The sequence below is a fragment of the Zootoca vivipara genome, chromosome 1 (assembly GCF_963506605.1).
Source record: "Zootoca vivipara chromosome 1, rZooViv1.1, whole genome shotgun sequence".
Classification (NCBI taxonomy): Eukaryota; Metazoa; Chordata; class Lepidosauria; order Squamata; family Lacertidae; genus Zootoca; species Zootoca vivipara.
This window is the reverse complement of record NC_083276.1, coordinates 78,897,305-79,037,629: the sequence shown is the minus strand read 5'-3', so window position 1 is coordinate 79,037,629 and position 140,325 is coordinate 78,897,305. Positions and strand designations below refer to the sequence as shown.

The following is a 140,325-nucleotide window of genomic DNA, read 5'->3' as shown; positions in this document are numbered from 1 at the left end:
TCTCTCTCTCTCTCCTTGCTGCATTGCTCACACCACAGCCCTGAAAACTCTACTCCAAACTCTGGCTTTGTCTTTTGCAAGAGGAGCCCTCACCTTTGGAACTAGGGTCATCCAATGAAGCAGAATGGTAAAAGTCAATATATACAAAAAGATCCCATATGGTAGATAATCCCTTAATGACCTAAATTATTTAGAAGTAGCATTTATATTAGTGATCCCTGCCAAAGACATTTTTGACCATTAATAAAGCCCAAGGCTATACTGGTCATTTGGAATTTAGCCTGCTATGGAATAGCCTGCTTTTCCCTTCCTACATCCCTCCTTTCCGCACAACAACCATTTGCTGCTTGGATGCCTTGAAAATATTTTGGTCACTAATATTTGCAGATTTCATGATTGTGTCTTGCAATTCTTAACAAAAATGCTCCCTGACCCAGCAGGATTTTTTGCACCACTTGTTTATTTTCAATCATGTCCATTGCCTTCAAATTCATTTGCAATATCACCCAATCACCCTTTTTACATTTGGAACATTACTATCTTTTGAGACAGTTTTGGAGAAAATTTAATCCAAGAGAGGGTGGGAGAGTGGGAGAAAATTACGGGTGTTCTGGGTTGATATTAAAAGAAACCTTGATGAAACTTCAATGCACAATTTCAATCTGAATCCCATAGCTATTTTTAAAGGAAATTTCATAGAAGTAGAATCATAGAATCATAGAGTTGGAAGAGACCACAAGGGCCATCCAGTCCAACCCCCTGCCCAGCAGGAAATTAATTTTTTCCAGGTGGGCAGCGCATCAATATTTGGATAGTTGGTCATAGCATTGTCCATTGGGCGCGAGAAAGAGTCTGGGGAGTGGTCTTGGCCTCCCAGGAAATGTTAAGGTGTCGTGGATCGCCAGACGGGGAATGCTGTGGAAGGAACTCCTGCCAGCCGTCCAGGCCAGGGCTGCTTCAGTTGGGCCCCCCCATGCGCTGGTCATTCAGCTGGGGGAGAATGATTTGGCATACAGGAATGCGGTGGATGTGAAATGGAACATCTTTGAGGACTTTGAAAAGCTTTTGGCCTCTTTCCCCAGGATGACGTTGCTATGCTGCAGAGGCGCATTTGGCGGGACGGGCATTGCCCCAATGCTTTGGATAGAACCAGGAGGCTGCTGAACTCCTTTGTGGTGCGCAGGGTACTTGCATTGAATGGTCAGATAATAGCGCACCCAGACTTGAAACGCACTGAAGCAGCCCTTTATCGCGCCGACGGGGTGCACCTATCAGCGCAGGGAAATGACATCTGGTTACAGGACTTAATTAGGGGGCTGAAGCATTGGTTGCGGGTGTGAGGGTATTGGCGGCGCGCCCCAAGAGGCGCGAGTGGTGGTTAGGCATTGGAAATTTGAATAAAAGAAGAGCAGGGACAGAGTACGTCATCCTCTGCCCAGAAATTGGAAATTTAATCCCGTTAAAGGGGCTCTGGGGGCAGTAGCTTTGTCCTGAGCCTGCGGAGGTCAGGGCCCTATGGCACCCCCCAACGGTGGCCACAGGAGGTGTCTCAGTAGATGTACATCACTGGGCTCCTTTCTGGTGGTTAATTTCTCCCAGACTGTAACACACGGGTTACAGTCGGATATAGCCGGTTAGGTTCCAATGCCTAAGCCAATACCGCTCAACATCTGAAACCAATAAAGTTGTGGCCTTTTCACCCACTTAAATTCAATTCGCTGTGTCTTGCGTCTTATTTCCTGGGGAGGGAGGGACATTGCCACACAACACCATCAAAGCATTATTTGGCATATGGCTGTCAAGCCTCTGCTTAAAGACCTCCAAAGAAGGAGACTCCACCACACTTCTTGGCAGCAAATTCCACTGTCGAACAGCTCTTACTGTCAGGAAGTTCTTCCTAATGTTTAGGAGAAATCTTCTTTCTTGTAGTTTGAATCCATTGCTCCGTATCCGCTTCTCTGGAGCAGCAGAAAACAACCTTTCTCCCTCCTCTATATGACATCCTTTTATATACCGGTATTTGAACATGGCTATCATATCACCCCTTAACCTTCTCTTCTCCAGGCTAAACATACCCAGCTCCCTAAGCCGTTCCTCATAAGGCATTGTTTCCAGGCCTTTGACCATTTTGGTTGCCCTCTTCTGGACACGTTCCAGCTTGTCAGTATCCTTCTTGAACTGTGGTGCCGAGAACTGGACACAGTACTCCAGGTGAGGTCTGACCAGAGCAGAATACAGTGGTACTATTACTTCCCTTGATCTAGATGCTATACTCCTATTGATGCAGCCCAGAATTGCATTGGCTTTTTTAGCTGCTGCATCACACTGTTGACTCATGTCAAGTTTGTGGTCTACCAGGACTCCTAGATCCTTTTCACATGTACTGCTCTCAAGCCAGGTGTCTCCCATCCTGTATTTGTGCCTTTCTTCTTCTTCTTTTTTGCCCAAGTGTAGTACTTTACATTTCTCCTTGTTAAAATTCATCTTGTTTGCTTTGGTCCAGTTGTCTAATCTGTTAAGGTCATTCTGAAGTGTGATTCTGTTAAGGTCATTCTGAAGTAGTGCCACCTCAAGGACCTCCTCTCCACATATGAACTGACCCAGACCCTGCAGTCATTATCTGAGGCCCTTCGCTTGCCTCCTCCATGAGTGGCCCAGAAAGGGGCAACACAAGAATGGGCCTTTTCTGTGTTGGCTCCCCGTTTGTGGAATGCTCTCCTCAGGGAGACTCAACTGTTACATATTGTTACATATCTTTAGGCACCAGGCAAAAACATTCCACTTTTCCCAGGCCTTTGGCTAATTAAACAATCTGTGTGCGCGAGGGTAATTGTTTGGTTGTTGTTGTTCTGGTATGCATTTTTGTGTTTTTATATTATAAACTGCCCTGTGATCTTAGGATGAAGGGTGGTATAGAAATTTAATGAATAATCATAATACCAACATGCTATAAAATAGTGGAAAGTTTACCAATTATAAATAGCAAAGCACTAGGATGGGAGGTGGGAACACACACACACACACACTCAATATGGCACAGAATACTAGGGGACAAAATATTCTGTGAACAATGGTGGGAAGGCACTGTAAGTATAGAAGGGACATGGGTGGCGCTGTGGGTTAAACCACAGAGCCTAGGGCTTGCCGATCAGAAGGTCGGCGGTTCGAATTCCCTTGACGCGGTGAGCTCCCGTTGTTTGGTCCCTGCTCCTGCCAACCTAGCAGTTCGAAAGCACATCAAAGTGCAAGTAGAAAAACTGGTACCGCTACAGCGGGAAGGTAAACGGCGTTTCTGTGTGCTGCTCCGGTTCGCCAGAAGCGGCTTAGTCGTGTTGGCTACATGACCTGGAAGCTGTACCCCGGCTCCCTTGGCCAATAACGCGAGATGAGCGCCGCAACCCCAAAGTCGTTCACAACTGGACCCAATGGTCAGGGGTCACTTTTACCTTTACCGTAAGTATGATCAACTGAAAATCTGGCATAAATTTATTTCATACTGGAACAGTGAACTCAATACAATAATATTGGTAATGCATGTTGAGAGTGTAAGCAGAAATGTGAGGCAAGGATAACTATAGAGAACTTTAAATGTGATAGATCCTTCTCTTTTACGTATTTTTTCAACATGGAACTTTTTGGAATGGATAAATATGATTCCTGATTACTAAAGTATATAATTTATGGTTTCCTGGTAAAATGAAATGTGTTATATTTTGTCCCTTAAATAAATACATATTCTGCAAGGCAATGAGTGCAAGTCTCAGGGCATCTGAAATAGAGGTAGCAGCTACACACCTTGTATGCCTTGTAGGCCGGCTCCCTCGGCCAATAACGCGAGATGAGTGTGCAACCCCAGAGTCGGTCACGACTAAACCTAATGGTCAGGGGTCCCTTTACCTTTACCTTTAAGGAAAAGTGGGACATTCTGGGATCAAATCAGAAAGCGGGTTGGCTTCTCTAAATCAGTGACGTCCCTGGAAAATAGGGACACTTGGAGGGTCTGTATACAGTGTGCATATATGCCTACAAGGAGCTGACCTGGGCTAGGCCCCTGCAGTTCCCAGAAGTGGTCAAAAACCTGCTTCTCTCTTGCAAGGAAGTCCCTTATAGCAGTGCTCCCCAACCTTTTTATCGCCGCCGACCAGTCAACGTTTGATAATTTTACCACGGCCCGCTGAGGGGGGAACGTTGATTGTTTATATTTTAATTAGATTGTTTTGATTTAATAATTTTAATTTAATTGTATTTAAATGTTCCTTGGGCGGCCCGGTACCAATTGATCCACGGACCGGTTCCGGTCCGTGGCCCGGGGGTTGAGGACCACTGCCTTATAGGGCACATCACAGCAGCCCATACTATGGCCACTAATTTTGCAATATGTGAAGCCAGTCTCCATCTCCTTCAGATCTGATTCTAGGACTGAAATGTTTCAAGAGACACAAATCAGTAAGAGAATTCCTCTCTCGTCTATATTTTCTCTCCCATGGGAAGATAACTTTTAATGTAAAATGCTCGGAGAACTTTGGTTATTGGGCAGTATAGAAATGTGCAAGGATGGCTGCAATGCTAACTCTACTTACCTGGGACTTGGGAGTAAGCACCACTGAATTCAGTAGGACTTACTTCTGAGAGGACACGGTTAGGTTGCCCCACCAGTAAATACATTAAGTACGTAAATACCAGGAGAAATGTAAATAAGGTCATGTGTGCTCCTGTGTCAAGTTTTGGGCGGAGTGGTTCTTGCTACCTCCTCTGTGTGTATAAATAAACACACACCTAGACAGTTTTGCTGCGTATTGGAACCCATCCTGGGATTTCTTCTCCACCATGAAGCTGACACTTGTCCTTCTGCTCCTCGCCCTGGCATGCTGCTCCTTGGATGCACATCACCATGGTAAGCATCACTCCTCTGGTATCTGTCACTACAGTGGAACCTCAGTTTATGAACACCTCGGTTTACGAATTTTTGGTTTACGAACGCCACGGACCCATCTGGAACGGATTAATTCACTTTCCATTACTTTCAATGGGAAAGTTCGCTTCAGTTTATGAACGCTTCAGTTTATGAACAGACTTCCGGAACCAATTACACCCATGCTTCGGGTTAAGTACGCTTCAGGTTGAGTACTCCGCGGACCCGTCTGGAATGGATTAATCCACTTTCCATTACTTTCAATGGGAAAGTTCGCTTCAGTTTATGAACGCTTCAGTTTAAGTACTCCGCGGACCGTCTGGAACAGATTAATCCACTTTCCATTACTTGCAATGGGAAAGTTCGCTTCAGTTTATGTACGCTTCAGTTTATGAACAGACTTCTGGAACCAATTGTGTTCATAAACCGAGGTACCACTGTATGTCACTTAATGGCTCTTTGCCTCAAGAAGCAAAAATAAAATAATCCAGTCTAATGTCTTCAGATACGGCTTCTACAAATGAGATGCAGGAGAACTTCAGCAAAATCATGAACCTGACACTTCAGACATACTCTCCTGAGTGGCAACCAGGGGCCCAGGATAAAAGGTGGTCTTTGCCCCCCCCCCCACCAATGCAACAACTTCTCCCAATGCTGTCTGCGGTGAACATAGTATATTTGGCTTAATGGAATATCAGCACAATATGTGCATTGTGAACTTTAAAATATCATATTTAATGCTGATCATTAATAATAAAATAAAAAATAACCATGAATATTGACTCACTAGCCTAGTGACGTTCCTGGGTATCCGTGAATATATCTATCTAGCCTACTTTAACAGAGCTCAGAAAGATTACTGTACCTTCCAATCTAGGAAATTACGAATCATCAGAATAGCTTTACATTTTTACAGTCATTAAAATTAAGAGCAGAAATGATAACCTGTTCTTACAATTCCATCCCATCTTCTCTATTCATATGGTCCCTAGGTGGGCTGGAGGGAAATGATGGAAACACTTCCTCCTGTCTCTCATTTCGTAGGTTTGCACCTGCCTGGCTGTCCATTAATGTAGGAGTGTCCACATTACACCCTCTCCATTTCAGTGTTGTCCCACACCTTTCCTCCTTTTAATGTGGTTTGTGGGTTTTTTTTTAAAATCCTTGGAAGACCATGTTTTGGTCCAGTGTGGACAAGCTCATAGCATCTGCTGGTGTAAGTGTTAGGATTTGTATCTATCCGAGCTGCTCCGGCGAGAGGTACTATAACTGGTGTACATCATGTGAGTGTCTGAGAGACCGTGAGAAAGGAAGTCTGTCTTATCTCTTCCTTCTGAGTACTGTTGGATGTTGGTTTCACTTCTGTGTAACTACATGGTTATCTACTGGTGTTCAAAGAGCCAGAGCCATCCCTCCCATTGGGTTTACTGGCACGTTGCGCCAGGGTGCTGGGCGCTCAGGGCTTTCAAGGGTACAAAGATAATCAGTATAACTTCTTGTTTCTGGAATCCGTCTCCAGTGAAGTTTACCTGGTGTCTTCTGCATTGTTATTTGGTAGGTACCACATTTATATACGTTTTATTTTCTCAGGCATTATTTATTTTATTTTATTTTACATATGATAGAAACACTGTTTTAAACACTGAAACTAAATTATCCTTTCTCCTGAATCAGAGAAATTCTTTTATTTTAACAGCTTTTGTACTACATTCAGTAAATATGAAGGGCTGGATAAAAGCAAGTTGAGAAGAGACCTATAATCAGCCCCCCAGGGCAAAAACATGCTGTTCCGTCTCCAGAAACAGTTACTCTTTTGTGGCTGGGAAGAGCTTAAAGGCCACATGGACCCTCTACGGCCACATGGTATGACCCCTCTACGAAATCACCACAAGACACTTAACCAATAGGAATGCATCTTCAAGCATAGCTGCCAAGTTTTCCCTTTTCTCACGAGGAAGCCTATTCAGCATAAGGGAATTTCCCTTTTAAAAAAGGGATAACTTGGCAGCTATGATCTTCAAGGTCTCCATTCTGAGTCAGGCTAAGCTCCATTTTGTCATGTGTGCAAGCCTTGTGTGGAGTTTCTGGGACTTTGTGCAGTCGGTCAGTCTCCCTACACTTGCTTCTGAGAGCTTTGGAATATAGGGACGTGCCCTGAATCAGGGCGTAAAGGAACCTCTCTACCTTAAAGTAATGGTGGGAGAAGCATGGGGTGCTAAAGTCCCGTTTCACTTTAAGAACCATGTGCACTTTCCTTCATCTGGGGTGTGTGTGTGTACATAGCTGTGTTTTCACTCTCCCCAGCACCATCTAAGCAGAAGCAGAAAAAACACTTTGCTCTTCTCTTTCTCCAATGTTGCAATAGGAGTGGGGGGGGGAAACAAGACCCCTAAAAACAAAAAATGCCGTCTGCTAGCCTGCTTGTCTTGTTTTGCAATGCAATATCCATACATGTAAAGGTTTTCTGGTATTTTCATAGATGCATAGTTCAGTTTATCGGTATTCTGAACATCTTTAAATGAATTTTTCTCAGGCAATTAAGTGGTTGCCAAAGGACAGGCATGCCTTGTTGTATTGCACGTCACAGATATTGTTCCTTACGAGGATGCTGGTGCAACTGCCGGCAGCCCAGCCGCATCCAATGTATGGAAGCCCACCCCCCCCCCGCACTCTGCACCACCACTGCCCCTTTTCTGGCCACGGGAGAGGAGTGGGTTAATGCTGGAGCTGTTTTTTTCCCCTCCCACCTCTGCAGCCAGGAGGGCTTTATTGCAACATTCACTTTGTTGTGGTGGTCTGGAACTGAACCCACAATATCTCTGAGGCAGGGGCCCCAGTTTGTGGGTGCCCAGGGGTGTGCGCAACATGATGTCATGACATCACTTCGCACATGTGTGCACATGCGTTGCTCGGCCTCCGCTCGCAGAGAACACAACAAAAGTGCTTGTTTTTATTAATTTCCTCCATGCAGCTCAAAGTGACATATTTGGTTCTCCTCCCTGTTGACCCTCACAACAGCCCTGGAAGGTAGGTTTGTCTGAGCTGTAGCAACTGATTCAAGGATAGCCAGGAAGCCTTTTGGCTTGAGCAGGGACTTGTACACCAGCTAAGAATATAAGAACCATTGTGGGGTCATATCATACAGCAGAGGGTCATCCTGCCCAGCTGCTGAATGCATTGTCTTAAATTATAATTATAATTATAATTATAATTATTATTATTATTATTATTATTATTATTATTATTATCTGGCCCTGCACACGTTGCTGCGCGTTAGTCTGTGAAATGGAGGGTAATAGCCCCCCTTCAGATCCCCCTGAGCCTCAGAGTCCCCTTGAGTTGAGGCGAGATACTGTGGAGAGGGCAGGTTTCATCCCTGTGTCTCCCCCCACCCTGTTCTGACCCATTACATATCCCTGCTCCCTATTCGGCCCCCATCCCCCCCCCCCAGGCAGGCCCCTACCTCCACTTGGCAATGTTGGGCCTTGTTGCTGGAAAAGGGTTGTTTTCAGTTGAAACTAAATAAAAATACTCCTTCCAGCAGTTGGTCTTTAAGGTGCTGCTGGAAGGAATATTTTTATTTTGTTTCGACTACGTCAGACCAACACGGCTCCCTACCTGTTTTCAGTTGGTTTGGTCTTCAACACCTCTGCCGGATGTATGTATGTGAGTGGTGGATCTCATGGTGGAGGCGGGGTTTGTGGATTGCTGTGCATTAGTTTGTCAAATGGAGGGTAATAGACCCCCTTCAGATCCCCCTGAGCCTCAGAGTCCCCCTGTTTTACAGGATCTCGTGGCGGAGTTGGGCTTTGTGGGTGTGACGCGTTGTTGTGGCTAATCCCTGTGACTGCCCCCACCATGTCCCGATCCATGATCTATTCTGTTTGTATCCCCCCCCCTCCGTGACCGGCATATCTCATGACGTTTTGAAGGATGGTATTTATTTTTATCTTGTGGTTATTTGGTAGGGGATTTGGGGGGGGGGTAGTGGTGCTAAATTTTAAAGTAAAAATCCCTTGCCGTGCCCCCAAGTGCGTTGCTGTGGTTTATCCCCCCGGGCCTAGTGGGGGCCTGGGGGCCTGGCAGGGGCCTACATAAAACAAAGGCCGTGCTGCGGCCTACGATCCATGCGCGTGCCCTCCCCCCGGGGCCTAGTGGGGGCCTGGCAGGGGCCTACATAAAACAAAGGCTGTGCTGCAACCTGTGATCTGGGCGCTCGCCCTCTCTCCACCCCCCGGGCCTAGTGGGGGCCTAGCAGCCTGGCAAGGCCTAGGTGGTTTCAGTTGCTTGGTTGATGATGTCATTATTTGGTTTGTGGGTGTGGCGTAGATTTCACAGGAAGGGAGGGGTGTAGGAGGAGGAGCTGAGGGAATAACGCCACTTGAGGGCACTGTTTGACTTGGTGGAAAACCAGGTTTATACCTGCCCAGGTGTGAAATTTGAGGGATTTTCTTTTCCAACAACACTCAGGGAGTGGCTTGGGTTGTTGGGTCAAAATTTCAGGACGATCGGTCAAGTGAGTGGAACACTCACTTTCACGATTTTTACATTTATATATATATATATAGATTATTATTATTATTATTATTATTATTTAAATGCATATATTTTAATTTTTATCCTAAGGTACTGCAATGGAATAATTCAGAGGCTTCATACCTGAGCAATAAAAAATTGATATTATCAGCTGCTTCAACACGAGAGCCTTTTACTAGTGCTGAGGCACTATTTCCCCACAATTAGCTGCATGTGAAATATAAAGTATAGCTAGAAGGGAAAGTATAGTGTTGCATTAATCAGCCCATGGCCAAGATCCTGTTTCATAGCGCCAATGGAAAGTCTTTGATCTGACTTTTGCGTAGAAATAAATCCTCTTCACCACAATAAATAAGTTTTTTTAAAAAAAACAAACAAACAGCTTTACTTGCATAACTTGATTTCTAAACGTTTAGCTACAATAACTGTTACAAAGCAACAGAATGATATATTGCATGTTAGCAATGGGTTTCAGTCTTAAAGTCCAGTAAATCTCTCCCTCTGACTCCAGAGTGAGTGCATGCTGTTTAGAAACAAAAACAGCCAAAGAAGTCTTGTAAACTGCCATGCCATACTGAGGGAGGAGTCAGTGTTGCTGGCTGGCTCCTATATATTGCTCTCGGCTGCATGTCTGAGGTTCTGAAGAAAGTCACACAGCACTTTGACTATTCCCAGGGAGCACTGCTTTGTCCTTGTAGTTATGAAGCTAGCCATTGTCTTTCTGCTCCTCTCCCTGGCATGTGGCTCCAACTCTAGTAAGTATTGCCAATACAGTACTGTTTATGTCTCTTTAAGATGAAGGTAAAAGTGTGTGGTAATTCCAGGCTCCATCATTGCCAGCCTCAGGTAGGCTTCACTTACTGTGTCAATGTGAGGGATTGCTTCTGTATTGAAGGAAATGTTTAGTGAAAACTGGTCCTCAGAAATGCAAACTCACCACTTTGTTGACTAAGTCTCAATAAGTCAAAGTGCTGGTGCCCAACAGCTTGCTAAGGTTGCTCAGCATTTGCTAGCTGCCTGGAAGAACAGTTAGGCCCCAAGGAAGCACTGGAGAGGTGCTTGTGGGATTTCCTGCTTCAAGGGTCAAAATAATGTAACAAACCTTGAGTAATATCCATCCGTCACACTCCGCCAAACCATGTTAAAAAAAACAACAACCCAACAATATCTCATGGGAAGAACTTTCAAAATTGTTACTATTCATATTTTGCATTATGAACAACAACTGACCAACTCAGGGGTGGTAGTTCCACACAGCTGGGAAGCCCAGTTGTGTTAAGTGGGACCTGCTGCCTTGTAAATGTTTAGGATTATATAGTCTGAGTAATTGGCATGCAATTTAGATCAGAGCTAGTGCATTCTCAGGCGAGTCCTTTTCGTTCTAGCCAGCTATCACAGGGTTTTTTTATGTAAAGAGTGTTAAAACATTTATTTAATTTATCGAAAAATCCATTTTGATTTTTTTGTTTTGCTTCTTTCTAGTTTTTTTTGATATGTGTGATCCTGTTCGCGAATTTCTGCAAGCAATGCTGAATAGATCAGATGAAGAATTTAAGGAGATAGTTGAAAACTATGGAAATGACCAAGATGGGGTAGATGCCTCAATGAAGTTTAAAAAGTGTGCAGATAAACTGACAAGCGAGCTAATTCTTGCTTACTTTGACGTGGCGGTAATTATCAGTTTTGCCATTTTCTTTTCTTGTTTTCTTCAGCCACAGGCCAACAAACAGATTCAGGATTTGCAATCAATCTTTGTTTTCCTCTCTGTTTAAAAAAGTTATATTAACATACAGATCAAAGGTCATAAGATATCATATCCTTATCCAAAAAGCACTGATATTCCTTGTCCTGCCTTCTTCCCCATAGAGAACTGTATCTCAATTATTGTGGTGTTGTACCTGAATATGGTTACAATATAAATAAAATTTGAAGCAAGCAAGCCAGTCAGGCCAGGCCAGCTGACCTAAATTAAACTATGAGCCAGTTTTCTCCCGTTCATTGGCTTACATGCCATTGGGACATCTGATCCCAGCACACCTGAATCACCCAAAAGCAACCAGAGCTGCACTGTGTACCCACAATCCCCTGCTTCTTTGTCCCGCAATACTCTGTATTGACCTGGATTTCATTTCATTTCAGATAAATATAATGGTCGCATGCAAGAAAAGCTGGCAGTAGGACTGATCTGTGGATGCATCCAAGCTGATTCCACAGGCTGACTACTAGCATCAGTTGCTGCAAAGCAACACTCATTTATCCATTCTTCTACTTCTTCTGTACTGTCACTATTCCGTCCTGAGACGTCTCTCTCCATCTGGATAGTATTCAACAAATACTATTGAAAACCTAGAGAAATCTCACCTGTTGTTCTTGAATCATTCATAATCAATAAACACTCTGTCTTCCATTTCTGTGCTCAAGATTAATTTTTGAGTGTGTATTAACTTTTGTCACAGTTAATCCAGAGACTTCATTGGGGATCTAGAATTCGAGAAGGGTGACATAGCTTTTGTCAGTAAAGGGTCACTAAAGGTTCAACATTGCTATATTACAGAACACCATGTTGGGTAGAGGTGGGGGAATTGTATTATACCTCTCTGAATATTCAGAGCAGACACTGAATAGTCAGTCTGCTGCAACATTCAGATACATAAGAAAATGACTTTGGGGTTTTAACAGACCACAAGAGACCACCAGCTGCGTGATATGGCAGCTAAAAAAAGCTAATAAAATTTCTAGGCAGCATCAACAGAAGTGTAGTGTCCCATTGCAAGAAATCATGGTACCATTGTATTTTGCTTCAGTCAGACCTCAGCCTGGAATACTGTGTCCAGTTCAGGGAACTGGAGTTAAAGGAGACTATTGTTGCACACTGCCCCAATCTCCAAGCAGTATGAAATTCCAGGGGTTCCAAGCACTTACCCAGGGTTCATGTTTCCTTTTGGACTGAGGCACAGTGGAGACTGTGGTGTCTTTAGGCTATAAGGTTTATTTACACATACATACAGCCTGATCCTGTGATGGAGGCATTCACAGCTTCAATACCCCAAAAGGGACTTGTTTCTCCCATAGCGACAGCCTTGGATCCAAGCAGAGATCTGGCATGGCTCTCTCTCTCTCTCTCTCTCTCTCTCTCTCTCTCTCTCTCTCTCTCTCTCTCTCTCTCTCTCTCTCTCTCTCCTTGCTGCATTGCTCACACCACAGCCCTGAAAACTCTACTCCAAACTCTGGCTTTGTCTTTTGCAAGAGGAGCCCTCACCTTTGGAATTAGGGTCATCCAATGAAGCAGAATGGTAGAAGTCAATAGATACAAAGAGATCCCATATGCATAGCTGCCAAGTTATCCCTTTTTTAAGGGATTTTCCCTTATGCTGAATAGGCTTCCTCGCGAGAAAAGGGAAAACTTGGCAGCTATGCATATGGTAGGTAATCCCTTAATGACCTAAATTATTTAGAAGTAGCATTTATATTAGTGATCCCTGCCAAAGACATTTTTGACATTAATGAAGCTCAAGGCTAAACTGGTCATTTGGAATTCAGCCTGCTATGGAATAGCCTGCTTTTCCCTTCCTACATCCCTCCTTGCCGCACAACAACCATTTGCTGCTTGGATGCCTTGAAAATATTTTTGTCACTAATATTTGCAGATTTCATGATTGTGTCTTGCAATTCTTAACAAAATATGCTCCCTGATCCAGCAGGATTTTTTGCACCACTTATTTATGTTCAAGCATGTCCATTGCCTTCAAATTTCATTTGCAATATCACCCAATCACCCTTTATACATTTGGAACATTGCTATCTTTAGAGACAGTTTTGGAGAAAATCTAATCCAAGAGAGGGTGGGAGAGTGGGAAAAAGTTAAGGGTGTTCTGGGTTGATATTAAAAGAAACCTTGATGAAACTTCTAAGCACGATTTCAATCTGAATCCTATAGCTATTTTTAAAGGAAATTTCATAGATGTAGTGCCACCTCAAGGATCTCCTCTCCACATATGAACTGACCCAGACCCTGTAGTCATTATCTGAGGCCCTTCACATGCCTCCTCCATGAGTGGCCCAGAAAGGGGCAGCACAAGAACGGGCCTTTTCGGTGTTGCCTCCCCGTTTGTGGAATGCTCTCAGGGAGACTCAACTGGCAGCTTTGTTACATATCTTTAGGCACCAGGCAAAACATTCCACTTTTCCCAGGCCTTTGACTAATTAAACAATCTGTGTGCGCGAGGGTAATTGTTTGATTGTTGTTGTTCTGGTATGCATTTTTGTGTTTTTATATTGTAAACTGCCCTGTGATCTTAGGATGAAGGATGGTATAGAAATTTAATGAATAATCATAATACCAACATGCTATAAAATAGTGGAAAGTTTACGAATTATAAATAGCAAAGTAATGGGATGGGAGGTGGGAACACACACACAGAGAGAGAGACACACACACACAAACACACACAAAATATAGCACAGATTCTAGGGAACAAAATATCCTGTGAACAATGGTGGGAAGGCACTGTAAGTATAGAAGGGACGTGGGTGGCACTGTGGGTTAAACCACAGAGCCTAGGGATTGCCGATCAGAAGGTCGGCGGTTCGAATTCCTGTGACGCGGTGAGCTCCCGTTGTTTGGTCCCTGCTTCTGCCAACATAGCAGTTCGAAAGCACATCAAAGTGCAAGTAGATAAATAGGTACTGCTCCAATGGGAAGGAAAACGGTATTTCCGTGCGTTGCTCTGGTTTGCCAGAAGCGGCATTGTCATGCTGGCCACATGCCCTGGAAGCTGTATGCCGACTCCCTCGGCCAACAATGCGAGATGACCACCGCAACCCCAAAGTCGTTCACAGCTGGACCTAATGGTCAGGGGTCACTTTTACCTTTACCTTTACAGTAAGTATGATCAACTGAAAATCTGGTATAAATTTATTTCATACTAGAACAGTGAACTCAATACAATAATATTGGTAATGCATGTTGAGAATGTAAGCAGAAATGTGAGGCAATTTGGACATTTATAGCAAAAACATGCTGTCCCGTATCAACTGTATGTCTAGCTCATGTCTAGACCATCCCAACTGGGGGACTGTGGGTGTGTTTATTCAAAGCCTCCCTTCAGCCATTTCTCTAATCCAAACCATCCTCTCCAGAAACAGTTACTATTTTGTGGCTGGGAAGAGTTTAAAGGCCACATGGACCCTCTACGGCCACATGATATGACCCCTCTACGAGATCACCACAAGACACTTAACCAATAGGAATGCATCTTCAAGGTGTCCGTTCTGAGTCAGGCTAAGCTCCATTTTGTCATGTGTGCATGCTTTGTGTGGAGTTTCTGGGACCTTGTGCAGTCAGTCAGTCTCCCTACACTTGATGCTGAGAGCTTTGGAATATAGGGACGTGCCCTGAATCAGGGCGTAAAGGAACCTCTCTACCTTAAAGTAATGGTGGGAGAAGCATGGGGTGCTAAAGTCCTGTTTCACTTTAAAAACCATGTGCACTTTCCTTCATCTGGGGTGTGTGTGTGTGTACATAGCTGTGTTTTCACTCTCCCCAGCACCATCTAAGCAGAAGCAGAAAAAGCACTTTGCTCTTTTCTTTCTCCAGTGTTGCAATAGGAGTGTGGGGGGGACAAGACCCCTGAAAACAAAAAATGCCGTCTGCTAGCCTGCTTGTCTTGTTTTGCAATGCAATATCCATACATTTAAAGGTTTTCTGGTATTTTCATAGATACACAGTTCAGTTTATCAGTATTCTGAACATCTTTAAATGAATTTTTCTCAGGCAATTACGTGGTTGCCAAAGGACAGGCATGACTTGTTGTATTGCATGTCACAGATATTGTTCCTTACGAGGATTGGAGTGCAACTGCCGGCAGCCCAGCCACATCCAATGTAAGGAAGCCCCCCCCCGCACTCTGCACCACCACTGCCCCTTTTCTGGCCACGAGAGAGGAGTGGGTTAGTGTTGGAGCTGTTTTCCCCCCTCCCCCCTCTGCAGCTAGGAGGGCTTTATTGCAACATTCACTTTGTTGTGGTGGTCTGGAACTGAACCCACAATATCTCTGAGGCAGAGGCCCCAACTTGGGCCCCAGTTTGTGGGTGCCCAGGGGTGTGCGCAACATGATGTCATGACATCACTTCGCACATGTGTGCACATGCGTTGCTTGGCCTCCGCTCACAGAGAACACAACAAAAGTGCTTGTTTTTATTAATTTCCTCCATGCAACTCAAAGTGACATATTTGGTTCTCCTCCCTGTTGACCCTCACAACAGCCCTGGAAGGTAGGTTTGTCTGAGCTGTAGCAACTGATTCAAGGAAAGCTAGGAAGCCTTTTGGCTTGAGCAGGGACTTGAACACCAGCTAAGAATATAAGAACCATTGGGGATCATATCATACAGCAGAGGGTCATCCTGCCCAGCTGCTGAATGCATTGTCTTAAATTAATATTATTATTATTATTATTTAAATGCATCGATTTTTATTTTTATCCTGAGGTACTGCAATGAAATAATTCAGAGGCTTCATACCTGAGCAATACGAAATTGATAATATTGACTACTTCAACACCAGAGCCTTTTACTAGTGCTGAGGCACTATTTTCCCACAATTAACTGCATGTGAAATATAAAGTATAGCTAGAAGGGAAAGTATAGTGTTGCATTAATCAGCCCATGGTGAAGATCCTGTTTCATAGCACCAATGGAAAGTCTTTGATCTGACTTTTGCGTAGAAATAAATCCTCTTCACCACAATAAATAAGTTTTTTTTTTTAAAAAAAAAAAGCTTTACTTGCAGAACTTGGTTTCTAAACGTTTAGCTACAATAACTGTTACAAAGCAACAGAATGATATATTGCATGTTAGCAATGGGTTTCAGTCTTAAAGTCCAGTAAATCTCTCCCTCTGACTCCAGAGTGAGTGCATGCTGTTTAGAAACAAAAACAGCCAAAGAAGTCTTGTAAACTGCCATGCCATACTGAGGGAGGAGTCAGTGTTGCTGGCTGGCTCCTATATATTGCTCTCGGCTGCATGTCTGAGGTTCCGAAGAAAGTCATAGAGCACTTTGACTATTCCCAGGGAGCACTCCTTTGCCCTTGTAGTTATGAAGGCAGCCATTGTCTTTCTGCTCCTCTCCCTGGCATGTGGCTCCAACTCTAGTAAGTATTGCCAATACAGTACTGTTTATGTCTCTTTAAGATGAAGGTAAAAGTGTGTGATCAAAACCAGAGATTGGCAGTGACAATGAACAGAACCTTAAGAAGAGCCAATCCCTTCCTTCCTTAAAACTTGAGTAAAACCACCATTTTATCCTCTTGACAACCCTATGAGATAGATTAGTGTGAGAGAGCGACTGGCTCAACATTCACACCATACAAGCATTATGATACCACTTTAAATGGTCACAGCTTCCCCCAAATAATTCTGGGAGCTGTAGTTTATTAAAGGTGCTGAGAGTTGTTAGGAGACCCATCTATCCCGCACAGAGCTACAATTTGCAGAGGTCCCTTAAGAAGAAGGATTAATTGTTAAGCCACTGCATCACTGTTATTAATTTTAGACTCCTAAGGCATGAAATAAAATATGTGTAAAAAATGTAATTTTCAAATCACTTGCTCTTCAGCTCTTTTCCTTTTCCTTTTAACAAATCTAGGTTTGATTTCTTGTAACGCTGTCAATGCCCTTGTGCACAAAGGGCTTTTTAAATCCGATTCGGAGCTTCAGGAAGAACTTTCCAAGTACACAAGTGATGTCCATGCGATAAACGCTGCACTTAAAATGAGAGCAAGTATATTCGAGTTGTCTTTCGCCCACAAACTGGCTATAGTGGGTCTGACGGTAATCTTCTTTTTCTATTTTAAAAAATGTCCTTGCTTTTCTTGCAGTTGAACCTTAACTCTGACGGGTCGTCATAACATTTTTTAAAAAAATATTTTTTTATTAAACATTTTATAACAAACAAAAAAATACATAAAATACCAAAAATACAAAGAACATCATTACAACAACAAAAAAAACATCAATACAAACAGAAACATAAACATATCATCTTTAATCAACTTTTTAAATCATTGTCTTTTTGGCTTCCCCAACTCCCCATTATCTGATTTTCATTTTAAATATCACTGTAGCAGTTTCTATTTCATCTCTTTTACTTCCTTCATACTATAATCTCCTTAATTCCTCTTAATCTCATCTTTATATTTGCATATCAATTTTTCAACCTTATAAACTCCTCTTATCTCCCTATTGCCTTAACTTCTGTATTTCCCTAGATATTCAGATTTTCAACTTTCAAAAGTAGTTCCCTATATATATTTTAAACTTTCTCCAATCTTCCTCCACTCTTTCCCCTGCTTGATCTCGGAGTCTTCCTGTCAGCTCTGCCAATTCCATAAAGTCCAGCATTTTCATTTGCCATTCCTGTAAAGGGGGCAATTCCTCTTTTTTCCAATATTTTGCAATTAAAATCCTCGCAGCTGTGGTGGCATACATAAACAGATTGACATCTTTTTTGGGGATTTCTTCCCCTACTATTCCAAGTAAAAAGGCCTCTGGTTTTTTCAAAAACGTATTTTATATATCTTTTTCATTTCATTATAAATCATTTCCCAGAAGCCTTTTATCTTGGGGCATGTCCACCACATATGATAGAATGAACCAACTTCTTCTTTACATTTCCAGCATTTATTATCACCTTTGTGATACATTTTCGCTAATTTTACCGGGGTCAAATACCATCTATACATCATTTTCATTAAATTCTCTTTCAGCGCCGTGCATGCCGTAAATTTCATACCCTTCTTCCACAATTTTTCCCAGTCCGACATCATTACATTATGACCCAAATCCTTGGCCCAATCAATCATAACCGATTTTGTTTGCTCATCCTTCAGATGCCATTCTAACAATAAATTATACATTCTGGACAAATTCTTGCTGTCTGTCTCTATTAACTCTGTTTCTAATTTCGATTTTTCTGATTGAAATCCTATTTTTTAATCTATCTTGAATGCTTCATTTATCTGCACATACTGAAACCAATCACTTAACCTATCCTTCAATTGTTCATACGGCCTTAACTTAAATTGGTTTTCCACCTCCATCAAAATGTCTTTGTATTTCAGCCTGTTCTCATCCATATTTGTCCTTTTAGGTTTCTTCGCCTCAAGTGGCGAAATCCACCTAGGAGTTTTCCTTTCCAACAAATCTTTGTATCTAATCCATACATTAAACAATGATTTCCTGATTATATGGTTTTTGAAACCTTTATGTAGCTTTACCTTATCATACCATACCATAAATACGCATGCCACCCAAATGCATTATCATGGCCTTCCAAATCTAACACATCATCATTGTCTAGCAGAAACCATTCCTTCAACCAGCAGAAAGCTGCGGCTTCAAAGTAAATCTTTAAGTCTGGCAGTGAGAATCCTCCCCTTTCTTTTACATCTGTCAAAAGTTTGTATTTAATTCTGGGTTTCTTCCCCTGCCAGACAAATTTAGACAATGTCTTTTGCCACTCTTGAAAACATTTCAACTTATCCACTATCGGAAGGGCCTGAAATAAAAACAACATTCTTGGCAATACATTCATTTTAACCGTTGCTATTCTGCCCATTAAGGACAGTTTCAACCTTGACCATATCTCCAAATCTCTTTTGATTTCATTCCATAACTTCTCATCTTTATAGAGATTCAGATTTTTTGCAGTCATATTTACTCCCAGATATTTCACCTTTTTCACACATTTCAGTCCTGTGCAGTCCTCTACTCTTTGTCTCTCTTGCATCGTCAAATTCTTTTCCAATACTTTAGTTTTCCCTTTATTTAACTTAAAACCTGCCACTTTACCAAACTCTTGGATTATCTGCAATACTCTTACAACACTGTGTTCAGGGTTCTGCAGAGTTAGTACTAAGTCATCTGCAAAGGCTTTTAGCTTGTATTGTTTTGTGCCTACTGTGATTCCTTTAACACCTTCATCACTCCTTATCATATTCAGTAAGACCTCCAAGACAGAAATAAATAGCAGGGGGGAAAGTGGGCACCCTTGTCTTGTTCCTTTCTCAATTCTTATCTCTTCTGAAACCACATTATTTACAATAAGTTTCGCTCTTTGCTCAGAATAAATACCATTAATCCCATTGACAAAGTTTTGACCAACCTCCATTTTTGCAAAGTTTCGTTTCATAAAAGTCCAAGAAATATTATCAAAAGCTTTTTCAGCATCCACAAAAATTAACATTGCTTTGGTGTTTATTTTCATTTCCAGTCTCTCCAAAATGTCTATTATATTTCTTATATTGTCCTTCATATGCCTCCCAGGCAAAAATCCTGCCTGGTCCTTATGTATCAGGTCTTTCAACACCCTTTTCAGTCTCGATGCCAGAATGCTAGCATATATCTTATAATCCACATTCAATAATGAGATTGGTCTATAATTCTTAACTTGAGTCCTATCCACATCTGGTTTTGGTATCAGAGAGATAAAAGCGTCTTTCCAAGTCTCTGGTGCCTTGCCCCCCCCCTAAAATCTCATTTGCTACCTCCATTAATGGTTGTATCAACCAGTTTTTTAGTGTTTTATAGTACTTGGAGGTCAGTCCATCAGGTCCTGGGGCCTTATCATTTTTCAACTCTTGGATTGCTATTTCAACCTCTTGTCTTGTAATCAACTCATTCAGTAGATTCTTTTGTTGAACTGGAATTTTCTGTAATCCATTTTCCTTTATAAATTTCTCTATACCGTCTATGTCTTCTTTTTCCCTTTTATACAGCTGTTTATAATATTTTGTGAAGCATTTCCTTATCTCTGCAGGGTTCTCAATAGATTTTCCTTCATCCATAATCTTTATAATTGTGTTCTCTTTTTGCCTTTTCTTCAATTGCCAGGCCAACAATTTCCCACATTTATTAGCCGATTCAAATGATCTTCGTTTCATTCTTCTAATTTTCCATTCAATTTCCTCATTTATTATTTGGGAATACTGTACTTGCAAGGCTTTTATCTCTTTTTGAATTTCCTGACTTTTCGGATTGTCTCTCAGCTTTTTTTCTTTATCTTTCAACTTGTCCAAAATATTTTCCTTCTTCTCATTTCTCGCCTTTTTCCATATTGCATTCTGCTGGATCAAAAATCCTCTCATTACTGCTTTACTAGCATCCCAAACCACTCGAATGTCCAATCCTTTATTTAAATTTAATTCAAAGTAGTCCTTCAATGTCTTCTGGGCCTTATTATTTATCTGCTCATTTCTCAGCAGAGAATCATTCATTCTCCATCTAAACGAACCCTGCAGATGTTGTTTTAACTCCAATAATACAGCGTTGTGGTCTGAGTAGGTTCTGGGGCATATCTCGCTTTTCGTCACTTTTGGACACAAGCCCTTTGTAATCCATATGTAGTCCAACCTACTTCCTGACTTTTGCGAGTCCGAAAAAAAGGTGAACTCTTTTTCCAATGGATTTCTCAGCCTCCATACATCTACTAAATCTAAATTGTCCACTAAATCAAAAAATGTCTTTGGAAGCCTACCATCATTAGATAGCTTTTGTCTTTGAGTTCTATCCATCATAGTTGATACAGTTCCATTAAAGTCCCCCATCATTATAATCTTATAGTCCAAATAGTCCAGCAACGCAGTATGTATATTTTTAAAAAATTCTGATTTAGCTTCATTTGGTGCATATATTCCCAGTATCAAACACTTTTCGCCTTGCATAGATATTTCCACTGCAATATATCTTCCTGCTTCATCCTTGAACAACAGTTTAGGGTTATATTTTTCCTTTGCATAGATGACTATTCCTCTTTTCTTAACTTTGTCGGAAGATATGAATTCTTGACCCAATGATTTATTTTGCAGAATTTTTCTATGAGTCCTAATTACATGAGTCTCTTGTAAACAAATTATATCCAAATTCTGCTTTTTTACCACATGATATATCTTCCTTCTTTTAAAGCATGAATTTAGTCCATTCACGTTCCATGAAAGCACTCTTAACGCCATCTTGTCTTACTCTGTGGCTGGCTCGCCTTCCCCTGGCCCTGCTCCTGTTCCCAGTCCTGCTCCTTCAAACAAATCTAAATCGAAAGCTCCTGGTCCTGCCCCTGCTCCCAAGTCTTGGCCTCCTCCAATTGGTATCTTAAAGTCCTCCGCGTACCTTTCCAAGAATCTTCTTTTATCCTCCACCGATCTGATCTTATGCTCCTTTTGTTTATATTTAAATGCAAGGCCCTCTGGAAATTTCCACTTGAAGAAAATATTTTTCCTTGTCAAAATCGTTGTCAGATCTGTATATCTATTTCTCTTGGCCAAAAAAAATTTAGGCGTTTCTTTAAATAAAATTATCGAATGTTGGAGAACTTCAAATTTTTTTTGGTAGGGTCGTCATAACATTTTCACAAATGTTATTCAATTAAGAAAAATCATGCTAATGTCCACATACTGAACATGAAAGAATGTGGAATCACACAGGTTTCCAAGGACTTGAGTAACGTTTAAAAATTAGAACAAGTTTTCTGTCTGCTAGAGAATAGTGAGATCCTGGACCACTGGACTGGGTGCAACCTAGCCCCATGTGGCCTGCAGTCTCATCCTAGGCGGTGGCAGGAGCTGATGCCAGGCTCAAAGTAGGAAGGTGGGAAAACTGGAAGTTGTGTTTGCCACAACTTCAACCTCTCTCAGTCCTTTCTTACGTTTTGGTTTGTGGTTGCACCTGCAAGTTACACAGTGCAAGTTTAGTGCTCATTTCTGCAGTATTTGCAAATAGATTTTATCTGGATGCAAATACACAGGATTGCTCTGTCGGTAGAGCATGAGGCTCTTAATTTTAGGGCCGTGGGTTCAAGCCTCATGTCAGGTAAAGATACCTGCATTGCAGGGGGTTGGACTAGAAACACCCTCAGGATCCTTTCCAACTCTACAATTCTATTGTTCTATGAACACAGAAATGGGCACTCGACTTGTGTTATATTCTGCTATGTTTCCAGAAGTGGCTTTTATGTCCTGTGGAAGCTCATTTCAAGGGCAGAAATCAACAGTCAAGGAAATGTGAAAAGGGAATAAATTGCTGTGTGGGTGCAGTCTCAGTAGACAAAGTGGTGCTTATGAGGTGGCACCACTCACCAGGGTAGCTTAGGCTCACAGATGCTCACTGATATTATATCTAACATGGGCAGCCAGAGGTTCAAGAGGGTATGTATTCCAGCGGGTATAGCTTGTCAAGCAAGCTGAAATCCCCTCATCTGCACAACTATTAAAGAGCCAGGAGCTCTGTCTTCTTTTGTATCTGGCCAGCCTAGGTATCACACCTGTGTTAGATATACTACCAGCATGTTTTTGTAAAGGAACATGTGAACAGGTGTGTGGCCATCCTAGCATCCATCATGTAGACACAAGGCATGGTGCTCCAATGCCACTAGGTCAAGACTACCACAACAATGGTGTGCAATTATTTTCCGTATACTTAATAAATGTTCTCCACTCTTCTTTAAACATATGTTCTTCTTGCTCTCTTGTTCTATGTGTTAAACCTGCAAGTTCTGCATATTCTAACATCTTAAGTTGCCAATCCTCTTTATCTGGGACCTCGCTCATTCTCCATTTTTTGGCTAACGAAACATGGGCTGCTCTTGTTGCATAACATAAACAAGATTTTCTGACGCCTAGGAATTTCTGTCTGGGTTATTCCTAATAAAATGGACTCTGGTCTTTTAGGGAAGGTAATTTTAAACATTTTTTTCAACTCATTATAAAACATTTCCCAATATTCTTTTACCTTTTTACACGTCCACCACGTATTAAAAATGGTCCCCCCTTTTCTTTACATTTCCAACACTTATCTGATTGTACTTTATACATCTTAGCCAAGCTACTCAGAGCTGGGTACCATCTATGAATCATTTTCAGATAGTTCTCTTTCAATGTGTAGCATGCAGTAAATTTCAAATCGCTTTTCCAGAGTTTCTCCCAGACGTTTAAATCTATATTGTGTCCTATATCCATTGCCCAGTGTGTCATTGAAGCTTTAACTAGCTCGTCTTTTGTTTTCCATTGTAATAGAAGATTATAAATTCTAGACAAAAGTTTATCCTTGTTTTGTAATTGTTCTTTTTCAAATTGTGAGCTTTGGTCCAAAAACCCAAAAACGCTGGCATTGTTAAGATAAATTCAACAGTGTGGTTAATGTTTGAATGGTGTAAAAATGCAAAATTGACTTGAATGGTTATAGTAAAATATGCAGGAATTGAAGATATGTAAAATGAACCATGGAAAGAGGGAAAGTCATTGGATATCAATAAGTTTGTAAAATGTCTATTTCGAATTGTAAAAATTGAAAATAAAAAATATTTAAAAAAGACTACCACACCAATGGTGAGGGTGATCTGTGAAGATGTGAACTTATCCCATATTGCTATGTTGAGAGGACTTTATGCTGAATGTTCTTCTGCCCATTTAATTTCAGGCTGATATACTGAAGAAGTGCTGATAATTTGAAGGAAATCTTCAATAACATTGCAGGACATCTGCCAGCAGCAGTTGCCCAGTACTGCTAACGGAATGATGCACCCTTTTCTCTTTCTGCTTTCACTGATTAAACCCTATCCTTCCTTTAGAGTGTATTCATGCTGTACAAAACCAATGAGAAACCTCTTTATAATATTCCTGAATAATTCAAGCTTCACGTTTCATTAAACTCCTTATCTTGTTGCATTCAGGTAAATTACAAACAATCTTTGTGTGTTTTCCAGCAGTTATAACAGCAATTTGGGTGTCTGTAACATGTAGTGCTGTATGGCTGATAATACTTTTAAGGAGTTTCATTTTCAATCTTGCAAGTAACTGAGGCAATACAACGGCTTATCCACTACAAGTAATTCAGTATGGGAAAAGACAGTAATTGGCGTGAGGCTGGGTAATACTGCAGGAGGTTCCAGGAGCATGGGGAGGTAACAAAGGTGAATTCTGACCACTGTTCCTTCACGATCTTGGCTGTCTTAAGTCTGCAATATGCGAAAGTAAACTTCAATTTACCTTGTAAAATACAGAAATTGTCTGCATGAACAAACAGAATCAACACATTCACTTTAATTTGAGAAATGGTGTGGAATATGCATGGAAATTGCATTTGTGGTGATAACTGCAGGTGCAGGTTTTTTCATGTTTGTTTATTTTTATTTGACCAATTGTGGCTTCCCATATGTACCCATAATGAAAAACCTGCATGTCTTGACCACCCCCCATGAATGCCGCTCTGCAAACAGCAGAAGCAGAGAGGGAAATCAACACATGAAAATCAACTGCAAAAAAAACCACTGAAAATTCTACATGTTTAAATAATGTACTGTAGTTATTCTACCTGTTTAGATAACATAGTTATGATAAAAATAATCTCATTGAAAGAAAAATAATCTCATGGAAAAATACTGTAAAAATGAGTCCCTCATATAAATATTCGCATCAACTTCTTTCGACTCTTGTCTGATGGACCAGAAACTAACTTCAATATCAGAACCTGAAGGTGTTTCTAAAGCACAGGAGCAGCAAAGGTCTTTTTTCCCCCAGCCAGTTGGCATCTCTAACTGGGGGAAAGGGGGGCAGGGGTGAGAGCCTTCTGTTTGTGCCTCAGCATAGGAGAAAGTGGCAAAGTGGGTAGGGTTAGATAGAAACCTGTTGGGCAGAACAATCTCTACTGTCTCAATTTCCCTACTGTGCCAAAAGGTGGAAGGCAAATGAAAGTCAATCAATTTATTTCTACATATCAATGATAGCACTTGTGATGGAATCCATTTCACAATCATATCCAATGTTCCAATGTATCCAGAGCAGCTGTAGGACAATCTAGTGATAGAGACAGTGATTTTGGCTTGATAACTACATGTGAACCTGAAATGAAACAAAAGCCATCAGTATTATAAAGGGGAACCAATATCCTAACATGACTGGTTTCAGGTCAACAGGCACTTGCTGGAACCAAAGGGAAGCTCTGCGTCCATCTTGTCGACAATGCCATCATGTTCACTTTGCACGGGGCATAATCGCTCATGAGTTCTGGGGCCCCACTGAAAGTGGGGAACAAAAACTAAAAATGTGTGGCTTGCTTTATTGTGATATTCGCTTTACTGCAGTGGTCTAGAACTGAACCCACAAGATCTCTGAGGTATTATCACGGACTGGCTGGACACAGGAAGGGTGGGAGGCACCAGTTGGGGAACCCCCAAGGGAAGAAGGCTCAGAGCCTGGGGCTTGGTGGTGGGATGATGATGAGTGGTCAGAGGGAGAAGAGGGAGCAGACTGGGAGGAGGAGGTGTTGGCAGAGGCGGGGCTAGCTGTGCACCTGGGGGCGGGGCTAGCTGGCTGTGGGGGCAGGGCTAGCCATGGGCGGGGGCAGGGCAAGCATCCCAGGGGGCGCCACCCATGGTAAGTGCTCCTGGAGGGTGGGGGTGATGTCACCCCCCCTTAAAGGATAATACCTGGGACGGGCTGCAGCTACCGCACCCACCTTCCTCCGCCAGTGGGTGTCGGAAGCTGAAGAGGTAACAAGGTTTTATTGTTTAGGAAGAGGCTGTGGCAGAGGGAAGTCCAAAATCAGAATCTGAAGCAGGAGAGGAGAGGAGGGAGGCCAAGAGGCAGAGAGGAGTCAGGCTGGTGAAGAAGCACAGATGTCTCCCTCTCCTGCTGCAATAAGCTCTCCTCCCCACAGTCTCCCAGGACCAGAAGAGGTATGAAGACAGAGGAGCAGAGACAGGCATGCCAGCATAGTTACCCTGTTTCTCTGAAAATAAGACGTAGCCATAAAATAAGCCGTAGCAAGATTTTTAAGCATTCAAGGAATATAAGCCATTCCTCAAAAATAAGACATAGTGATAGGCACAGCAGCAATGCCGGCCGCGGCAGGAGAAGGAGGAGGAGGAGGAGGGAAAAAATAAGACACCCCCTGAAAATAAGCCATAGTATGTTTTTTTAAGGAAAAATAAATATAAGACAGTGTCTTATTTTTGGAGAAACACGGTACAGATTGCTTGGGAAAGACCTGGGGGGGGGAGGTTGAGATTCAGACAGCTGTTGGAAGGCAGGGACCTTCAGCCTCCACAACTGCCTCATAGGGTCAAGACCTACTGAGAAGAGTTGCTGTCTGCAGCATTAGAGACAACTTGCTTAGAGTAGCTGGCATGGGAGAGGAGCGAATAAATTCCCCTCCTTCTCCTATGCAGTGTGCGGATCAAAATCCCTGGATGCTTTTACCAAAAGAAAAATACATTTGGAGATCCAGCCAAGGATCATCCACAGGCTATGTGACATACACACAGCCCTGGCTTTCCTAAGAGTCATACCTGGTGTTCTAGAACACCCAGAAGTACTATGAAGGGCAATTGTCTGTTTCTATGGCAATTTCATGAAGGTTCTTCACATGGAGGGGAGGATAAATCCCTGCAAACGGAGATGGGTTCTGCCTGTTCAGAATTCCATCTTCTCCTTAAACTGTCCACAGCCCTGTTGACAGACAGCAAGGAAATATCCTGCAGAAAACACCGTTGCCCACATCAGTTAAATCTCCAAGGGCAAAAGAAGGTGAATTAGCACTCAATGGTCATTTAAGAATTGTTTTAGTTTATATCCATTTTTTCCTCTGTTTCATGTGCTGTGTAATTAGTTACCTGACGCTTCTGGAAGTCGATGGCTGATTCTGGGCAGGGGTTTCATACTGTAAACGGATCACTTAGATAGTGCCAACTGGTCATCAGCAACACAAGCTTTTCTATTTATTTATTTACTGGGTTTCTCCCAGGAAAGGTAAATCCAGATTAAACAGAGGGAGAAATACAGGCTGGTATTTTGATGACGACAACTATGCCATGTGGACACCACAAAAGATATTGGATGCCTGAAGATCCCCCTCCCACAATAAATGGTGGCCACTGTGAGAACAGGTTACTGGACCAGATGAGCAGCTGGCATGATCCAGTGGGCACTTCTTATGCAGGGGAGGCCTAATTCTTCCATTCTTGGTACTTCTTGCTCCAATATAACCCAGATAATACAATGAGACTCTACTGAATTAGTAACAGTCATGTTAATAGCTAGATATAGATCCTGCCAGCTCTGTGTAGGGTACAGTAGAGTTACCCAAAGTTTTTCCCCAGGAGGATGTATCCAACCTAACCTTTACACAAATTCACTCTGTGTTCTTCATTTCTTAAGCTTTAGAATAGACTGCCATCATGAGTAATGGATGGGTGGGCACGTGGAGGCCCCATCGTCCACGAGGACCAGTCATGGCCCAGTATTCCAGCCCTGGGCCAAAGTACAACATACCGGGAGCAACAGGTAAGCACATGGAAACAGAAGTTTAGTGGGGTTTAAAAAGTTGATTTAAAAAAAAGTGCTGGACAGCAGGAGCGGTCTGCCAGGCTGGCCCACCTCACAGAAATTGATCAGGGGTGGGGGAGCTCCATATTCCGGTACATATTTTCCCTTTTGGGGCATGTAGATGCTTGAAAACTCTTAGAGCTTGGGTCCCCTGCTGGCTCTTGGCTGGGGACACCAGTACCCTGTCCCTCTCAGCTGCCCTGGTGCCCCACAACTAGAAATGACTGAGATCAGCTGTATCATCATCATAGGAGAAGATATCTTCCCAGGTTCGATCTCTCACGTCTCGGACTAAATGATCTAAGGAAGCAGGGCCAGGAATATCCTTTGTCTTTGAGATGCTGGAGAACTGCAACCAGTCGGAGGCAACACCTTACTCCTGAGCTCTGTGGCATGAAATATGTCTGTGCTTTTTCAGGTTATATCTCACACATCCCTACCAAAAGGAAAGCCCCTGCCTATAGTATGTATGGCTCAAAGCCCCTATCCAGCAAAGACAGAGTTCCGGGTCCTTACGATGTGCAGGGCTATATGACAAACAGAGGAAGGCAATCAGCTCCATCTTATACAATGAGTGGTCGATTCAAAGTGAAAAAGGAGATTACCCCAGGTCCTGGTGAGTAATAGTCACCCATCCAAGGTATATGTTGACGGCACCTGCTAACCCAAGACTAAGGTAGAGTTTGGGTTCATCATTTCAAAACTGGCCTTTGGAATTATTTCTTATGGCTATGTTGAAAAAAAATGTGGTGTCACCCTCAGATTAAATAATCCATATTAGTTGCTTGCTCAGAGGCTGGACTGATTCTGTTCAGTTTCTTGTTTCTTTCTGTAAATTTATTTATTTGGTTTTTCAATTTATAGTTTTACAATCACATATCCAACATACGTCATAAAACCATGGTTCCATAGAATCTCCTGGACTTCCCTCCTCCCCTTTGGTGGGTCATATCGTTAATCATTTCCGAAAGCTCATACCAAAATAAAAACTTAGTTGGTTTTTAAGGTGCTGCTGGAAGGATTTTTTAAATTTTGTTTCGACTACGTCAGACCAACACGGCTACCTACCTGTAAATAATCCAACTGTTTGTTCAGTTTCAACGTGCCTGATTATTTTTAGAAAATAAAAAAGCTCTGTCAAAGGCTGCATCTGGATGTTTGTCAAAAGGGTCCTTAAATGTTGCCACAACATTGGGCATATCTCATATGCTACTGTTGGCTTTAGGTTGAATTTTGTCTTATTTCTCAGTTTAGGCTACATTGTGTCTTGTTTATCAGTTGTATTTTTTATTTTGTGCCGTGTCAATTTTGGGTAAGCTGCTTTGGGCAGAATCCAAATATTTACCCTCCATATATTGCTGAACTACAGTTTGCATCGTCTCTAGTCACTTGGCCATGCTTGCTTGGCCGTTGTGGCTCAACTAGTTCAACTAGTGTAAGGATTTCCACTTGCACATCAGAACTTCTCCCTCTTCCCTCCCTGGATGCCTCTGCCCCCTCCCAGGGCTGGCTCACAACATTTTGGCATCTGAGGCAGGCCCCAAAATGGTGCCCCCCCTCCGCCTGGGAAGAAGAGGTGAGAGAAGATCTAGATCGGGAACAAGACGGGGAAGAAGTATCAGCATCAGGTGCTCCTGCTCTGGTGAATTCAGCCACCTGAGGCAGTCGCTTCACCTCATTGGTCACAGAAGGGACACCCAGTTTCCTGCCAGCTCGCAGGGACATAGATACTTTTTCGTCCACCAGTGCATACACCCTTTGTACCAGGGACAGTTCTGCAGCACAAATTTGCACAAAACACACACTTTTTTGGCATCCTTCTGTCTTGAGCAGGCATAGACAACCTTGGCTCTCCAGATGTTTTGGAACTACAACTCCCATGATCCCTTACCACTGGCCCTGTTAGCTAGGGCCCTGTTAGCTAGCTAGAGTTGTAGTTCCAAAACATCTGGAGAGCCAAGGTTGCCTATGCCTGGTCTTGAGAGACAATGGAATGCTCCCTTACCTTCCAAGTCCCGGACTGCAGAATCCGGGACCGGCAGCCGTGTGACACCGGATGTTGCGTCGACGTAACTTCCGGTGTCGCTTTGCCCTTCTATGGGCACCAAAAATGGCTGCCGCCGGCTTCGAAAGTCGCTTGTACGCATGTCAGGAAGTGTGTCGACGCAACTTCCGGTGTCGCTCCGCCCATCTATGGGCACCAAAATGGCCGCCGCCGCCGCCGGAAGTCGTGTCTATGCACTTCCGGACATGCGTAGATGCGACTTTTGAAGCCGGCGGCGGCCATTTTTGGTGCCCATAGAAGGGCAAATTGGAAAGAAAAAAATGGCCGCCGGCAGGAGAAAATAACGGAGAAAAACGGGAGACGAAGTGATACGGGGGACCACCGGGAAAAGGTAAGTAAAATTGGGGTTTTCCCGGAGAAAACGGAGTACTTGGCAGCTATGAATGCTCCTCAGGGGGTGAAGTCAAACTGCCAGAGAATCACAGTGCCTGCTGTGGCTGCAGAGACCAGTAACTCATAACTGCTGCCTCCTGTGCTGTTTTTGCTGCATTAGCAGCACGACAGTGACCTCCCTGGGGCACAAGCCTGGGCAGTGTGTGTGGAGGTCCTGGGCTGCCCAGACAACAAGACCCCCCCCCTCTCGGCCTCAGTGATGTGGTCCAAAGGAAAGCAGAGCAATACATTTGGCACCAGCTTGGCTGCAGGAATTGCCAGAAGGAGGCATACAAGACGACATCCAACCATCTTAAGGACTCCACTCAGGATTTGTGTGGTGTTTCCTCCTTAGCCTTTTCTTCTCCCGAAAACAAGGCAGTGGGTATGTATATGCATAAGGTAATTTATATGGAGAAACTAAGATGGTGAGTGGCTGGGGTCTTACAAGCACCACATGGTGAAAAGGGCCTGAGTGCCGTAGAATTAAAGTTAAGAACAGGAGATCCAGAGCCTGCCAGAAAACACTTGTGGTTTCTGCAACTCCCAACAGCATTCCCGCTTCCCACACTACATTCTATTCCTTCTGTATCTGCTGTTTTATATTCATCCAACCGCGCTCTCATTTGCAATCAGAATAAATCATCCGAAATTTTAATTTTAATTCACATGCCTTAGTCAAAATGTGATGAGGGATTTATCTTCCCTGCATGCAGAATGTTAACTTTTTAATTAACAAAACTGTAGGCAGCCCTTCAGAGGCTTTAGGACATAGCAGTGATTTGGGCATGGTGAAATATGAGCTTTAACCTACTTGCATCCATTGCCTTCCCATCTACCTAGCCTCTTACTCACCAGAGAAGGCACGGAAAATAATTTATCAAAGTCCTCCTGCACATTCTTTGTCATTCAGGACTCGTGGCTACAAAGTAGACGCCACACCAGGTAAGGCTTATTCCTTATGGTTTTGTTTTTTGCTTTGCTGCTGTTGTTGGAAGGCATCAAACATAGGTTGTCTTAAGAAATTTATCAATGATGAAACACAGCGCATTAGCTCAGGTCTATGGATGTTTACTTGGGAGCAAGTTCAGTAGGACTTACATATGCGTGTTTGAGCCTAGGAGTGTAGTGTTATGCTTCTGCCATTCAGGAAGGTCTTCTCTCATGGTGGTAAGGCTGCGGGTGGCTGGCGTCATGCTAACCTAGTATTAGTACGGTAGCTTGCTAAGCTATCACCATTCACAAATTATCAAAAGAAGAGCGCCTAGCCTTTGCAGTTAAAGGATAGACTTGGTGGAAGTGGGAAATAGCATTTTATGTTTTGACCTATGAACTTGAGTGCTGGAGAGAATGTGCACATGGCCTCTGGAGGAAAATAAAATTAAGAAAACGCTTTTGAAATGGAGGAGGCACTGAAAAGCAATTTCTGATATATTGCGATGGTTAGATGTTCTAAGACAGGTGTGGGGAACCTTTGGCCCTCCAGATGTAGCTGAACTCAGTGGCATAGCAAGGGGCACGCGATGGGGGTGGTCCGCCCCAGGTGCCACCCTGGAGGGGGGTGACACTTGGCGCGCCCCCCAAGCCGAGCGGCGCCGCTCCAGCGCCGTATGGATGGTGCCGGGATCCTCTGCTCGCTGCTGCAGCTACGAGCAGAGGACCATGGCACCATCCCAGTAAGGCGCTGGAGCGGCGTGCCGCTGGCGCTGCCACGTAGTGCGCATGTGTGGTGTCACAGCGCCGCACATGCGTGCTCTGTAGCCACGCCCCCGGGTGCCGCTCCGGGTGCCCGGGCGGCTTCCTCCGCCACTGGCTGAACTACAGCTCCCATCAACCCCAGCATGGCCAAAGGCCAGCGATGATGGGAGCTCTAGTTCAGCAACATCTGGCGGACCAATGGTTCTCTACACCTCTTCTAAGGAAAACAGTCGAAAGTTTCATAGGTGGTATTCCCGAGCACCTAGGCCAACCTGGAGTAGCTCTTTGGATACCAGCCATTACCTCTCTCCTCCTCTGGCTCTGTTGGAAGTCTCTGGTGCTCCTCCCAATGGTCCACGTTTCTCTTTCAGGTCCCAGCACTTACACGATGCCTGAGGTCCTTGGGGCGCACACAGTGGCCACCCCTGCCGGCCCTTCTTACTCCATAACAGGGAGGAGTAAGCTTGGGCGTTTTGATGAAGACTTGCATAAGGTAGACTGCTGGTTCATTTCATGCCTTGTTTCTCCGTTGCTTACCAATAGTCATAGTTGTGCCTGCTCTGGTCCATTTTTCTGAGATTTGTTTTAATCTTGATTTCACAGTTTAATGCATACTGCTGGTCGCTAGTGCCAAAGAGCCAATTTGTGCTCTTTCATGGGGGTCTTAATGCTAAAATTACTAATTCAGGAGCAGATATAAATCTGGCTGTGATGCACTGTTCACTCTTGCCATGGTCATTTTACCAAACTTTTTACAACGCCTTTAATCTTGTTTTACCCCTACTTTTTAGCTTCAGTTGTGCAACATCTTTTACTCTAATTTCTATGTGTCATTAAAAACAACAACAACTCAATGGCAGGTCCCATTTTCATATTTGCCTTTTTATTTTACAACTGCACTGATAAACCATTGGGGAGTGGAAGACAATTAATGAGAGAAGTGTTGCTGCGGTAGAAACTATATTCAATGTGTTTTGATGTGACACAGGGAAGCTGCTCAATTTTCCTGGGAAATTAGGAGATATGAATTGTATTATTACTTCATCTATGGGAATCCTTTTTCTTCTCTTACAGACCCCTGGTCCTGCTGCATATCATAAGCCCGACACAGATATCTACAAAAAGAGAGCACCCAAGTATTCTATGGCCAGTCGAAGCAAGGGTCTAAGAGCTGGGAAAACACCTGGGCCTGCAGACTATACTGTAGGAAAGGTGAGAAGCAGCTTCCTTTCATTCTTAATTGTTTTCAGCAATTATTACTCCCGTGTATGGATATTCTCCTTTCCTGGCAACAAAGCCTGAAATTCTGGGATGTGAGGAGAGGGAAATGTTTGTCCTAATATTACAGAAACAGAAGTTAGAAGCTGGTCATAGGTAGCTTAGCAACCCTGTTCATTTTTGTTAGACATAATTACCAAACCATCAACTTGCTATGGCCCATGCAAATAATTTGCTAGTGATATTCTTTATCTAGATTGGTCCATTTGTCACATGGGTCTGATTTGAACATCACATTTCTGCTTCAAGAAACCATGGTTTGTTGGCTCAGGAGCAAGCAATGAGTTGGAGCAGTCCCTCCTCTCCTTATGCAGCTGGCTGTCAGAGAAACTTTCTGTATTGTTAAATGACAGTTTGCCTTGATGTCTAAAGTATAGCTTTAAAGCTCTCTGCAAGCCAGGATTGTAAACCGAGAACAACCAGTGGTATGCAATAGCCTGGTTTACATGGTATGCTTAGACCAATTTCCTGGTTTGGATATAATACAAACTATAGTTTAACAAACCAGTTTCTTCTGCTGCCAAACACATGGTCTTACTATGTTCCCAGTCTGTCAGGCTACTACAGGTGCGTGCAAAGCAGTTTGGGGGCAATGTGAACTGGTGAACATGAAAATTGCATGAAATTTTGTTTGCAAGTGTGTGCTGCTGGATCTTGATCATCTCAGAACTGTACACACTCCATTTCCAGAATCAACCAGGGTGCCACTTAATTGCATATGAAGTTACTCAGACCAGAAGAAACAAGATGTTGAAATTACTGTTTATCTCCAGGGGTCCACAATCCCCAGGATATTCATCTAGGTCCTCTAGCAGTATTTCATGAAACACTGCCTCAGCTGTGCTCTGCAATTATTAATTATCTGTACTTAATTCTTCCACTTAACATTCCACTTAAAATGCTTCTTACTCAGTAAACCAGCAGGAAGCAGCCTGTTCTGCTAAGCAGAACACAGAGATCAAAGAACAAAAATAATCAAGAATCTGTTAGCCTGTTAGTCTAGCCTGTTTCACCTAATATATTTTACACTCCTTCTGCTTCTAGGTATCATTGCTCAAATCTTGTGCTCCAGCTGCCACTTTTGGAATCAGACACTCTGACTACACAACACCTCTGATTGTGGACGTCTGCTGAATTCATCCCTTGTACAGAAAATGATTTTTCTACTGATATTTCTGTATCATGTTCCTCCACATTTTAACAGTTAACCACCAGCTGTTTAACTGCATTTTTTTTACAAATGCCAGAGCTAAAGGACCATTTAAAATATTCAGAAACTGATTACCATTCAAGACTGAAGTTCTGTCCTCTGATGAAGGGATATGCCATGAGCCCCTCTTGTGAGGAAGACAAAGCGCAGCTCACACTTGCCCTACTCTTTGAGCCCAAGGAATACATATCTAAACGCACGCCGGCATTCTGACAACTAGTATACAATTAACGGTGTCATTCTTCATAAAGTAGGATCTGATATATATTAAATATATATATGTATTTGTGTAAAAAAGCTACTCGTGTTCCTGATCCAGAATTATTTCATGGAACTTGTTTGTTGCAATAACTCACATAAAAAAGTATTTTGTATATTCCATATCTTCAGCTGAGAAACGTGTTTTGAAATAAATAAATAAATCAGGAATAAAAAGTTTATTTCATGTCCTAGCTATTAAATAAAACATCAGTTCTTTTGTAGAGGGTTCACTACACAAACTGTAGGAATATTCTGAACTTGAAAAGTAAAATGTTGAGCTTTTTCATAGAACTGGCAGTAATGGTGATAACAATATTGCCTTGCAGCTGTCAGGATTCTCACCCATTAATACTGGTACAGCAGCTGAAATAAGTGACGCTGCGAATAGCTGCATCCCCTCCTGCACAAAGGTGTTGAGGGGGAACAGGATCTCAACAGTTCCCCTTCCTTATCATCCTTTGTGCATTATATTTATTGTGTTCGTCCTCACAGCAACTCTGTGAGGAAAGCCATTTCACAGATGAGTATATGAGGCTGCACTTCTTATTTCCCACCAAGCTACACAATAAGCCCATAGCAGAGACGAAACTTGTATACAGATCTGCTTGTTCCAAATCCTCCTCTGTCCACTTGACCACAATTTAGACAGTAACTTTTATGGTATAAGCTTTCATGGACTACAGTCCATAAAATCTGTTAGTCTTTAAAGGTGCAACAAGATTGTTTTTGCTGCAAAAAGCAAACTCACTTTCTTTCTCACCATGCTGTAGCAACAGAATGTAAGTTGAGATATCTTTCATAATAAAAGCATAAAATTATTTATTTAAGCCTCCTAGCACATGATGTGGAATATCTGTGATCAGATCTCCCAATATCTTTTTTGGAGCTTTAAAAGGGGAGGGGCATTTAACCATTTCCCTTGACACAGAAACAATTAGCCCTGCTTTTGAGACAGCAAGGCTATCGGCTATGGGAGGAAGCTTTTGAGCAGTATTTTTGCCCTGATCTAGTTGCACTGGCCCCTGCAAACAACTTTTAAATCTGGATCAGAAATGGCATGCTACGAAGTTGGTTTGGCTTGGAAGCAAACTGAGAAGTGTGCTTTTAATTTTCTGGCTTAAAAAAAAGATAAATAAATCATAAGTGACTTTAAAAGAATTCTGCATCTTTTGACAGCATCCCTGAGTTGAAGGTTGCTTAGCTTTTCAGTGACCTCAGGTTCATTTTGCCCATTGCATTTTTAGGTGTACTGTACACCTAGAGATATGAGGTGAATATGACAAACATTAATGCAACCATGTGTATCAGGACAGGTACACTTGTCCAAGAGCTATGATTCACTGCATCTTTCTCTCGAGTATGCATTTAGGGGTTCACAAACGGGGGCTTGCGCCTTGTCCCACATTCAGTTATTCTAGAAGACAGGCTCCTGGAAGATTTTTTGACTTGCCCTCAAAAACATGATATCGATCTAGTTAGCTCACTTGTTCTAAAGAAGTAACTATCTAGCAGTATCACCAAAACAACAAATAACCTTGGGCAGCAGCCTCTATTGTTTTACATGCAGGAGCAAATATTTGCTTTTCATAACAACAGCCAAAGGTTACTAATAAAGACTTTAGAAACTACCTACTGTAGTATATACCCAGGGCTGGCATGTTTTGCTGCCTGACGCAAAGACAACATGTTGCTTCTTCCATTCCATGCAGCTGAATCTTACTTCACTACTAGCAACAGGATTGTGTCCTCTAGTGTGCCTAAGGGCAGGAAGCTGTTGTTGTTTTTTGGTGTGTGTGTGTTACATCCTGTGGCACACACAGCTGTGCTTTAACAGGTGAGGGCTGGAGGCTCAGGAACAGCTTGTGGGATTGTTGCTGCTATCTCCCTAGCACTTGCTGAGCTAACTAACTCACTTTGCCTAATGCTAGGTAAGGACCTGTATAAATCAGAATTTATACTAGGGACAGGGATACCCGGGGGGGGGGGAATACTGGCAAGTGTTTAAAACCTGTTTTAATTTTATTTTTAAGTTAAAAACCAGTGTGAAGGTACTATTGCTATGGTGAGATGTTATAGAATGAGAAACAAAAAAGCAAGATGTGTGTGTGTGTGTGTGTGTGTGTGTGTGAGAGAGAGAGAGAGAGAGAGAGAGAGAGACCTATGCATGTATACTCATATATATATAAACACACAAACTTAACTCCAGTTTTTCTGTTAATACCTTTTTGGCACTCCAGGTGCCAGAACCTAGTAACAAACATTAAAACTGAGGAGTATTGCAAAATGTTACTTGATTCCAGAGAGAGGTGGATTCAGCAGCCAGCTAAAGAAGACTTAACCAAGAATCTATGAATCAATAAAATTATTTAACAGAAAGGATGATTTGGACAAACCTTTAAAAGTGAATATACATTAACTTGCTATAAGGTAAAGTTTGTATAACAAGAAACAAATATAAATAATCTAGTCGGGACAGACTAGAACAAGAAGGAAAAAAAATGAGATAAAATCATTTGTGCAAGTTCTCACTCTTCCTTCGTTTAGGAATATTCTCTGTTTTACTAAGCAAGTCCGTGAGAGTAATAGGCAAAAAGGATTGCTTGACTACTTATAAATGCTGGTGTTAACAGAAGTGGAAATAAATTCAAGGTTACTTTTCTAGGAAGACATTGTCCATAACACAATTAGTTCTCAAGAGCTGCATCACAGTCCTCTAGGTAGTATTTTTTCATTTAAATTGGGCACTTGAACATCTCTGACATGAGTGTCAGGATTTTCCTGCCGACCACAAAATTATAAGAGGTGGCATCACCAGCATGCTTTCCCACCCAGACAGCAGAGAGAATAAGGTATTATATAGAGACTTAGTTTCAACAAGGATGTGAATTGTGCTGCATTTAAGTTTTCAAAGGAACAGTGACAGAATAAATTATATTCTTTTTAAGAGAGCGCGTCAAAACAATCCAGAGATGATACTGAAATCCACAGAGGTGCCTCTGGATCACTGTCAACATTTGAATAATATTTTCAGGATCTGAAGATCTTCCGAAACCATTTTCATCATCAGTTTTCCCCCCTCTTCAACAACTATCCAATACAGAATCTTGAAAATTACTCAAGTCCGTGCTCTTGTCACCAAATAATAGAGGATGAAGAAGACAACAATCAGTCCAGCAGAGACGTAGCAAAGAAGTTTACGATTGTCTCTTCCCGACCGGGTCATAGTGGAGAAACGCTTCACACTCCCCGTCAGAAGGCCTGTCACACTCATGAAATCGGAATCCTAATACAAAGAGTAGATAAAATAAGGTATTTAGAAGACATTGCTTACTGAAAGAAGCAACATGATTATATATACATATAGCATATTTCAGTGAGATAAATATATTTAACTCAGTTAATTTAATTCCAATTTAATACTGTTAATAATATTTAAAAAGAAAACCCAAAGAAATGCAGACACATGTGCTCATATCCCACACCAGCAAAATACATTAGTGAAATTCAAGATTTGACCTTGTCAATAACAATTTTAAATGACTTTACTGTGTGCATATTTTGATCTCATTTATCCTTGCGATAACCCAGTGAGAAAATAAGACTTCTGTGTGATCATTATAACATGTGGTAGTATGTGCAAGGTCCACACAAGGTTTGCACACTTGTTCATTCAGGTACTTCTTGCTTAAGAAATTCAGAATATTTGACACGGACCTCAATCTTACTGCATAAAATAGTTTCACAGCATATTTGCCATTAGATACCAGATCACTGAACACCAGTTTCTCAGGGCATCACTACCAACAGAAGACCAACAAGTTTGGTCCCTCTTGGAAAGGGAAAAAAGATATGTGTGCATGAGCATGTTCCAGAAGTAGAATGGCAGGATAAAACACATTAACTCTCTGGAACAGCAATAGGCTTGTGGGTGATTTCTTCTCTGTACAGAAATATGTTTCAATACAAACTAATTGTCCTGTTTGCTCATGCTGAGCTTCATCAGTAATTCTTAAAGAGTGTGAACAGTTGCTTACCATGCCATCCAAGTAGTGATTTTGATCCTCAGCATCTTTGTCAATGTCCAGTGCAAGCTATTGAAAACACAGAATGAAGCATTTATTGACACCTAGACAACTTTCGGAAAGAACTAATAAAACTGCAAACAAGAATATCATTTGCTCCTGCACAATTATCTGTTTATTACTAAATACAAGGGGGGTGGAGACAAAAAGAAAAACCCTCAAAGACCAAAGTCTTCTGGAGAGCAAGACAGCAATCAAAGAGCAAGGGCTCATCCAGAGTTCCTTTTTGCCCAAATGCCACAAATTTCCATTTGTTCTGATTCAGTGTGAAAGAGCAAGTTTTCGATAGGAAAGCGCTGGGGCAAAAGAAACAAAGCATATTCAGCGATGACATTTCAAAGCACAGGGCAAAAAGTAAGTGTGGATGAGCCCCAAGTAAAGTAAGTAATCTACGCACCGATTTTAGCCGCGTGACTTTGGAGGCTAGGTTTTCGGCCATACGCTTATTTTCCACATCTAACATATCATCCATAGCATTGGCATTCTGACCTGAAACGAAGATAAGATAATTATGCTACTGAGCGCAGCTAAAACATAACAGTTGTTAAAACAAAAGGCAGTATGGTAAAATGTGTGGTTATTTTGCAGACCTTCCCCTAGCTCACTCCAAAGCCTATTTTCACCACCACAGGGCACAGCAGGCTCCCCACTTGCTAGTGTGGGATGTTACCCCAAACTGTACACACACAAAAATGCCCTGCGTGGGGGGAAGAGACCATTCCACCACCACAAGAGAAAGCCACACTGGCAAAGCATGGGTAGAAAAGCTGCCACGTCCTCCTTGCCCGTCAGTCAACTACAGAAGACACAGGAGCCCCGAGCAGGGGGGGAAGGTGGCAACTGTGACCTGGGGAGGCTCAGAATGCCTCCTTTGTTCCCCGTCCCCCACCCCCAGCACAGGCCACGGAGGTCCTGAGGCAGCGCGACGAGCCGGAGCAACGGCGTCCCCAGCCCTGTTCTCCTGAGGGAAGGCGCTGCTGCCGCCCGCTCCTCCGGCGCCCCCTCGCCAGCCTCTTCCGCGCTCTCACCTCGCCCCCAATCCGCCATGTCCGCTTCCTGCCTTCGTGTCCCGCTCCGCCCACAGAGAGCAGGAGGAGGAGCGGCGGCGGCGGCGGCGGCGGCAAAGGGTCGGCTAGCCGAGGAAACGCCCCCCTGGGCCGCAGCGTCCCCTCCTGTCGGCCCTCCCCTCGGCTGGAGAGGGAGGCGGCCTCGGGCTGCTCTTGCGGAGGCTGGGGGGGGGGGGGGCGCGGCGGCGAGGGGCGCAGCGCAATGGGAGCGGAGGCCTTGTCCTCGGCTGCCGCGCAACGCCTGCTCTTCCATCCCTCAGAGCGGCCTCGTCGCCCTTGTTATTCGGGAGCGACTTGGATGGTTCGCGGCCTCGGGCAGCATCGCCATGTCTGGGGCCCGCTCTGGCTTCTAGTGGGCTGCGACAAAGGCTCGTTGGCTGAATTCCTGTCACACAGGTGTTAAAAGGGCAAGAAGTCCTTAGTTTAGAGGAAAAGGTGGCACTCCTTCCTCGCCCTTTTTTCCTGAACAGTGCAGGTCCATAATATTATTTATTCTTCAAAGTGAGCAGGTGCCTTGGAGCGTTTGGTAAGCCAAATGCTAAAGTGTGACATCTTTATGCCGCCACGCTCATACCTTTCAGGTTTTGTGTGTGTGTAATATTACCTTACCTTTAATATTACCTTTACCTTTAATATTAGCTTACAGAAGCTTGTTTGCGTATGTAAACAATTTGTGAGTATGTTAGTTCTTCCGATTCATCTAATTTCTTCATGTGTTTCTCTTCAGGTTAAATGTAAAGGTAAAGGGACCCCTGACCATTAGGTCCAGTCGTGACCGACTTGGGTTGCGGCGCTCATCTCGCATTATTGGCCGAGGGAGCCGGCGTACAGATTCCAGGTCATGTGGCCAGCATGACAAAGCCGCTTCTGGCGAACCAGAGCAGCACACAGAAACGCTTTTTATCTACTTGCACTTTGACATGCTTTTGAACTGCTACCAGTAGGTGGGCCTGGGACCGAGCAATGGGAGCTCACCCTGTGGCAGGGATTCGAACCGCTGACCTTCTGGTCGGCAAGCCCTAGGCTCTGTGGTTTAACCCACAGCGTCACCTGCAGGTTAAATATACTGGACACTTATTTAAGTTCCTTTGAAGGGAATGGGATTCTGGCTGAAAGCCCAAGTACATTTATAAGGGGCAAGTCCAGTCTTGTCCAAAAGCACTTACCAACACACCAGGAGCAAGGATGTTTTTCATATTGAGGGGCCAGATAACTTTGTGTTGTGATGGCTTACAGTGTAATCCCATGCAGAGTTGGTGCACCTAATTATTCATAAAATAACACAGCAGCGGGACATGGGTGGCGCTGTGGGTTAAACCACAGAGCCTAGGGCTTGCCTATCAGAAGGTCAGCGGTTTGAATCCCCATGACAGGGTGAGCTCCTGTTGCTCGCTCCCTGCTCCTGCCAACCTAGCAGTTCGAAAGCACATCAAAGTGCAAGTAGATAAATAGGTACTGCTACAGCGGGAAGGTAAACGGCGTTTCTGTGTGCTGCTCTGGTTCACCAGAAGTGGCTTTTTCATGCTGGCCACATGACCTGGAAGCTATACGCCAGCTCCCTCGGCCAATAACGCGAGATGAGCGTGCAACCCCAGAGTCGGTCACAACTGGACCTAATGGTCAGGGGTCCCTTTACCTTTGACACAGCAGCAAGAGGTGTACTTGCTCTGCGAAAAGGGAAAGACACTCTGCATGTGCTCAAAGACATTTATTTGATAAAATTAGCTGTTGCTTTACTAGAAAAGCATCCTGCAACTATTTTAAATAAAAAACGTTTAGGTAAAGATAACAGTGAAGGACCCCTGGACAGTTAAGTCCAGTTGAATTCAACTATGGGCTGTGGCGCTCATCTCTGCTTTCAGAGGATGCGGTGTTTGTCTGCAGACAGCTTTTCCAGGTCATATGGCAAGCATGACTAAACTGCTTCTGGCACACAGAACACCATGACGAGTGCCAGACATATCTACTCGTGCTGGTGTGCTTTTGAGCTGCTAGGTTGGCAGGAGCTGGGACAAAGGGGAGTTACTCTGAGGCAAATACCTTGTGGAACTGAAGTCCGTGAACTCATTCAAGAAAGTAGTGTAAAATGACATGTTAACTGACTGAAACACGATTGATGGTGTGTGGTTTATATGTTTAAAGATGGTGCTTACAGACCATAGATAGGAACAGAAAATATGGATTACTTTTCCCTTAGCGTAATAATCATAGAGCAAGGCATAGGAGCAAACTCCTAGAGGCCAAGGGGTGTTCGGCCACCCCAATAAAATATTTGAGGGGGCCAGCCCTCAAATGGTGTGCATGCACTGCATCATGTGATTGATTATGGGGTGCGGGCCTTATCTCCCCCCCCCAATATTTTATACAAATTGCCCCCCTGAAGCGAGGGTAGTTAAATATTGGTACAATTGATTTTTATGCTTATACATAGAATGATACATTTAAATGTTTGTCTAGATGTCTAGAATCTAGATCAATATTTGTATAGAACAATGATGTAGCAGTTATTCCTACCTCATTAATCTGTGTCATTATTTATTAAATTTCTACCCCAGCCTTCATCTCAAAGGACTCCAGGGTGACAAACACCAAAATCTTAAAACAATAATAATAAAAGGATATACAAGCTTCTGCAAGTGCCATTACAGAAGATTAAAGTATTATCTATGTAGTTAGTGAAGCATCAAAATAGTACTCTGAAATCACAAGCTGGGTTAAGGGTTTCCATAAGTCTGTTATCTCCAAGAGTACAACAAAATCCAGGTGATTTCTTTTATACCCTTTGGATAGCCAGTCTGTTGGTGCTGGTTTGCCATTTCTGACTGCTGCCTGGGGAGCAAAGCCAAGAGTTGACTGTAGCCTGTCATCTGCTCAGTGCCATGATTTCTCACTTCCCGTATGGTTTTGCATTCACCATTTCCCATCAGCCTAAAGACAGTTACTAAAAGGGGTGGAATTCCCAAGAGACCTGTTCTTTCTCTTCTACAGTCTCTGGATGAGCAGCCCAGCATTGTGGTTCCCCACTGCGCCCTCTGTTTTCTGCTAGCAGGATTTCCAGCAGAAAGACAACAAAGCCGCTGCTGCTCTTGAAAACTGCATTTGGTAGGGTTGGGGGAAGGAGGGAGAGTTGCTGTTTTCAGGAAATGAAGCAGGAAGTCTGATCGAAAACTGCACACACAAAAGGCAGCTTAACTAAAAAGAAGGTAACATTTCCCCCTCACCCTCTGATTAGTTTGGTTTTTAAATTTCTGAATTCAGGTTAGTAGGACTAGCTAGGCATGAATTTATAGTGAATTTTTTTTTTTTTTGCTCTTTTTAAAAAAGGCAAAATTGGATATATAAACAATATTATTTCTAGCCATTTTTGAGTTTGTCATGTAGCTTGCATGTTGGATGACAGGCTGGGATATAGGTTAATGGGATATTTTCCATTTCCCCCAGCTTGTGAATGTTTTCCAGAGGGATGTGGATGGCAGTAGGCTTTGATGGAGTTTGAAAGATTAACATAATCTATGTATATATGGTTTGCCTAAACAGAAACAGGTCTGACTTAGCTTTACATTTTCATCCATATACAAAGGTTTGAATATTCTGTTTGATGCTGATCTTTTCCCCCAGTGTGTGCACTGGAAACGGGTGAAAAATAAACTGATATGGCTGTTTCTAAATTACAAAATTCTTGCATGTGTGTGGACCTGTAGTGGAAGTGCTAACTACAATCATTGTAGCAAGTACTGCCAGATGTTCCCTATTTCAAGGTATATACCTTTCCCTATTTCAAGGTATATATCTTATTAAAAAATGCTTTGCTTTTGTTTCAGATTATCACAACTCTATGTAAGATAAAAGAAGTGATCTGTTTCGCAAGCTAACTCATACAATCAGTTGAGCTATTAGCCTCATTCTTTGATAAACTTTCACTTGTTGACAATGCTTGATGTCAAAAAACTGTTTTGCAATTAAGAGCTAATTTATACAATGATTCTATATTTTACTTTTTAGTTCCCTTAGAAAACAGGTTACACCTTATGGCAAAAGATGGTCTGAATTATTTGCTGTAAACACAAAACTCACTGTAAACCTTCCTAATAGGAGTTGAATAACAGTATGCCAAATCACAATTTGTACTTGAGACAAATGGTCCCAGACAAATCCACCAGGGTGCCTGTGAAATCAGGGAACAATTTTATTGTTAGAGAACTGTCATAAAACTTTTTGTACAGTGTTTAAAAGAGAATACAGGAAAACATACAAGCCCACATTCCCCACAAGATTTCAGGGATTTAGCAACAGAGACCTTGATCCAGCTCCAGTTGCAAGGAACTAGTTGCATGATTGGCCCTGGGTGGGTACAGGGGACATGCATCTACTACGTGTACAGAAAGCTGTTTATTTTCATGCAATTTGTTTCTAATACACTGGTTATGTTTACATCTCAGTCTCCACATATACATACCCCACTGTTCCAGTGCCTGTAGCTCTGAGAGCTGATTAAATTTTGTATAAAAGAGAGCTGAATTCTTATGAGATGAGGCATTTATGGATCCAAGAATGGTGATGCTGTGCCAGAATTGACAATGCCTGCCTGTATCTGGTCATAAATATATAGCATCGTATCTCTTAGTTCTTTATTTGGATGTTCTTCTGTGCCGTACTCTTTGCTGGTTTGCAAAGAATTCATAGCAAGTAGTTAATTATGTCCATGTAAGCTGTAGCTCACAGCAATTTCACACTTTGTGGCAGCTGGGTAGTGTTTTCCTCAGTACACATGTAAAGTGTGAAGGTCAGGCACCTCTAAAAATGAGACGTGACTCTTAGATAGTACAACTCGTGGCATTCTGGGAATGTTATCAGGCTTCTGTAATTCTGGTTTGCACATAACTTGCAACTTGCAGGAAGAGACATATATCATCATGATTAGTGTTTTAGTTATGAAGGCCAGGATGGATTCTATAATGTAAATGGAATGCACTTGATTATAAAGCTGAGCACTCTCAAGATGGGACAGGCATGGACTTCTTGTTGCCTCTCCCAGCTTGTGTGCATGGCCTGCTGATCTCCCTCACCCTGTCACTGTGTGCTGACATCATGTGCTGTGATTAGAAAGACCACTGGAGGGAAACAAACATGGCCACACATTCTTTAAACAGTTGCCATGTTTGTTACTCTCTGGTAATTGAATGCAGATGATACATTTAACCAGGTTCATGTATTTGGATCTGATGGGAGTCAATTTAAAAGGCACTCAGATCTGTGGAAACCTGACAAATGATTTTGCCCCCTTAACCGTGTGTGTGTGTGTTTGCTTGCTTGCTTGCTTGCTTGCTTGCTTGCTTGCTTGCTTGTCTATATTGTGCTATGTACATTTCTTAAATATATCACTGGGATGGTTCTAGGTTTTTCTGTGCTGTAACAGAAACCAGGACAGTTGGAGGAGGGAGGCTATTTCAGGGAGCTGCAGCATCCCTTCTGAGGTAATCCTCAAACTGGGGGAGGGGGAAGCTTTTGTAGGTGCTTTGCTGGGAGGGCATTTTTTAAAAGCTGCAAAGCTCAGTGAGGGAAGAGGATTAGTGTGAGAGAGCGAGTGAGCCGCTGGCTGGTTTTACTAGGATCATCCATCTGCTCTGTGCTTTGGGTGTATTGAAGTGGGCAGTCTCACTTTGCTTTCCTCATCTCCTCCTCAGCTGTGTGATTAGGGCCCTGCGCATCTGTAATTATCCAGCCAGACTGCAAAGCCGCTTGCCACACTTTACAGCACTCCAGGCCACCTCCACACTGTGGAGCAATGGCGCTCCGGACTGTGCTAGAGACTGTCGAAAGTGGGGAGCAAGATACTATTCTCAAGGTGCTGCAGATCTACAACCAGGAGGTGAGTATTCATTGGAAATTGTTTGGCTGATGTCAATCTGAAGGATCAGCTGGAGAATCTGTGCTGGTGCTTTGGTGCCATTCCCCATAAGCTGCCTTCAGTTTCATCTGCCTGCATTGCTTCAACAAAATGTTGTTAACCTCTGCAAGCAAGTATCTTTTTACCTTTGCAAAGAGTAGGTCTTTTGCATATTGATTGTTTGTGACTGCACTCTCCCTTTATTCCTGTATGTAATAGGGAGCTTGTGCTGCTTTGGCCAGAGTCAGACGTGTTGGAAAAATCGATGTTAGTAGTGAAGGACTGATTTTGGAGAGCAGAAGGGAAAGGAGGAGCTTTATGTGGCAAGCAGATGTGTGGTATTAACAAACAGGCAGCCCCAGGAAGAGCTGTATGTGGAATAGAACTACTGTGCGGTGTGCAATTTTATATGATTAAAAAATCTCTTAATGAAGGGATTGCCATAGATATGGCATTTGAAAACTGATGGGGAAGAGAGAGAAAACAATGAACGTGGTGAGAACAAGTAGTCTAAGGCACTAACCATTAGATTTGTTTCAAAATGACACAAGAACAAGATACTTCAATGATAAGCATATCTGAGAACTTGAAATCAAGCTCCTGTGAATGTGTCATTAATTTACAGGCAGTTGCATCAGGAATGCTTTTGGTTTACATATGTATGTGATTCCCCTTGTGGTAGACCTTCAAACTAGGTGGGAAATAAGCAAAGCTGCACATTTTATATGTAGCACAAATGGTATTTCCTGAGAGGAAAAATAAATGAGTTGGCAAACTGCATGTATTTATTTGCATATGAAATTGTCTTACACTGTGTCGGATCATTGGTCTTTAATTCAGCATTTGCTTACTTCATCGCACAACGAGGCCTCGACCGGAGGTCTTTCCATGTCCTGACCTGAGATGCTTTTTAATTAGAGATGCTGGGAAATGAGCCTGGGAACTTTTGCATTAAGAGCATGTGCTCCACTGCTGAGCCTTCCCCTTGTTTTGCTGTGGCAAAGATTCCAGCTGTAGCAATGACAACATGAATAAAGCAGAGGCTGGTAGATAAAATATCAGCTTCATTAGCAGAGAAAAAGGTTCAAACCTTTAGAACTCCATTCAGGATATATGTGTATGTACTGTATGTATGCATTTGTAGACTATTTTGGATAGAGAAAACCAATATTCTACCTGGAAGTTTAGAGAACAAGAGCTTTGTAAACAGAAAGTCCACCTTTTGGTGTTTCTCCATCAGTGTTTGGAAGAGCGACTGCCATTCTCTGAGCACCCAGAAATGCTTCTCAGTATTGAAATAGTTTAATGCTGAGATATTTTAAGAATTCATGAGAGGGAACTCCATAAGAGGAGGCACAGCAGATAAAGCAAAAGTCATGCTTACCAAAACTTATTAATTTCTTAGGCATGGTAACAGAAGAATAAAAAAGCTATAAACCTAACAGTGACATTTGTGCTCCACATCTCAGCTGTCACTGCTAAGCAGCTACCAGTGAATCGAGTGCAACTAGTAGGCTTATTCAACAACTGAGGGAACAATTATGTGAATTTCATTTTTCTTTTTCTTAATGATGTTTGCATAGAAATCAGACAGTATATGAAGCAGCAGCAAAGGCTGTAGAATATTTATTCAACACATGAGTGATCTCTGCTTGATGCTGAGAAGGAATATTTGCCACTTGGGAGAATATGAAACCAAAACCAAGATATTGCTAGGGGTTTTTGAATGATAGTGTGGAAAACCCATGAGATCCTTGAAAACTTATCAGGAATCCTACAATCAGAAGATCAAGAATGGTGAGCAAACTTTCCTGAAGAATGACTTGCCCACCATTGCTGATCTTCCATTGCAATGTTAAGCTGAAGGGATGCATTAATGTGTTCTAGAGTGTGCTTTTAATTCCCACAGGGGAATGATGAGATCCAGTAGGCCTTCTTAGAGCGCTGCATGAATGGACTGCCCATCTTAGGACAGAATTAGAGAAAATTGCCTCTTCCTTCTCCCATGTTGCAGACTCATAAGAAATTTTACTCAAATAGAAATTGGCTACAATAATATATTGAAACTTCTTGTTCCAAAGTCAAGAGAAACTAATTAGATTGTCATTTTCTCGTGAAGACATCAGAATGGAGAACCTTTTTTTTGTTGTTGTTCAAATGATTCTGTTGAGCACATCAATGGCTTCAAAGGGCTTTCCAGATGCAAGTACTTTAAGGACTGCAACCCAAAGTTGCTTTGTTCTGCATCTTGTATTACTTCAGAATTGCATCCTATGTATCTTTTGATGTTTTCTTCAGCATGGCCTTCTATGAAACTAGAATTGTTCAGAGCTGCACAGTTTCCTTATATCATAGCTTTCATATGCTGCTCAGTATGAATTCATCAGTTTAAGCATGTTTCTTGCTTAACTTCTCACTGCTTTATAGTGTTCACTGGACTTGCATGCTTTAGGACTAGGTGTTCAAAAGAAATCAGTTGGTTATCACTTGCTTTAAAATTATTTTTGTGCTTTTAGAGTAAGTTGTAGTTTCCTAGTACATATCTAATCTAATCTAACCCATGCGTTTGAAACGCATCTGGGGACTTGTAGGAGGGCTTTGAGGAGTTTGGACTGAACTCTCTCAAGGGGAATGAAGGAAAAAGATGGTGGGCCCACGAACGATCCATAAAGGAGCTGGGCCAACGTTTTGGCCTTGTACAGTTTTAGGGCCGCGGGGACATAAGAGCCCCCCTTGGTTCTGAAGAATTTAAGAATGCAGTTTGCGGATCTTTCCCCAGCACTCCCATTAGAATTTATATGGATTTTGTTGGCTCCCGAAGCCTGGACTGCCATTCCCAAATACTTATAGTTCAACACTTGTTGTAATTTGTGGCCTTGGAGTTCCCAATTTCTGATCGTTGGTTTTCCCCCAAAGGTAAGAATCTTTGTCTTCTGGTAATTTATTGTGAGGCGTTCTGTTTCACAGTAGACTGCCAGTTCTCTTAGAGCTCTTCTTAGCCCTATGGGGGATCTGGAGAGAACTACTGCATCATCGGCGTATAGCAAAACCGAGATATGCCGGTTTGCTATCTTCGGAGGGTGGAATTCTAGGTTACTAAGAGTGTTCACCAGGTTATTTAGATAAAAATTAAATGGTAAAGGGGCCAAACGGCACCTAGTACATATCTATTTTCTCTGTTTCATTCTCAGAAATCACAGTGTTTCACCTTTGAAGATGAGGAACAGGAAGAAAGGAGGGTAAGTACTTATTTTCTTAATTTGCTTACTCCATCAGGACCACTGAAGCTGTCAGATGGTGACTTGCCATAGACATTGAAAGCACTGAATTCCTCCTACATGCATGGAAGCTTTTCCTTCTGAACAAAAGTGACTAGTTCAAAAGCATGCTTCATGTATGTTATGGTCCCTAAGATAGATGAAATCATGCTGGTAGCAGCTAGGGGGTGGCTGATGGTGCTGCCCCATAAAACCACATGCTGGGTAAGAAGCAGAGTACAGTTTGATAGGAAGGCACCTGTTGCATTCAGGTCCCATTTCATTTGTTACACCCCCCCCCCCTCAGTCTTGGAGCCATTAGATGAGTAGTAAATAATCTACTTGACTAGTGTTTGTGTGATGTGCTTATACAGAAATGCCTTTCTATGAGGAGGCACAGTCACAATAAATAATGGGAGCTCAGTTCCCTCATGAAGTATCCTTGATGAGGCAGCAGTACTAAGCCAATTACATCAAACCAGAAGTCCTGTAAAGCTGTAGTGTTTGTGATCCTTCTATATCAATATTTCTGTTGATATAGGTCTAAAAGGTCTACTGTATTTAAAATAATATAGTTAACTTTTATTTAACTGTTAAAATAACATGAACAATTACTAATGATAAGTATAATCAATCTTATTAATACTATTATGATAGTTAACTATTTGATTATTAAATATTTATTTAACTCTTTTTGTACCGTTGCTGTTTTTCACTGGCAGTTTTATTGACATGTTTTTTACCTGCTTGCTTTATAGGTAGTATTTTATGTGTATGGGATTGTTTTATGTTGTATTTTTATCTTGTTTTTGGGCAACTTGGGCATCATTATGTGGAAAGGCATGATATAAATTTATTAAATAGGGTCACACATTGGCAGGCACATTTTCAGTAGGTGCACCGGCCAGTATAATTTTATCTGTTCAAGGAAGCTTCCTTGAGTTTTACGGCATAGCCAAATTGCAGAAAGAAAAGGGGAATCATCCAAGATGTGACTGCGTGCAGTGACTATGCAGATACTGTATCTTTATTGCATTCACCTTTGGGGCAGAAAGCTACTGTAACTTGTTCTCTTCTCCCACCCCACCCCCAGTTGTTTTCAGTTTCTCTTCTTTGGATTTGAACTCTGACAGTAATAAGCCACCAGTCTTTGAGGAGAACAGCAGTTCTTTGGATAAACAATCCTGTTCACTAGCATCAGTTAAAAAGGCCTTTAAACAAGAGCCCCACGCACACTGTTTGCTGATAATGCTCCAAAAATAGATACCTCTGTACCTTTACTGAATTTGGATTAAATTGACACATAGTCTGCTGCAGAATAAAAGGATACAAAGAGAAGACCGGGGGGGGGGGGGAAACCTATGAAACTACAAATGTGCCTATTTTTAAATACTGTATCTGTTTTCACTGAAGCTCCACCATGGCACTCCTCCACTCCCTTTTGCATCATTTTGCTGCTTTATTGTGGCCTACAGAAAGCAAATAACTCCATATCACTAAAACCAATGAGGGTGTGTGTATAGAAAGTGGAATCCTCTTAAGGATCAGTGTTGAAACCTGCTTTTTAAAAAATTGCTCATTAATGATCTAGGGTTAGAATTTGGCCGACAACGCCAGAGGTTTTGAGAGGAGTCCCAAAGGCATATCTGCAAATTGTTGCAGGGAACTTGTCATTAAAATTGCAAATGCAGTTGCTGCTGCTGCTGCTGTTTTTTATTATTAAATTTTTAACCTGCCCAATATAAGCAAATGTAGAGCGGTGCACATTTGGGCAAAAAAGCCTCATTTATTCTAACTATATTTATTTATTTAAAAATTATAAACTGTTCTACATTTAAATAAGTGGTACAGTATATTAACATACAGTATGTCACAGATGTACTAATGGGGTCCAAACTGGCAGTGAGTGATCAAGATGGATATGGGCCGAGGCACTGGATGGGTTGTGCAGGTTTGAGGTACAACATAGCTCATTGAACATGTGCAATCCACTAGCGCAGACATAATTTTCTTTCTTCACAAAGACGTTTATTGCTTCACTACTAGTTTTCTTCTCCCCCCACCCACCCTCCCCCCACCTCTGTAATGCTTCAGAAACTGGCTGCGCTTCTGATCAAGTTTCTGGAGAGGGTACTGCAGCCATCCTGCCAGGTAACCTGTTTGGAAAGCATACGGATCCTGTCCCGAGACAAAAGCTGCCTTGGCCCTTTCACAACCATGGAAGGCCTGAAGACGCTGGCCAGGCACGCAGGGATTGATTACGCAGAAGAGCAGATTCTGGAGGTTCCAGACCTCGAAGTGATCCTGGAGGCGCTCAAGTGTCTCTGCAACATTGTCTTTAGCAGCCCCCGGGCTCAGGAGCTGACCTCCGAAGCCCGGTTCGTAGTGGGCCTCACAGACCGCATCAAACTCTACAATGAGAGAAATCTCCCGCACGATATAAAGTTCTTTGACTTGCGCCTTCTCTTCTTGCTGACGGCATTGAGGGTGGACATCCGGCAGCAGCTTGCGCAGGAACTCCGGGGTATCGGTCTGATGACTGATACCTTGGAACTCACCCTGGGAGTCAAATGGCTAGACCCGCACGAAGTAGCTGCTGAGGGGAACCCTTCTGCTCCTTTACCTCGGCAGGAGGTGGAGCGTGCCATGGAGATCCTGAAAGTGCTCTTCAATATCACATTTGACACTGGCAAGAAGGAGGTAGATGAGGTAAGACACTCAGAGGGAGCTTTTGGTAGCTCAAATTTGTGATGTATTTCTGTTTTTATATACTGTACCTGTTTCTTTCATCCATGATTCTTGTGCTTATAGACACTATTTAAGAAAGGAAGGGGGCAAGTTGCCTGACTTAGTTCACCCCACCCCCCTGCATTTCTGACTTGTTCTGTGGGAGGCCTACATATTTGGTCAATTCTGCTCATGCCCACTGGCTGACTTGTTATAAACAGGCCTATTTATCAACATACAAAAGCACAAATTCCTGCACTCTCAAAGCCAATAAAAAAGAAATGCTAAATGAATGAAAACATTCATTTCTAAAATTATGTTGTGTTTGCTTCCATGGTCCTGTTCTAAAACGTGGTAAAATCAGATATCTTACAATCTGGTGGAATCTATTTTTTCAGCAATGCATTGTAACTCAAGAAAGAAAGCCTAGCTTCGTGGGTGTTGAGGTGTAAGCAGCAGTGTTGGCAAGGTACTGCCCAGAGTCTGTTTACTAACTAAATGGGGATGATAACCTAGTAGATCAAGCTATTTAAAAAATCCAGAGTCTCTTTCACTTTCTGGATTAGTAATGAACTGTGAGCTCACGGAGACCTGTGAAGGATATTGTCAGGGAAGGTTCTAGCAGTGAACATTCCCTGACTACCGAACTGGAGAGATGGCCTGCCCTTTCAAGTTTGCGCCTGAATTGAGACATTCCAGGGCATGTAAACGTAAAGGGAGGAGATTCGGAGTCCCACGGTTGTTATGCTGGGGGAGGAGCAGGCAAGGGGCACTGGGGGAATCTGCGTCAGACTGAGCAGACATGTGTTCTTGAAACTGTAATTGCACTGTATATATCAGGCACAAATAAAAGTCTTAAAGACAGAATGGCTGTGGAACTCGTCTCTCAACAGTAGCCAGAAACGATCCGTGACAGATATAATTTCTGGGTGTATATTTTATACTATTTATTTATTTATTTCATCAAATTTATATACTGCTTGATTGTAGAAAACCTCAACAAAATTATTTTAGTTTTCTGTATGCTGCTCTGATATTTTATGATGTGAGTTTATAAACCTTTAAAAATATAAATAAATGAAACATGAAACGGCAGAAGAGAGGGTAAAGTGTGGCAGAAGAAATTTAGATACCTCTGTAGGAAAACAATATTTGCATCTGGAGTTCTGCATTAAGAAAATATTCCAGATTCGGCAACCAGACAATCCAAATTCCATTACTGGATTTTTAATTTGCAATTTGCAATTTGCCTTGTTTGTGTATGAATTAATCTAATTTAAACATATTCTTGCTGCCTAATTTAATTGTTGTTTTGCATAATTTTACATTGTGGGGAAAGAGAAGGAAGAATGCAGCTTAGACAAAATTGTGGGAGTATAATCAAGACACCCAGAGAGAAGGATAAGGGGTCAAGGGAAGAAAGAAATGCTGAATGAAGGAGTCTCATACTACTTCATTCAACCCTACTTTGGTTACGGTGCCCACATTTCACCACAAAATGGTGCCAGGAACTGTATGTTAAGGGCTGTATTCTGAGCAGGGTAATTCAGCTACATACATTTTTAGTTTCCTTGGGCACAGTTTTTCTTTGGACTAGATTTCCATTCCATTTTGAGAACTTACTGTAAAGCGTAGCTTTTTGCAACCAACAGACTGTGCACGAGAGAGATGTGTTCCTGTCTCATAATCAGGCTTTTCATTGTGTTTTGGGGCCAGGAAGATGCTGCTCTGTACCGACGCCTGGGTGCCCTCCTCCGTCACTGCCTGATGATTTCAGCAGATGGTGAAGATCGGACAGAAGAATTTCACAGGTGATTATCCTGGTGAAAAACTTGGATTGGCTGGGAAAACAAAAAAACATTATCATGATTGCCATACAGCTTGGGTATTCAAGAATCTGGGGGTCAGGTTTATTTGACACAGTTATTGGTGGTACCTAAGAACTTTCGTTGCTGATAATGATTGATATAGTGCTACCTGCACTGGCGTACAAAGGGGGGGCAGGGGAGTGCGCTGCACTGGGTACCATTTGGGGAAAGAGTGCCATCGCGGCCGCCCCCCAGGACGCGCAACCGTGGGACGCATGCTATGCCCCCGCAGGCGACATGCCACGCCCCTGCCTGTTCTCTGCTCCAGGGGCTGCAGCATGTTGCTCCCCCACTGGTTATCTGTTGTTGTTGTTGACAATGATGATATAGTACATGGCACTTTATAAGGAATTAGTTTGACATAATCTAAAAATGGACATCAGAAAACAGCAAAGGAAGGGGAGGGAAAATTGGGGCAGTACATGGGAGAAGTAAATGCTGTTGTTAAATGTTCTCAGGAGTGTTTATAGTCTTGTCACGATGCCAAGGAAAGGATAGTTTTGGGTCTTGTTCCCGTGGTGCTTGAAACTAGAAATTCACTAGATCTTTGTCAGGTTTTAAACAACAAAACAAAATGGCTTCTTGTTGATGTGGCAGGCTACTTACTTTGCATATTTTGTCTTGCATTGTATGTTCAGCCACACAGTCAACCTTCTGGGCAATCTGCCTCTCAAGTGTCTGGATGTCCTGCTGGCCCCCAAGGTGCATCCGGGCTCTCTTGAATATATGGGAGTCAACATGGATGCTGTCAATGTTCTGCTGGATTTCCTTGACCGACGTCTTGACAGGGTGGGTGAAAAGTTCCTCATTGCCTCACACCCACATTTACTTCAGATACTTTTCATGCAGCCAATGAAATACGCTGTAATATTTCTTAGAGAGTAAGGGGGGAACTACAGAGTGTTAGTTTTCGGTGGGTACCCTGAATTTCTTATAACATAAAGTTTCATCTGAAAAAAGGGATTTATTTGTGGTGGGGAAGAGTCTTTATGTTGGGGCAGAACCGATATATCTGTGATGCAATTGGTCAGTTGGTAAGTGTTTCTATTTATTTACTTGATTGGGGAGGAGAGCTGCAACCCCCCCCCCCCGGCTATGCCTATGATCTACTCTGATGATTTTCTATGATGTTGCCTGCAGCTGAGCTACCATTTACCTCAGGCATCCCCAAACTTCGGCCCTCCAGATGTTTTGGAATACAATTCCCATCTTCCCCGACCACTGGTCCTGTTAGCTAGGGATCATGGGAGTTGTAGGCCAAAACATCTGGAGGGCCACAGTTTGGGGATGCCAGATTTACCTGCTCTGTTTCAGAGAAAGGAAACTAGTGTTTTTCGATCTGTACTCTGATGTATTTTTCCCCTACATGGGAAACATAACATGGCTGTGATGATTATTATTATTATTACCTTTTTTGTGGGCTCTTCTATAGGGTCACAAGCTTAAGGAGAGCCTGACCCCTGTGCTGAACTTGCTGACTGAGAGTGCTCGAGCCCATCGGCAGACTAGGAAATTCCTTAAAGCTAAGGTACTGTATTTAAATGATGTAGGATCCTAAGCAGTAATGCTTCCATTGATCCAGCAAAAATGTAAGGCAAGCCCCACCCGTGCCATCATTCTGGAGATATATACTGCAGAAATACTGAAATTGTCTCCCAAGATTGTGTGTGATCCTATTGTTTTGAAAAATGCTTTGAAGTTGTGCACTCCGTTGCTATATGAGTGTGAGTGGGCACGCGTCTGCCTAATTTAAAAGTGGCAAAAGTCACCATGATGGTTTCTGCAAAGAAGTATTGGCACTTTTGGAGCAATACTTACAGGCCTTATGGAAAACCAACATAATAGGAAGGCCTTTTAAAATAACTCTTCCCTTTCCATGGGATTGCAGGTACTCCCTCCACTGCGGGATGTGAAAAATAGACCGGAGGTGGGGAACTTGTTGAGAAATAAGCTTGTGCGCCTCATGACTCACATTGACACTGATGTCAAGCATTGTGCTGCGGAATTCCTCTTTGTTCTCTGCAAGGAGAGTGGTGTGTGCCTTTCCATATTCTATTTCACCTAGTGAAGGTTGTCTTGTAACATTGTATGTCTGACATTGTATGTTATAATGTCTTGTAACATTGACTGTCTGAAAAAGCAATTGAGTGAATAGACTGATCCATCCAACTTCGTAACTGCTGAAAGATTCATATCACTGGGGTAGACAGACAGAATATGTTTTAATGGTGGCTTGGCTGCTAAGAGTTGAGGCAATTCACTTATGAGTCATAAGGCAAAATTACATATTGCCTGGATAAGGATGGAATGAAACAGAACCAAATAATTCACCTAAACATTCACTGACTAGAGATACGCTTAGGAAAGAAAAATATTTGTTGTAAAAAGGGAGGGAATTCCAAACTTAAGCTTTGATAGCTGCACACTTACATATTCTCTCTCAAGTTCTATCAAAAGGCCTCACTTCACAATTAAATCACTCTTTTTGCTGAATGTTAGGACAATGGCAAAAGTTTTCCATATTTTTTTCTTTGCAAAGTGACTGTTTCCTTCCAAATACATGCACCAGCCCATAGATGCCTACAACCAGTCCCATATGAGATTTCACACATTTCTTCTAGTGTGGATATTATATTTGCTTGAGGTAAAAGTAATGCAAATAGCTTTCACAGTCAAAGAAGCTGGGTTCCCTGCTGCTACAGGGGTAAGGGGATTCCCTGGGCCTGTACAGCAGGTTGGAGAGTGAGAAGCAAAAGAGGTGAGGTGAAGCGGCTCTGAATGTGACTTACAGACTTGAGAGGCTTGCAAGAAATCATTTCCTTGAAAGGTGGTCCGATAGCAAGATTCGGTTTTATGATCATTTGAATTCAGCAGTCTTTTACATATTGTTTCTGTAGCAGCAGAAGAATGTGACCCTTTTGCCTTTATTTTCCTCAACAGTGTCACGGTTTGTGAAGTACACGGGATATGGGAATGCTGCGGGGCTCCTGGCAGCCCGAGGCCTCATGACAGGAGGTCGGACAGAAGGAGAATATTCTGAGGATGAAGACACTGATACAGAGGAATACAAGGAGGCAAAACCCAAGTATGGACCCCCTTGTATGCATTGCTTCCTTAAGTATTGCATTTTCTTTTACTTTTGGCACAAGTCCTTGTTAACTTTTCCTCACTCAACCCATTACTCATTTTTTTTCTTTCCAACTTACTCATTAGCATGATGTTCATTTCCCTGTGTTCAATACTGTGGTTATCTGCTTCCATGCCTAATGGCCTTATTCACTGCCTGCCATGTCTTCACAGATGCATGTCTAGACCAACAGCTTTCCCCTATAATCTGCTGCAGAGAATCACAAACCTTTGTTTTGAACTCCATTTATAGGTAGCTGTATGTACAAAAGCTTCTATGTCATGAAAGAGGTTCTGACTCCTCCCCACTCCCATGTATCTAGGTAGCTTTCTCTCTTCTTATCCCTTGTCCCATCCCTCCCATCCCCTTCATTAGCAGAAAATTCTCCCTTCTATTCCAAATACATACAGAATTTCCACCATTCACGATTAAATCCATCTTGAGGATTTATTTGGCTAACTGTTTTATTAGTACGAACTTCACAATCCCATGTCAATGTTCTTTCCTTCTGCTACCCCTTCCCATTTTCCCCTGCTCATCAGTTATATTGTGATGCATGGGAATGCATTTGCACATAAAGAAAATTTATTAAAGTAGAGACTATTGCAATTCAGAGGAGGGAGAAGTGAACATGACTGGGAAAGGTGTGAAGATTAGAACCTGGACAATGAGAGGGATAAGATTGAACTGAACTGAGTCAAGAGTGCTATTCTGGACACTTTGGGGACAGAGACACAAAAGCACCTTGTATTCTCATGTTAAAGGTGTGTGTCCATGATAGGCATGTGAATTATAGCACTAAATTGCTGGGCTGCTAACCTCTTCCCCTGCTTCCATTATAACTAGTCCAAATAGGGATCAAAACTGGCATGCATGTCAGTAGGTGGATTGCCACTTGCCCTGGTAAGAATCCTGTGCCATTTTCAATTTTTTAGTAGTATTTTAGGTAGCATATAGTGTTGAAGAATGGTTGCTACATCTCTGGTACAGTCAACAGTCATTATGCCAGTGGTCAATATATCTGCCTGCTTTTAAATGAACATGTTTCTGCCTTCTTTCTGTGTGTTGTTGTTTTGACTGACTCGTACAGCATTAACCCTATAACGGGACGTGTGGAGGAGAAGCTTCCCAACCCAATGGAGGGGATGACGGATGAGCAGAAAGAGGTTGAAGCAATGAAACTGGTGAACATGTTTGACAAGCTCTCAAGGTACCATGAGATAGATTTATCTGGAAGTGGGTCAGCAGTTTGAAGAGGAGGCTAAAAGAGGTCAGCCAGTTAAAATTGAAGGTTCTGAAATTCCAAGCTCTTTGTGGCTTCAAACAAATAATTTCTGAATTGTTGAATTACATTTGACCTCTTTTATCCTCCAGATCAGTGGTTCCCAACAGGTGGTCCGGGGACCCCCAGGGGTCTGCGAGCTATGCTAGAGGGGTCCGCAAGATGCTATTAGAATGAATAATATATTAAATATATTTCGTAAAACAGATTTTTTGTTTTGGCCGCTTCCTGCATGAGCAGAGTCTAGCGCAGAGTCTGTTTTGCAAAGAGGCAGCGCGCGCATTCTACTAACGCTCACCTCCCCAAAATGCTTTGCGCGCGTCGGCTTCATTTGTGCGCTACTGTGCAGGTACCCTGTCTTCTCCATTCCCCTCCCTCCTCCCTGGCGTGCGCTGCCTCTTTGCAAAACAGTAGTGTTTGTAAACAAAGCGTTGTTTTTCGCGGAAGCTACAGTTCGCATAGTTAAAAATGGACCGTTGGTTAAAAAGTGGTTCGTTAAAACGACAAAGGCCTACAGATGAAGAGGAAGATAATGCATTTGATGTTCAAGCAAGTAAGTCAGTGACTCTCGAACCGATCTTGTCAGTGTCCATTGAACCTAAATCGTCGGCGTCCCTTGAACCTAACCCTTCCAAGATCAGTGTTAAGCTTACTGGAAAAATTAATTAGGAATTAGATTTAGGATTAGGAATTAATGGGGGTCCTTGTCACAATAGCGGCTTGATGAGGGGTCCTCGAGAAAATTTTGTTGGGAACCCCTGCTCCAGATCATTGAATTGTCTTAGATTGTGAGCTCCTAGGGAAGAGGACTATTAGCATCAAGAAAGGCCGTTAAAAAGAGCCATGAGCCTGTTAGGTAGCACAGGAGATCAGTATGATTTTGTCCAATAAGCCATTATGTGTTAACAGTCACTGAATGGGAATGAAGTAGAACCATTTGTCTGAAAGAATCAAAAGAGTGAAGTACTGCCCTGTCATCAGTGGTGGCTGATGGGGTAGCATTGCTCTCTTGGCTTCCCAATGCTATGCATCACTGTGAGTTACAAAGAGGTGGAGGGGGGCATGGCAGCAGGGAGCTCAGCACAGTGTGGGTGCCAATCCATGCACTGTGTCAAGCTCCCTGTTGCCTTTGCCTCCTCTCTCATGGTAACCAACAGCTACACTGGATTTCCATCATTTGGTGACAGTAGGGCTTTACTCATTGGCTTCAAATGTGGTTGCTGGAATGAAATAGTGTGCATCTCATTTAAAAAAACCAACCATTTAGACTGTTTTGTAACTGCTAGTGGACTAGGAGAATTATATTGAGCTTAGTGGCAAGCAACAGGAAGGCAATGGCAGGTGACCACACCAAAAGGGTGCTGGTATTCTGGCCTTTTGACTAATGGAACTATAGAGTAGCAGGGCGTGGAAAATGTTGACCATGTATCATTAAGTTTCTTCCTCAACAATGAGGATTGGAAATATTTGTTTTAATATCAAAGCAGAAATTTTCTAGAATTCTGAGGGGGAAGTGGAACGCAAAACCAGTGCTGTAGGTGGCAGTTCATCTGTGCTGGAAAATGAACCCCTTGGATAAACTGGGTGTGATGACTGGGAATAATGGAAATCTGCACCCTGGGGAATTGCACACTACTTACCTACAGTATACATTTGAATGTCATCTCCACAAAGTTAATTCTGCAGGCTATGTAGTGATAACTCTGGCTAGCTGCTAGTAGGAAGTACTATGGCAAAGGCAGATGGCAGCTAATGCCACCCATTCTCCTTCCCAGCAGGCATTCACTCTACAGTAGTTGTTCATACATCATTTAAGAGTAGTGCAGGCAGGAGTCCAGGATCTACCTAAGGAGTTCAAATGACATCTTGCTGAGCAGCAGTCAGTCTATTTATGCAGATGCCCCATGTTTCCTGTGTGCATTAGACAGACAGAAATGCTAGTCTGAGCATTTCATTAATGGTATTTCAACTACAATGTTACTTTCTTTTGCTGCTGACGTGGCCTAATCAGAAGGACCCCTGAGGCATTTTCCAACTAGATTAGCGGAGAAAAATTTAGGAGCAATCACTTCCTGGGTTTCCAGTGTAATTTTAGCATTGTTACAAACTTGCATTTGGACCTTACTTCTCTGAAAATCACACCCTTATACTTTGCCAGGATGTCATGAAGATTCAGAAAGGCTGGTAATTAGCATTTGGTGCATGGCTAATGTGCCCTTTAACTAGCGATGAAGCCAAAAATAGTGCTCCAGTGCACCGTAAAATGAAGAAAAAGTCTTCATTCAATAGGGTAGGAGTATAGCATCTAGATCAAGGTAAGTAATAGTACCACTGTATTCCGCTCTGGTCAGACCTCACTTGGAATACTGTGTCCAGTTCTGGGCACCTCAGTTCAAGAAGGATACTGGCAAGCTGGAACGTGTCCAGAAGAGGGCAACCAAAATGGTCAAAGGCCTGGAAACAATGCCTTATGAGGAATGGCTTAGGGAGCTGGGTATGTTTAGCCTGGAGAAGAGAAGGTTAAGGGGTGATATAGTAGCCATGTTCAAATATAAAAAAGGATGTCATATAGAAGAGGGAGAAAGGTTGTTTTCTGCTGCTCCAGAGAAGTGGAAACGGAGCAATAGATTCAAGCTACAAGAAAGAAGATTCCACCTAAACATCAGGAAGAACTTCCTGACAGTAAGAGCTGTTGGAAGGTGGAATTTGCTGCCAAGGAGTATGGTGGAGTCTCCTTTGGAGGTCTTTAAGCGGAGGCTTGACGGCCATCTGTCAGGAATGCTTTGATGGTGTTTCCTGCTTGGCAGGGGGTTGGACTGGATGGCCCTTGTGGTCTCTTCCAAATCTGATTCTATGATTCATTAGCAAGCTAGCCTCCACATTTCCCACTGAGTTTCAAACAAAAAATGTTTTTCCTTTCAGTGGAAATGGCTCATCATATGAATTGATTTCAGTCAGAATGTAGGCAGTTCTGTTCAGGTTTCTGAGCATCAAAAACTGCTTTCTGGCCAAATATGGAGAGTACATCCTCTCTACCCAAGAAATCTAAACAACACTCTTAGATTGAAAGGTAAAGGGACCCCTAACTGTTTGGTCCAGTTGCGAACGATTAAGGGGTTGAGGCGTTTATCTCGCTTTACTGGCCGAGGGAGCTGGCGTACAGCTTCCAGGCCATGTGACCAGCATGACTAAGCTGCTTCTGGCGAACCAGAGCAGCACACGGAAATGCCGTTTACCTTCCCGCTGGAGCGGTACCTATTTATCTACTTGCACTTTGACGTACTTTCAAACTGCTAAGTTGGCCGGAGCAGGGACCGAGCAATGGGAGCTCCCGTTGCAGGGATTCAAACTGCCGACCTTCTGATCAGCAAGCCCTAGGCTCTGTGGTTTAGACCACAGTGCCACCTGCGCCACTCTTAGATTTGACACACTGATTATACAGTATTTCATTTACATTTACATTTACATGGTGTCAGCTGCCCTGAGCCCGGTTTTTGACTGGGGAGGGCGGGGTATAAATAAAAATTTATTATTATTATTATTACCGTATTATTTATTATTATTATTACATTTGATTAAATGGGATTAAGAAATCTACCTTCTGATTGGATTCATTTGTTGTTGCTTAATAGTTTCTCCTGAAGAATATTTATGACTGAAAAATGTTCTTCATATTTGGAATCCACTGACCAAGTTCCCTTGATGGACTAAAAGGGCCCTAGGAGATAGAAAAGCAGTGGAAAAGTCATTCCACTTAATCCTTAAAGGTAGCTCAGTGACGGAGCACATGCTTTGCCAATGGAACCAGATTCAGTTCCTACAATCTCCAATCTTAGGTGCCTGAGCTGGAAAAGAAATCTCCCTAACAACCTGATGATCTGTAGACTATTAGGTTACTGTAGATCAGGCATCCCCAAACTCGGCCCTCCAGCTGTTTTGGGACTACAATTCCCATCATCCCTGACCACTGGTCCTGTTAGCTAGGGATGATGGGAGTTGTAGTCCAAAACATCTGGAGGGCCGAACTTTGGGGATGCCTGCTGTAGATTGTCATACAAAACCAGTAGTAATTGAATATCAGCCTAAAGCACTTCAAGAAATGTTAATAGTGCAACATCTGTACTTGAGCAAATAGCATTTGTCCATGGTGTGAGTATTTATATTCTGGGTGTGAGCAAAGCAGTGCCAGTACATATACCAGATGCCAAACTGAGGGAGGGTTGGGGCTGTTTTTACTGGTGGTGGTATGTATGGCTATTTTATACTATTTCTGCTAGGATCAACAAATGAATTACATTTCTCAAAGTGGGCATACTGTTGGTCTGTCCTTAATGTAGGCTTCCCCTTGGTGGTTTCTCTAAGAATGTTATCATGAGGAGCCCCCCTCTGACTGTGCTATTTCTCCTTTCCATTGCAGACAACGAGTCATCCAACCAATGGGAGTCAATCCAGATGGCAATTTAACCTCTCTCAATGTAACCTCCTTGGAGGATGCTGTCCATCAGATATCTGAGGAGAGATTATCATCTGACTCTGACTTGGAATTGGACTGAATTTTTTTCTCCTGTTCCTCAAAAACCTATGGACCCTCTATTCTCCCTCTGTAACAGGTGCTGTATCAGGAGACCAGTCCCAAGAAAGGACTTCCCATGGGATGGATCTCCACTGCCCAGAGTGGTATAACATCTGTTTCTTCTCTAGCTCTATAACACCTCCTACCTTAGAGCTCTCTTTACAGCTTAGCTCTTTTGATCTATTTTCCCTCTGTGTCCACAAGATTATTACACTCGGATTCCAATGATTTTTGAGCAGAAATTTTATGGAGGGAAGGGCAATCTCTTATTATATCAAGGAGGTTTAGTAGCACTTAAGGGTGCTGTGAGTGCACTGCACAGTTACTTGTATGGGACTAAAATGTGGTACACACAGGTGATACATGTTTGTGTGTGCGCGCGTGTGCACATTGATACTTGTGCAAAGCACATAATGCAGCAACCATACAGCGTAGTGGTGTTTAAAACACACGGATACTCTTGACAAATGTAAATGTCTATTTGCACACACGACTGGGACATATTATAGAAATGTGTGAACAATGAGAAGCCTGGAATTTTTTTACATGTGAAATGCAAGAAAGCATACTCCTGGAGGCATATAAGTGCAATGTATGTGGCAATCAGTTACATTTTAGGCAGTTCCTTTAAGACACATTGCATGTGTATGGAAACATGCAGGTAAGGAAATAAGCATTGTTAAAATAGATGTATATGTGGGGTATGTGTCCATTATCTGAGATAATGTGCAAAACTCAGACATCCTTTGCTCACAGCAACATTAATGTTGGTGTTTGCTGATAATCTGGGGCCAGGAGGCCTCTAATCCCCCCTATAACCTTGACACCATGTTCCTCTTTCTACCATGTTTAGTTTCTGGATTAATCTCACTCTGTGCTCTTCAGACAAAAGGCAATGACCAATTGCTTAACCGCACTCTAAATAATCTGCTTCAGTTGCCCTGTATCCATAACACTGCATTCACCCTGCTATGTACCTTCATCCTGATCATAGGCTTTTCTGTTTAAAAAAGCAGCCCCCATCTCCTACTTTGTTTCCAACTTTGCCAACAATTTCTGAACTTAGCACAAATATAAAGATTTTCACTAGAATAAATGAAGCCTTCAGATAACAATGTGTGTGCATCTGCTGATTATTTGGGTGATTGTATCGGAGCAATTAGAAATTACATTTCTTGGCAATATAACTGCAGCCAAACTGGGAGGAGTCCAGTTATAGCAGTGTTGTACTCAAGCACAATGCCATGTGGGTGAGCGGTGAAACTTCCTGTGCTTTCAACAAACTAAACCTCACTGAGGCCATTGGTGTATATCAGTCAATCTGTAGTGATCAGATATGTGGAGTATCCTGTCCATTGCATAGGACTGGATGATCTTCCAGCTACTGATTCTAGCTGTACTGTTTGAAAACGTTGGAAACTTTGGGTTATCTCCACAAACTAACATCGAGTATAATTATGACTCTTCTGCATACCCCATCCTTCTAATATATAGTTAAAAGGTTATTAATCACTTATGTTTCAACACAATGAAACTAATTGAAGGTGTGTACATCAGACCAAAGGTCTGCCTAGTATCCTGCTTGCCAGAGTGATCATCAGGCACTTACAGGAAGCCCACAACCAAGCCTTCCCCTGTTGTTCATGTAGCTATCATGCCTAATGGCCATTGATATTCCTTTTGTCTTCCATGTCATTAAAATAAAATTGTTCAGGGTCATTAAAACAAAAATTATGAATAACTCCAAAATGACTCTCCAAACTGAATGAAAGGGCAAAAGCAATTCAGTGGAAACAAGTGTAAAATGATGTATATCCAGACGAAAAAATCAAATTAACTTCATATGTATGCTCATGGGTTTTAAACGGACACTGACCAGGAACACCTTGGGGTTGGAGTGCATGGCTCCATGGAAGATGCTGCTCCACTGTGCTGCAGCTGTGAAAAAGGCAAATTCCATGCTAGGGAGCATTAGGAAAGGAGCTGAAAATAAAACTGCTGTTAGACAAAACTTGGGTGCAACAACATTTGAAATACTGTGTACTGGTTGCCTCACCTCAAAAACAATATTGTAGAGTTGGAAAAGGTTTAGAAAAAGGCAACCAATATGATGGAGGAACTCCCCTGTAAGGAAATATTCCAGCGTTTTTAGTTTGGAGAAAAGGCAAGTAAGGGCTGACAGTATATAGCAAACGCAAACGCGCACACACTTAAGCAGGGCTGGTGATTCAAATGTCTCATTTGAATGGCTTATCCTAAATTCAAGAGCTTTCCAATCCAATATTTGAATCACACATTCAAATAAACAAATCTGTTAGCACATTCAAATTATCAGAAGCTCTTTGCAAAAACTACCTTGCTGAAAATAGAGCTTGGGGGTGGGGGATCCAGCCTCTGAGGTAGATTGTAATTGGAGAGAAATAAGTAGAGCTCTTCAAATTGGGGACGCAAACTAATGACAATTCCTAAAAGCAGAGGGGCCAGGTAATCCTTGGCTTACATGGTTATCACATGGCACAACCACAAAGTTAATATTAAGCGACACACACTTGACACGTACAAAGTGGTGTTTGCATATTCATGGTGATTTGAAGTTCATAAAGTAGCAGTACTAGATTTAATAGGTTTCACAATTTCAATGTTAATTCAGGGTAACACTACAAATAACACTGTTCTAACCACCCAGAGCTTCCTTTCATCTGTCAAGAATTACATAATGAAAGAAGAAACCCAGAAGTCCAGCATCTCTTTTAAACAGATAAAAAGCCTGTCATTCATAGATGCTGAATAACACCCAGAAAAATGTCAGACAATTATGTGAATGATGTCCACAATACTTCCCCCCCCATTGAATGAATTCAAGGACAGAAAATACAAGTTTAGAATTTAAATACTGGAAAATCTGCGGAGAGAATATTGAGAGACTGCTGAAACATGCTTTTATTTTGACTAATTATTGCCACTCAATAAGTGTTTATTCAAGTTCAAACGGCAGCTTCACTACACTTTTCATAGTTGTCATTTCTTGCTAGAATTGTAGTTACACACACCTTATCTCTTCATGTTACATAAATGATACACTGCATATTAATATTTTAGAATATCAGATTTCAGGTTGATCTTCACAGAAGCTACAGCAGAAGACACACTGACTCAACAGTCAAACTTCTAAGCTTAGTTATTAAAGTTGGCCTAATCCAAATTCTTTCACAAGTTGGTACAATGTCAAATTCATCATAACTCTGTGATGCATGCTATTGCAGCGACGGCTACTAGTGCAACACCACAAGATCTGTGATGGTTTAGAAAACATTTGAAGAGTTTGCTTGGAGAAACAGCTTAAGAGGTGATGTTTAATGGGAAGTAGCAGCTATAATGTACATCTTCATCTTCCACTCTGGTATCTAGAGCCTCTCCTTATGCAAAACCAAATTCACAACCTACCATTTGATCATTATCTCCCAAGATCCTTCAGAGGACATCCAAGTGCAACTAGACTGGTTCTCTGAATGATTTTTAGTTCTTCTAACCTACTGGGTGCTAGCACAATGGAGAGCATATTTTCCTCCAGTTCTCTGCTCTTATTGCTGTAAACTTTGGTTGCAACGAACAGTCCTTTAGGAGGTAAACATCATTTCCAACAGCAGGAGTCAGATTTCCTATTTGTCTTTTGCATCCAGCTAAAAATAGAAAGAACAATTATTTGTCTATGAAGCTTGCTTGTTCCAAAGTCCATTCGTTCAACAGCTGATGCTGACCAAAGTGAAAAAGCAACAACACAGAGAAGGAAATGATTCATTTACAGTTACTGTAAATGAAAGCATATCACTGTTGAATTGTAAGAATACAACAAGCACATAGGAAAATGCCATTAATTCTAATGTCACAGAATCACAGAACTATAGAGTTGGAGGGGACTCCTCTAGTCCATTATTTTGGGAGGGGATATTCATCTTATTTTGTATTTTTATGCTGTTTACCTCCCTGAGATCTTCGGATGAAGGGTGATGTACAAATTCAATAATATCAAATAGTACAATCCCCTGAAATTCATGACAGATGGCCATCCAGCCTCTGCTTAAAAACCTCCAATGAAGGAGAGTCCACCACCTTCCGAGGGAGCCCCTTTCACTGTCGAACAGCTCTTGCAGTTAAAAAGGTCTTCCTGGTGTTTACTAAGAATCTCCTTTCATGTAACTTGAAGCCATTTGTTTGGGTCCTATCCTCCCTCAACCGTTCCTCATGAGGTTTGGTTTCCAGACCCTTGATCATCTTGGTCACCCTCCTCTGCACATGTTCCAGCTTGTCAATATCCTTTTAAAATTGTGGCACCCAGAACTGGACACAGTGCCCAGGTGTGGTCTGACTAAGACCGAATAGAGCGATATCATTGCTTCCCTTGATCTGGACACCATACTTCTGTTGATGCAGCCTAGAATAGCATTAGCTTTTTTGCTGCTGTATCACACTGTTGATTCATGTTAAACTTGTGGTCTACCAAGACCCCTAGAACCTTTTCACATGTACTGGCATGCCAGATACCCCCCATCTTGTATAGGCCATATTATGTCAACACTGGCGATTAACTGCTCTTTTCAGAACTCCTGCAATGTTTGTACTCATGAGAGATTCTGCAAATGAAATGGGGTGAGAGAATAAAAGCTTTTCAACTCAGACTTCCATACCTTTTCTTTTTCCTTCTTCATTAATTCTTGCAACTCCTCCTTCCAGCCCAACAGTTCCACTACTTTTTCTACTCCAATGATGACGTCTCCCAGTTCAACCACGTCACTGTGCTGTGGCTGATGGGCAAATGGTCCCACCAATTCCCGATTGATCAGCACACGTGGAACAGAGCTGCGAATTGCATAAGCTAGACTGGCAAATGGCTCCACCTAAAATCCAAACACCAAAAGAAAAAGGCTGCATATTCTGTTCCAAAGTCACAGCTCAAAAGAAATTCACAACACCTTGAGATCTATCTACGCACCTGCTAACAAAAAGGAAATATGTTACCTGTTGTACAGTGGTTCTGCTAAATGCTCACGCGAAGCAATTCAAACTTGGGATTATTTCAGGTAATCCTTTCAACAAATCAGGTAGGTAGGTTAGCAATATTATTCCTAAGTGAAAGGGTATAGCTGAGGCTTGTAAGATAATGACTTGCTTATGGCCATCCAGTGAGTTCATAGCTAATATTTGAACTGAAGCCTTCCTATTTCAGGGTGCATACCCTTGGCCATACATTGTACCAGCTATTCACCCTTACTTAATGCAGAGCATTCTAACAGCAGCTAAGGAAATCTACATGGTTCTTATTTAGGAAATGGGATGTACTGATTCATCACTGATCCCTACAGTACAGGTGACTATGAGTCCATATTGCTCTCCCTTTCCCCTGGCTAACACAGTTGGTGATGGAGCGATGTGCATGTTAAGATTTCTATTGTGTGTGCTGGGATAATGCCATAGGAAAAACTGCTTGCATTTTCAATATTCCTGACTTTGTGCACAACAATATTTAGTTAAGCCTGTCTTGTCATATGTATATGCTGAAGGCACATTTACTTCTGCCCTGCCACTGAGAGACAACAGCACTGATTCTGCCTCTACCTACATCACTAGATACACAAAATCCCTTCTTCAATTTTGGCAATCTATGCTTCCCGAGCTATTTATAAATCCTTCTTACACATTTCCCAAGATGCACTCGATTTTGTTGATCCCTGAATTGCCACCCTCGCTTTCCCTTTGGATCCGCATTGCTTTCCAGAGTCCCCGAACCACTCTGTCTCAATACCCCAGCTTTCATTCTCTTCCCATGTTCATGATAGCGCAGACCTCAAGGGAGGTTCCGATGACAAGGAGCAGGTCTGCCACAGGAAAATCTGTCACGTGCAAGAAGAACCGATGAGGGAGCTCCTCTCCAAAAAACACAATGTCAGGTTTGATCATTCCAGTACACACAGGGCACTTGGGGATCTTGTCAGCCATCACATCTTCCTAAAATGATAACACAGAAAGCAGGATATGAGTCCACATCAGGCAGTATAAGCCACACATTACTTCAGGCATCCCCAAACTGCGGCCCTCCAGATGTTTTGGCCTACAACTCCCATGATCCCTAGCTAACAGGACCAGTGGTCGGGGAAGATGGGAATTGTAGTCCAAAACATCTGGAGGGCTGAAGTTTGGGGATGCCTGCATTACTTCATTTGAAATTACAAGGGACACTTTTCATAGGTACTATTGATTGAACACCCCAAGCATTAATGAAAGTAAAAGCAAGTCTGTGAACCCTGCAAAACAAGATTCTTGGTGCCTAAGCCAAACATAACCAGCATCCTTTGGAGTATGTGTGATATTCCTGGAGTGGTATATCTGCTGTGCTGTCAACTTACCCTGAAGTCTTCACCACGGTATGACCTTCGACAGACAGTGCATGTAGCAGAAGCAAATGTACCATGAGCCTCAACTAGTTTATCTGGAGGAATCCCAGCAACTAGAACACAAAACTCAGAGTTAAGATCAATTCGGCCCCAACGTTCCATCAGCGCAAAGGAGAATACTCTCCCACTCAAAGGTTTGTTGCAGTATCTCTAACATTAGACTAGATTTCTATTTCTTAGATCCAAATTGAGGGGGTGGGGAGACTTACCTCTCTCCAGCCCATCAATGTTCTGTGTGTACAGACGCAGAAGGAGCCCTTTGTCAAGCAGAAGTCGGAGAAAGTAATGAGCATAGTTTGGCCTGTAATTGCCAGGGTATAACTCCTTGGCCAATGTAAAGAAAGGCTTGGGATTGTGGAAAAAGTAATTAAGCTCAAATATGGCTTCTGGATAAGGAATATTATACTGCTGGAGATTACTGTAGAGACCACTCCCAGGGGACCTGTGGAGACAAGAGGGGAAGAAAACAACAGAACATGCCAGGAAACCAAGCCATTGCAAAGGTTTTTCATGTGCTGGTATACCCCTATTAGAAGTAAATTCACATATGAGGAAACACAGTTGAGGAATATTTTATCACAAGTTTGTCAAGAAGACATACCACCAAAGTGGCCTATCAGTTGATATGTGAACATCTTATGGTGAACTGGAAGGAGAATTCAGCAATGGAGGCCTCTCTCAAGAAGCAATGACGCTTTTAAGATGGGAGGAGACACTGTGACAATGATACCAGAAAATGAGAAGGGGGGTAGCTGATAGCATGCCTGGTAAGAGAAATTCAAACAAGGTAAACGTTGTTTTGATTTGATACAGTAGCATATTGTTTCACTCTTTATCAGCATAGCAGGATCAAAGAAGCAAATGAGAACAACAGCAAAATGTGAAACTTCCGAGAGACCAAAGATCTTTACATAAATACTCAGATTAAACATGCCTTCCTTCTCTGAAAAAAGAAATGTGTTGAAAGCAGAAGATGATTATGCAGGACACTGGCTGGCACTGCATGAATCCACCTAAAACATCCCTCTCTAATCCCCAATAGCAGTTTTTCACTTTACTGCCCTATTTTTTAAAAAGAAAACTTTTAAAAGTTTCTTTTTTAAAAAAATAAGGCAATGGCTGAATGGTTATAGGCATACGTGCTCACAAAATGCTTTCAAAAATTAAATAAAGGCTGACAATCCACATGAAGGATGGGGAAGGTGCATGACTGGTGAAACAGCATTCTGTTCACAAATGCGTGTCTGTCACTTTATGCACAACACCTGGTGTATTTGCTCTGGATTCTCTTGATATTTGTTTTTGAACATAGGTTGCAATCCATAAAAGGGGCAATTTTGGATGCAAGGAAGTCAAATTAAATAGTTAAAGGACCTATTGTGGCATCCTCCATGCAGCATAAAACCAGATGTGATTTATTTGGCATTAAGGGGCTATACCGTTAACGGACTTTGTTTGGTGCGATGTTGGGATAGAAAAAAATTATACCAACAGTACCAGCCTCTTCCTTCAATTCCAAAAAATAGCCTAGTTCACTCTTATTGCCTGTGCCCTGCTTCTTGAAGCTGCTCCATCTGTGACTGGGCAGTGTGGTGGCTGCTGAAGAGTTTCCACAAGGTGGAGACTTTACAGAGTAGGGGAAATGTCTGTACAGTCAAGAGAGCAAGGCCTTGACAGCCGTTTGAGTGTTACCTGAAATCAGGGATACCACTAGGAGTGCTGAGCCCTGCTCCAGTCATCACCACGACTCTCTTGCATTCTTTCTTCTGAATTAGTTCTGTCACATCCTTCAGGGTGAGCTGCTCCTTTTGACCATCATTTCTTCCTCTGCCACCTCCAAAGAATACCATTAGAGCAGTGGATAATGAAAAGGGCCTGCCAGCAACATATCAACAGGTTACAAAGAAACACATTCAAACGTCATTCACCAGAATGAGATGACTGAAGCTGGGAGAAAACTCCCTCGGTTCATATTAGCATTGAATTGGCATTGTTTTTAACAATGTAGCTTTACTCGTCCTGTGTCTGGTATCATATGACTTAAAGTGTGCTCTCAACACTTCCTTTGCAGCCACAGCTTGAATTCTAAAATAACTGAAGCCACAGCTGTAAAGGAAGAACCAGGAACACACTTTAAATCAAGGAGATTCTTATATTCTTATGGGATAAGGTAGAGAAACACAAATAAATACAACCGTCCCAAGCATGTTTTGTGAAGGAAGGTGGCAGAATTCAAAGTTAAAATGAGCAGGAGAAAGGATATCATACCTCACTCCATAGGTACTTGTAATCTCTTCTATTATGCTTTCTGGAGTTCTTTGAAAGAAAAGATTTCCACTTGGAAAGAAGGTGGGTTTCAATGAAGTTCGGAGCAGTTTTTTGCAGGCCATAGAACCAGAAAAAATCCCATAATAATGTTGCTGGGAACATATGCAGCAATTCCTCCATCCTATAAAACATAACAACCAATTTCAAATGCAGGTTTTGTAATAGTTGGCTATATGAAATTTCACTGAGGAATAGAAAACCATTTGACAGTGCAATCCCAATGAAGAAGTCGTATTAAATTTAATGAGGCTTACTCACAAGTAAAGTGGGGACAATAGGATTAACCCTAATTTAGTTAATTAAACTTTTATTTTGGGGTAGGGAACCTCCACTTCATAATCCAGATGTGGCCCACAGGATCTCCCCTTTGGCTTGCCAGTCTTTCCCCAGATCCAGATGCATCTACTCACTCCACCCCCAACTGCTGAGCTGAGCTGTAATATTCAATCAGTAAAGTAGCCTGGGGAGAACAGATCATAGTGAGGAGAGGAAAAACTCCCGCTGCCCTACATTGCTCAGCCTACTGAAAATTACTGCTCAGTAGTGGGGAAGAGGAAACATGGGTGAGTCCTGCTGCTGAGCTGCCCATGAGCTGAGCTGAGCTGAGCTGAGCAGTTCTTCCTTCATGGACAGTGTGGTGCATTTTTATCCTGCACAGTCAGAAAAGGAGTCCCTTTCACACTGTGCAGCACAAGTTAACTGAGCTGCTTCTGAAGGAAGAGATTACTTTCTTACCCCCATTGGCAGTTCCTGGGCATTTCTGTGCTGATCATGGAAGCACGTAGCACAGAAGCCAAGCAAGCAGAATGCGGTGTTCTTCAGAGGTTGTTGAACTACGACTCTGACGCTTCCTGATCATTGACCAGGCTGTCTGGTGGATGAAGAGAGGGCACCACACTGGCGGCCTGATACAGCGTTTATATGTGCATGTACCTCGGTTTAAGAACAGCCCTGTTTACGAACAACTCGGTTTACGAACTCCACAAAACCAGAAGTAGTGTCCCGGCTTGCGAACTTTACCTCGGTCTAAGAATGGAATCCGAACGGTGGAAAGGCACCGGTGGCAGGAGGCCTCATTAGGGAAAGTACGCCTAGGTTTAAGAACAGTTTAGGTTTAAGAACGGACTTCCGGAAAGGATTAAGTTCATAAACCGAGGTGCCACTGTATGTAGGTTTGTGAATGGGGTGTGAATGTCTATGTATGCTTTGACCCTGCCTTCTTTTGGCCATGGCCCCAAACACCACAGGTGTATGGCCTTGACTACTCCTCCCCCCACGAATGGAGCCCTGGAGAGTGGGAAAGGTTGGCCAGCCTTGCATTACATATGACTAGTATTTGCTGAAGAACATACATTTTTATTAAGTATCTATCATGCAGTTGTAGAGACAAAGCAACAGGGTTTTGCTTCAAAGGAGACCCACACTTTATGCAACGAAAGGGGATAAAAGGGGATACACTGCAAAAGTCTGAGGTTACACTTTACTGCACTTCCTTCATATGGCTCCTCGGAGGATGTGAGAGTTATAAACCATTTTGCAGACTAAAAGTGTCCTACAAACAGATAGATGTAAAAAATTACCAACTCTAAATTGGTTCATAGAGGAAACACCTTAGCTCAGTGGTAGACTGTATGTTTTCTATGAAAAATGTCCCCGGCATCTCTAGTCATCTCAGGTAGCAGGGCCAAGAAAGGCCTCTGTCCACTTAAGATCTTGGAGAGCAGTTGTCTGGTCAGGGTACTCAACCAATGGTCTGATGCACTGTAAGAATGCTCCCTATAATCAACTTTCCTATATATACTAAACATGCCAACCATCTCCCTGAGTACCTGTAAGCTTTTCCATTCCAGGTCTTAGCTCTCCTAACTCTTCCAAAATCTGATATGCCCCTTCCAGTTCATTCATATTCTTCTGTATTAGATTACTTACCTATTGCTCTCTGAAAACTTTCAGCACAAAATGCATGCCTTCCTGCAGAGACTCTGGAATGTAATCTCCAGTTCATTTCCCTCCAGCCGCCTAGTCCTGTACCAGAAAAAGAAAAATCAAGAGGTTTCTATGTCTTCTGTGTTCTTCCCTTTATTAATGGCTCTACCTATGCAGGTGGGCAGGAGGCTGTTATCACTCTGTATCTCGCCAGTTTCCTGTTTGGGTTGTATTTGTGGTCTGAAGGTTACAGAAGATCTGGAGTGGGGTGTAGGGCAAAGCACCACTCTTGTTTGCTTTCAGTGATCTTCAGACTGAAAGAACAGCTGAAAAGCTCTTTACCTTAATGTTCCTAATAGAAGGGCCTAGATCTGTTCATGCTAAAAATCCATTTCTTACTGTCCCCACCACCCTCACAGCAGCTTTTTGGAGATGAATTGCACCACCACTTAAGGCATCTGCTACAAAACTGCTTGTTATACAGTACTGCTCTGAACTGACAATAGCTTTTTTCTTTGCTGTAGGTTCTGCTGGGTGTAATCAGTCACAGTGGCTTTTTTATGGGGTGTCATTCGTCTCCGATTGCCGTAATTGCCCAAGAAGCACAGCTCTGTTTTTCATTCATTTTAAGGCAAGGCCCACTTCAGACACACATCCCCATCCATGATTTTCGAAACCAATATACAGCAATGAGTGCAACAATTTTGTTCTTTGCGTCGCAAGATGCCACTTACAGCAAAGGAAACCGCAGCTCCTTCCGATTCTAAGATTGGGCAGAAAGGGACGGAGGGGCCAGAAACGGGAGAGCGACGCTCCCCTGCCCAAACCTCCGTCCGACGGTGACGATGCACCTGAGCAAAGAGAGCAAAAGGAACCTGGGGCTGGGGGACCCTATCCAGTTCACATATGGCCAACGTGGAGGAGCCCTAGCGGCTTTCCCCCAGCCCGACCGGGGGGGAAATGGCAGGGACTTCCCACATGGGAAACATGTTCTCTGCCGCCGACAGGTATAGCGAGCCGGTGGCGGCAATGCTTTATTTCACGAAGGTGCATCAGTCGTCGTCGTCGTCGTCCTCCTCCTCCTCCTCGTGGCGCGAGACGGTGGCGAGTGACGTCAGCATCCCCCTCCACGACACTAGGCGAACGAGTGGCGTCACGCGCGGGGGCGGACCGCCGTGGCAACCGGCATCCAACGACTGCAGGGGGAGCCCGAGAGAAGCTCGCCGGCTCGCTCGTGAAGCAGAGGCCGTTGCCATGGCGACCAGCGGGCCTGCCCGCCCTCCCCCGGAACTCTCGCCCCTCCTCCTGCGTGGGGCGGGATCGAGAAGTAATGCTGCGCTGAGCGAGGCCAATACGGTACCCGGCGTGCTCCGCGCCGAAGGTGCCGGAAGTGAGTGTGCATTTCCGGCGGCAGGGTGGCCCGGCCTCCTGTTCCTGCTCGTGAGGGTGAACCGCTCTCTCTGTCTCCCGCTGCCTCCCCGGTCCCGGCCTCGCCATGAAGGACGTGCCGGGTTTCCTGCAGCAGAGCCAAAGCTCGGGGCCCGGCCAGGCCGCCGTGTGGCACCGCCTGGAGGAGCTCTACAACAAGAAGTGAGGCGGGGTTGGGAGGGTGATGGGGGGGGGAGACTGCGAGAGTTGGGGAAGGGGCGCTCTGCGGTTTCCCCTGGGGCGACTCTGTGCCTCTTTCTGGAGATGATCCGCTGGGGGATCTCCTGTTCTTGAAGCCGAACCCCACTGTTCAGCAAGCTGGTGCATCGGGCCTCACTCCCGAGATGTGTGGGCAGGATGCTTGCCTTAGGAAAATGGTGGATAGGCCAAGGTGGCATAAGCACAACAGGGTCTGAAGTGTGAAGCACTTTGAGGCTCTGCGCTGGCCTGGTTGCCAAAATGTGTGTGTGTGTGTTGTGCAAGGGCTTCTATTCATATAACTCGTGTTTGATTTGGGTAAATACACCGTTGAGGGTTTGCTGTGGTCTCCTGGCTGCTGTACTCTTCCCTTGCTCTCCCTCATTTTGTAAAATTGACAGCCTGTCCTTTGCCATTTCCATTGTGTTGTTTTACAGACTCTGGCACCAGCTGACCCTTCAGGTTCTGGACTTTGTGCAAGACCCCTGCTTTGCCCAAGGAGATGGACTCATCAAGGTAATTAATTCACAAGATTCTTGAAATTACCATAAATAAGAAAAATTAAAATTAAGAGTAGTGTAAATGTATACCCCTGGCTTCTTGTGAATACAAACGCTTCTGATGATGAGGCATTTAGGGGAACTCCACTGAACACATCGCTTCCAGCGCTTTGTAGTTTATGTCCTAATTTTTTGCTTTGTAAATTCTGTTGACTTCTGTATCACTTTTTTGGTATTTGGGATCACATTTTTATTCTTTTCAGGAGTGAAAGGGTGAATTTTGTAAATATAATGCTGGTGCTCTAAACAGATGATGCAAAATGGTATGAGATGACATTGCAATGAGAAACTGCCAGATTAAATCATTGGTAGGGAACCTCTGCTTAGGTTAGGCCTACCAGTCCTCTGAATTTTGATCACCAGGCCATTTTTGGCAAACTACACCCACCTGTCAGTCATCTGACACCATATGACATCAGGCATGGATAATCTGTTATCTCCAGTCTAAGTGCTATTTGTCAAGACTGGAAATAAGGGATCTCCTATCTTAGTGCTAAGCACTATACAGTGGTAACTCTACTTACGAATAACTCTACTTATGAACGGAGCTCCGTCCGCCACCTTGGATGCGGTTTAGATAGGATTTTTTCTACTTACGAATTTTTAGATAGGGTTTCTTCGACTTACGAATTTTTTATCCCAATGCGTTCTTATGGGATTTGACTTACAATTTTTTTTTACTTACAAATGTGCGTTCGCAACGCATTAAATTCGTAAGTAGAGGTACCACTGTAGTGCTAAAATCAGAAATAAGCCCAAGCATATCAGAAGAATAGGCCGTACTGTTGGGACCACTGTATACTAACGGCAGATATAAGTCTGTGCCTACTCCCATGGTTTGAAGTTTGAATCACCTGGTGTCATATTACATTGGGTGATTGACAGGTGGGTAGCCCCACCCACCTGTCAAAATGGCACGTGAATGATGTGCCAGTTATAGATCCAGCCCACCCTGTATTATAGTTTAGAAAATACTAAAGGAATGAAGGATTGCTTTAAAAGAGGACAAGACAGACAGTTGTATGAAAAACAAGAAGGATTGAAGGAACTGGATATGTTTGATCTGGAAAAGAAGATTGAGAGGGGACATAGAAGTTGGAAGGGACCCAAAGGTCATCTAGTCCAACGCCTTGCAATGCAAAAAATCTCAGCTAAAGCATCCATGACAGATGGCCATCCAACCTCTGCTTACAAACCTCCAAGGAGGCAGAGTCCACCACATGATAGCACTGTTGAAATAGAGGCTCTCACATAGAAATGATCACATACTGTACTTGTTATACCTAGAGGGCAGGACTGACTGGTTTCAGTTACAGAAGGATAGATTTCAGTTGAATATTAGGATAAAATGTTTTACTGGTAAGAGCAGGGTTGGTGTTGCCAGCCTTCATGTCACATAATTTGCAGACATCTTTGTACCACAGAGTTGGTCTGTTGCCAGAAGCCAGCTCTGTAGATCAGGTCCTTGGGGATCCTGCCATCTTCCAGCGTACCTAAGCTAAACCATGGCTTAGTGTAAATGCATGAGCTCTTGAAGAGAGATCACATCTGCTTTGCTCTTTCTCTAGGCCTACTGGTATTGCCCATGGTTTGGCTTGGCATGTTGTTCAAACCTCGGTTTTGGTGTTTCTCACTCCAGACAAGGCATGAGCTGTAACAAAGGTGTTATGGCTATGGCCTACTGCTGACCAGGGGCTTAATATTGATTGTAAGGAATTCCACGCACGCTAATTCAACTGTAGGTAGTGTCCTAGATGTATTAATGATCAACTTGACTTGTTAACCAAAACACACTTGTACTGCTAAACTTACCACCTCTTTCTTTCATTTACAGCTTTATGAGAACTTTATCAGTGAGTTTGAACACAGGTAAAGCTTTTAAAATACTTAAAATTTAGGGAAGGCCTTACACTTTAAGATCAATATTTTAATTCTAAAGTTCATTATTAAACTTAATTGCTGTTAAAACTCCAGTTGTTCATAACAAAATAAAAAAAATTCCTTCCAGTAGCACCTTAGAGACCAACTAAGTTTGTCAATGGGGCCCGGGTGGCGCTGTGGTTAAACCACTGAGCCTAGGGCTTGCTGATCAGATGGTCGGCGGTTCGAATCCCTGTGACGGGGTGAGCTCCCGTTGCTTGGTCCCAGCTCCTGCCAACCTAGCAGTTCGAAAGCACGTCAAAATGCAAGTAGATAAATAGGAACCGCTACAGCGGGAAGGTAAACGGCATTTCCATGTGCTGCTCTGGTTTGCCAGAAGCGGCTTTGTCATGCTGGCCACATGACCTGGAAGCTATACGCCGGCTCCCTCGGCCAATAATGCGAGATGAGCGTGCAACCCCAGAGTCGGTCACGACTGGACCTAATGGTCAGGGGTCCCTTTACCTTTACCTTTTTTAAGTTTGTCAATGGTATGAGCTTTCGTGTGCATGCAAACTTCTTCAGATACTTCTTCAGTTGTTCATGTTACCATCTCTTTATTTCAGGGTGAACCCTTTGTCCCTTGTAGAGATAATTCTTCATGTAGTGCGGCAGATGACAGGTAAAACATCTTCATTTTATCATAGCTATCTTTCATTATGAACTGGTTCAGGTTCGGGGGGGTGGGGGGTGGAATCTGAGGCCAACAATAAGACTTTTAGGAAAGTAACAAAGGATTGAACTACTCAGTCTTGGAGAAAGGGAATTATTCACATTTCAGTCTTTGTGGACACTAGTCATTAATACTCCTTAACTTTGCTTATAAGGCCAGCAGAGATGTATTAATGTAGAATTTGAAAATCTAATCCTAGGAGTTTGACAGACTGAATGCTTCTTTGGGTGCTGGTTTCTTCCTGGGACTGATCCAAGGAAGTATCTGGGAGCTGGCTTTTGGCTTGCACAATCACTCCCTCTCAGTGTAGAGAGAAATGGAATGATCAAACAGGAGATCTCATGTTACTTTGAACACAAGCTCTCCTCTGACTTTGGGACATTAAATCAGGAGATCCTTGAAACCAGAAGTCTGAGCAAAAATTTTGTCATTCATTGTTTTTCGGAACGAAGGGAGGAAGCATGCCTTGAAGCCTTCTACTCCTCTCCCCAAGGACAGTATTATTCAGGCAGGTCCTCAATTCTAAAACTTTTGTGATAGGATCCAATAAGAAGTTATGTGAATGTAATTGCTTGCTTGTTCCTCCTTAGATCCTAATGTAGCTCTTACTTTTCTGGAAAAGACCCGAGAAAAAGTAAGTATGATATATGACAGGTGCTTTATATAGTACTGTACTTTGAACCGCTTGCATGGAATTGTTTTCAATGCAGTTACTAGCTTTTATTCATTGCTGTAGCTTACTGATGTTTTTATCATTCATTTTAAAGGGGTGTAGACTTAAAACTGTTGATTTAAAATAAGCAATTATAGGTTTTTTGTTACAATTTCTGTATACTATCTTTTGTCCTGAAAGGCACAATATAAATTAATAACACATCTTCTGAACTGGCCAACAAACTATGCTTCGTTGCCAGTAAGAAAATTATCAAGGATAGTTATACAGTCAAATTTGGAAAAACTGCTAAATACTTATGCACTCTTAGACAGACAGTAGTTTCATTGCTATTTGAAACAATAGCCGTTTTATTACATTCATTTTGTATTGTGGCTGCAGGTGAAAAGCAGTGATGAAGCTGTGATTCTATGTAAAACTGCCATTGGCGCTCTGAAATTAAACATTGGTGATCTACAAGTCACAAAGGTGAGACAAAATACATATTTTCTTTTTCATATTAACAAAACCTTTTTTGAATTTGCTGTATTGGATGGCTCTTACATTTTTATGCAGCCCTTAGCTTTTAGTAGTTATCTTCTAACATAGCAGAGGGCAGACTTCAGGCCTGTATAGGTACTCTGAAAAGCCGTTAGCTGGAGGCAGGTGCAAAAGACATAAACTTAGAATTGAAGGACATCGAGCAGGTGCTGATCAGCATGATTTGTTTTGGGTACCAAAACTGAGCTGAGCTTGCTCTCTTTCCATACAAAAATCCATTCCTGATTACCCCCAAGCATTCTTCATTGTTGCAGGGGGAGAGGCGTTTTGTTGCCATTGTTAAACAATTGAGAGACAGAAATCTTTGCCATTGTATTGGACATCAGGCAAGGATCTACCAATATTGTGGAGCTACTTCTCCCCAGTACTGGATGTGTGGAGAAGACTAAATTCTGTCTGCTTCTTGTGTTCCACTTTGTGTTACCGGAAATGCAATACGATTTAAATAATCAAAAGTGTTGTCAGTGTTTCTGATAAGATACTGTGTTGAGTCCCCCCCCCAAAAAAAGATGCTGAGTATGCAGTAATAGTATTTGTACCTTTGAAAAGTGGCATTATTATTTCCTTTCTGATGGCCGGAGATCACTTTTGATTTGATTTCTTTTGCTGGTATAATCCAGTAACATACTCCGTAGCCCATTAGAAACTGTTCACAAAAGTTTCAAATAAACATCTTGCAATGTATTCATACTTTGTACAAATGAAAGCTGTTTATCAGTTTGCCACAAGCAAAGAATAGGGGTTTTTGAACCTGTAAACATCTGTTTAGAAATTTGTTTTGGCAATTAACAAGGTTATTAAATTTATATAATGGAGGTTGTTTCATTTTTTTATAAACCACAATTAGGAGCTGTAGTGTTCAAGCAGACATGGATATATAGTTGTGGATTTGTCTCTTCAGCAGAGTTGAGACTTCAGCAGGTCAAGTCCTAGTACCAGCAGAAATAAAATAACAAATATGTTCTGATCCTTAAGTTAATGTGATCACGCCATTCTTTGGAGTTGTGTGGTTTTTCTCTCTTCAAATATTGCTTATAATTGTTAGACAAGGTATTGTAACATGCTTTTGTGTGCATGTATATAAAATGCATGTGGATTTTAAGGATTGGTATCACCTTTTTTCCCTTTAGGAGACCATTGAGGATGTTGAAGAGATGCTGAATAATCTTCCTGGTGTGACATCTGTTCACAGCCGTTTCTATGATCTCTCCAGCAAGTATTACCAGACAATTGGGAATCATGCTTCTTATTATAAGGATGCATTAAGGTTCCTGGGCTGTATAGATGTCAAAGATCTCCCAGGTAATGCTCTTTTCTTCCCATATTGAACAAGCTGCATTTGTTTGTGCTGTATCAAATGGGTTAAATTTACTGTGCAGAGAGGGAAATAGAAATTATCCTCCAGATTATTGTTGTTGGAACCTGGAGTCTCAGAAAAATAGGCTTAAGACAAATAATTTATTGTACCTTTGTGTATAGAATGCTCACATTTTATTGAAGGTAGGATAATATATGTACGTGTGTGTGTGCGCGTGCGCGCACGCGCTAAAATGGGGTGTGGTCTCTCAGACTGTTGTTTGACCCAGATCATTCTTCTTTTCAGTGGCAGACCAGCAGGAGAGAGCCTTTACTTTGGGGTTAGCAGGACTCCTTGGGGAAGGAGTCTATAACTTTGGGGAACTGGTAAGTAGAACTTAATTGGTAAAAATGTTCATGAACCAGAAGCTAGCTACTATATCTCAATGTCCTACTTTATTTCCATCCTCAGCTTATGCACCCAGTGCTGGAGTCTTTGAGGAACACTGACAGGCAATGGTTGATTGACACACTTTACGCCTTCAATAGTGGCAATGTGGAAAAATTCCAGGCTTTGAAGTCCGCATGGGGGCAGCAGGTAGGTGGCTGGTTTGACTGATTAAGTACTGTAAGTACTTCCTCTTTGACTTGCTAGTGGAGAGTAAAGCTTATGCACTTCTGATAACAGCTGGTGTAGATTCAGAGTCTTCAATAAAACCTTAGGGCAACGGGACAGAGTTCCCCCATTAGCTGTTTTAGAGTACTTAAACCCTGGGACCAGGCCAGTTCAGGAAGGATCTGCTTCAGAGAAGGTCCAAATAACTCCAAAGCATCCCACTTCAATTTAAAATCCAGGCTCTGAAACAGATGCATTGCCACATGTCTTGAACTGTGTAGTAGCATTCATTTTCTCATTCCCATAGAGATGTTGGTTTAATCAATCTTAACGGTTGCAATTAGAAATTAGACACTTCTGTTGAACAATTTACAATGGTAGGTCTAAGGCTGTGGTTTCATGACACACAAGCAAGACAAATGAAGTGATGAGCGCTTTCTGTGTGTTGCATGCATCTTGTTAAATAAAAGAAAACACAATAAGATTTTTGGAGTACCAGTAACTAAAGTTCTCATCTGTCATGTCTTACAGCCAGACTTGGCTGCCAATGAAGCTCTTCTTCTACAGAAGATCCAGCTGCTGTGCCTCATGGAGGTAAGTCTAGCAATGCTAAATTGTATAATCTGTATAATCTGTAGTGGCCCCCCCTTGGATCTGAAGTTTTTATTTGTATTGAAATGTAACATACAGTATATTGCTATTGAAGATCTAGTGCACCTTTCAAATAATGTCTTGCACAAAGGCAAACAAAACTGGGGAAATCAGGCTTTCTGATCACTCTGTTGGGAACTATTTTTTCACGTAAGCTGAGGTTGGTTTTAACTTTAGTTTTACTTGACTGCAGATGACCTTCACCCGACCAGCTAACCACAGGCAACTCACTTTTGAAGAGATTGCTAAAAGTGCCAAAGTCACTGTAAATGAGGTGAGTTGCATTTGCAATTCTGTATGAGGGAACCAAATGTTCTGGGACTCTGTGCCATTCCATTTTCAAAATTGATGCAGTTAAATTTCCAGATACGCATTTACAGCAGCCATGATCTTGGACATTTTCCCTTTCTCTGTTTGTTAAATGCCTCTTTTTGAGTTGTAGCAAGTATTCAGACTGGTAAGTTGCAGTGATTTTTGTGGAAACAACTGGATATGTTCTTATAAAGCCAGTAAGGGACTCTTGGTTTTCTTTTCCTGCAGGTGGAGCTGCTAGTGATGAAAGCCCTGTCAGTGGGTTTGGTGAAAGGCAGTATTGATGAAGTGGATAAAAGAGTTCACATGACATGGGTCCAACCACGGGTGCTGGATTTACAACAGGTAATCAGTGCTGCTGAAATCTCAGTGCAACACTCTCCTTATAAAGCATGGCATGGAATCTTAGTAAAAAAACCAAACAGCTTTCTGGGGAGAAAGGGTGTGGTTTCTTTGATTAATCACACTGCATTTATATGTCTTCCTTTACTTCAGTGCAGAAACAGCTTTATAAGGTCACGTGTCGAATTTATGACACATTGAATAATTGACTTAATTCAGTTTTCTTCACAATGCTTACTTTGTTTCTGGCACCTTTGAATCTCCCTATCAAAAATGTCTTGTCATTAAGACAAACCAATAATACACACCATTGGGAGATTGCAGTTTATCTTTTCTCTAAAACAGGATTTTAATGTAGTCTGTTGCAGGAGACATTCTGATGCAGAATGGTTAAAATTTTGTATCTTTCATGGCCCTTATTTGGTCTGTGTGTATCCGCTGAGTCCAAGTTCCTAAAGTGCTTGTGGGTTTATTTCCTAGATAAAGGGCATGAAAGACCGCCTGGAGTTCTGGTGCACAGATGTGAAGAGCATGGAGATGTTGGTGGAGCACCAAGCCCACGATATCCTGACATAGAGGACTTTGCACTGGCTGAGGGAATGTCTTGTACTGTTGCTGAAACTGGCAGTGCCCTGACCACTGACTCTGTACTGAATTATATTAAAAGGGGGGCTAGGGGAGGAGGGAAAGAACTACTTTTCTGATGCTTGTACAGAGGACTAAGTGGCCTTTGCCGTGTAACCCTTTGGTGCTTGGAGTCGGGAATTCCCTCCTATGTGCTAAGCCATTTGATTAGCATTCTCCTGGGGAGCTCCCATCCTGCTGCCACCAAAGGCAATAAGGACTCCTTCATGGTGGATTAATCGGTCTTGGTGTGAGGCTGCCGCAATGGAGGATGTTTGGGGCTTATGGGCTAAAGGGTGGAGGTCACTAGCTCTGCAGTGGGATGGCAGCAGGACTTCCATTTTGCATTGGAAGGGCCATCTTCAGTCACTGGGCATTTCAGACGGACGTGGGGGGAGAGCATGACCTTTCTCCCTGCCAGTCCAAAGGCAGCATAAATGAGAACAAATGCCTCTTTCCCCTAGTCTCCCTCTGTTTTGCAGTAGAGGAAACTGCTCAAACCCCATCAATGAGTTTTCCAAGAATAAAATCATAAATTTAATGGATTTGTTTTTATACTCTCCTTGGGTTTGCTCTTGTCTTTTATGAACGTTTTATCCTGAAGTGTGACGCAGTAAAATAACTGCTGGAATAAACTTCTCTGCCTTCCCTCTTGCGCAGTTCTGTTGGTATGCTTTACACTGAGTCTTGAATTGCGCAGCAGTCCTATTATAAGAGGCACAAAACCAGAGTTAGCAGTTTATTTGTGCCCTTCAGAGATCAGTGGGTTTTAAATAATAATATTACTAATCACATGTCTATGGAAGGCATGATTTCGATGTTCATATTGCTCTCAGTCTTAAAGCAGTAATGGATGACTCGACTTGATCTTGAAAGGGGCTCTGTTCTCCAATTTTTGAATACATAGATTGTCAAATCTCTATTTTAAAAAAGCTTTTAGGCTTCAGCGGCCATTTTTCAGTTTCATGTTTGAAGGTGAAATGGGCATCTAATGACAAAGACTTCTCTGATAGGGATTTTATGGTGACCAAATAGCATTCATTTACAATAGGGTGCTTACCAATGTTAAAGGCTATCTTGAAAAGCATCCTTTTCACTGTGACTTTCACCTTGGACATGTTGTTAGTAAACTAAAATCTGCCCTTGTTTTAGTTCTGGTCAGATTCCCTTGGGGGGGGGAGGAAAATGTGCAAATTTTCTTTAAAAATTGAACATAGAGAAAAGGTGGGGGAAGTAGGCTAACAGCTCAGTCTACAGTAGAGCATGAGACTCTTAATCTCAAGGTTGTGGGTTTGAGCCCCACTTTGGCCAAAGATTCCTGAATTGCAGGAGGTTGGATTAGATGACCCTCATAATCCCTTCCATAGAATCCCTTCTATGATTCTGTGGAGATCATAGGACCAGATATTTTCCTCTAAATTGATGAGAACTGTGGTGATGGTGAATTGATAATTATGATTAGATTATCTACCATTCACAAGAAGTTCCCAGGGCTGGTCAGAGCAGTGTAAAATGTAAAAAAAACTGTTAGCCACTCACAAAGGGGCTGACTGGCCTCTCATGTCAAAAAATCAACAGCTGACATTTCTAATAGTTCTTTGGTCATCTGCTAAAGAAACTCAAAAGTATGAGAACTAGCTGCTGCCAGTTGTGTATAAACAGCTTTCTGATATCATCACAGCCTTGCTCAGTTACGCTGGTTTATAACTGATAACATTGCAACAAGTGTGACATGAAGCTACATCACTCAACCTTTTATAGGTGTGGGGTTGGCTAACTGATTATTTTGATATAGATAGTTGTGTGCTTTTGTACAACTGCATTTTCAACATATAATTTCCACTAATTCAGCTGAGTTGCAAAGTGGTCCATTTTAACTGTGTACTGTGTATTCCAGTCTTTAGTCCTTGTGAGGGGGATAATGCATCTATCTGTAACAAAAGTATGTAGAGGACGTTGTTAGTGACAGCATACCTTGTTCCTCTCCTGCCAACCTAGCAGTTCGAAAGCACATCTAAGTGCAAGTAGATAAATAGGTACCGCTCCAGCAGGAAGGTAAACAAGTGTTTCCGTGCGCTGCTCTGGTTCACCAGAAGCGGCTTTGTCATGCTGGCCACATGACCTGGAAGCTGTACTTTGGCTCCCTCGGCCAATAATGCGAGATGAGCTCTGCAACCCCAGAGTCAGTCACGACTGGACCAAATGGTCAGGGGTCCCTTTACCTTTTACCTTGTTCTTGGAGATGGTAAATCGGTTTCTCGGTTCTATTGATCCAACCTGCAGTAGCAGCTTTGAATTTGAAAAAGTTCTAGTCAAGGCATCACCCTGACATGCTAGTTATCTATGTGCAGCATTTATTAATTTAGTCCCCTCCTGCTGTCTGGAGTGGCACATCCAAGAAAAAGGCTAATGTCTAATGTCGCTTGTTTCTTGCTTTCTCATTAATGTGGGTTGAGAAGTATCTGTGGAACACATTTACGTAGAAGCAAGTCCCACTATGTACTGTGTGTATAGGATTGGGGCCTGAGAGACATGTGAAGGCACCGTGTTAACCACATTCTCCTTTTTCTGTTGTACCATCTCCAAGTTCGTGGCAGAAATGAGATTTTAACTGGGGAATTTCAGATTTACAGCTTGGTCGTCAAGCCGCTGCGCTATGCTAACTGAATACTTATTCTCTTCTTTCCTTGGCATGTTTTATTATTTCATGTTGCTATAGGGAAGAGGAATAAGGGGCATTTTTTCCTGAAAAAACAAATTTCACCATGGTTTTTTCAAAGCAATTTTTTAATTATAAAAACAGCAAGAGACAGCTTTGCATATGGGAAGATGCAAGTTCCTTTGGCATTGCTTTGTGACCACGTTCATAGTGGAAAACTTCTGCCTGTGCTTCATTCACGGTGCGCATTCTTGTAATCCTCCATATGGCTCAGTATCCAACCGGATGGGGCCAAGAAGGTTACAAACATCACAGTCAGTCCAATAGCTTGGTCCTGTGCAAAGGAGAGACACAGGTGAATGTCGTCTGCAGTACTATGAATGTTGTAGAACATTCTGGGTTCTCCTGGGCTAATCACCATTTATAGTTCATGCAGGGGGAAAAGCAAGTGGGCTAAAGTTACTGTATGTGCTGTGTGATTTTTCTTTATTTTTGTACAGTGCAGTGAAGTCCTTAGAGGATGTTCATCATGGTTTTGAAAGAATCCTCAGTTGCCTGACTAGTCTTGACTGCCAGGGCCCAAAATAATCTGCAGATAATTGAAAGGCCTGTTGGTTGGTATCTTTTTTAACAGTCAGGCATGCTGAACTATAGCTCCTATAGCCTCTTCTGTGAAAGAGCCTGAAACCTGAATTGCATTAATAACTGTCAGGGCCTAAAAGAGATTGCTATACACCTAATTGTGTAGTTTTGGAAAGGCCTTGGGAGTCTTAGCAGAGTATAAATACTGCATACATGTGTGCTCTAGAGATGAAGAACTCTTTGGATTGGACTTTTTTCTAGGTTTCCTACCAGAAAAGGAAAACTTGGGAAAACTAAGTCAATCAGAGGGCTTGGGTTTTTATTTTAGTTATTATCCATCCCTCACCCCAAGGTCCCAGGGCAGGTTATAATTTAAAATAGAACTGCAAAAAAATGCAACTACAAAAAATAACATCTAATAAAATAACAATAGCATTAATAAAAAGTAACACAATTGATACGATTGCTTATATTATATTTAGATTTCCAGTGTTGGTCTCCCTTTGCTAGCCCCTTTTCATACAGAAGCAGAAGCTTTTGAAGAACTACATCTCATAGTTCTCTCCAGTCTGTTCACAAGCACAATAGGGCAGGAGAACAAAATCCTCTTCTCTCCACTCACACACCTTTGATGCTGTTCCCACTTTAATAAGGGGAGGGGAGGAGGGACGGGCTAATGGGTGATAGAGATGAGTGGGGTTGAGAACAAGAATTCTTCATCTTAGACAAAGATGATGAACACCTGCAGTATGTGTGTGCTTAGGCTGTGTGTGTGTGTATGAAGTCACACCACTGGAGAATCACAGTGCCTGCTGTAACTGCGGAGACCAGTAACTCGTAACTGCTGCCTCCTGTGTTGCTTTTGCTGTGTTAGCAACACCGAAGTGACCTCCCCAAGGCACAAGCCTGGGCAGTGTGTATGGAGGTCCTGGGTTGCCCAGACCACAAGACCTCCCTCTCGGCCTTACTAAAGTTCAAAGGGAAGCAGAACAATACGTTTGGCACCAGCCTGGCTGCAGGAGTTGCTAGAAGGAGGCATACAAGACGCCATCCAACCATCTTAAGGATTCCGCTCTGGATTGATGTGGGGTTTACTCCTTAGCCATTTCTTCTCCCAAAGAAGTCCCACAAGGGAGTGGGTTTATGTATGTATGTGTACACACACACACACACCATGGTTTGGCTGAGATTGAACAGTACAACCTCCTCTTATCAAATGTGTGGTCTTGCTGTGCCTGTTAATTTGTTTCGTTTAATTTTTCCAACGATGCAATGTACATAATTTTCCTCATTCAATATAAAGTGTTAGTTGGGCCCACACTATTGCTAGCTATAAGCAAAGGCTGTAGTCAGCCCAGAAAAGTATTGCTGAATGGTGCAGCCTTTAGATTACTTCTGAGCAAGGAGATATTGGTAATCTTTTTGCAATGGCATACTGGCAGTAGCCTGACTTTCAAGTGACTTTGTTCTGAGAGCAGTAGCACAGGCTTGCCTGATCCCAATTAGAAATCATCTGAACTAGTTATAATTTGTTGTACATACTAACTCGTGTGTACTAAAAAAATAAAAGGTAAAGGGACCCCTGACCATTAGGTCCAGTCGTGACCGACTCTGGGGTTGCGCGCTCATCTCGCATTATTGGCCGAGGGAGCCGGCGTATAGCTTCCAGGTCATGTGGCCAGCATGACAAAGCCGCTTCTGGCAAACCAGAGCAGCACATGGAAACGCCGTTTACCTTCCCGTTTACCTTCCCGCTGTTTACCTATTTATCTACTTGCTTGGGACCAAGCAACGGGAGCTCACCCTGTCACGGGGATTTGAACCGCCAACCTTCTGATCAGCAAGCCCTAGGCTCTGTGGTTTAGCCCACAGCGCCACCTGACTAAAAAAATACATAAAGCATATATTTTTGTTTGGTTCCTATAGAGGGTGGACGTGATTTTCAATTGTGCTTACTCACAATTTAATTCAGTTGAGATTCATCTGATGAAAGAATGAAGGGAAAAAATTGCCCTTTCTTCAGAAACCACTCTTTTAATCACAAGTTGTTACTGACAACTCTGGGCTGTTAATTTGGTGCCAAACTTAGTTTTTTCAGCAAGGAAGTCAATGTGCATGCCAAAAAAAATTTTTTGAAAAATTCTGAAAAAGCAACATGAAGAAAGGGGACCTGACTGGAGGCCGTAAAAACTGGTAGAATTTATTTGTGGTGGTAAAAATTCTACACTGATCAATAAAGGCTGCAGATACTGCCTGTGTATATTCAAATGGATCTTTGATTTTCTTGTATGTGAAAGGCCTCTAAAGGCTGCTGCTCACCTCCTGATTGTGCCATAAAAGGTATAGAGCTGTGAAATTACTATTTCCTGGTACGTGTATCAGATCTGGAGAACAATGGCTCTGTGCAGGCATATTGCCAAAGTTCTTAACACTCTCTAAGCTGGGAAGATTGAGGAAATGAATTGTATTATTACTTTTAATCAGGCTGGGTGTGCAAGAGTTGAGGGCGGGAGGAGATGGTCTCTATAAATAACTCTGTCCCATTATTAATTTGCTGGGGGGGGCAGTTCTACATGTGTCTCAAAACATTAGTTTTTTGGCTATTAGGTTTTTTGCATTGATTAAATGTATTAAACAAAAGCTTAGCTTCTTTCCCCTAAAAGTGATTTAGAATACCTTCAAATCCACAAAGCAAACAACGTGGAGAGTACTGTAATAGAAAGTACACACACCTTTTGGCACACGTGTACTCGCGTCTCAAAAGATTTCAGTTGTATGTAGAGACAGTTTAAGGCTGTATGTATGTAATCTGTACTTTGCTGCAAGAAACAGGAGTATTATGTCACTCTGCCTACTGCAGGTAGTGCTGCCCTTCCCAGTGGGCAGATGCTGGGGGGGGGGGAGTGCGATGCCAAGGGGTTAAGAGGACAAGAGCTGTGTGTGCCACATGGCTCCTAATCTAGCCTACTGCCATGAGTTGTGGAGGGCGATGTCCCAGTGCCAATGCTGGAGAAAGATCCTAACTGCCATCCTGACAGCTTCTAGACATCTGATTTGTCCTTCACCTTAGGCTGCAAACTCTGGAGTCAGCCCTGGCTGCATGGAATGTGGGCCCACCACACCTGTAGTAGGAAAGCCATCACTTAGGAAGACTTGAAATGAAGGTTGGCTTGTGGGAAAGCCCTACTTTGATACATGTCCACACTATAGTTGAAAGAGTTGACAGTAACATTCAAATGTGGGCAGTGGGACCGAGAGCCATTTTGATTTGTTCCTGCATGCTATACAAAGCAAATGTGCCACAAACACGGTGCAAGGAATAAGCGCAACCCAATTGCACCAGTAAAATTGTACTGTTGTGCTGCAAACTTTGGGGATCAGAATTTGAGACAGTATATAGCGGGGAAGGCGTAATGGCCTATGTTTCAGAAGGGTGGGGAGCAGCTGCTTTAGAGGCCCTCAAATGACGCAGTCTGTTCAAAGCATTACTTAAACACTTGGTTAGAACCCGCCACCACTTTTAACAAAGAAGCAGCCATGTGTGTGTGTGTGTGTGTGTGTGTGTGTGTGTTTGTTTGGCATTCAGCTCAAGAGCCTTCAATCGTGTGCCATTTTCATGCCTGATATCACAGTGCAAATCGTGGGGAATTTATTCACTGGAAAAAAGACACAAGGGAGGAGGAGGATTAATCCTTCCCCTGCATCCAGCAGTCCAGTTCTGCTACAACCAAAGTTTTGTTGGGATCTTTATTAGAGTGAGTGAAGGGAATGCACGAAAGGTTGTGCAATAATCATTCTGTTGTTTTTGAGGGGCCACACGCTCTGTTGTTTTCTAAGGCAAGAAGTAGTGAGAACAGGAAGAAATTCGTGATAATGAGAGGACATCTGTTTTGTTTACTGTGTTTCAATTACCGGTATCTGCTTATTTGGATGCCATTGCGCCCTCCCAAGATGGCTCCCATCATAAAAGAAATGAAAATAGGGTATAAAACACAAATATAATAATACAGCCTATATCACAAGACCAAATTACCTTAAACTCCAACATGTATAGCAAGCACCCACCCCCAAACAATTTAACCAAACCAATAATAAATCACAAATTCCTTTATAACCATTGTATCTGCCTCTTCTGTAAAGTTGGAGATAAATTTCTACCAGACCCTCTGCTTTGGTGCGGCAGAAGCATTTTTTAAAAAAATGACATATATGATATTATATTGTATGGTTGAAGGAGGCCCTTTGTATATATCCATTTCCTCTTTCTTGTTTTGCTTTCACTTCTAAGCCCATTCTAATTTTATGCAATTCTATACAGGTTTACTTGGATAGAAGTACTCCTTATGTTCAATGAGGCTGCTTTAGGATCTAGGATCGCAGTTTTGGATCAGTCGGGGCAAACAGAAAAGGCCCTGGGCCTCTTTTGTCCCTCTTAAAGCAGAAAGTGATCTGAGCATATTTACAGTGGAAGTAAGGCTCAGCAAACTCAATGGTGCTTATTTCTGAGCAGGCATGCACAGGACTGCAATGTTAAAGAAAAAGGGGAATTCCCTAGGCTGCCCCCCCCATTACAGACATTCCTTTCAGAAAACAAAATGAAGGCTTCAGGTTTGTGGCTGATTAAAGTGTGTAGCTGCCAGTTCAGGGGACTGTTCTCACCTTCTGAAATCCGATTGTGACATCTAACACACGACAATACAATGTATCTGCTGGACTACCCTAATTTCCTGGTGGTCCAGAGGCACCAAAAAAGGATACTTACTATTGGCGTTAGGATCTCCTTAGGTGGCTTCTCTGTGATATTTGCTCGAGGAATGATCTGATTCCTCATTGTTGCATTCAGGAATCTGAACGTCTTATGGAAACGCAGCATTTTCTTTTAGCTATTCGCTTTTGAGCTCCCCCAAGCTGTTGCTGAAATGGCGCTTTCTGCCCTTTGGTAGGGAGTGTCTATGGGCTCGGCTTCTCGAGCTGGGAAGTTGCAGCTGTTGGTGTCACAACAAGTGCACGCTCGCTTGTCCAAAGGCAGTTGAAGGTTTCCAAGAGGTCGGAGAGGAAAACAAGTGGCTCCGTTCCTGCCAGACCAATTTAGCACCACTTTCTTGGCTCTGATTGGCTGCTGAGTTGCTCAGTTGCTTCCCTGCGATAGCAAGCAACTGCACAAAGGTGCCTCGATAGCAGGAAATATCAGGGCTTCGAACTGAGTATCTCTAAACAGTTTCTACTAAACTGTGTGAAATGTTTTTGAAGAGCCCAGTGCAAAAATAAAAATAGATTTATCTTGAAAAGTGTGACTTGCTTGACAGAATTCTAGAAGGAAGTTTAAAGAAGGTGTACCACCAATTATGGGAGTACTGTAATGTGACAAACAGGCTTGGAGCAGAGCCGATTTTTGGTGGGAAAAGCTTATCGCACTGCAGTCCCGATTCAAACTTTTCATTTGTTAAAAGACGTGTCAAGTCCTAACAGTGTGCTTAAAGTGGTCCATCCTTTGGCCTTTGGCCTCTGAAACAGCTCAGCCTGCACATCCCCACAAGACCAGTTCACTTTCACCACCACAAGCAGGTCATTATTTGGGTCATGCACAAGTTACAATAACATGATCCTGGTATGCTGCCAGCCCTCCCACCCCATTGCACAAAGTGAGGTCTTACTCTAGTAAATACCCCAAAGATCCCTTGCCCGCCATGTTTAGAATTTGGAAAATGCTTAAGGTGTAATCTAAGGGTAAATACATATGCACCCTTTTGCTTTGCTGCAGTGCTTCTCCCTGTTTCATATCACAATGCTTTTCAGGTCCTGTCCTTAGCTTCTCCAGTTGTTCTCTGTCTCTTTGAACCAGCGTGTCCAGGAGCAGGAGTTGTATAAACATAAAGAAAGAAAGTGTGCGAAGTCAAAGTCCAAAGAGGCCCAAATAGGGGAAACTGTCTGTTTAACTCTCTCCATATCTCTCTCTCTCTCTCCCTCTCTCCTTGTACGCGTACAAAGTGCCAAGAAGAGCATAAAATATACTGCAAGTCTCCCACCCACTGTTTTGGACTAAAACTCCCATCAGCCCCGCTAGCACGATAAAGTAGACTGCTCAGCGGGTGGCAGTAGCAAAAGAATGGATTCCGCAGTATCTGCCGTCAGCATTGGTGTTTGTTTATAGGAACAGCCAGTGGTGTTTTTTCCCCCTTAAAAAATGTTTAGGGCTACTCTCATTTTCCTACTCATATTTAAATACTGCCCCTCAATGAGGCCAAACTGAAATTCACAAAATGTTTAGGGGTATGCGTCGTCCCCCCAGAAAAAGAAGCACAAGGGACAGTTATCTGAATGCAATAACTCCTTTATGTCATTTTCTAGCTTAGATGTCCAGCTGATGCGGGTGGCCCGCAAAAGAATGAAATATGTTGTGTATGTATTCCCCCAATAGCAAAATATTCTAGCTGGAATCCTGAGAAATACTGCAATGAAAAATAAGGCTCAAGAGAAGACAGGAGGTTGCTATTTTAGCAACACAAATGCTCTTTTAAAAATGTATAAATGAATAATCTAGAAAGGCCCTCATGATGATAATCTCCAGTACAATGTCAGAGGGATTGTAGAACTACAGGGGGGAAATAAACCTGGCTGCTAATTGTTAGTAAAAGGCACAAGGCAGTATTAACTGATCAAGTAGGAACTCTGCATTGTTCCAGTTTTTATTTGCAAATGTGCTGTTTACTACAACTTTTGGTTCCTTCGTATCTCCTCAACCCCAACCCATTCATGGACAAAACTCTATATAAAACCATTATTGATATGACTGTGCATATGAAAATGCATCATTTTGTGATGTGTTGCTTTACCAATGTGCATTGATAAAGCAGCCAAGCAACAATAACGAAACATGGGAACTCTGTTCATCCTCATGCATGCCACAGACAAGGAATTTATAAAAATAATTAGAACATTTCACATCATTTTTAAAAAAGCAGTTGAACCAGCATATAAACTTCTTGTGTGGTGTTCAACACCCACCAGCGCTGCAGTAGCTATGGCTGTTGCGGTATGTGGGGACGTTGTGGGTGTTTCAAAGCAAGCATCCAGCCACAATTTGTCCATTTGAATTGTTCACTGTGGGATACTTTCTACCATTCATGCAAGTGACAACCAGGTGCCACATCAGACTGGCCTCTTCTTGTTCAGGCCACTGCAGTGCCCTGTGCTCTAAGGAGGGCCTCTGTGTGTATTCTATTTTAAAAGCAGATGATTCCGCATTCAGAGATTGCCCTGCCAGGCATGGAATGCTGAAGCAAGTTCCCGAACAGGTGGACACTTCACCTATTGAGGCCTAATTTTCATGTCTGCATATTTGTAAGAATAATGATGCCCCTGCCCAGTATTCCAGTTAATGCCGTTAGCATAAGAAGAATGTTTGCCTTTGAGGTACAGGCCATTCAAGTTGGAAGTGTGACAAACACCGTACCACCAGCCCCCCTTGTAGGCCACAGCGCAGCTGCCACTTTCATTGATATCGTTGTCCTTGTCTCGGGTGGAGAAGGCCATGCCCCTGTGTCCTGAGAAAGAATCACCTGAAAGAGAAGAGCAGGGGAAACATCAAATTCACCTCTTTCACTTTAACTCTGTGTGCTAAAGCAGTGAAAAAAATGCACTGCTAGCACAGACCTGCTGGGTCACATATGTAAGCAGGGCCATATTTTCCATTTGGCTTAGTGGCGCCATCCACCACAGCGCCCGCCCAGCAGGGGTGCCCAGCAGCGGGACGTGGTTTGGCGTGTTTAAACTCATTCCTGTTATTTACACCTGTCTTTAGCATTCTAATTACTTGCTTTATTACTCTGGGAAAAGGCAGGGGGCACTGAGCGATGGAGTCAGGCCCGGCTTACCCATAGGCACCTGGCGCTGAAGCCGCTGCGCTCCCTAGCTGCTGGGAGGGACGACGCGAGCCGAGCAAACGAGGCTCTTTTGTTCATCTTTCTCTCCAAGCGGTGTGCTCGCCCCAGCCTCAAAGCCCGGTCTGGAATTGCCTTCCTGCCAGGGCCGGCGCGTCCATTCAGGCGATCTAGGCAGCTGCCTAGGGCACCAGAATGGAGGGGGCGCTGGCCAGCCTGCCCGCCACCCCCCGGTGCTGAGCACCTTCAGGCTGCTCTCCAGAGGCACGCACGTGCCTCCAGAGAGCGGTCTGAAGCCGCTCTACAGCTGACAGGCGCGGTGGAGGCGGCCCCAGGCTTGTGCTCCCTGCGCGAAGCTCCGGAGGTGCACGGGAGCGTGAGCCTGGCCACCTCGCTGCGCCTGTCAGCTGTAGAGTGGCTTCAGGCCGCTATCCCGAGGCGCGTGTGTGCCTCCAGAGAGTGGCCTGAAGCCGCTCTACAGGCTACAGCTGACAGGCGCAGCGAGGTGGCCAGGCTCACGCTCCCACGCGAAGCTCCGGAGGCACGCAGGAGCCTGGGACCAGCTCCCCGTGCCTTTCAGCTGCTTTTTATTTTTTAATTTTTTCTGCTTTTAATTTTTTCTACTTTTTATTTTTATTTTTATTTTATTTTTATTTTTTTCTGTTTTCTATTTTTTATTTTCTATTTTTTCTATTTCTATTTCTATTTATTTATTTTATTTTTTGGGGGGGGAGCGCAAAAAACCCTAGCACCGGCTCTGCTTCCTGCGCTCGCCCCAGCCTCAAAACCAGGACTAGAATCACCTTCCCGCTGCATAGGTGGCCAGCGGCGGGCAGCTGCTGCTGCCAGGGGCGTCGCAATGTGGGGGCGTGGGAAGCAGTGCCATCCAAAAGGGGGGCAACAAAATCCCAATCTGTTTTTCTATAAAGAAGAATCTCCATGTATCCGACTGTTGCGGAGGCGCTAGGACCCTGGCAGTCTGCTTTTCGTTGCTGCATTCACACTCCCTTGGCTGATTTTGCAGCGCCTGCATTCGTCCTCGCCCTTGTTCCGCTCTTCTGGGCACCACAAGCTTAAAAAAGCTCAACCAGTTTGGCATATGTAACCTAAAAAAACCTCATGGGTTTCTTTTCTTGAGTAATGGGCTGTGTTTTTGAAGTTGCGAACAAATTAACAGGGCAACTCTCTCTCTCTCTCTCTCTCTCTCTCTCTCTCTCTCTCTCTCTCTCTCTCTCTCTCTCTCTCTCTCTCTCTCTCTCTCTCTCTCTCTGCCCTCTCCCACCTTTCCACATCTCCCTGCTTAACTGTTTCCTGCCTCGCTTTAAATCCTTTCTCACATGGAAAGATGCCTTTGGGAAGCGATTTTTGCCCTTTCGGCTCCTTTCCCCTAGAATTATAGTACAGTATTGTAGAGTTGGAAGGGACCCTGTTGAGGATCATCTAGTCCAGGCATAGGCAACCTTGGCTCTCCAGATGTTTTGGAACTACAACTCCCATGATCCCTGACCACTAGCCCTGTTAGCTAGGGATCATGGGAGTTGTAGCTCCAGAACATCTGGAGAGCCAAGGTTGCCTATGCCTGATCTAGTCCAACCCCTGCAATGCAGGAATCTCAACTAAACCATCCATGACAGCATCCAACCTCCAACTACAAACGTCCAAGGAAGGAGAGTGCAAAATCTCCCAAGGGAGTCTGTTGCACTGTTGATGGGCTCGTGCTGTCAGAAATGTTCTTCCTGGTGTTTTGTCAGAATTGCCTTTCATGTAACTTGAAGTCATTGCTTTGTGTCCTAACCTCCAGAGCTGGAGAAAACAAGCTTGTTCCATCTTCCATGTGACAGCCCTTCAAATATTTGAAGATGGCTGTCATATCTCCTCTCAGACCCCTCATTTCCAAGCTAAACATACACAGCTCCTTCAAGCACTGCTTATAAGGCTTGGTTTCCAGACCCTTGATCATCTTGGCTGCCCTCCTCCGCACACTTTCCAGCTTGTCAATGTCCTTCTTAAATTGTGGCACCCAGAACTGGACACAGATGTGTTCTAACTAAGGCAGAATAGAGTGGTACTTGATCTAGAGACTAGACTTCTGTTGATGCAGCCTAGAATAGCATTAGCTTTTTTTGCTGCAGCATCACATTGTTGACTCATATTGTGGTCCACTAAAGCAGTGGCCATTTTTGATAAGGGCTGGTACAGGCTATTTAGGAGTCTTCATTGTCAGCTTTCTTGATGGTTCCTTGAATTAATAAAGGGTTCCTTTCAAATTAAACACTGTGTTTGTTCATTTCGGATCTTGAGCTTTTAGGCAGGTTTTAAAAATAAAAAATTAAAATAAAATTATTTCTGCCTTGTTACTGCACTGGATTGCTCTGCAACTCAATTTATTAGATTGCTTGCTGGTATATAATGGCAAAGGGATCTATTTAACTAGCCTGCCCCTGTTTTCTTTTCCCGAGCAGAGATAAGCATGAAGAAGAAGAGTTTGGATTTGATATCCCGCTTTATCACTACCCTAAGGAGTCTCAAAGCGGCTAACAATTTCCTTTCCCTTCCTCCCCCACAACAAACACTCTGTGAGGTGAGTGGGGCTGAGAGACTTCAAAGAAGCGAAGGAGGAGGAGCGGAGATGCAAGCCCGGTTCTCCAGATTACAAGTCTGCCACTCTTAACCACTACACCACACTGGCTCACACTAACACACTGGTGTGGTGTCAGCGCCCTACAAAAAAAGGTGGACAACTCTGGGAAACCTTGGGGGGGCGCCAGGCAGATCTTTGCACCCCGGTGCCGCATATGCTTTAAGACGGCCAGATGAGATGCTCTGCAGGCAGAAGGTCTTCCTAGATTAAATTCCATGACCTTCAAAAATGCAATATTCGTGTTTTTAGTTCACCTTGAAGCAGATGCCTCAAAGAGAATTCTCTGTATAACTCACCCATGTTGCCGTCTAAATAGGAGCCCACTTCCAGTGTGTAGTTTTCCCTCTCACTCAAGACTTTGAAGCTGGTATATGTAGCATAAGTTCTAGTGTCATTGAAGTCCTTCACGTCAATTCGCAATTGTTGTACTTCTAACACCCAAGAGAATGGAAGAGATCCGAGAGTAAGCATTGATTTTGTTTTTGTTTTTTTAATTGGGCTTTATAAATAAGAATAATGTTATACAAATAAGTATACCAAGTGTTCTCATGTCATTTGTATATCAAAAAAATAGCATCATAAATGTGGAAAAATATCTACAGCATATGTTTCATTATAGTGGTCAATGTATAACTTCTTGGTTTATGAATTGGTTTAAACAATTGAAGAAGGAGGAGGAGGAGGAGGAGGAGGAGGAGGAGGAGGAGGAGGAGGAGGAGGAGGAGGAGGAGGAGGAGGAAAGGAAGGAAGGAAGGAAGGAAGGAAGGAAGGAAGGAAGGAAGGAAGGAAGGAAGGAAGGAAGGAAGGAAGGAAGGAAGGAAGGAGAAAAGGGGGGGAGTGGTGAGTGGGATGGGACTGGGTGGTTATGCTTCTATTATTCTGCTTAGTGCGTGTGAGGGGTTGTGTCATTTCACAAGCATGGGGAGCCAGCTTCAGGCATAGAAGTGATCATGCACTACTCAACTACTGCAATGAAACAATTCCCAACACCCTTTCACGGAAGGCAAACTGTTGACGGGGTTCAGAAAAAAAGTAACAAGTAGGGCTTTGGGAATCAACACAAGAAACTTCAACCTTCCCCATAGCAAACTGGCAACCAGTGCATTTCTCTTAGGAAAGGAGTAACATGCTACCAGTAACCTGCTCTTGTGAACAGTCTGGCCACTGCATTCTACACTAGATACAAGGGGAGCCCCCCACATGAAACATGCTGCAGTAGTAAAGTCTTGAGGTTACCAATGCATGGGCCACTGTAGTCAGGCTATCCCAGTCCAGGAATGGTCACAGCTGGTAGAAAGCCACACAAATCACCTCACCCTCTAGTGACAAAGATGGGTGGAGGAGTACCCCTTAAGCTGAAAATCTGCTCCTTCAAAACAGGCAATTGACCTAATGGCCAAGACACAGGAACCACTCACCTGCAAGACCTCGGCTTTTGCAGGATTCAAACTCAATTTACCCTCATTCAGTCACATGTCCAGGGATTGCACAGTCTGTCCTGACTCGGATGTAATGAAGCTGGGTACCATCAGCGTACTGATGACACCTTGCTCCAAAACTCCCAGTGGTTGGCTTAATATAGATGTTGAATAGCATTGGGAATAAAATAGTGCCCTGTGGTATTCCACAGTGTACACACCAAGAGCACTCTTCCAACAATATGATCTAGACATGACCCTGCAGGTATTTATCCCAACGTAAAAACTTCATAGGTTCTACTCTGGTGGAGCTTTCAATAACTGATTCCACACCTTTCTCCATTATTCATTAAAAAAACACCCAGTGATGCTCCAGCAACAGACAGAAGAGAAAACGTTGGTTTACCAGAGCTTGTAAGAAGGTGGATTTTATCATTGCCCAACCAGAACTCTGAGGCGTGGCTCCCAAACCCTTTCCTGTAGGACTCCCAGTTACGGTAGAAATCCTCCGACCCATCCTGTCGCCTCTGGAAGACCTGGGGGCAAAAAGAGGTGATATGTCAGTGTCCCAGCCGAAAGACAAGCCCATTTCCTATTCCCTACAAGTGCTATGTGCAGAGGCTAAGATTGGGGGGGGGCACCATGTGTTGTGTGTGGATGAAGTCATGCACTTGACACGCAATGTGCGCAATGTCACATATCGCCAGGAGGAGGCCGAGCGGAGCCCAGCATGGGGCAGCTACAAGGGCCAGTGGCTCCTCCTTGCATGTGCTTGGGAGGAGGCTGCCACTTAAGCCGCACCATGCTAGGCTCTGCACTCTGCCTCCTCCAACATCGAGGAGCCCACCTCCATCCTAGCAAATATTAAGGGAGCCGAAGATTCCTCAGCCCCATAGAGTTGGCGCACCTGGCTGGGTGGGCTCTTTCAGGCAGACTGCTTGGTTTCAGAACAGGCCTCACAATGCAAAGAGGTATCCCTACTGACCTTTCCTTAGTCTAACATATCTCACATGGTGATGAATTAGGGAATGAGGACAATAACCTCATAAAAATGTGAAAATAAATTCTCGCAAGGGCACCAGCAGGGTTTCCACACCATACCTCCTCTACAAAGCACTATAACGTAAACAAAAAACATGGTAAGGGATAGACTTGTACATGTTCCCTCCTCTGTTGATTCAGATTAATAGTTTTGAATTCAGCTTGCACCACATGTATTTTCAGAAAGCACAGGACAAGTGGGAAACCTTTCGGACCTTTTGGTTTTTTAGGCAAAGGATTGTGGAAGTGCCGACAAGCTGTAAATGGCAAACTCTCCTCTGTTCCCCCTACATAAGCCATTCCCCTACAGAACACCCTTGGACAGCACCTCTGAGCTCTGCAGAAGCCAGCAAACAAGGGAAGGCAGCTCCCCCTCCTGCTTCCTCTCTCTAGTCTACTGTTTATCAACATGCATGAGCAGAAAGCATGTGGGGCTGCTTTTGCGTGGCTTAGCACCATGGAACAAGTCTCCTTTGCTCAGAGAAGGAGATGCCTCTGGAGGAAGGAGTTGCCCAAGTGCCTTCCTGGCAGGGGATTCCACTTCTTGAAGAATGTGCATCATATTGCCTGACACCCTTTTAGTAAGTCATAAACAAATGGCTCTTCCTTCTCCACGGGGTAAAGCTCACCAGCCAGCCTCCTCCGTCCGTCTCCATGTCACAGAAGACCACCATTGCTTTCCCTGTGGCAGGATAGATGGTGTACCAGCCACTCAGGGTCTCTCCACGTTGCAGAAGTTCTTTGCAATCTTTGGCTCCAGCCTCTAGGAGAAATATCAGGGAGGGAAATGCAAAACAGGCAGGGAAATTCAGTTCACCTATTTTCCGTTCTGGAAGTATGTTTGTGATGAGAGCAACATATTGTCTTTTTCATGTTTGGTTTTGCACAGAAATCAACAAGATTCTGGGAATACAGAGAAGTTTAACTTGAGCTTCCACCATGGGATTTATTTATTTATATTAACCGGAGAATTACAATCACCCTTCCCTATATTTTTGTCATGACCTGTGTTTGCAGCCCTCTTGCATTAGATTGGAAAGGACCAGAAGGTGAACCAAACAAACACAGCTGTACTAGTAAGAGGATGGTTAGATGAGGATGATGGTAAGACATACCTTGTGGCCGACAACCAGCAGAAGTGTCCAAGCTGCAGTCTTCTCCTGCAGGAAGAGAAAAACAACGTCTGGTGAGGTGAACAAGCTAAAAAGAAAGGTGAGGGTGAGAGCAGTTCCAGATTCCATGCTTTTATGCGAGTTTATTTTCTTTCTCCAGTGGAGTAGTAGAGGCAAAGGGGATCACGTTGTTAGCACTGGGAGCTGTTTCTGCTCAAGCACAATGCACAGGTGGATCAGTTTTCACCTGTGAATAACCCAAGCTCTTGAATTGCCACACCCCTCCCCTTACAGTGGAGTTATAGATGCAATATTACCTTTGTCTCCTTTGTCTCCCTTGGGTCCAGCTTTTCCAGGTGTCCCAGAAACACCTTTCTCACCTGAGAGGGAACAGGTGAGAGATGAAGGCTTTTGGAAACAATCAAAAACATCTCTAGAAACAGTCTTTCCTGCCCCCAACAGCCCATCTCCTAGACATGGTGTTTGCAATTGCAGAATTATAGCAGTGAGCCTCTTTTCCACAGCGATGAGGCTGAATTAGAGCAAATGATCCCCAGATCTGTCTGGCACAAACTCTGAAGTAGAGATTGGGATCTTCTTACCTTGAGGACCCTGAGGGCCTGGGTCACCCTTAGGCCCAAGTGATCCGCTTGTTCCGGGCACCCCTGGTATTCCTGGTATCCCTGGCTGACCCTGGAAAAAGATCCCGCCAGCTCCACAATGTGATAGGCCCTTCAGCTCTGAAACAGGAAACATGAGACAGAGTATAAACCTGTGTGAGACTGGAGTGCCAAGCATCTTATGTGGTGCAGCAGATAGGACTGCATTTACATGAGGGGAAGGCAGGTTCATATCCTCAGGCGCCGTCTTCTCATCTTTACCAACCATACAGAGCAGCTGTTGCGAGGATTTTTGAGAAAGCAAAATTTCTTTCCTGAGCTTTTGAATGACTCTGGGGTTGCAGCGTTCATCTTGCTTTACTGGCCGAGGGAGCCGGCGTACAGCTTCCGGGTCATGTGGCCAGCATGACAAAGCCGCTTCTGGCAAACCAGAGCAGCGCACGGAAACGCCATTTACCTTCCAGCAATACTCTTCTGCACAACTATTTGAGTTTCTGTAGGTGTGCAATTAACATTTCCTGGACAGCTTACAATAAAAAAAATGCAATATAAAATAGTAATTAAACAAGCAAAAAAAAAAAAGAGTCCTTGCATCATGGCAACATAAAAACAATTAGCAGCCCAGATCAGTGGTTCCCAACAGGTGGTCCGGGGACCCCCAGGGGTCCGCGAGCTATGCCAGAGGGGTCCGCAAGATGCTATTAGAATAAAAAATATATTAAATATATTTCGTATGATAACAGATTTTTTGTTTTGGCTGCTTCCTGCATGAGCAGAGTCTAGCGCAAAACTAGAATTAGATAGAGGCAGTAGTTCTGCTGTATGCCGTGGCGCTTTACAAACACTACTGTTTTGCAAAGAGGCAGCGCGTGCATTCTACTAACGCTCACCTCCCCAAGATGCTTTGCACGCGTCGGCTTCATTTGTGCGCTACTGCGCAGGTACCCTGTCTTCTCCATTCCCCTCCCTCCTCCCTGGCGCGCGCTGCCTCTTTGCAAAACAGTAGTGTTTGTAAACAAAGCGTTGTACTGTTTGTAAACAGTAGTGTTTGTAAACAAAGCGTTGTTTTTCGCGGAAACTACAGTTCGCGTAGTTAAAAATGGACCGTTGGTTTAAAAGTGGTTCGTTAAAACGACAAAGGCCTACAGATGAAGAGGAAGAACTGTAAAAAACGTATAAATATAAAATATAAAAAGACTCTTAATTTGGCTCTCACTTTTTAATTTTAGGATTAGGAATTAATGGGGGTCCTTGTCACAATCGCGGCTCAATGAGGGGTCCTCGAGAAAATTTTGTTGGGAACCCCTGGCCCAGATTAAAATCTTTGTTAAATAGACTGGATTAATAAAATGCACCGGCTGTCCCGCTGCCTTTTATACGTGTCCAGAAACAAGAATCACCTCCCACCTCATCCCCTTTTGCACTCACTTTCACAACAGCTGGTTTCTGCCTCCTGTCCAAAGCTTCCTCTCTCCTCCACAGACACAACCACCAAGAGAGTCAGAGCCAGGCGGAAACCAGTCAAGGCTGTCATCTTTTCTTGCAAAACTTTCTTGGATGCTCTTCTGGGTGTCTTTCTCTGAACCAGAGGCAAGTGGCAGTGGTGGGGCTTTTATATATGGCAATCCCAAACTGTTCTGTAAACAGGAATGAGGAAATTCTTGCCTGGGGAAAGGGCTTTGCAGAACCCCACTATTGTGCAATACTTGCTTTCACAAGAGTCAGCAGAGTTCGTGATATTTAAGGAGATGGTACATTTCTAGAGCAATGGCTGGAAATCCCTTGATTGCACAATGCCCACCCCCTACCCTGCCCTGATCAGGAAATGTTTATTCATGCTGAATAATGTGTTCTTTGGAGCCATAATAATCCCGTTGCTGTTTTGTTTGGCGTGAGGCTTGACCTTGAATTCCTTACTACATTCATAGAAGTGTCCCTTCCTTCTGTCAATCTCTTTATTTAATTCCTTTTTTGAATGGCTTTGTAGTGTTGAATGGCCATTCTGGCTGATACTATGTGCCTCTTCCAAATCTATGATACTGTGGTGGCTGGGTTTGGAATGTATAAAAGCAAACTTACCAAACCAGTTTCTTTGTCTAGGCAATGGCTTTGGCTGGCTAGTTAAGCACCACAATGAGCATAACCAAAGAAGTTGCTTTGTGCAAAAGGATAAATGGGAGGACCTCCCCTTCTCACCTAGATGCCAGGTAGGAGAACAATAGCCAGAGTTGTGTGTGAGGAAGGTGGAAGCAGACTGGAGCTGGACACAAAGGAATGCTTGCTCTCTGCTGGACTCAAAGCTGTGATTAATGAAGCAGGATCTTTCCTCTAGTCTTCCCTTAGGAGGGCAGATCCCCTCAGGTGACCAGTACAAAACTGCATTCTCACCTTCTTCAGTGGGTATTTAGGTCCAAAAATGCCTCTTATATGCACATAACACCAGTCTTGAACGATCTACATTGGCTCCCAGTACGTTTCCGAGCACAATTCAAAGTGTTGGTGCTGACCTTTAAAGCCCTAAACGGCCTCGATTCAGTATACCTGAAGGAGCGTCTCCACCACCATTGTTCTGCCCGGACACTGAGATCCAGCACAGAGGGCCTTCTGGTGGTTCCCTCACTGCGAGAAGCAAAGCTACAGGGAACCAGGCAGAGGGCCTTCTCGGTAGTGGCGCCCACCCTGTGGAACGCCCTCCCATTAGATGTCCAAGAGAAAAACAGCTACTAGATTTTTAGAAGACATCTGAAGGCAACCCTGTTTAGGGAGGCTTTTAATGTTTAATATATTATTTTATTTTATTTTTCTGTTGGAAGCAGCCCAGAGTGGCTGGGGAAACCCAGCCAGATGGGCAGGGTATAAATTATTATTATTATTATTATTATTATTATTATTATTATTATTATTATTATTATTATTATCATCTAGGTGGGGTGAATCCCAGTCCATGTGACTGGAGCAAGTACTGTTTTATGATAAAGCCAAAAGCTTGACTGGAGAGCAGACTCATTCTTGCCAGAAGTAAAAGCTGGCGAACAGGATTTCTGTCTGTATATTTTTACAGCATGAAGTGAAATGGGGAAGCTGGTTCCCCTTCATAAGAATCTAATTTAAGCAAGATGTAGCTAATGCATGACGCATCCCGGTTGCTGAGTGTTTGGTGTGTGGATAAGACGGAGCATGTACCCTGGTGCACTAAGGCAACCAAGACATGATAAAACAGAGCAAATGGTGAAGCTTCAGCCTTTAGAGGGGAAGAAAAACCCAGGAGAAACTAAGGTATACAAACGAAACATGAAATGCAGTTTAAAAAAATAAGTTCTGATGACAAGAGCAGAATTCTTGGAACACTCACATTCACATCAACCAACCAGCAACAGAATAAAAGGTTAACAAACTGGGCAGAAATTTATTATTTGTTCAGCAAACAGTCCTACACTCAGTCCTTCACCAGTAAGTAAAACTGACTGCTGAAAATGGGCAGGGCAGTATTGTGGATGTGTGAAATCCTATAATGGAGAAGAGGTCCTTTTCCTTCCCATTCTGGCCTTCAGCTTCTGATTCTCAGGATGGCCTGAAGGTTGGTTTTGTTGCTTCCCAGTGATTGAAGTAGGAGATGACGATGACATGGTTCAGCGGAATCCCAGTTCCCAACAGAGCTACCGGTATCCAGGTACTCCATCCATGACCATTCCTGTCCTCTATCATCATAGCTGCTCCTATGTGCCTATAACCAGGTCAGGCTTAATTCTTTTCACGCTACTAAGCTCTCTCACTGTGTCTTCAGATAACTCCTCAATATCTAGTCTGTGAATGGAACAGAAAGAAACATTATATTGCCTCCTCCTATACATGGCAACAAAGACTATGCACAACTTATACACACTACGTTTCAAGGTCCCTGCTTCCCATTTTAATATGCAAGTTTGCATGGTGGTGTTGAACATTTCCTGGGGGAAGAACCCCACTCGTCCCCCGGAATTCGTTTCTAGGGGAGGTTCTGCAGGACAGAAATGGTGACGTTTAAACCCGCTGAGGTTGCTAAGAGTGGTTTCTTAAGACATGCTATTATATTCTAGCACACCACGTTCACAGGTATTTGCTAAAATGGCAAATCTTTTTAGCCTCCTGATATACTGTGTACACTCCCCACCCCACCCTAATTATGTGGAGAGAAAGTCAAAAGTTCAGAGATGACTAATGGGCCTCATCAGGCTACTTCCAAGTCATTTAAGCTTCCACTGGGCTTTATTCTTTTCCTTCCTTATTTAAACAGCTAAACTGCCTATGCATGCAAACACACCTACGCTCACTGGAATTCTACAGGACTCCTTGGTGCTTATCAGAACAAGTTAGAGTTGTAAAAACTCAGTGAAGGAGGCATCTCTAAGTAAGGAGCAGAGACCCAGTGTTCAGTGGTAATGATTAGATGCAAAAGCCCAAGGTGTGTTTTTAGTGGTTAAGAAACAGAGATGGGGCATTTGATGATATCAAGTAAATGGGTCGAGTTCAAAGCCTGCGATTCTCATGAAAAGGACCTTCTCTACAGCATGGAGCAGGAACCTGTGGCTGGACTCCAAATCCCATCAGCCAGCAGAGCCAATGGCCAGGGATGATGGGAGTCCAAACACACCTGGAGGGTCACAGGCTCCCCATTCATAATCCATAGGCTTTAATCATTATACGCAGCAGAACAATACTTTACATTCCATTCTCTATGTGCTGATATGTTCCTGGGGACAATCTGCCAACAGTGACTCAGACTTCCACAGGTAAGCATGCTCCTGTTCTTGACTTCTTTCACAAATGCCACTCTTGATTAGGCAATTTCCCCTTGTCCCTTGATGTCCCCCTGCCCGGTTCTGCTCATGGTTGGATCGTCACACTGGCTCCCTCAGTTCGGCTCCTGCCTTGTTTTCTTAACTTTCCCTTTTAAAAGTCAGGGGCATCTCTGCCCTTGGGAGCCAACCTTAGGCAACCACACAGCTCCTCAAATGAACGTTGCACAGCAAGGAAACAGCCTGCAACTTACTCAATTGCCTCCAGTCCACAGCTTGGGTCTTTCAGTCCTTCACAGAGCATCTTCACTCCGGAATCTCCCAGTTCGTTACCCCCCAGCTCCAGCTTCTTCAGACTCTGGTTGGTGCGGAGAGCAGAGCAGAGATCCCTGCAGGAAGCTGAGGTGAACTGGCAATTCCATAATCTGGGGGGGGGGGGGGACACAAACAGCTAGGATGGGAGGGCCTGCTGACTTGTTCCTTACTTGTAAATACAACTCCACAAAGTATGAGGGTGGCAACAGTTCGGGAGAACTCTTGATATATTACAGGCAACCTCAATTTGTGCCGGGGTTGCATTCCAGGTCTTCATGCGCATCACCGTTGTTGGTGGAGTGCGCATGAGCCCCCCTTGCCCCCGTTACACCCTCTTCCGGGTCTGAAAGTGGTGCGCGCATCTGTGGTCACACACCGAGATCACACTCACAGTGATCCAAATTAATTAACTAGTCAAATTCATTGTACTTTCCTCATTGTGTTTCAGTGCTGTTACATTTGTTCATAGAACAGAATTTGCTATGAAAAGCTACCTATTGAGAATTTCAGCTTTCAGGCTTTGTTGGGATTTCGGGGGGGTTGAAAAGAGAAAAGTTACTAGTCCTCACTCTTTGTTGAAAGGAAAAGCTTCATAATATTTCCATGTGCTCCTCATTGTTACCTTCTGTTAAGTATCCCCTGCTCATTTCCTGACAATATTTTTGTTTTTGAAAAACTGAATTATTAAAAAACAGATTTTAAAAAACTGTGTAGATAGATAAAAGCAATGTTGCAAATATGCTTCACATTATACATTTTGATAGGAAGATTTCTTACTTACGACAAAATCTGAAGTTTGCAGCCTGGGTATTTCAGTGCCTCACACAGCAGCCTCATTCCTGAATCTCCCAATGGATTGTTCCATAAATCAATGTGTTCCAGCATCTGGTTTGTGCTAAGAGCAGAACAGATCTCTCCCCAACCTCCTGCTGTTATTTCAGTACTACACAAGCTGCAGGACACAAGCGCACCTCGTGTGACCATGGGTTTCGGGAAGGGTAGAAGAGGGAGCCCCTGTGGTTTATGGTGAGACCACCAAGACTGAATTGGGTGGGTGGAGGGAATTTCCTTGGGAAAGACACCAAAAGGGCAGGAGATATTGGGCAGCTTTTAACCAAGTCCTGCTAGTGCAATGCACCTTTCTCCTCTCTCCTCACCTGGCACTCCCTCTGCAACACCCCCACCCCACCCCAAATTGGCTCAAGGAGAAGTTAAGAGAGCCCCCAGAGCAGGGTGTGGAGGGAGGAAGAAGAGGGGGATCAGTCCATCTGGGAAGCTGAAATGTGATTTCCACAGCGCTGTGTTGAATGCCTCCATGTATCATTGTGGTGGGATGGACCGTAGATTGGAGGTAGAGGTGGGAGGGGGGAAATGGGATGGGCAAGGGAAGAGGTAAAGTCCTCTTAAAGGGATGGAAAACACAGGAGAAATTAGCCTGGAGTGGGGAAGGGCCTCCTTTGGCTAGGGCATGTGTACTTTTGCAATTATGAAAATGCACATATAAAGACTATAAGAATGAAAACAAGAGAGTGTGGTATGAATGGATGGATGGATAAGGGAGGGATTTTCCTCATGAAAACTAGATTGCTCCCTCATATGCAACAGAACACAATTCCGGACCCACAAGCACTGTGCTCATGATCTGAACCCGAAGGAACAGAGTTCTTCCTTACCACAATTTCTGCAACGTGCACTTTGGATGTTTCAGCCCCTCACACAAAAGCTGCACCCCGGAATCCCCAAGCTGGTTACCTCCCAGGAAGAGTTCGGTCAGCGTCTGGTTGCTGCTGAGGACAGAGGCAAGATCTGCACAGCAGGCAGCAGTGAGATCACAATTGTACAAGCTACAGGAGGGAAAAAAACATTAGCTGTGTTATGTTCACACAAAAGCTGGGAAGAGTCCCTCTGCATTCCTCATCCCCTTTTCAAGTTTGTACCACATCTAATCACTCTGTAGAACTGGATTCTGGCAGGGCATGGAAGAACAGGGTTTTAATGGCTTGAAGTGTAAAGACCCTTCTCCTGTTTCTTCAGATCACCTCTCAACTTTCTTCAAATACAAATCATTCCTGTCACATGCAGCAATATCCAGCAGCCCCTATGAAACAAACTGGATGACAAGGGCTTTCTTGGTCATGCCTCAGCTGACGGTAGCTGCTACTGAACCCATTCAATGAGCAAAGATGGGCTTCTATGTCCCTCAAAGAGTTTCCTGGAGGTGCAGAAACTTCTCACTCTGAAACTCAGGCAGAGAAGTTGTGTAGTGACTCAGCCAGGGGTAGGCAACCTAAGGACTGGGGGCCGGATGTGGCCCAATCGCCTTCTCCAGCCTGTGGATCAGTCCGAGAATCAGCGTGTTTTTACATGAGTAGAATGTGTCCTTTTATTTAAAATGCATCTCTGGGTTATTTGTGGGGCACAGGAATTTGTTCTCTTCCCCCCCCCCCAGGTTGCTGACCCCTACTCTCAGCACTTGATGGCAGGAAATGCAAGTCTATTTTTTTGGTTGGAGTGGGGGTGAGGGGCAACCTGTTAATACCCTATGAATAGTTAAGGTGAAGGAATCAAAATTTAGGAAGGGATCTTGGAATACTGTGATTCCGAACAGAAACAAGTGATGCCTCAACAGGCTTTCCTTGGCTGTACAAAAGGGTTGGTCTGGCTGCTCCTTGGGGTGCAGCGTTTCTAGGGTCCCTTACACTCAGTGGGGGGACTACAACCTGGGCTCCAAAGATGCTATCCAACCCCAGAGGGATCCAGCCGATTACTTGCTTGAGGAGCTGCAGCTTGCAGTGCGGGTGCTTCAGACCTCTGCACAGGAGCTTTACCCCCGGATCTCGAAGTTCATTGCATTCCACCACCAGCTCTGTCAGAGTCTGTCTGACCTCGAGAGCAGAAGAGAGATCTCCACAAGAAGCAGCTGTAATATTACACCGGGCCAGCCTGCATGAGAAAGGGAAGAAAAAATGAATGAAAAACCTCTCCCATTCATGTTTTCCTCCACAAACAACTTCTACTTGCTAGAAAACCCTGAAGCCTTTATTCCTAGCCACTGTCAGGATAAAAGAGTGCTGAAGGACTCAAAGTAACATTCCAGCTGTGCAGGCACTCTGAGGAAGGGTTTCTTATTTGTGTATGCGGTTTTGGTTCACTCACAAGCACACAGCCTGCTCCTATTCACACCCCTCGGTGTGGTCTCGATAGTCAATTATATAGTCTATTAATATTTCATGTTTCCAGGCCTGCCCTTCCAAATGCATAAGAGACAATACTCACCTCTGGGACTTTTTCAACTACCTGACTCTACCTTCATTCCTGAGCTGCTGAATGGTGCAGAGACACATGGGACCCACCTGGTGCAAGGGGAGGACAGCTTATACACCAAGTGTGAGGAACCGTTGGCTCTCTAGATGCTGCTGAACTACAACTCCCATCAGGCCCAGCAAACATGGCAAGGATGATGGGACTTGTAGTTCAGCAAGGATAGTTCCCTCCCTTCGACATAGAGCTAGGGCCCTTCCCTGCCCCAAGGCAGGTGCAGCAGCAATCAGTCCTGCTCAGAAAACCTAAATTCCCTTCAGGTCTTCATGCAGATCACCTTGTGCCAGGTGTGCTGGGTTTGTGTGTACGAATCCCACTTTGTATGTGATGCCTCTCAGAGCAACTCTGCCTTCTTCATATGGTCACAGTCCTGCTGCCAGGCATTTTAGGAGGGGTAGGAAATCAAGAGCAACAAGCAGGTTAAAACTGGTTGGCTCTGCTGCTCCATCCTCATTTGTGGGTGGGCGGAGAAAGAAGACAAGCATGTCAGTAAGCACAGCAGATCCATGAGAAACCTGCAGGGAAGCTACAGTGCCCATGACAAAGTGTGACCCCCTAGAAGTGACAGAAATGGCTGAGAGATCTGCAAAGCCAGCTAGATCAGCCACGGAGAGCAAGCAGCTTCTCTGAAGGCTGGGTCACGAGTGTTGGGTCATGATCCATTTCCCCTCCTCCTTACCTTCAGGTTATTCCTCTCCTCTCCCTACATTCTTTCCTATGCCTTTCCTCTTCTGCTATGTCTATCAAGCAACGATAGATAGATAGATAGATAGATAGATAGATAGATAGATAGATGATAGATAGATAGATAGATAGATAGATAGAGATATATATGAGGAACTATGTTCATATTCATTCTGATATTTTAAAATATACAGCTATTTGTTCCTGCATGCAAATATCCTAACCCTCTCCCCAATATGGTGGATCAAGGATGCTGCAGTTGTGCAAAAGGGAATCACCTCTTTTCATTTCCCTTGAGAGAAGACATTTCTTTGTATTCTGCAATCATTCTGCAATACACCAAATCACAGAACCCCACAGCACAAATCCCAGCCGCTGCTCACCTCAGTTTTTGCAGCTTGCAGCTGGGCTGCTTCAGCGCCTCACAGAGCAGCCTCACTCCACCATCTTCCAGTCCGTTATATTCTAGTGCCAGTTCCGTCAATGTCTGGCTGGTGCTGAGAATGGAGCTGAAATCCCCACAAGAGGCAGGGCTGAGCTCATTTGTGTCCAGTCTGCAAGAGAAAACAAACAGATCCAACAAGTGCAAACATGGCTCACTCACTTCTACAGCCCCCTTCTATTTCACCCTCTGATATTAAGAAGATACATTATTGTGAATTGCTGTTGTGAAATGAAACAACAGCCCTTCCACTCTAAATTGCAGTGATCATATCAGTGAATTTCTTCACTTTACAGTCGGTGATGAAAGGAAGGCTGTCTGCCTCCATAGCTGAGCTGCATCTATACCATGATCTGTGGATGGTTCTAATGTAAGAACTCAGGTTGGGACCCTTCAGCCAGGGCCTCACCTATAACATGGTATTCACTGCAGCAAAGGCTGCGCACATGCTCCCGTTAACTCTGTGTCCAGTTAGCTGCAACCCACAATCCACATCTATGCTGCAGCGATCTTATTCAAGGCTGTGTTTTGATGCATTTCCTCCCAAACCAGCTTCAACACGGCTTGAGAAAAAGAGCCACCTGGCTGTGCTTTAAGATGGTTAAGGTGTACCCAGCCAAAGCCTCACTCTCCCTGTTCTCATCCTTCACTGAGTTCTCGGCTCTGGTCCCAGAGAATTCTTTTAGGCACGTGAGAAATTATTCTGTCATGGAGGTGATAAGACCACTGCAATAAAGGAGAAAGGGTGAGGATTCCTGAAAGGGAGAGCTGGTTTGGACATTCAGCTCACCTCCATCTGACCTCATCACATACACGCCCTCCAAGGCACGGGTGGGGAACTGGCTCTGGCCAGGGAGCAGGATCCCATGCTCCTCCATCCCCACCCCAAAGAGTCAACCACCTGTCAGTCACCTGCTGTCAACAGAATCCTCCTTTGCAGCCCTGATTGTTCAAACTGTGCCTGCAAAGGAAGGCTTTTCCTTTGCTGCCAGAAAGTGCCAGATTCTGCCAGCGGGTAGAAATGAAGAAGCAGGAATGTGCTCCTGAGTCTCCCTTTTCTAACTGGCCTTTGGGTTTAACAGTTCCATGCCTGGTGTTACATATGGGATGGAGGAAACACCCATGAGCCGGATGCTCACACACAAATTTTGGAATTGCAAGAGGTTTAGGAGTCAAAAACTCTGACCGTGCATGCACACCTGAACTTCCTGGTCAATTAAACATTTCCTAGTGCCTTTATGCAACTGTAGCTGAACAGGTGGTCCTCAATGGAAATTACATGGAGGCCAGTCTGAAGGTCTGTTCCTACAAACTGCTGGTTTACTCTGGTTCTGCTTTGCAGGGAAGAAGAAATAATAAGTGTTTGTGATATTGTCAGATTTTCATCCCTCCCTTTCAGAAAGGCAGGGTGGGTTATCCTTTGTTTTATCAAGGAGAATAAAGGCATGAATGAGCCTACAGCTCTATAGACACCAAGAGACCACACTATGTTGTCCAGCAGGGCCCCTGATCTGCCCAGGACTCCTTGAACGTAAGCTGCCCAAGGACTTCACAAGGAAGGAATTTGGCTCCCACTTACAATAAAGTTTGCAGTACGCAGTTTGGATGTTTCAGTCCTTCAGACAACAGCTTCACTCCTGCATCTCCCACTTTGTTACATTCCAGGTTCAGCTTCATCAGAGTCTGGCTGGTACTTAGAACAGGGATGAGATCCTGACAACTGGCAGTTGAGAGATTGCAGCCGTCCAACCTGCATAGGGAGTGTGTACAAAATTGTTATTACTTTTTTTTGGGGGGGGGTACTTGCTGAGCTTGTGCTTCTTTCATACTTCAAGCTGCAACCAAGATGAGCTGCATCCCATTTGCACTGCAGTGCTTGCTCGCTCCCCCCCCCCACGCCATGTGCCAGAGTGGGGGTGGCCAAAGTAGAAATGTGGAAACAGTGAAGACTGTAGTTCTCAAGTTTGCTATCCCAAAGGCTTTCCTATCAGCTATTGTGTGATATTTTCAGAAACTGTGACCAGTTAATTGCTATCAAAGTTCAAGGTTGGGTCTGAGGGTGGCAGGGTGGAAGTTCACTTTTGCCATTATAGTAACACAGCAAAATACACACTTTTTTTTTAATGGATAAATTAATTGGGGGGGGAGTCTTGGGGATCCCACAAAAAACTTTTGGGATTGCAGCACCACGGTGGGTTATCTGCAAGACTTCCAATTTCTCTTTGTACCCCTTGCAGCCCCCAAAATCTGCTCTGGAGGGCTCAGGGCAGTTTTTTGGGTGGTTGTGCAGTGCAAAACAGGAAAGAGAAACACATGGCATGAGGATTCTCTTCCTAAATTTAAAAATAAAAAGTTCAGAGGCTACAAACATTCAACCTTTTAAAAATATTGTGTGTGTGTGTGTGTGTATTGGAGAGGGCCACAAAACATGACCCTGGTTTAGACCACTGCAGGATGATCTGTGTGTGACTGCCCTTGAGGAACGTTCAGAAACCTTTCATCATTCCCCTAGTTGGCGAGGCTCATTTGACAACAACGAAAAGCTGAGCCTTTAGCATCACTGCCCGATCCTATGGAACACCCTGCCAATAAAGATTCAGCAGGCAACTTCTGTGCCAACTTTTAAAAGCCTGCGGGAAACTTTTCTATTCCGCCAGGCCTATGCAGGCAGTTAAGAGTACACCCCCCACAAAGGTCTGCTGATGCTTTTATTTTATTTTTGCCTTTAACTTGCTATGATGTTATTGTTTGGTTTTATGTTTTAAATTGTTGCAAACCACTATTATATATATTTTATGATACAGCAGTATAATTTTTTTTAAAGCAAAATTAAAACTGCAGCTAGCGCAGTTTTGAGCTTACGATTCCACCATTGCCTGATTCACCGGAGTCCATCTTAAAGTGCTGGCTAAGACCTAAAAAAATGGGATCACCTGCTTGGTAAGACCACCTGCTTATCAAAAAGCACTAGACCTGATCCACCAGCTCTGGGCTTTGGCAGACTGGTTCTGAAAGGGACGGAATGGTGCTCCTCACCCCAATATCTGCAGCTTGCAGTTTGGATGCTTCAGCCCCTCACACAGCAGCTGAACTCCTTGATCTCCCAGTAAAGGATTCCAACCCAGTTCCAGCTCTGTCAGCTTCTGACTGGTACCGAAAACAGCGGCAAGGTCTCCGCCAGAAACAGAGGTCAGGCCACAGTTCCTAAGTCTGAAAAGGTAAAAAAGAGGTGAGTGGTTGAAAGAGCCTGGGATCGAGATGACATCATGTGGCTTCTCACCCTTCTTCTAAGACTCATGAAAAAGAAGGTGTGATCCAGCAGTCCTTTTCACTCCTTGGGGAGCATAGACCACATTAGGCCCACTTGCATAACTAGGTATAGTGATCATTGGTTTCATTGAGGATAGCTATGATTTAATTCATTGGGGGACTTAGTGACATCCATTTTCAAACAATGGTGCCTTTAATGTTGAAAGATGCTTTGGACTAAGAGATGAAAGTAAGTCAGATTAAAACTGATTAAAACACACACACACACACACACACACACACACACACAGTCCATACACACTTGTCTATATGTGGAGTTCTGGGAAATTCAGGTTAGGATCTGTGATGACAGGAATTATATAATATGGCAAACAATATCCAACATTATACATCACAGTATGTATAGAAGGAATACACACAGATGCAGTGTGAATCAAGATACAGAAGAGGGACCACAAGAAAGGGAGATACTGATAGCACACACCTGAGAGATAGTGGGCCCTTAAGCTTCATTTTCTAGTTTAAAATTTTGAAATCTCCCCCAAAAAGTATTTTGTCCAAGAGGGAGAAATTGTGCTGTGGTTATTTTTTTAAAGCAGCAAAACCCCTGAGTAATTTTGCACACCTGAAGACAACTGACACCATGCACCCTCAATACCTTTATGTTCTGCTAGTAATGCTTAGGGGCAGAGAACGCTTCTTTTCAGCTTACCCCAGTTTTTCTATCATGCAGTTGGGATGACTCAGCCCTTCACATATCAGCCTGGCTCCCGATTCCTTCAGACTGGCTGCCCCCAAGTCCAGTTCCACCAGCCTCTGGCTTGTTGAGAGAACAGTGGAAAGATCTGCCCAGCAACCGTCTGTGAGCTGGCATCCATCAAGCCTGCAAAATGAGACAGAAACGGTTCCATTGGCCAGCTCTTTCCCTGGGTGTCCTTTGGACAAAATCCTCATAAATGTGGCTGATTCTTCTCTATCATCTCAACGATGCTGATGATGCACAGGCCACCTGAATGTGTAAAACATTCTGCACCTGGAGCTATTTTTTTCTGTGTTTTTCTCCTTTGGTGTTTCAAAGCACAACAGCTTTTAATCTTCCCACTAAATTAGCAAACTCTTTCTCTGGGATCCACAGAAATGCTTTGGGAAGTTGCCCTAGGCAAAGGGAAGGCATTTGAGAAGCACACTAAAGACCCAGCAGATATGAGGAAATGGAACCCAGATGTAAATAACTAGCTTAGGCAGCAAGCGACTTCTCATTCTGTCCTGCACAGGAGGCTAAGCTGTGGCCCTTCAGATGTTGTTGGGCAAGAACTCTCATCATCCCTGACCCCTGGGGCCAGGCTTGCTGGGTCTGATGAGAGCAAAAGTCCAGCAATATCCAGAGAGGCCACAGCTTCTCCTCTCCTACTGTACTGAAAACACACAGAGAAATGGACCTCCACAGCTACCTTGGCACTTGGGGTGTGTTGGTCCACCTGGTCTTTCCAGAGGCCTTCCCTCCCCTCTTGCCAAGAAGAGCCACATTTTTGTCTGGTCTTGCTAGCCAAGCAAAAAAGAGTAGATGGCTTCCTATATTATTAAAGGTGTGTTGGATGCTGGAGTGGCTAAGGAAGCGCTTTGTCCCTGAAGGAAAGGCCGGAGGGAAGCTTGCCAATTTTGCTGCTCCGCTATCAGGGTGCCCCAGCAAGAAAGCAATCCCTGGCTGACCTCCCAAGCTTGGAGCCAGGGAATGTATGGGATCTCTGTGGGGATTATCTCCACCCATCTCCAAAGTCTAAGGTGGAGAGAAAGAATGATCAGTGCTCACACCCACCAGAGGTCTGTGGCACGTGAGAATGGAAAAGCCTGACGCCTCCTGACTTGGTTCATTACGTCTCTCACACACAAATGATCCAGTCCCCTACAAAAAAACCATTGATGACTGACATGGGAAGGAAACTTTGAAACACTTAATTGTTAGTACAGTGGTACCTTGGTTGTTGAATGGCTTGGCTCCCAAAGAAATCAGCTCCCGAATGCCGCAAACCCGGAAGTAAGTGTTCCAGTTTGCAAACGTTTTTCGGAAGCCAAACGTCTGACGCGGCTTCCACAGCTTTCGCTTGAGTGCAGGAAGCTCGTGCCTTGGTTTTCGAACAGCTTCGGAAACAGATTAAGTTCGAGAACCAAGGTACCACGGTATTAATTTAAGCTTTCCCTAAAGAGGGGCTTGGTGCAACTCTCACAGAATCATTAATTGTACAGTTGGAAGGCACCCTAAGAGTCATCTATGTAGTTCAACCTCATGCAATGCAGGAATCATAAAGCTCAACACAGGCCTTGCCGACAGATCTGCTTCGCACTTGATCATTTGAATATTGCCAGAGAAAGGAGCAGATGGTGAGATCTAATATAGAGTCCTCCGTAGCCTCCCAAAACTTTCATGACCTCAGACATTTCCACTTGCCAGTTATTCAGCAAACCTGTGACAATGTGGGGCTGCCCTGGGACCCATTCAGGCACTGCTGTGGAGATATCTGAACCTCAATAAGACACACATTAGCTGAGTGTGTCTGATTCAACAGAGCCAAACAAGTTCAGGAACAGGGCAGGGAAAACAGCTGTGACTTACTCCAGTTTCCTGATTTTGTTGTTTGGATCTTTCAGTGCTTGACAGAGAAGGTAAATTGCTGAACGCTTCTGATCTGGCCTAAAAAGGTAGAAAAGTTCATTATATTCTGTTTTCTCATATAAAATGAGCACCATGGACAAAATATGCTTATTGGTTACCCAACGCTTTCTGTTTTGGAAGAGAAAAAAGCAGTTTTTAGTGATTGCACTAGAAGAAGAAGAAGAAGAAGAAGAAGAAGAAGAAGAAGAAGAAGAAGAAGAAGAAGAAGAAGAAGAAGAAGAGTTTTGATTTGATATCCTGCTTTATCACTACCCGAAGGAGTCTCAAAGTGGCTAACATTCTCCTTTCCCTTCCTCCCCCACAACAAACACTCTGTGAGGTGAGTGGGGCTGAGAGACTTCAGAGAAGTGTGACTAGCCCAAGGTCACCCAGCAGCTGCATGTGGAGGAGCGGAGACACGAACCCGGTTCCCCAGATTACGAGTCCACCGCTCTTAACCACTACACCACACTGGCTCTCACTACAAAATTTAAACTGGTTTAAAAGTAGTTTAACTGTCGCTGCCTCTTTCCAATAAATGTAGGAAGTTCTAGGTCCGTAAGTGTGGTGATCATTCTTCCTCAGAGAGCCCTAGGCCTTTCACGGAACTATATTTCTGAAGGTTGCTTGGGACAGTTAGCTATGCTGGCTGGGGCTGATGGAATTTGGAGTCCAAGATAAAGTTACCAGATTTTTTTCAATGAACCTGGGGACACTTTTCAACTTCAGTTGTAATGGATGGATTTTGTCAGGGGACTGATTTGTAAATCTGGGGACTGTCCCCAGGAAACGGGGACGTCTGGTAACCTTAGTCCAAGAGCAGTATACCAGAAGGAGTATACTTCAAGGAGCGCCTTCAGCCCAGACACTGAGGTCCAGCTCCAAGGGATTTGTCAAAAAACAGAAAAAAGAAAGCAAAGAGCAGAAGTCTTTGCTAATGCATACTATCAGAAGTAAGAAAGAAGAGGAATAAAAATAATCTACAACAGTAATACAGTTAAGAGTTCGGGTCCTACTTACTGACATGAATGACTGAGATGCTCTGGAAGTTCTTCTCCCTCAGGTTCTTTTGACAGAAACAAACTTCCGTACACGCAAAGTGCCTCCAAGTGTAAACAGTTCTGGACGCAGAAGGAGAGAACAGCTTGGTCCAGGGGAGTAAATGTCAATCTCTCCATCGTTACTTCAGTCAAATGGTCAAGAGCACATTGGACAAATTCCTCTTCTTGGATCGTATACAAATAGTGAAAACGCTCCAGGGGGCGGTAATTTGGATAATCTGACTTAATCTGTGTGTCTGTTTTAAACCAATCCAGCAAGTCAGCCTTAATTGCAGGTGAAATTTGCCACCCACATTGTTCTTTCAGGTATTCCATTATTTCTCTGTTTAATAGGCTAAAAATGAATTGAGCAAATAAGGTCAAATCTCCTGGGTCTCTGCCACATCCTGCTAGCGAGAGTTCCAGATCTTGCTTCATAGTCTCAGGATCTTTGGGCATGTCCTCCAAAACGTAGAACAAGGCCGCAAGAAACTCTTGTACACTGATGTGGAGGAACCTATAGAGACCTTCAGAATCAGGGTCTTTCTGAAAAAGAGCAGGAGGAAGAGAACCTAAGTGACCTGAACTTTGCTTCTGGATTTCTTCGGCCTTAAACAAGGTCTTGTTTTTCCTGATTCCATCAGCAGCCAGTGAGCAGAGCCCTCTCAGATTCCACTGCCCTGAGCTACTGCAGGGAGACTCAGTCAAACGGGAGAGATAAAGTGCGTATACCGCAGTGAGTTTTTCAGACACTGGCACTAGATCTTCCTTGCCCCTGTCTAGCTGCTGTTTCATCACAGTGCAGAGGACCCAGCACATATTGGGGACAAAGGAGAGGGCAAAGAGTGCTTCATCCCCTTTAACGTAACTAAGAGCCTGCGTTGCTAATTTTTTATCTCCAAAGACCTTGAGGAAATACTCTTCTTTGCCCTCCTCAGAAAAACCCAAAAGTCTCACGCAGCGTTCAGATTGCAGGCAATTCCTGAGGCTTTCCACAGCAGATGGCCTGGTAGCAATTAGCAGGCAGGCCTCTGGAAGAAGGGCCCTGTGAAATAATGCACTCAAGAGGACTCCCACCGGCTTCTTCTCCCTGGGATCAATGCTCGGGTTGTCTTCCTGGTGTTCGATGGAGCAAGTGAGTTCATGAAAGCCATCAATTATGAAGAGAAGCTTGACAGGGTTTTCTAGGAGTTCCATTATCTCTTCCCTCTCTCTCAGCTCAGGGTCACTGTTTAAAATCAAGTCGGCCAAGTCGGCCTGGCCCTGAACGAGATTCAGTTGCCCGCAACTGAGGTAGAAAAGGTAATCAAATCTCACGTCAAAGAGTCTTCCAGATGCCCAGTCTAGCAGGATCTTTCTGGCCAGGGTGGTTTTCCCAGTCCCAGCCCCTCCCAGAAGCACAACGGTCTGTGGTCCATCATTGTCAGCCTCAAACAAGGCCTCGGTGGGAACGGCAACCATTTGCTCTGACATGGCCCCAGAATGTCTCCATGGTCTGTGCAGTATTTCAGTCTCTCGTCTGTCTCCATTTGCAATAATTAGTTGCTCATATTTTTCATCGGGAGGCCCATAGACCCCATGGCTAGCGAGCCTTCTTTCAGGGCTTCGGTATTTCTCTCTGATATGTTCTCTGTATTTCTCCCTGTAATCTAATTCAGACATTATTTATCATTAGGCATACTTTATTAATTCTGAAAGAAACTGAGCAAGCATCATCATGAATTGCAAAAAAAATTAAGCTTTTGATGTATTTGACAGACTTTCTGAAATATATTTGGCAAAATGATACAAAAGCTGGGAGAGTTCACTTATTTTTTTAGTCACTGTTTGTCTCCTTTCCAGAACCAGCTCCCCGTGCTGGGAAATGTTAACACGTGAACTGATTCAGAGAGAAGGTATTTTTGAAAGAGAAAAGTTTCATTTGAATTAAGACCTGTGACATTGGTTTACTAGCTGCAAACCTGTGCACATTTATGTGGGACAAAGTCCCACTGAACTCAGGACTTATAAGCAATCTACATAGACCAGCACTGTATGATATCCTACTTCAGACACCACCCTTGTCTTGCTCCAACACTCCTCTTTTCAGTTGTCCTTAAAAATCCACTTCCTGGAATCCAGAAGAAACTTCCTTATCACATCACGTAAGATTTTGAATCACAGCAAATGCTCCCATTTTCAGACAAATGTCAGCTTGCCCGTAAAGTTCCTCCGTTTGAAAGCAGAGATGAGTACTGCACCCCAAAGTCGAATTTGACTGACTGGACTTAACTGTCCAGGGGTCCTTTACCTTAACCCCCCCTTTTTTGCAACTCCAAAATTAACAAAATGACTGCAATATTGCTCACAATTCGGTTACTTCAAAACTCACCAAAGTCCACCTGATTTCAATTAAGCAACCTGAACTAATCTGAACAGGATTGGAAGCAAAATGATCCTGGCTTACCTGGCCGCATCGGTGGTGTCATTTATGAACGTGAAAGAGAAAACAAACAAAACCAGGATGCTTCTTCCTCTGGAACACAAAAGGGCAGGGTCACCTGAAATAGGCTAAGCAATTTCTTAAGATCCAACACAATCTCTACAGTGCAGACGGCCCTTTGTATGTCACTGCCGGTTTCTGTTTAAGTTTAAATGCATTCAGCAACAAGGAAGTATCTCCAGGAAAAAGGTGGAGAGAAATTGATTTGTCCTCGGTTCCGGCAATCTTACACTGTAAGTCTGCCATCTGCTGGTGGAAGTCAGTATTAGTGTGACCAGACCAGACCAGAAAAATGGGACAGCCAAAAAATCAAGTTACCGCTACTATATGTGGCTGCATGTCAACCCGCAAAAGCGCCATGTAATCAATTTTGAGAACCTTTTTGTATAGTGGAAGAACAGATTTTAACTTAATATTTTAATTCTGTACAGTGGAACAGGCTCCCTCAGAAGGTGGTGGACTCTCTTTCCTTGAAGTTTTAAAGCAGATGTTTGATGGTCAATATCCAGACACCAGACAAGATCGATTAAATGGTGTTTATTTAAAAAGCATAGCTTGTGGAAACATGCCCTTCACGGGCAGTGGAGAAATGTTACACTAAACACAGGAAAAACAGCATTCACTTCATACTTCACATGGCAGCAATGCATTGACTATTCAGCCTAGTCACACAGCATAACAACAGGGCATCAGCTTTCTGCCTTATTCTCCTTGCCTTCACCATCGCCCACTGCTTTATAAGTATTCCTCCGCTTCTACTGCCTGCCCAGCTATGTAATTTTGCCCACTCACAAGTGTTTGGCTGCATTACCCAGAACTCTTTTCAACACAGACTGGCTTTCTCCATGTTCTTCAAAACCCATATTTCCATGGCAAGGGCATGCAAGCAGACAGCTGTAGGCACACTTAAAAAAAATTCCCCAAAGGCAATTGTAAATTCTCAGCACACAGGTTTGTATTTTTCTGATCAGGGTGGATAAATCAATGATTTAAAAAAAAATATATCAAAAAAATCAGATTTTTTAAAATTTAAATTGGATTTTTTAAAATAAAATGCTTTTTGGGGAAAATATATTACCATCCAAAGGTTATTCCATCATGAAATAAAGATTAGTTTTTTAATTATGTAGAATAAGGTTGTATATGTTTAATTTTTTTGGTAAATAAATTCCATTAATCCATTCACAATGTCATGCTCTTCCAGAGGTGTTTGTAAGATTATTGGGCAGTTTCTCTGCCTGCAAGATATTATCACAGATGCTTGGTTTACTTCTGCAGTTCTCAAAACTGAATTTGACTCAGCAGAGATCACATGCCTCTTCTTCACAGCAAAAATGTTATAACATGAACAGAGTTGAGAAAAAGACCTTAATCCTATTGTTCTACAGTACAAACCTATGAATACAGAATCATCCCCTTCAGTGCTAAGTTTCAAGAAGTTCAGTGAATAGAATAGAAACAATATTTTTCTGATTGTTTGGAGTGGACAGTATTTAAGTTTTTCATGTGTATGCTGGGCTGACAGTCTCAGTTTCTTAAAATATATATATATTGTTTTTGTTTAGCCAAATTACTTAACAAACATGAATGTTTGTTTAAGCAAATAACATATGCTGTAATGTTATTGTTTCAGTTGAATAAATCTATTGTTATTATTAAGGTAATGATTATTTTTCTCCTTCCTAAGTACAACAGAAAAGTTGTCCAAATACAGTATGAATGATTAACCTATTAAACTGGGGATAAAAAAACTAATATGAAAAGTTGTTATTCTAAAAATCTTCATCTACTACCGGTAGCATATTAAAGTTATACCAGCAAGAATTAGTCTTTATGTAGAAAACTATGATTTAAATCAGGGGTCCCCAGACTTACCGGGCTTCGGGCCGGTGCCCGCCGCGCTGACTGCGCGGCGGGCCGGAGGGCGGGGGAGTGCGCGCCTGTGCGCATGCGCACTCGCACACGGTCAGAAAAAAATCGCCGAAAATCGTTTGTGCGCAAGCGTATGGGCCTCCCCCGACCCGGAAGTGCATCGGAAATGACCTCTTCTGGGTCGGGAGAGGCCCATACGCATGCGCTCCCCCCTCCTTTCCCCCCTCCTTCCTCCTCTTGGCTTTTTTTTCTTTTTCCTAGTTTGCAAGGTTAGAGATGCAGATAACAGAGTTATGTGAAAGGGGAAGGGGAAGCTTTCCACAACCCCCCTCTGACTTTCCACAGCCCCCCTCTGATCCTGTTGGAGACACAAGCCTCAATGCCAAACACACACACACACACACACACACACACACACACACACAACCCCCCCCCCTCAGCCCTTTGCTGGAGAGAGAGAGAGAGAGAGACCTGCATGGGACATAAATGAGAAAAAACAAAACAGAACATGGGGATACAGATAAGCTATACTTTCAATATCCGCCCTCACCCCTCCCCTCAGGTGGGTGTCACCCACCCTCCCTCCCTAAAAGGGAGGGCCACCTCTATGCAGGCACACTTTTTAGAACCCATTCCATAGACCAGACGGGATGCAGAAACAAGGGGAAACAAAGAGGTTGCCATTGTGCAACTATACGTTCAAAAACCAACATCCTTAAAGGGGAGTACTGCCACTAGCAACCACGCTTTTCAGGACCCACTGCATAGACCAGAAGGGGCAAGACAGAACAAGGGGTCACAACACAAAGAGGTTGCCATTGTACAACCACACGTCCAATACCAAGTCCACCTGACGGAGCTGCCGCTGTGCAGCCACATAACCGATTCCTACCAGAAATGAGAGACGAGACAAAGGTACAACTTACAGTGATAAAAGAAACAACAACAAGAAGGTGTGTGGGGGGGGGGTTGCTACCTTGCAAGCCCCACCATCACACACATAGAGAGCTATGGTGATAGGACAAACCTCAATTGCCACACTGACAGAGAAAGAGTTTGTGGAAGGAAATGCCCCCCCCCCCCAGTACAAAGGCCTACCATTGTGCAGCTATCACGGGTGCAGAATGTAGGCCTGTATAATGCAATAATTTCTATATGCAGGTAGGTAGCCGTGTTGGTCTGACGTAGTTGAAACAAAATTTTTAAAAAAACCAGCAGCACCTTAGAGACCAACTAAGTTTTTTATTTTGGTACTAGTGGAATTCAGCCCGTTTAAAAACGTGCGCTAGAAGAAGCGGCCTGCCAGGTCGGCACCCAGCAGCGCTGCACGAAGCACCGGGGGACTGGTGGCGGGGAAGGCAGGCAGGCAGACAGGCGCTTGCTCTCTTGCCTGCCTGCATTCCCCACCGCCTGTCACACGAAGATCAGCGGCCGCTGCTTGCCGGGGCTTGTCAACCCCGGCAAACAGCGCCTGCCGATCTTCGGCTCTGTCCCCCGATGTGCTACGGCTCGGGGAAGCAGGCAGCTTCCCGGGCTGTTCCCGTCTCCCTGCCTGCTTCCCCAAACCAAAGCGCGTGGGGGACTGAGCCGAATTGTGGCGCGGGGGGGGGCTTTTCGCCGTTTGCCTTCCCCCCCAGGGGGAGGCAAACGGCGAAAAACCCCGCTGCGCCGCACTTCGGCTCGGGGACTGGCTTGGCGGTGGGGGGAAGAAGGGGAGGAATTTCTCCCCTTCTTCCCGCCACCGCCAAGCCAGTCCGCAGCGGGGGCTTTTCGCCGTTTGCCTTCCCCCCAGGGGGGAGGCAAACGGCGAAAAACCCCGCCGCGCCGCAATTCGGCTCGGGGACTGGCTTGGCGGTGGGGGGAAGAAGGGGAGGAATTTATCCCCTTCTTCCCGCCACCGCCAAGCCAGTCCGCAGCGGGGGCTTTTCGCCGTTTGCCTTCCCCCCAGGGGGAGGCAAACGGCGAAAAGCACCCGCCGTGCCGCAATTCGGCTCCGGGACTGGCTTGGCGGTGGTGGGTCTTCCCGCCACTGCCAAGCCAGTCCGCAACGGGGGCTTTTCGCCATTTGCCTTCCCCCCAGGGGGAGGCAAACGGCGAAAAGCACCCGCCGCGCCGCACTTCGACGCCCGCTGCCGCTTCGGCTTCCTCGGGGAAGGCAAGCAGGCGGGCTGTCTGCCTGCTTGCATTCGCCGAGGAAGCGCCGTCCCATGCCGGCGGTGTGCGGCAAGGCTGCCGGGGGGGAGCGCTTCTCTCCCCCGCTGCCTCACCGCGCACCTCCAGCATGAGACTGGGCTTCGGAGCGGGGGTTGGCGGAGCGGCGGTTGGCTGACCATAGGCAGAGATAGGCAGAGGGGTTGGGGGGGGCACTCCAAGAGTGCCACGGAAGCAGCTGGGGGGGGGGGCTGAGACGGACAGAGCATGTGTGAAAAAGCCACGCATGCTCTGTCCGTCTCAGCCGCTTCCGTGGCAACCTTGCAATCCGCCAAGCGAAAAGGCGGCTTGTGGGGCTGCTGCGCGCTATCAGCGGCTTTTCAATATGGCCTGTTGTTTTTAGAAGAGGAACTATGGAATTGAATTGCTATGTGAAACAGTAAGAGACAGGAGACAGGAGTTTCACAACACTCTTCATCATTATGCGTAGATAGGTCCACTACCCAAGATAGACTGAAATGCTTTCCTCCTTATCTCGAGGGTTCCATAGCAAATGCTGTGTAACTGATGCCACCAAATACCATAGCTACCGGCATCCCATAAGGGCCCCCAAGTGCGTGCGGAACACCGTGGAACCGCCGCATGCCAGCGGCACCCCAATTGGACTACACTATCGGTGGAGGTGAGGGGCGGGGCAGGGAGGTGCCATGACACCCCCCCAGGCTGACACCCGGGGCGTACCGCCCCCCACCCCCACTTGCTCTGCCACTGCTGTAAGGTTGGGAGATCCCTGCCTGAAACCATGGAGAACTGCTGCCAGTCAGTGTAGACAATACTGAGCCATATGGACCAATGATCTGACTCAATATAAGGCAGATTCCTATATTCCTATGACAAGACTACCCTACCACCAAGTGGCTATGCTCCAGGAATCATTCTTATGGGAGCTATACTGCACAGCCTTACATATGCAAAATCATTTTGTGCCACTAAAGATGAAATATTGTGTGCTTCACAGTGAAAATGTATAGGTAGGATTTGATTGCTTGAGTTGTTGGGGAACCCATTAGAATGCATATTTTCCTCTTTTAACCACTACAGAAATGCTTTTATTTATTTAGGCCATCATAGGAGCATCTATCAACTTTCAAGATGTAGATAATCTGTTCTTGAGAACATGTGCTTGGGTCCATGTTTTTGTGCCACTGCAGTGCATTTTTGTTCCATGGTGGTGGTAAACAGCCAATCTTTAAATTAATTTACTGTGCAGTCGGCAAACACCAATGTAAGCTTTAACTTGATAGTGGTTTGCAGAGCATCTTATGTAATAATCATACAAGAGAATCACTGTTTTATCTGCTAGATGCTACTTTTACATTCTTGCTGTTTTGTGGTGGTGCCCAGGTCACTTTTTCACAATGCTAAATTCACCCAGGCCCCAAAGATTGAGGAACCCTGATTTCTAATCAGAGCAGTATGCAAACTACAGCTGAATGGAGCTGTTAAGTGAACACTGCTAAATAATGAGCAGTATGAGCATGATGATGGTTGAATGCCACATTCTACCAACCAAATTCTTAAGACTTAAAAAATTCAAAAGCATTAACCTTTCTAGTTGAAAGATGCAACATTAGTTCAATACATAGTTTCACCCAGATAGGGGAATCAAACAATAACTACCCAAACGCTGATGTTTTTATAAATGCAGTGGGGGTCCTAAATGTTTCAGTCCTGAAGTTTTAACTGTTTTTACCTATAAGAAAACCGTTTCCACAGAATCAGAAGGATATGCCTTTATTGGCAGAGAATTCAACAGAGACTTCATATTTCAATACATGAAAGCTCTAATACACACTTTAAATGAGAAACTTGTAAAAAAAAACCTGAAACATGAAACAGAAATAGTTCCCACCAACATCATGAACTAGGAAGGCCACAAATCCAGACTTTAGGACAGAGAAAACATCACTCAAACATTGAGACAGGTATTGAGAAACACAAACTGAATAAAGAAATGGAGAATGATCACCCTAACCTTTCATAGTCCTTTTAAACAAGATGGGATTATAGAGCTGCAAAAGAGCATAAATCTTTATATCTTCATATGTGCCGGATGTCCTGTCTTCGTTAAACTGCCTCATTCCTTGCAGGTGTTAAGAGCAAAGTGGGTATAATCAAAGCAGAAGAAAGTGTAGCCAATGCACACTTATATATAAATACAGTACTGAGCAGAATATCCTTGACACACAAGTTCCAACTTAGCCAGCTTGCTTCACTAGGTATCTCTGCAGTATTCCTTTCACTGTTGTACGTAAAGATGGTGATGGACCAGTCAGAAACAGGATGAGAAGAGTAATGTGGAGTATGAATCCCAGTGTCGAAACAAAAATATTCAGGTACTTTGCTTTCCTGCCATGCACAGCTGCACCTTCAGGATCTCCCATGACTTTACAATCCCTTGACTGAAACAGGGTAGAGAAAAAACTTATTTTTTAAATAAATAAATAAAAATAAGCAGTAGAAACATTGTTGCAATGCTTTAAACACCTGGAGGTCAAACAGGCTTTTCACAGTTGTTGTTTGATCATTTCAAACCAAGAACTTCGTGCTCAGTGTTACCACTGCAACATCCTTGTTAGCAATGAAATAGTACTCTTTTTTCAAATACAGCACTGTACTCTAGAATGATTTACTTGGCAATTATATTCCAATACACTACCTGCATATTAAAGGTAAAGGACCCCTGACAGTTAAGTCCAGTCGTGAATGACTCTGGGGTTGCGGCACTCACCTCGCTTTACTGGCCAGGATGGCAGGACCTGGGACCAAACAATGGGAGCTCATCCCGTCGTGGGGATTCGAACCACCAACCTTCTGATTGGCAAGCCCTAGGTTCAGTGGTTTAGACCACAGTGGATATTAGTAAGTGCTATTGGGCAAATGCCTTCTATTCTCCACGGTACATTATACTTTGAGGTGAATAAACGAGGCAGCCTTTTTTAGAAAGTATAAACATATCTACCTCATTGCCTGTTGGTAATAGGGAGCTTTCACCAAAAAATAACTTTTGCCCATTTTGCCTAGTTTGGCTCCTTCTCCCTGGAGATCTATAATGTATTGAAATATTTTTGGGAGCATCACAGGAGAGGTACAGTACACATAATACGAAATGTATGAATTATGTGAGGGGGAAAAGTGTTTTTTAGATTTCATTTCTGGATAAAACTGTTAATAGAGCCAATGGGGTGGTCCATCCTCTATTGTATACCAAGGACTATAGTGAGGTAAAGGTAAAGGGACCCCTGACCATTAGGTCCAGTCGTGACCGACTCTGGGGTTGCGCGCTCATCTCGCATTATTGGCCGAGGGAGCCGGCGTATAGCTTCCAGGTCATGTGACCAGCATGACAAAGCCACTTCTGGCAAACCAGAGCAGCACACGGAAACGCCATTTACCTTCCCGCTGTAGCAGTTCCTGTTTATCTACTTTTTGACGTGCTTTCGAACTGCTAGGTTGGCAGGAGCTGGGACTGAGCAACAGGAGCTCACCCCGTCACAGGGATTCGAACTGCCGACCTTCTGATCAGCAAGTCCAAGGCTCAGTGGTTTAACCCACAGCGCCACCTGGGTAACATGAGGTAACATTCCTGAAAGAAAACTCTCCCACCCACCACTTTGCATTGTTCCTTAGAATGACATGGGACTTAAAAAGTGGTTGATACTATATTGCAGGTTACCTAAAAGACTCCCTGCTCCTACATCAACCACCTTAATTTAGATAACCTCTTGTGACACCACACCATACAGAATATCATAGGGAACCCAAAGAGAGGCATTTTCTGCTACTGTTCCTGTATTATGCCTTTCCATCTGCCACAAGAGAAGCAGCAGCCACTCATCAGTTGCTTCAGACATCTAGGGCAGTATCCAGCTGCATCCCATCAGCATAAACATTTCCATTTGTGAACTGAATGCCCCCTCCTCTCCTCTCCCCTTCCCATGCCCACGAATCTGCTCTAGGGGTTCCTTCCCACAACCTTCCAGAACAGATCGGGGAAGACACAGATGGATAGGAGGGGGGACAGGTTAGCTGGACACTGTCCACACCTTTTTATTATAATAATTTATTATTTGTACCCCACCCATCTGGCTGGGTCTCCCCAGCCATTCTGGGTGGCTTCCAACAGATATTAAAATACATTAAAATTAAATAAAACAGGTATTAAAATACGTGTTTGCTCTGGCTTTCTCTACCTATAAGATCAGACTGTGTTTTCTATGACTGAATTCCCTAATTCCATTTGTTTTTCGTATTTTTGTTTTAATGACATTGCTTGAATTTATACTGTATGCCATTGTAGGCCCTTGGTTCATACCAGTAGACTATTAAATAAAAGCTGGTGGCACTTTGTTCTAAGCTTTCCATGTGCAAGTCTTTTTGGGACAGCAATATATACCGGTGTGTGTATATATATATATATATCCTATACACATGCATTGAAATCTACATAGGGCACCCATCTTTTCACCTCTGTTTGCAGCTAAGGTGTGTTAAAAGGCCTCTGACTCCACCCTGCAGCCTAGCAGAGCCTGGTTCCTATCAACCCATCCTTAGCTAGATGACATGGGTGAGGGAAATGAAAACTCCCTTGAAAAGCGCCCCCACCCCCAGCACAAAGGCAATGAGGGGAGAGCTGTTTACGCCAAATGGTGCTAGGAAAGGGAAGGAAGAATGAAGTCTTCCCTAGAAAATGAGAGTAAAGCAAGAAGCGGAGGCAGAAATGCTATCCAGTCCATGAGGAGGGAAAGGAGCAAAGACTGAGGAAGGGAAGAAAACCAGAAGGGGGGGAGAGGGTGCAAATAACTGGGTTAGATAATGGCGCTTTCCTGTCCTTTTTTCGTGGGGGGAGAGGGGCGGCATCACCTTGAGGGAGAAAAAGAAAGGGGCTAAGCCGATGAGGAAGTAGTTCATCAAGATTAAATTAAAGATCGACCAGACGACGAAGTCTTGTGGGGGATGAACGGCGGTGGCGGCCACTGGGTCGAGGTCGTGGCCCGTGGTGGGCGGCATATGGGAAGCCGGGGGCAACCCAGGCTGCATGGCAATGGAGGGCGACGACGAGTTTAAGTGGGACAGATTTGGTGGGAAACGAAACTCAGATGGGAGAGGCAGGCAGGAAGCTGTGGTGCTCCGACACTTTTCTCCTGAACACGAAGCGTCGGTGGCAGCAAGCCCGATAAAATAGTTGACAGTTGACAGTTGACAGTTCCTTGGAACAAACGAGCTCAGGATCAGCTCACCTTGGGGGGGTGGGGGGCATCTCATGGTGTGGCGACTCTACTTAGTCAATAACGACAGGCACGGGTTCTTTCCGAGGAAGGGCAAATTTATTCACCTGTGCCGGGGCTGCAAAGGCTGCTCTCGGATCACAACAAACAGCTTTGAAAAAGCATAACTTTTCTGACGCCACACCCCCCCCCCCCCGCCTGCTGCACTGCATGGTCTATCCGCCCTTGTTCGCCCAAATGGCATCTGCCTGTCTCTGCGTTCTTGCCCAGGCTGCCTGCTAACCTATGCAGGTTTTAAAACAGACACTACAGTAGTTAGCTCACGCCTTCTGACGGACGTGTGTCAGACTTCCCGGCATAAATGGTTTACACACACAGCACTTTCTGCTAGTCTCCAGGGTGAGGGTGTTGGAAGAGAGATATTCCATTTGGGCCCTCCATCAAGGCTAATAAGTAATAATAACACTCCCCAGCTCAAGGATGGCTATCCCATGCCTCCCTTCTGCCCTCCATTCTCATGTTAAGAAAGGGTGCGGGGGGCATAGGAGCCAACTCCTAGGGGCCCCCATAAAATATTTGATGGGCACTGCTATTCAGATAGTGTGCTTGTGACATCATGTGATTGATTTTCAGGGTGAGGCTTAACTCGCCCACCCAAAAAAAATATTTTATACAAGTTGGCATCCCTGCAAGGGAGAATAAGAAAGGTTCTGTCAGAGCAGGAATGAGGAATCTATAGTCCGCTCCCGATGTTTTCAGCAACAATGCTCACCATCCCTGGCAGTTGGTCATATCAACCGCAGGGTGTTCGGAGTCAGAATAGCAACATCTGGAAGGCCACAAGTTTCATTGAAGTAAGAGGGACGTTTTAAAAAGTGGCTTCTAACAAAGTGGAATGATAGCTGCAGTTCCCTGAAACAGCACAGTGAACTGGGTGAATGGAACTGCATGTTGGCTGTAGGAGGAGGAGGGGGGCAGACACTTCCTGCAGTGGGGGGGGGTCACTAGACTAGATTGTAATAGTTGCCACCACCACTTTGAATCCACTGGCAGCCCTGTACACAAGGGAAAAGGGGCAACCCTCTGACGTTTCCAGGCTACAAAGTCCACCCCACTTTACCGTGGGCACAGGTAGAAATCCCAAAGGTAGGGTCAAGCAGTCTGACACTGGTTTAGCTTTGCAGTCGGAAATCCCAAAACCACAAACAAACTTGTTATTTAAGAATTTATTTAAAAGAAAAGAAACAGCCAATATATATAATGGTTATACAGTTCTCAAGAAAAGGTTACAGAAATAAAACAACACACAGTATCACTACCTATACGTCTGATATGTCTGATATACATTTGATACTCACATAACAAACAGAAATAATATTCTACTCCTTCTCCCCTAAGGCAAGGACTGGATAATAGACTATGGCTGGCAAACAATCCACAGTCCCCCACGAGGTATGCATTAACGCAGGCCAATCAAATTAAACCTTTAATTGTGAGCTGACCAATGATAAGGTGAAAACCATACATCTTCCAGTTGTCCGGGAACATGACAGCTGCTAGTGGTTTGCACTTCAATGGAGTTAACAAGAGGAGACTCCCCTGCATTTCCCATAGCAGCCCTAACACATCTGGGGATTGTAAGCAGATGTGAGTTAGATAACCTTTTGGCCTCAGGATTTCTAAGCAATCTGCATAGACCAGCACTGTGCAATATCCTACCCTACTTCAGACACCACCCTTGTCTTCCTTCAACACTCCTCCTTTCAGTTGTCCTTAAAAATCCACTTCCTGGAATCCAGAAGAATCTTCCTTATCACATCTTATGAGCATAAGCCTGATGAGCATTTACTGTTCCCAACCCTAATCCTGCGGAAAGCCATCTAATTAGATTTTAATTTGATTATTGTTTGATTTTATCTCAGTGTTATGTATTTGATGTTAGCCGCCTTGAGCCCGGTTTCCGCAGGGGAGGGCGGGATACAAATAAAAGTTTATTATTATTATTATTAAGATTTTGAATCACAGCAAATGCTCCCATTTTCAGACAAATGACAGGTTGCCTGTTAAGTCCCTCTATCTGAAAGCAGAGATGAGCACCGCATCCCAAAGTCAAATTTGACTGGACTTAATTGTCCAGGGGTCCTTCACCTTAAATTCCCACCCACCCTTTTTTTTTTTTTGCAACTCCAAAATTAACAAAATGACTGCTCACAATTCGGTTACTTCAAAACTCACTAAAGTCCACCTGATTTCAATTAAGCAACCTGGACTAATCTGAACAGGATTGCAACCAAAGTGATCCTGGTTTACCTGGCCGCATCGGTGGTGTCATTTATGAACGTGAAAGAGAAAACAAACAAAACCAGGATGCTTCTTCCTCTGGAACACAAAAGAGCAGGGTCACCTGAAATAGGCTAAGCAATTTCTTCTCAGTCTTAAGATCCAAAACAATCTCTACAGTGCAGACAGCCCTTTGTATGTCATCGGTTTCTGTTTAAGTTTAAATGCATTCAGCAACAAGGAAGTATCTCCAGGAAAAAGGTGGAAAGAAATGGATTTGTCCTCGGTTCCGGTAATTTTACACTGAAATTCCGCCATCTGCTGGTTGTTGTTGTTGTTGTTGTTTAGTCGTTTAGTCGTGTCCGACTCTTCGTGACCCCATGGACCATAGCACGCCAGGCACTCCTGTCTTGCACTGCCTCCCGTAGTTTGGTCAAACTCATGTTCGTAGCTTCGAGAACACTGTCCAACCATCTTGTCCTCTGTCGTCCCCTTCTCCTAGTGCCCTCAATCTTTCCCAACATCAGGGTCTTTTCCAAGGATTCTTCTCTTCTCATGAGGTGGCCAAAGTATTGGAGCCTCAGCTTCATGATCTGTCCTTCCAGGGAGCACTCAGGGCTGATTTCCTTAAGAATGGATAGGTTTGATCTTCTTGCAGTCCATGGGACTCTCAAGAGTCTCCTCCAGCACCATAATTCAAAAGCATCAATTCTTCGGCGATCAGCCTTCTTTATGGTCCAGCTCTCACTTCCATACATCACTACTGGGAAAACCATAGCTTTAACTATACGGACCTTTGTCGGCAAGGTGATGTCTCTGCTTTTTAAGATGCTGTCTAGGTTTGTCATTGCTTTTCTCCCAAGAAGCAGGCGTCTTTTAATTTCGTGACTGCTGTCACCATCTGCAGTGATCAAGGAGCCCAAGAAAGTAAAATCTCTCACTGCCTCCATTTCTTCCCCTTCTATTTCCCAGGAGGTGATGGGATGTGACGGGTATAGGGCTCCGTTGAGTTGTTTATGACTCAATTAGGAACCTCTAATTAGCCGCCCGCACGCTTTCTCTAGCGCCTCTGCTCCGTAAACCCGGGCTGGCAGTAAAACAACACACAGCAGAGTTCTTCTTCTTCTCACACAGCGAAAGCTTGTATAGCCGTTGGATAAAAAGCCTCTTAAGAACACACAGAGTCCAAAGTGTTCTAATAACTACTTAAGTTTATTCTAGAGAGAAAAATAACAAACAACCTGGTGAGAGCGCAGACATCTTGCGACCGTCTCCCAGGCAGAAACGAAACCAACTGATACATACAGAAACACTTCTGGTACATTCTGTAACATGATATTCCTCAGTGGTCAGATGCTATACATAAAACAGTTAACTCTTTGGTTACTTGTTACTCATCACACCCCCTCTCACCTGAACACTGGGGATAGCGGGTATCCAAACTTACCCCAAAACCAACCCTTCACAGAATTCCCCATGCCGTTGGAAACTCAAGGGTTTTGTGAACCCATCTGCTAGGTTCTCTTGGCTTGGACAATACCTCAACTTCACCAAGCCTACCTGTATGCTCTGACATACGTTTCGGAAGCGGATGTCTAAGTGTTTGGTTCTGGCCTTGAACTGTCCAGACTCCGCCAGTCTCAAAGATGGTTGATTGTCGCCCCAAACAGTGATGGGCTGGCTACAATCACCCCAGATTTCCTGGACCAAACATCTGTAGTACTCCAATTCAGTGCATGTCGCAGACAACGCACAGAATTCTGCTTCCGTGGAAGACATTGCTATTAGGCTTTGCCTGCGCGACCGCCAACCAATCAGGGCATTTCCAAACTTGACTACCAAACCAGTCACTGACTTCCTGTCCTCCTGATTGGCCCAATCAGCATCTGCAAAACAAGTGAGTTGTGGCTCACCTTGCGCTGACATTTCCAAACAATACTCTTTGGTCTCCTGCAAATACCTAAGCACTCTCTTAATGCCATTCCAAGCATGCACGCTAGGTTTCGATGCTTCTCTACTGAGCAAATTGACTGCAAAAGCAATATCTGGTCTGCTCCATTGTGACAAATACAACAGACTCCCTAGCGCTGACTGAAACACTTCAGGACTCTCAAACGCTACTTTGTCCTTCACTTGTGAATCTTTCACAAAGTTTGTCTCCATGGGTGTTCTGACCCCTTTACAGTCAGACATTCTGAACTTCTCAAGCAAATGTTCAATCTTGCCTTTCTGACTGAGCAAGAAACTTCCATCCTCAGTTCTGTCTATCTGCACACCTAGATAAACATTCACTGCACCTAGATTCTTGAGTTTGAACCTCTTGCCTAGCTCTTTTGCAAACTTCTGCACTTGCATCTGGCTCTTTGCTAAGCAAATCAAGTCATCAACATAGACAAGCAACAGTTCTTGCTGTTCTCCTTCACCTCTGAGATACAGACAACTGTCAGCTAGACTCTTCCTGAAACCTAGGCTCTTCAAAACAGAATCAAGACATGAATTCCAATTTTTAGCGGATTGCTTCAGACCGTAGATTGACTTGTGCAGCTTCCACACCTGACCTGGCACGTCACTCTCAAACCCTGGAGGAGGCAACATGTACAACTCCTCCTGGAGGTCAGAGTTCAAATAAGCGGTGTCCACATCAAAGTGGTTGACCACTAGGCCTCTCTGCGCTGCAGTCGCTAAAAGCATCCTGAAAGATTCCGCTCTCGAAGTCGGACTAAAGACATCTGTGTAGTGGATTCCTTTCTTCTGAGTAAAACCTCTAGCCACTAATCTAGCCTTGTACTGAGGCTCTCCAGTCACTGTGGGTTTCAGCCTGTAGACCCACCTACAACTGACTGCTTTCTTACCTTCTGGCAACTGTGTTAGGCTATACACACCAAGAGATTGCATGGAGTTCAACTCTTTCTCCATTGCAACTTTCCACTTCCTAGCTTCCTCCACTGACAACTGTTGCACCTCTTCAAAGCTTTCAGGCTCACACACTGCTAGGTTCGCCCATACACTGACAGCTGAAAACCTTTCAGGTGGTTTACCTTTCGTGGTGCGTTTTGAACGCCTTGGTCCCACATCTTCCCCCTCTAAATCCGAACTGCTTGTCTCTGACTGTGGCTCTCTCGGACTAGCAGCACTGTCAAGAGACTTACTACGCTTTGCAGCCCCCTCTGGGCTTGCTTTGGGTGAAGTGGGTGACCTACCACGTTTGCTGTACTTCCCAGGCTTGACCTGGGGTGAAGTCGGTGCGCTTCTGACTACTTGCTTCACTTCCCTAGGAGCTACACCACTTGGACCAGCTGCCTGACCTGGATCTGGTCCTGCAGCACCTGGAACTCCAGCATCAGCCACCTGAGTTTCCTCTTCCTGGTCAAAACCTGAAGACCAGTCAAGAAGAACTTCGGGGTTAGCATGAATGCGTCTCCAGCCCTCTTGTTCACAGAACGTAGCACTCCTGCTAATGTGAACGCGGGTTTGGTCCCCCTCTGCTGGTACAAACCTCCAAGCCTTTGAGTTTGGTTCGTAACCACAGAAGATCATTTTTCTGGATCTTGATCCTCCCTTTCTGCGCTTCTGCTTTGGAATTAGAACCCAAGCCTCACACCCAAAAGTTCTGAAATAGTGCACCTTCGGAACTTTGCCATACAACATGTAGTAAGGTGTGTTGTCCACAACTGAATTAAAAACACGATTTGAACAATAATTCACAAATTTATAGCATTCCCCCCAAAACTTCTGGGGTAGTCCTGCATCAAACAACGTTGCCTCTACCAGTTCAGACAGCGTTCTAAATTTCCTTTCAGCTAAACCATTCTCCTGTGGACTAAAAGGAGCGCTTTTCCTGTGCCTAATTCCCTTGCTTCGGAAAAACCCTTGTAGTTCTGCACTCAAAAACTCTCCCGCCCTGTCACTCTGAAAACACTGGACAGTGACGGAGAACTGTAGTTCTACCTCGGCTACCCACTCCTGTATCACTCTGGCAGCCTCCCCCTTCTCTTTCAGTGTTATGACCCAGGAAAAATGGCTGAAATCATCCAGAAGACACAAAACATATTTTGAACCACCTAAACTTAACGTTGACATAGGCCCAGAAATATCCAAATGCACTAACTGAAATGGTTTTGTGCTCTTCCTCTCAGACCTAGGATAAGAGCATCTCTTCGTCTTCGCTTTCGCACATGCGCGGCATTGCAGGTGTTTTTGACATGGCTTGAACCTGCAACCTTTGACAAAATCAGGGGCTTTTTGCACATAAGGAAAAGACATATGACAATATCTTCTGTGCCAAGCATGAATACAATCCTTATGGATAGCGCCCTCTGTGCCCTTTGGGGTATTGGCACTTTTAGCCTGAGCATCACCAGTGTTACTTCCACCTGCTTGCCCCCTCCCATCTAGGACAAACAGACCATCAGACCCAACAGTAACACTTACCAGCTCAGCCCCATCTCTGGCAATTTTGCAAACACCATTGGCAAAACTTATTTCAAAGCCCTCACGCAATAAGCAAGACACACTTAAAAGACCATTTTCCATGCCTGGTACAACATAAACATCAAGGTTAGTGTCTAAGCATTGCATATAAAAAACACCCTTGCTTTTAATTGTTCCAGAAGAACCATCAGCAAGATGCAGGCTCTTTTCATCTTCAAGTGGCCTGCAGTTCAGGATCTGTCCTGAAGGCGGTACAAGATGATGGGTGCTGCCTGAGTCGATAATAAAAGTGAAACTGTCCTGTCCTCTGTTTCTGACCGTTGCTAAGGCAGCAGAAAGATGGCTGACAGGCTTATCTGGAGTTTTCCCACGTCCTCTGCCTCGGCGATGCTGGCTGGTCCCATGACCACGTCCGCTGGGTTGCCTGGCACCTGGCTGAGTGACCTTGGCTGCTTCCGGAGCTGGGCAGAATCTCGCTACGTGCCCAGGCTGCTGGCACCGAAAACAAAGCCTTGTTGCGCACGCACTCACAGTGGATTCCTCAGTGCTTTTTACTGCACCCCCACTGGCTTCTCTGCGCCCACGGCCCCCCTTCTCAGCCGATTCTTTCTGGCGTCTCAGTTCCTCATCCGCCAAACGCCCAGAAACGTAGGCAATCGTGAGTTCAGATTCAGGCATTGATTCAAATGTTAAACACAAATGTTCATAGGCGTTTCCCAAACTAGACAGCAAAATATAAACTTTTTCCTTCTCTTTGAACACAAGCTCATGCCGCTGCAGCTTATGGAATGCATCAATCACATTGGCAATGTGCTCCTTAATGGGTTGCCCTGGTCTCAGTCTCAACTCAAAGAGATGCCTCATAGCATGCAGCTTAGCTCCAGCTGTTTTTCTCTGATGGACCCTTTCCAAACTGTCCCAGGCTTCCTTGGCATTTTCAGCATTTTGCACATAGGGCAATTGCGTAGCATCGCAGCTCATGGCAATGGCACATAGAGCCTTGTTGTCTTTCCTGGTTTCTGCTGCAAACCTCTGTACTTCAGCTGCTGAATTATCAGCGACAGGGGTTGGAGGATTTAACACACAAGTCCACAAATCCTTTCCCAGCAACCACATTCTGGCCCTTTCTCTCCACTCTGCATAGTTGTCGCCATTCAACCTCTGGAACGGCACGACAAATGACTCCTGTAGCTGCTCCGCCATCTTGTCCACCCCCGGGCTCCGTGTCTGTGTACTCACTCAGAATAGCTGACGTTGCTCCTCCGGGTAGACTGCGGATCCCAGCCTTCTGGTACAGGGTCTTTCTGCTAGCGAGTGCATCTATTGATTGCCGACTGCAAAACAACAGGCTTCTCCCAGCTAGCTCTTTACTCCGGCTTTCTCCACGGCTTTTACAGCTGCAATCACCTTTTATTGCTTTGGTGATTGATTAGGTTCAGGACCTCTTATCTCCCATAACCTGTGACGGGTATAGGGCTCCGTTGAGTTGTTTATGACTCAATTAGGAACCTCTAATTAGCCGCCCGCACGCTTTCTCTAGCGCCTCTGCTCCGTAAACCCGGGCTGGCAGTAAAACAACACACAGCAGAGTTCTTCTTCTTCTTCTCACACAGCGAAAGCTTGTATAGCCGTTGGATAAAAAGCCTCTTAAGAACACACAGAGTCCAAAGTGTTCTAATAACTACTTAAGTTTATTCTAGAGAGAAAAATAACAAACAACCTGGTGAGAGCGCAGACATCTTGCGACCGTCTCCCAGGCAGAAACGAAACCAACTGATACATACAGAAACACTTCTGGTACATTCTGTAACATGATATTCCTCAGTGGTCAGGTGCTATACATAAAACAGTTAACTCTTTGGTTACTTGTTACTCATCACAGGGACCAGTGGCCATGATCTTGGTTTTTTTGATGTTGAGCTTCAGACCATATTTTGCGCTCTCCTCTTTCACCCTCATTAAAAGGTTCTTTAATTCCTCCTCGCTTTCTGCCATCAAGGTTGTGTCATCTGCATATCTGAGGTTGTTGATATTTCTTCCGGCAATCTTAATTCCGGCTTGGGATTCATCTAGTCCAGCCTTTCGCATGATGAATTCTGCATATAAGTTAAATAAGCAGGGAGACAATATACAACCTTGTCGTACTCCTTTCCCAATTTTGAACCAATCAGTTGTTCCATATCCAGTTCTAACTGTAGCTTCTTGTCCCACATAGAGATTTCTCAGGAGACAGATGAGGTGATAAGGCACTCCCATTTCTTTAAGAACTTGCCATAGTTTGCTGTGGTCGACACAGTCAAAGGCTTTTGCATAGTCAATGAAGCAGAAGTAGACGTTTTTCTGGAACTCTCTAGCTTTCTCCATAATCCAGCGCATGTTTGCTATTTGGTCTCTGGTTCCTCTGCCTTTTCGAAATCCAGCTTGCACTTCTGGGAGTTCTCGGTCCACATACTGCCTAAGCCTGCCTTGTAGAATTTTAAGCATAACCTTGCTAGCGTGTGAAATGAGCGCAATTGTGCGGTAGTTGGAGCATTCTTTGGCACTGCCCTTCTTTGGAATTGGGATGTAGACTGATCTTCTCCAATCCTCTGGCCATTGCTGAGTTTTCCAAACTTGCTGGCATATTGGGTGTAGCACCTTAACAGCATCATCTTTTAAAATTTTAAATAGTTCAGCTGGAATATCATCACTTCCACTGGCCTTGTTATTAGCAGTGCTTTCTAAGGCCCATTTGACTTCACTCTCCAAGATGTCTGGCTCAAGGTCAGCAACCACACTACTTGAGGTGTACGAGACCTCCATATCTTTCTGGTATAATTCCTCTGTGTATTCTTGCCACCTCTTCTTGATGTCTCCTGCTTCTGTTAGGTCCTTACCACTTTTGCCCTTTATTATGGTAATCTTTGTATGAAATGTTCCTTTCATATCTCCAATTTTCTTGAACAGATCTCTGGTTTTCCCCATTCTATTGTTTTCCTCTATTTCTTTGCATTGCTCATTTAAGAAGACCCTCTTGTCTCTCCTTGCTATTTTTTGGAAATCTGCATTCAGTTTCCTGTATCTTTCCCCATCTCCCTTGCATTTTGCTTGCCTCCTCTCCTCCGCTATTTGTAAGGCCTCGTTGGACAGCCATTTTGCTTTCTTGCATTTCCTTTTCCTTGGGATGGTTTTCGTTGCTGCCTCCTGTATAATGTTACGAGCCTCCATCCATAGTTCTTCAGGCACTCTGTCCACCAAATCTAAATCCTTAAACCTGTTCCTCACTTCCACTGTGTATTCATAAGGGATTTGATTCAGATTGTATCTTACTGGCCCAGTGGTTTTTCCTACTTTCTTCAGTTTAAGCTGGAATTTTGCTATAAGAAGCTGATGATCTGAGTTACAGTCAGCTCCAGGTCTTGTTTTTGCTGACTGTATAGAGCTTCTCCATCTTTGGCTGCAGAGAATATAATCAATCTGATTTCGATGCTGCCCATTTGGTGATATCCATGTGTAGAGTCGTCTCTTGTGTTGTTGGAAGAGAGTGTTTGTGATGACCAGCTTGTTCTCTTGACAGAACTCTATTAGCCTTTGCCCTGCTTCATTTTGAACTCCAAGGCCAAAATTGCCAGTTGTTCCTTTTATCTCTTGATTCCCTACTTTAGCATTCCAATCCCCTGTAATGAGAAGAACATCCTTCTTTGGTGTCATTTCTAGAAGGTGTTGTAGGTCTTCATAGAATTGGTCAATTTCACTTTCTTCAGCACCGGTAGTTGGTGCATAAACTTGGATTACTGTGATGTTAAAAGGTCTGCCTTGGATTCGTATCGAGATCATTCTGTCATTTTTGAGATTGCATCCCATTACAGCTTTTGCCACTCTTTTGTTGACTATGAGGGCCACTCCATTTCTTCTACAGGATTCTTGCCCACAGATATGATAGTCACCCGAACTGAATTCACCCATTCCCTTCCATTTTAGTTCACTGATGCCCAGGATGTCGATATTTATTCTTGTCATCTCATTTTTGACCACATCCAGCTTACCTCTATTCATGGTTCTTACATTCCAGGTTCCTATGCAATATTTTTCTTTACAGCATCGGACTTTCCTTTCGCTTCCAGGCATATCCGCAACTGAGCGTCCTTTCGGCTTTGGCCCAGCCGCTTCATCAGCTCTGAATCTACTTGTACTTGTCCTCCGCTCTTCCTCAGTAGCATGTTGGACGCCTTCCGACCTGAGGGGCTCATCTTCCAGCGTCATAACTTTTATATGCCTGTTGTCTT

The 140,325-nt window shown here is 43.8% G+C and overlaps 7 protein-coding genes and 2 long non-coding RNA genes across 24 annotated transcripts; 4 read left to right on the top strand and 5 right to left on the bottom strand.

Annotated features, from left to right (window-relative positions):
• The first annotated feature begins 10,085 nt into the window (after nt 1-10,085).
• LOC132592758 (uncharacterized) lies at nt 10,086-11,845 on the top strand. Its single transcript, XR_009558274.1, has 3 exons — nt 10,086-10,203; nt 10,931-11,118; nt 11,588-11,845. It is a non-coding gene; the product is annotated as an uncharacterized LOC132592758 (long non-coding RNA).
• Nucleotides 11,846-27,668: 15,823 nt separating this feature from the next.
• Nucleotides 27,669-34,363, top strand: CIMAP1A (ciliary microtubule associated protein 1A). The gene is made up of 6 exons (XM_035123156.2): nt 27,669-27,774; nt 28,235-28,432; nt 31,097-31,198; nt 32,323-32,444; nt 33,026-33,163; nt 34,274-34,363. Exons 1-6 carry the CDS (start codon nt 27,669-27,671, stop codon nt 34,361-34,363), a joined length of 756 nt encoding a protein of 251 aa, XP_034979047.1.
• A 498-nt stretch (nt 34,364-34,861) lies between these two features.
• On the bottom strand, nt 34,862-39,852 carry BET1L (Bet1 golgi vesicular membrane trafficking protein like). 2 transcript variants are annotated; one of them, XM_035123168.2, is made up of 4 exons: nt 39,811-39,852; nt 39,180-39,271; nt 38,735-38,791; nt 34,862-37,983 (listed from the first exon to the last, which is right to left on the bottom strand). In XM_035123168.2, the coding sequence occupies exons 1-4, from the start codon at nt 39,827-39,829 to the stop codon at nt 37,816-37,818; spliced, it is 336 nt and encodes a 111-aa protein (XP_034979059.1). In that variant the 5' UTR covers nt 39,830-39,852; the 3' UTR covers nt 34,862-37,815. The 2 variants fall into 2 exon arrangements, with proteins under 2 accessions (XP_034979059.1, XP_034979069.1); XM_035123178.2 differs by lacking the exon at nt 39,811-39,852 and adding an exon at nt 39,373-39,782.
• Nucleotides 39,853-40,022: 170 nt separating this feature from the next.
• Nucleotides 40,023-63,686, top strand: RIC8A (RIC8 guanine nucleotide exchange factor A). 7 transcript variants are annotated; one of them, XM_035123069.2, is made up of 12 exons: nt 40,023-40,375; nt 42,838-43,052; nt 45,534-45,718; nt 48,928-48,975; nt 51,088-51,702; nt 53,437-53,531; nt 54,227-54,377; nt 55,021-55,116; nt 55,477-55,621; nt 56,529-56,673; nt 57,806-57,925; nt 62,415-63,685. In XM_035123069.2, exons 3-12 carry the CDS (start codon nt 45,635-45,637, stop codon nt 62,548-62,550), a joined length of 1,635 nt encoding a protein of 544 aa, XP_034978960.1. In that variant the 5' UTR covers nt 40,023-40,375; nt 42,838-43,052; nt 45,534-45,634; the 3' UTR covers nt 62,551-63,685. The 7 variants fall into 7 exon arrangements, with proteins under 7 accessions (XP_034978960.1, XP_034978970.1, XP_034978999.1 ...); XM_060276826.1 differs by lacking the exon at nt 40,023-40,375 and adding an exon at nt 43,468-43,607 and having other exon boundaries at nt 41,504-43,052; nt 62,415-63,686; XM_035123079.2 differs by lacking the exon at nt 42,838-43,052 and having other exon boundaries at nt 62,415-63,686.
• A 1,822-nt stretch (nt 63,687-65,508) lies between these two features.
• SIRT3 (sirtuin 3) lies at nt 65,509-74,319 on the bottom strand. 6 transcript variants are annotated; one of them, XM_035123122.2, is made up of 9 exons: nt 74,008-74,319; nt 73,277-73,372; nt 71,288-71,468; nt 70,712-70,894; nt 69,229-69,461; nt 68,972-69,072; nt 68,412-68,573; nt 67,256-67,465; nt 65,509-66,250 (listed from the first exon to the last, which is right to left on the bottom strand). In XM_035123122.2, the coding sequence occupies exons 2-9, from the start codon at nt 73,350-73,352 to the stop codon at nt 66,230-66,232; spliced, it is 1,167 nt and encodes a 388-aa protein (XP_034979013.2). In that variant the 5' UTR covers nt 73,353-73,372; nt 74,008-74,319; the 3' UTR covers nt 65,509-66,229. The 6 variants fall into 6 exon arrangements, 5 of the variants coding, with proteins under 5 accessions (XP_034979013.2, XP_060132836.1, XP_060132839.1 ...); XM_060276853.1 differs by lacking the exon at nt 74,008-74,319 and having other exon boundaries at nt 73,277-73,664; XM_060276856.1 differs by lacking the exons at nt 73,277-73,372; nt 74,008-74,319 and adding an exon at nt 72,368-73,037.
• A 335-nt stretch (nt 74,320-74,654) lies between these two features.
• Nucleotides 74,655-83,761, top strand: PSMD13 (proteasome 26S subunit, non-ATPase 13). Its single transcript, XM_035123038.2, has 13 exons — nt 74,655-74,863; nt 75,337-75,415; nt 77,294-77,328; nt 77,946-78,001; nt 78,643-78,686; nt 79,107-79,193; nt 80,396-80,567; nt 80,869-80,948; nt 81,034-81,159; nt 81,709-81,771; nt 82,022-82,102; nt 82,369-82,485; nt 82,963-83,761. The coding sequence occupies exons 1-13, from the start codon at nt 74,769-74,771 to the stop codon at nt 83,056-83,058; spliced, it is 1,131 nt and encodes a 376-aa protein (XP_034978929.1). The 5' UTR covers nt 74,655-74,768; the 3' UTR covers nt 83,059-83,761.
• A 2,230-nt stretch (nt 83,762-85,991) lies between these two features.
• Nucleotides 85,992-92,223, bottom strand: LOC118088888 (uncharacterized). The gene is made up of 2 exons (XR_004693062.2): nt 91,110-92,223; nt 85,992-86,099 (listed from the first exon to the last, which is right to left on the bottom strand). It is a non-coding gene; the product is annotated as an uncharacterized LOC118088888 (long non-coding RNA).
• A 1,242-nt stretch (nt 92,224-93,465) lies between these two features.
• On the bottom strand, nt 93,466-102,742 carry LOC118088874 (veficolin-1). The gene is made up of 8 exons (XM_035123025.2): nt 102,488-102,742; nt 101,042-101,179; nt 100,757-100,819; nt 100,443-100,487; nt 99,957-100,090; nt 98,693-98,822; nt 97,165-97,299; nt 93,466-93,906 (listed from the first exon to the last, which is right to left on the bottom strand). The coding sequence occupies exons 1-8, from the start codon at nt 102,591-102,593 to the stop codon at nt 93,656-93,658; spliced, it is 1,002 nt and encodes a 333-aa protein (XP_034978916.1). The 5' UTR covers nt 102,594-102,742; the 3' UTR covers nt 93,466-93,655.
• Nucleotides 102,743-104,440: 1,698 nt separating this feature from the next.
• On the bottom strand, nt 104,441-120,828 carry LOC118088859 (NACHT, LRR and PYD domains-containing protein 12). 4 transcript variants are annotated; one of them, XM_035123006.2, is made up of 12 exons: nt 120,003-120,823; nt 117,537-119,205; nt 116,478-116,555; nt 114,579-114,749; nt 113,633-113,806; nt 112,176-112,346; nt 110,538-110,708; nt 108,922-109,092; nt 107,823-107,993; nt 106,931-107,101; nt 106,089-106,259; nt 104,441-104,863 (listed from the first exon to the last, which is right to left on the bottom strand). In XM_035123006.2, the coding sequence occupies exons 1-12, from the start codon at nt 120,022-120,024 to the stop codon at nt 104,776-104,778; spliced, it is 3,228 nt and encodes a 1,075-aa protein (XP_034978897.2). In that variant the 5' UTR covers nt 120,025-120,823; the 3' UTR covers nt 104,441-104,775. The 4 variants fall into 4 exon arrangements, with proteins under 4 accessions (XP_034978897.2, XP_034978905.2, XP_060132795.1 ...); XM_035123014.2 differs by lacking the exon at nt 120,003-120,823 and having other exon boundaries at nt 117,537-119,218; XM_060276812.1 differs by lacking the exons at nt 104,441-104,863; nt 106,089-106,259; nt 106,931-107,101 and having other exon boundaries at nt 107,157-107,993; nt 120,003-120,826.
• Nucleotides 120,829-140,325: the final 19,497 nt, after the last annotated feature.

What these genes read in the sequence shown, in the direction of transcription:
- CIMAP1A (XM_035123156.2), top strand. Translation starts at nt 27,669, where the DNA reads ATGAGTAATGGATGGGTGGGCACGTGGAGGCCCCATCGTCCACGAGGA. An exon ending in CAAAGTAGACGCCACACCAG is followed by an intron (nt 31,199 to 32,322) that starts GTAAGGCTTATT and finishes TTTCTCTTTCAG; the next exon opens with GTCCCAGCACTTACACGATG. An exon ending in CAGACTATACTGTAGGAAAG is followed by an intron (nt 33,164 to 34,273) that starts GTGAGAAGCAGC and finishes TTCTGCTTCTAG; the next exon opens with GTATCATTGCTCAAATCTTG.
- BET1L (XM_035123168.2), bottom strand. An exon ending in AAGTCACGCGGCTAAAATCG is followed by an intron (nt 38,792 to 39,179) that starts GTGCGTAGATTA and finishes TGTTTTCAATAG; the next exon opens with CTTGCACTGGACATTGACAA. An exon ending in ATCACTACTTGGATGGCATG is followed by an intron (nt 37,984 to 38,734) that starts GTAAGCAACTGT and finishes TCTTTGTATTAG; the next exon opens with GATTCCGATTTCATGAGTGT.
- RIC8A (XM_035123079.2), top strand. Translation starts at nt 45,635, where the DNA reads ATGGCGCTCCGGACTGTGCTAGAGACTGTCGAAAGTGGGGAGCAAGAT. An exon ending in GCAAGAAGGAGGTAGATGAG is followed by an intron (nt 51,703 to 53,436) that starts GTAAGACACTCA and finishes TTTTGGGGCCAG; the next exon opens with GAAGATGCTGCTCTGTACCG. An exon ending in ATGTTTGACAAGCTCTCAAG is followed by an intron (nt 57,926 to 62,414) that starts GTACCATGAGAT and finishes TTTCCATTGCAG; the next exon opens with ACAACGAGTCATCCAACCAA.
- SIRT3 (XM_035123122.2), bottom strand. Translation starts at nt 73,352, where the DNA reads ATGAACTGGAGATTACATTCCAGAGTCTCTGCAGGAAGGCATGCATTT. An exon ending in ACCGTGGTGAAGACTTCAGG is followed by an intron (nt 68,574 to 68,971) that starts GTAAGTTGACAG and finishes TTATCATTTTAG; the next exon opens with GAAGATGTGATGGCTGACAA. An exon ending in TCATCGGAACCTCCCTTGAG is followed by an intron (nt 67,466 to 68,411) that starts GTCTGCGCTATC and finishes TTTGGATTTTAG; the next exon opens with GTGGAGCCATTTGCCAGTCT.
- PSMD13 (XM_035123038.2), top strand. Translation starts at nt 74,769, where the DNA reads ATGAAGGACGTGCCGGGTTTCCTGCAGCAGAGCCAAAGCTCGGGGCCC. An exon ending in AAGGAGATGGACTCATCAAG is followed by an intron (nt 75,416 to 77,293) that starts GTAATTAATTCA and finishes TTTCATTTACAG; the next exon opens with CTTTATGAGAACTTTATCAG. An exon ending in TGTAGTGCGGCAGATGACAG is followed by an intron (nt 78,002 to 78,642) that starts GTAAAACATCTT and finishes GTTCCTCCTTAG; the next exon opens with ATCCTAATGTAGCTCTTACT.
- LOC118088874 (XM_035123025.2), bottom strand. Translation starts at nt 102,593, where the DNA reads ATGACAGCCTTGACTGGTTTCCGCCTGGCTCTGACTCTCTTGGTGGTT. An exon ending in AGAAACCAGCTGTTGTGAAA is followed by an intron (nt 101,180 to 102,487) that starts GTGAGTGCAAAA and finishes TTCCTGTTTCAG; the next exon opens with AGCTGAAGGGCCTATCACAT. An exon ending in GGGAGACAAAGGAGACAAAG is followed by an intron (nt 100,488 to 100,756) that starts GTAATATTGCAT and finishes CTCTTCCTGCAG; the next exon opens with GAGAAGACTGCAGCTTGGAC.
- LOC118088859 (XM_035123006.2), bottom strand. Translation starts at nt 120,024, where the DNA reads ATGACACCACCGATGCGGCCAG. An exon ending in GACACCACCGATGCGGCCAG is followed by an intron (nt 119,206 to 120,002) that starts GTAAGCCAGGAT and finishes TGTCTGAATTAG; the next exon opens with ATTACAGGGAGAAATACAGA. An exon ending in CATCTCAGTCATTCATGTCA is followed by an intron (nt 116,556 to 117,536) that starts GTAAGTAGGACC and finishes CTACCTTTTTAG; the next exon opens with GCCAGATCAGAAGCGTTCAG.